Raw genomic sequence first — 126,335 nt, 5'->3', positions numbered from 1 at the left:
CCTAAACTTAACTCAGCAAGTCGATTGAGTTTCTAAACTTATAAAGTGTATTGTTAGCCTCATGAACTTGCTCAAAATGATCTATTGGCCACCTTAATTTTGTTAAAGTGATTCTAAGCCCTTAAACTTATTTACTATTATCAATCGACCCTATTGAACTTGTTTAAAGTGATATACATTTTAATTTGTCCAAAACTAATCTTATTCTGCCACATATATTTAGCGAGTTTATCATGTTTTAACAAGTTCACGAGACTAACAAAGTATTTTATAAGTTTGAGATCCAATCAATTTTTTTTTGTCAAATATTAAGTATATTTTATTAATTAGGCAAGTATTAGATTTTGGTTCAAAAACATGGAATGGAATGCAATACAATTTGAAAATCAAAATGAAACTGATGTTTTCTTAAAAAGTTGAGTCTAGAAAATTTATATCTTTTTTTTTCCTCATTTTAGGGGATAAAGAAAAACTCAGCCTGTGAGGGTCACTTGGCGGCCTTTACAGCCGGTCCCAATCCCGGACAAAGGAGGAGGGTTGCGGTAGGTTTGTGGCGGTCAGCGTAAAATTTAGCCACATCTTATGACATGAACCATAATATAAATTGTGGGGGCGTTCCCTACTCAGCGACGCGCTGCACTTCCTAGACCCGGGTGTAGTGATAAATGTGCAAGGGTTGCTAGGTCGTCGCCCTGAAGCGGCGCGCCACCCCAGGACTCGGGGGTGGTGTCAAATATGCAAGGGTTGCGGGTAAATAAGCTAGTCCACAGTAATGGTAGGGGTAGGGGTAAGGGTAATAGGTTACGCTTTGGGACATGGAACATAGGTTCTTTGACAGGAAGATTAGTCAAAATTGTAGATGTTATGAAGAGGATGAGAATAAATATAACGTGTCTACAGGAAACCAAGTGGGTTGGAGCCAAGGCTAGAGAGATAGCTCCTTGAGGTTATAAGCTTTGGTACTCAGGAAAGGATAAGGGTAGAAATGGAGTAGGTATTCTTATTGATCGGGAGTATATTGATGATGTAGTAGCGCTGTCTAGGAAGAGCGATAGAATTATGAGTGTTAAGCTAGTGATAGGGGATGAGGTTGTGAATGTCATCAGTGCATATGCGCCACAAATAGGGTTAGATGTCTCTATAAGACAAGATTTTTAGGAAGACTTAGAGGAATTGGTGCAACAGGTTCCTAGGGATGAAAAGATGGTACTAGGGGGTGATCTCAATGGACACGTGGGTTCTAGGCGAGATGGGTTTGAGAGTGTTCATGGAGGGTATGGTTTTGGAGATAAGAATGAAGCAGGAAATGATATTTTGGAATTCGTATCAGCCTATGACTTGAGTATCATGAACATATGGTTTATGAAGAGAACATCCCACTTAGTGACTTATAGGAGTGGCGGTAATGCGAGCCAAATTGACTTCTTCTTAGTAAGGAGTGCTTGGAGAACGAGTTATATTGACTGTAAGGTGATCCCTAGTGAGAGTACGACAACCCAACATAGAGTAGTGGTGCTTGATTTTCGAAGTAGGAAATGTATAAGAAAACGAACACCACAAGTGGAGACTAAGGCCTTGTTTGATAAACCACTTAATTGCTTAAATTAAAATGTTAAGCACTTATTTAATTTAAGTGTGTTTGATAATGGTTGTTTCTCCACCACTTAAATTAGTTAATTAAGTTAAAAACCACTTATTTTGATAGGTTAAAATTTTTAACTTAACATTTTAAGTTAAACATTATCAACTAATATTATCATAAAAATTAAATCATTTAATATTTTCAGCACTTATAATATTCAGCACTTAAAATTCAGTACTTATTTTTTCAACACTTAATTTTCAGTTTTATCAAACAGCACCTGCGATTAAGTGGTGGAAATTGCAAGGAGAGAATCAACAAAAATTTGTGGAGGAGATGACCAAAAAAGATATTTGGACTTGTAATATGGATTTAGATATAGATTCGATTTGGACTAAGATGGAGCATAGTATAAGGGAAGTAGCGAAGGAAGTTCTAGGGGAATCTAAAGGTAGCATGCCACCGGGTAAGGACACGTCTTGGTGGATAGAAGAAGTATGACAAGCAGTAAAGAGTAAGCGAGAATCCTATAAAATATTGGAGAAATGTAGGAGTGATGAGAACTACGAAAAATACAAAGAGGCTAAAAAGGAAGTAAAGAAGGTCATACGAGATACTAGAGCAAAGGTGAATCGGGATCTGTATAAAAGATTGGATACGAAAGAAGGGGAAAGAGACATATATAGAATTGCTCAGATGAGAGATAGGAAGACGCGAGATCTCGGAAAAGTTAAATATGTGAAGGATGTGGACCAAAAAGTCCTAGTTGGAGATAAGGATATCAAGGAACGATGGAGGTCCTATTTTGATGACTTATTTAATGGAGATCGCAGACAAGATGTTGGAGATATAAGTATCCCTCACGATATGATAAATCATGAATGCTTGCGGAGAATTCAAAAGGGTGAAGTCAAAATGGCATTAAATAAGATGAGGTTGAAGAAAGCAGTAGGACCTGATGGCATCCCTATTGAGATTTGGAGATGTTTGGGAGAAAGAGGAATCGAATGGTTGACGACGTTCTTGAACAAAATTTGGAGAAACAATAAGATGCCATCAGAATGGAGGAAAAGTATCTTAATCCCTTTGTATAATAACAAAGGCGATGTCCAAGATTGTGCCAACTATCGAGGAATCAAATTAATGAGTCACACTATGAAACTTTGGGAGAGAGTGATCGAACAAAGGCTGGACGGTGAAGATCTCGGAAAACCAGTTTGGCTTTATGCCGGGAAGATCAACTATGGAAGCCATCCATCTAATGAGACAATTAATGGAGCACTATCGAAATAAGAAGAAAGACTCGCATATGGTTTTCATTGACTTGGAGAAAGCGTATGATAAGGTACCAAGGGAAGTACTTTGGTGGGCCTTGATAAGGAAAGGAATTTCGCGGAAATATATTGACATCATAAAGGACATGTATGAGGGAGCATGCACAAGTGTATGTACTAGTGTTGGGAAGACTGAAGAGTTTCCTATTACGATTGGAGTGCATCAAGGTTCCGCACTAAGCCCATTTCTTTTTGCCATCGTTATGGATGAACTAACAAGTTCACTTTAAGATGGTATACCATGGTGCATGTTGTTTGCAGATGATATTATGTTGGTTGATGAGACGAAAGAAGGAGTGGAGAGGAAGTTGGAACTATGGAGACAAACTCTAGAATCTAGAGGCTTTAAGTTGGGCCGAAGTAAGAATGAATATTTGGAGTGTAAGTTTAGCAGCCATAGGAGTAGGGAGGCAGGGACAATCACCCTAGATGGGAGAGTTGTTCAGGCCTCGGATTGCTTCCGGTATTTAGGATCTATTATCTAAACGGATGGAGAAGTAGATGGAGATGTTGCTCATAGGATTAAATCTGGTTGGTCGAAGTGGAAGAGTGCTTCGGGTTTCCTTTGTGATCCTGACATGCCCAATAGATTGAAAGGAAAATTCTACCACACGGCAATCAGACCAGCATTGTTATATGGTACGGAGTGTTGGGCAGTGAAACACTGTCACATCCATAAGATGTCAGTGGCGGAGATGCGTATGTTGAGATGGATGTGTGGTCATACGAGAAAGGATCGAGTGAGTAATGAAATAATTAGGACAAAAGTAGGGGTTACATCTATTGAGAATAAAATGAGAGAAAACCGACTAAGGTGGTTGGGCCATGTGAGACGTAGAGCGCTTGATGCGCCGGTTAGGAGGACCGAAGAGTGGTAAAGGGATGTAGTGGTGAGGGGTAGGGGAAGACCTAAGCAAACTTGGAGGAGGGTGATCGAGAGTGATATGAGTTTACTGGGAATTGAGGAAAATATGGTAGTGGATAGGACGGAGTGGAAGGAGCGAATTTGTGTCACTGATACGACTTGATTGCACGGTTTTATATGATGGTTCATGTTAGCCGACCCCGAATCATTTCGGGACTAAGGCTTTGATGTTGTTGTTGTAGGGGATAAAGAAAAAGAAAAAAGTCCACAATTCTCAATTTAACTCTGAAGAAACCATATATTTATTTTTGAGCAATTAAATTATAACCTTAAAACTAATTAAGGCAAACTATATAAACTAGATTAAGGTAACATTCATAATTAGGTTAGTGATACAGTGGGTTTTGTGAATAAAAGTTGGAAAGTAAAATTGATGAGGGCATCCTCTCATCTAGTGCGAATCCGGAACGAAGAGACGAAGACCGGGGAGAACCATCAGAAGGAGTCGAGGGCAACAACAACCAACAGAGAACGCGGAGCGTGCCCAACAAAGCGCGGAGCATGAAGAGCCCAGATTCCGAAGGAAAGTCCAGAAGGTCAGACATGCGAGGCGTGCCTCCCTATGCGCGGAGCGTGGATCCCAGGGACGCCACGTGTGAAACCCACCAGAGAGAACCACCAAGTCTAGGAGCTCAACCACGCGAGGCGTGATGCGGACTACGCGGAGCATGCTCGACGGGGGAATGCTTCTTCACCAAGTTCTTATTGTTGGGGACCATTTCTGTTTCACATTAAATTACTGTTTTTCCACCACCCCTTTATTTACTGAACTACCATTATTACTTTTCTTTCTATTTTGCCCCTATCCTTAATGTTGTGTTGGAAATCCTATTTGAGGGCTTTCAGTCTTTTCCCTCAAATTTAGATGGAGTATATAAGCTCCTTATTTTGTAATGATCTCTAACTTTTGATGAATTAAAACATAGCATCCATTGGAGCCAAGGTTCTTCCTTTTTGGGTTCATTCAACCTTCAAGTTTTAATTTGAGAAATTAGAAATCTTTGTGAGTTTAAGATTAAAACTCTCAACCCGACTTCAATCTACATCAGTTGGTATCAGAGCCGAGTCGTTTTCCTTCCCGGAGACTTCTTCTCGGAAATGGTTCAACCACGTTTGTGATACGAAGCCACCGGATCCCATGAACAAGAGTTTGAGTTGATAGAGGGTAACTTGAAGCAACTAACGGAATCCCTACGAGGTTTGGAAGAAAGGCATCAAACGAGCCCCCGAGAACTCCTTCTCGCCATCGAAGGGCTCAAGTTAGAAAACCGAAATGCTCAAGGTCTTATAGTCGGAGAACCTCACCGGCGGCAAGAGGAGCAAACTCATCCTCGACCCGTACGACACCCGACACCACCACCAAGAAGAAACTATGCCCCACAACCGATGGACCCTCGGGTTCACGAGGTAAGACGCACTAATCCCATTATCATGAGAAATGCCGATAGTGGATAAAATATGTTATACCTTAATTTATAAATTTTAGATCTAAATTCATAAATCATAAACTCTAAAAAAATACATCTTAGATCCCTAATTCATAAAATCTAATTCTTAAAATATATGAAAAACAACGATTTACTTAACTTGATATTATTTAAATTAGTACTTGATATAGTTGTAAATAATTTTTTAAATCTAAATTTTTTGTATAAATTTCCCTATTAATTTTAAGTATATTTGACTCTCTTTTTTTTTTTGGTTTCACTAACGGATGTTAGTTTTAAAAAAATAGATGGAATGATGTCATAGTTTACAATGATAAATGTTACGGATTTTATAATATATTTTTTTAAATGTGAGGACTAAATAATGTGTTATATAAAAATATAAAAACTAATAAATTATTTATCCAAACTATTTTGATTAAATTTGAAAATTAATATGTAAGTTTTTTTATACAACTAGGACAGTTTTATACTTTCATATAAAAAACCAAATAGACAGATTAAATATCTTATTAAAATAAAATTTAAAGACCTTTTAATAACATGATAAGTCTGTAAATTCATTAAATAAATAAAAATATAACAATTTTATTAAAGTAACATAACTCAATTAATACATCTGAGAATTTAGAGGTGAGAGAATGTGGTTTAGCGAACTCATCCTCTTAAAAAATCAATAAAAAAAAATATAACAACCTTTATTTATTTATTTTTTGAAAGGATATAGCAACCTTTATTATTTATCCAAATTTAAATAAATGATAATAAACTTAAATTAAATTTATATATTATAGTAGAATTTAGGGATAAAGTATAAACATATTTTTGATGTTGACGGCTAAGAATAATTTTACCCTAATAAAAATCATGAAATGTAAATGACAAGAATCAGGACTGTAAATATACTTTGATGAATTGTTTTTCGAAGTAATCTAACTTTCTAATATTAAGGTAAAATTGTTGATAGGTTCAAACGGTAAAAATTATATCATTTTAAATATTATGAATAAAGATAATTTTGGTTATCAACATTAAGGTATACTTTATGGCTGGAATTTAAAATAAAAAAAAAAAGTAAAAAATGGAGAAAAAATGATATAATGATGACATAATATCCATTTGGATCCTTAAACTAAAGTTTGAAAGTCAATTACGACCTTAAACTATCAAAATCATCAATCAGATCTCTAAACTAAATAAAAATTATCAATTGAGTCCATGTTCTAAGGAAAAATCATCAATTGAGTTCTCATTGAAAATCATTCGATTGAACATTTTCACTTTTTTCCCCAAATCCATTTTGAGCCAATACAGAGATTATTACAGTCCATGTCAAATAGTTACCGTTTCTAAATTTAGGATAGTTTAAAATCTTAATTGACTTTAAAATTTTAGTTTAGGAGTTAAAACGAGTGTTATGCCTATAATGATATATCTATCTATTTATTATTTATAGAGAAGAAGGCAATGAAGTTGGGTTAGGTGTTCTTAATGGACTTTGAAAGGCTGCTTGGGTATATGCTTATAATTATGCTTAATTAATTCCTTTTTGTCCCTCGTGCTTCTCGAGGGGTTGTTCAACTTTTCAAAATCCAAATGTTGCATTTTATGTTTCATTCACCTCAAAATCAGATTATATTTTTAAGTATTTTTTTGGTAAATAATTTATTAGTTTTCTTTCTGACTGCCGGAACCACATGATTAGAGCTAGTTTCAACGTTTTTGTCTTCACAAAATTTAAGGTTGTAGTGATCACGACTCCTTTATCTCTAATAAATTTTGTTGGGTGCTAAATTAGTACTCTCAAATTGGCCCATGAAATCCGTGTTTTTTCGATGAAAAACGATTTTTTTTGCTAATTGAAACATTCTGGAACTACAAAGATAGTTTTTAACGAGGACATTCTCAATAAGAAGAGATAGGAATGATCTTCTTCCTGCTAGGCTCCATCTAAATCTAAAATTCTAATTTTTTTTAGCCCGTTATACCATCTCTAAATCCAAAATTCTAATTTTTTTCCTGTTAGAAAATTCCTATATTTTTTGACATGTTAGGTCATTTTTAATCCAAATTTCTAAATTTTCTTGGTCTATTAGGTTCTTCCTAAATCTGATTTTTTCCATTAAACACATTTTTTTTTTACATGTTAAGAATCTTAAACATAATGTAGGTTAAGTTTGAGAAGTTTTACATTGGTACTTAAAAAATTGATTCTTGACCACTCAGATTATAACACGTATATATACGAAAAAAGTTTGAACAAGTTTGATTTAGCAAAAAAAAAAAAAAAACATGCACGTGTAAAATCTCCCCCAACCATCATGTATTTTCCACTGCCCATCCTTTTTACCTAACGTACTGTTTAGTCCTTTATTTTTTTTAAATACATTATAAGGTCTTTATCTTTTATCAATATTAACCATTTGGTCATTTTGTCTATTTTTTTAGATTTTTAACCGTTACATTTGACATAAACAGACAGACAAAAAATAATAGAATATCATGACCATTTTATATCGTATGGTTGTTCTAAAAGCTAAGATATGTTTTAAAAATCTAAAATAAAATAGATAAAATGACTAAAAGGTTAATATTGACAAACGATATGGACCTCATAATATGTTTTTTCAAAATAGAGAAATTAAAACAGTGCCTTACACTAAAAAAAGAAAAGATAAAGATTAATAAATTATTTACCCTATTTTTTTATTTGCTAATCTATAATTTTTTATAAATACCTCAATTTGAACTATACAGAGGTTTTACTGTAGTGTGTAATGTAGTATATAATTAAAATTGATGAATGTCTCACGTATGATATTAAAATATCGGAATTAGGATTTGTTTGTTTCAGTTGTTTACGTTTTGTTTTGTTGTTGCTGTTAGATGTTTGTTGTTTACTGTTTGATGTTTGTTATTCCTGTTTCTGTTAGCATTAGTTGTTTTTCTGTAAAAAACATTTGTTTCGAAATTTTACCAAATATTTTTTTTTATCTTCTGTTTAATATTGAAATGCGAAAAGCAATTCTAAAAAAATGGAAACAAACATACGCTTAATCAACAAAGAATATTAAAAAGATAAGGGCCTAAAAACGTTTTTATCCATTATTAAATATTACATCTCCACATATGGTAGTGGAAGGTCATGCTTCAGTAATCAATCTTTTAAACATTACTTATTGATCGCCAAATTATCATGCAAAAATGATTGAATTAAAAAGAAAAGAAAAGAAAAAAACAATAATGCATTTCATAAAAATAATAATAAAAAAAGAAAATTGAGTCTAAAAAAGATGGCTACGATTGATTCACCATGTGAGTTTGACTTTCTGAATCGGGGGCTTTGAGAAGAAAGCTAGATTTTGAAACATTATTTCAGATTTTTTTCTCATCACAATGATGTAGTGCTTGGATGGAGATATTTTCTTATTATTGCTTTTTGGAATAAGGTGTAATTTTAACGGTGAATAATTTTACTTTTAAAGTCTAAAATGTTGTAATTTTACTCTAAAATTGGTAGTGAAGAGTAATTTTATCCTTAGTATTGATAAGTTGGGTCAATTTTAGAAATTATTATAAAACACAAATATTTTGTTCTTTATTCTGCACCAATTGCACGAAAGTTGATTCTAAAAAAAGATTTCATATTTTTTGTGATTTAATAATAGAATTGAAAATTAATATTTTTAACGGTGAAATATTTGATTTTTTGTCCATTTCGTACAAAATACATTATATTTTTTTAAAAAAAATTAAAAAACAATTTTACGTTTAATAATATGTTTGTGATCTGTTATTAATGAATGATAAAATAATGCATATGTGAAGTGTATATAACATGATTCATGATCGAGAAGACAATTTGGTGAGTAATTTCTCCAATTGACTCAACTTGTTAATGTTAGGAGTAAAATTGTTCTTGACTACCAACTTTAAGGGTAAAATTACACTATTTTAGACGTTAGAGGTAAAATTACTCTTACATATAAACTTGAGTATTTTTGTATCTTATCACTTGTTCTTTTAAGAGGACGAGTTCAAATCTACACTCTTTCACCTCTATATTACTAATTAAACTCCGCTACTTTGATATTGTAATTTTTTAGGTTTTTTTCTTTATTATTTTTTCTGTTTCTTTGATTACTAATTCTAAATCTCACTTCTCTTGTTTCTATTATATTACTATGTAATTAATATAGAGAATTAAGGGGTTGCTAGAAACTCTCCATTCAGCCATGTTCAAAACTCGGTTAGCTGTAGGATGCAATATTGATGGAGGAAAGGCATTGTTTGCCTATGTTGAAACTGATGCTCCTGCTCACTATAAACGTTTCGTTTAGTCTCTTCTTTGTGAGGGTGTCTCTTCCTCGTGAGAGTGTTTTCTGTTTTCTATTGTATGACTTCCGGTTACGTCTTCTGATTCGGTTCGGCTTATAGGTGTTGGTGAAACATAATTCCTTTTTTGGTAACGTAATTGTTTTACGTTTTTAGGTAACATTCTATTTTCAGTTGTTTGGCTGTCAGTTACGTCTTTAGCTTTCAGTTGTTTGACGATCAGTTACGTCTTCTGCTTTCAGTTGTTTGACTGTCAATTACATCTTCTGCTTTCAGTTATTATGTCTTTTGCTTTAAGTTGTTTGGTTGTCGGTTACGTCTTCTGCTTTCAATTATTATATCTTTTGCTTTAAGTTGTTTGACTGTTAGTTATGTCTTCTGCTTTCAGTTGTTTGACTGTTAGTTATGTCTTCTGCTTTCAGTTATTAGATTGTCGATTATGTCTCCTGCTTTATGTTGTCTGACTGTCGGTTATGTCTTCTACTTTCAGTTGTTTGACTGTCGGTTGCGTCTTTTGCTTCCATTTTATGGGTAAACATAACATGCTTTTCGTTGTTTGACAGATATATTTCAACAATAAATAGCAATAACTTACTTGGTTTTTCTATTGTATAGGTAATCAAGGAAAAGATGATTGACAAATTTTTCTATTCAATATTTTATCAAACCTTTCTCATCTCGATCTGGCTAAGTTTCGCTATTCAAATAGTAGTAGGTGTGGTATATCAAATATTTCTCATCTTGAACATTATGAATTGCTTAAGTTGGAACTGGCGAGGCCTCGACAACCCCTGGGCAGTTGGATCGCTAGGTGAGTTATTGAAAGCTCACAAGCCGAACTTGGCATTCTTAATAGAAACTTTAATAGATAAAAATCATAATAAAGGCTTTTGAAGAAAATTTAGTTTTGATGGTTGTTTTTCTGTTGATGCGCGGGGTCATAATGAGGATTTGCGGTTTTATGGAGGGATGATTGTAAGGTATCTGTGAGCAGATTTTCGGCTCGTCATATTAAGGTTTCTGTTAGTGATAAGGTTTGGGGTGACTAGATACTTATAAGATTCTATGGTTTTGCAGGCTGGACTAGGCAACGTGAGTTTTGCGATCTTTTACGCAAAATTATGGAAAATTATGCTCTTTCTAGCTATTTCATTGGGGATTTTAAATGCATTCTCAAAATGGAGGAGAAGTGGGGTGGGCCTGAGTCTCCTCAATATCTAATCAACCAAATTTTGGAGGGAGTTATGCCAAATGATCTTTTTGAGTTAATTATGAAGTGTATACCTTTTACCTTGGAGCGTGGGAAAGGGTTCGCTCACTGGGTTTGTGAGAAATTAGATAGGGCTCTGGGATCAGTTAATTGGATACAGAAGTTCACTCAGAATAGTCTCTCTAATTTAATTTCTCCTTACTCGGATCATTCTCCAATATTATAGGAGACTAAGGTTAGCATTCTGATTCTGTGGAATCATCATTTTCACTTTGAGATGACTTGGATTAAAGAAAAAGGGTTCACTGATTTGGTGAATAAGTGTTGGGAGGAACATGCGTCGGTGTCAATAACATCTCGATTGCAGGTTTGTATATCACTTATGGATCAGTGGGGTTCACATTGTCGAATCCGATTTTCTAAAAAGACCAGTCATTATAAACAACAACTTGCTCAGTTGTGAAGGTAGACCTCCATTCTATTAATCTCTTTTTTTAGGCCAAATGGAAAATAAATTTGGTACTTGAACAAGAAGAGATCTATTGGAAACAGCGAGTAATAACGTACTGGCTGAAAGAGGGTGATCGAAACTCAAATTTTTTTCATACCACTGTCAATGCATGATAAAAAGTTACCCAGATTGCGGGACTTGCTGATGAAGAAGGAGCAATCCACATGGATAGCAATGGTATGTATGTCATGGTGCGCAATTATTTTTATAAGTTGTTTATGGCTTCTGAGGTTTCAGATTACTCTTTTGTCAATGTGGTTCCTTGTATGGTGTCTGCTTTGATGAATGATGATTTGACATCTTTTGCTTTTGATGAGTTTATGGCTGTTATATTTCAAATGCATCCGGATAATTCCTCAGGTCATGATAGGCTTAATCTTGGGGGTTTTCAGCATTTTTAGCCTCAAATTGGTAAGATGTATTTACTGTCGGTTCATGTTGGTTGGATTGTAATGAATTTCCTATCTTTTTGAATGATACTATTATAACTCTAATCCCAAAATGTGAAAACCCAAATCGTATGACTAATCTTCGACATATTTCACTATGCAATATACATTATTGGTAAAGTGCTAGCAAATAAATTGAAAGTAATACTTCCTAATGTGATATCACAGAGTCAATCAACTTTTATTCTGGATAGGTCATTGATTGATAATTTGAACCATTTAAATTAATCATTCTACTTATGTTAGCCTATACCATTCAAAGAACTCCCAATCAACAATAATAATAGTCAAAACTCTAATACCAATCTAATGCGGGGAAACGACTAACAACAGAAACAACAACAATATGTAATTAACCTTCGTTATCAATCATTTTCCGACTTGTATGAGTCTTTGAGGAAACTAACAAAGAAAGCAATAACAAAATCACAAATATGGCAGTAATCAACACAAACTCTTGGAAATCTCCTTCAAGAAATAGGGAATCAAAGGGAAACACACAAAAGATGGTAAATACCCCCCCCCCCCCCCCCCCCAAAAGACAAAATTTGCCTCCGTGGATGAAAATACCCTTCGGACCTCGGCATCCAATCTCCACCACTCAAAATAAGGAACCAAATGTTAGGAATCCCAACAATAATCACATAAAAAAGCGATGAACTATGTAAGTTTCATGATATAAATATCCCTTGTAAACTTTCAAATAGAACTTTAATTCAGAGAGAAAAATGAAATATAAATCAGAGAATTGAAGTTTGAATTGGAAGATTGCATGTATTTCTTTCATATAAAGAAAAAGATACATTGAAGATTATTTGTTGATTTTCATTCAATTACTTCTTATTTTATAATCAATCAAGAGTGTAACTTGGAGCTTCTTAGAGAGTTTGACTGTGATGAAATTAAATCCGCTCCTTTCTCCATGCATCTGGATAAATCGTCGAGACCTGACAGTTTTAATCTGGGTTTCTATCAATTCTATTAGGAGGTTGTAAAGAGGGATGTTATTGAAGCTTGCAACACTTATCCGTGGGATAAATGTATTCCGAGGTGGCTAAATCAGACCCACATTATCCTCAATTGGAAAGTTAAAAATTCCACTACTCCATCAGATTTCAGGCCTATTTTATTATGCAATATGGTGTAGAAGATCTTGTCCAAAGCTATTGCGTTAAGGTTGAAAGTGTTGCTCTATGACATCATCTCCCCGTCCTAAAGTGCTTTTATGCCAGGTCGACTTATTATCAACAATATCACGATTGCATATGAGGTTAACCATTTCCTCTCGTGTAAACGATAAGGGAAGATCAGTTTTGCTGCTCTCAAGATCGATGGCTTATGACCGTTTAGACTGGCATTTCCTCCAAAATTCTTTACTACAATTGGGTTTTGTTGCAGATTGAGTAACTCTCATCCTAAGGTGTATGTCTTCAGTTGAGTATTTGGTGTGTCAAAACGGGTCAGCGATTGGTCTGATTGTCCCTAAATGCGGTATCTGGTAGGGTGACCCCTCTATCGCCTTATCTCTTCATTTTGTGCGTCGAAATTCTTTCATTTTACCTTCAACACTTTGAGAGGAGGGGTCTGATCCACAGAATTTTCATCGTTAGAAATGCCCTTCTAGTTTCCCACCTATTTTTTTTTTGCTGATGGCAACCTCTTATTTTTTCGGGCTTCACTAGAGGAATAATTTTGGATAAAAAATAGCTTGATCAGATATGAGCATCAGGTCACTATTAATTTTAGTAAGTCTGTTTTGTCCTTCAATAAGAAAATTAAACCCTTTCTGCAAACTTCCATATGGTCGGGGTTTGGTATGCCTTCTTCATATGTTCAGGGTAATTATCTTGACTTGCCATCCTTAGTGGGTCGGAACCAACAAACATTCGAGTTTATCAAGGAAAAATCATGGAAGAAGATTTCGGGCTGGAATAATAAGTTCCTGTCTCGTGCGGGTAAACACGTGCTTTTGAAAACTATAGCCCATGCCCTCCCAACATATGTTATGTAGGTATTCCTCCTATTGAGCACTATTTGGGAGGAAATTCAAGTCTTGCTTAACTCTTTCTGGTGAGGAGGTTCTAAAGAGGGCTCTCGGGGTATTCATTGGAAATCATGGGAAGTGCTTTGGAGATATTGGTTTTCTAAAAATTAGAGACTTCAATCTTAGTTTGCTTGCCAAATAAAGATGATTCTAATTAGGTCGTCATCTCTGGTTGAACAAATATTCAAAGCAATGTACTTTCCAAATAAAGGCCTCCTTAAGGCGACAAAAGGCTCCAACCCTAGTTTTATATGGAGATCCTCTCGAGAATTCCTACTTTTAGAGCTGTTAGATAGTAGGAACCCATTCATTGAAACTCCTACTATTGAGGGTATGAAGGATGCAACTATTAGTGATCTCTTGCTCAAATCTAGTTCTGGGTTAATCTGTAAGTTCTTAATCGCTTTTGTCTAAGGACCATTCCTTCATCCTCCAAATCCCCCTTTTAGTCGCCTTTATGATGATGGGTGGTGATGCGCCCCGGAGCTGTCGCTCCAAAAGACTCACTAAGGGATAAGTGTACCTCGTCATTATCAAGTAATAATCTGGACAAGTCCAGGTATCGAATCCACAGGATTTATACCACAAGTACTAAACTACTAGGCCTCTAATGTTATCTAGGCCATGGGGGGTTTGAGATTGAAGGTTTCTAAGTGGAACTACTCCTAATTAAGTTAAATCTACTCCCAAGTGATCCTTAGCAATGTAAATTAACCTGGAATGATATGGGGTGATACGATAATACCAATTCCAATCCTATTTTAGCATTCAATTGTTAACCTAATCCGAGTCACTTGTGTCTGAGGCGATTAACCCTACTTATCCTTCTATGGTTCCTAGCGTGTGATTCCCTTATAAAGCCAAAACTAGCTCTAAGGCTCAAAAATTTGGGCTTAATCTTCCATAAGGTTGTCAATCTTATAGGCTCTGACTTAGTGCCAAGTTAATGTTTGGATTTATGAATGAGTTAATCCAGAAAAGCAAAGCGTAAGACTCAGAATAACAATAACAATCAATTGAACAAAACAAAACTTGAATTAATATCAAAGATGGAAAATATTGTCGCGATGATACAATTAGCCTAGGATTCATAGAATGTATCAGAGGCAAACAGAGTGTAAAAAAGAAAGAAATCCCTTTTAGGGAACCTGTCGACCAATGCAGACGTCTTCCTAGAACTTGAAGAATGGAAGCCTTGAATAATCCTCTGGAGCACGGAGTTTGGTGTTCTTCAATGGAAGACGGAGGAAGGAGGAGGATTCTTCAAGGATGGAGGCTAGGATTTTTTTACAAAGTTAAGAGATATCTAAAAATAAAGATACAGTGTTCTATTTATAGTTGTAATTTCGTGTCTAAACCTAATCTAACTTGTTTCCCAATGCAGGTGAAGTCGTGGAGTCGTAGGGCCGGGAATCAGTATTTTTACTGATTCCCGCAGGCCAGCTCGGTGAGCTAGCCTGCAGAGACCAGTTCGACGGACTGGTAATGCCCAGTTCGTCGAGCGACTGTCGGGGGTCCCCGAAACGCGATTTCTGCCCGAAATTGATCCCGTTTTAACCTGCACACGCACATAAACTCCAAACAACGTTAGTCCAAAGGCTAAATTGACCCACCAATTGTTAGATTTGAGTAAAAACTCCATTTGGTGTGACCTTTGGTGGATCAATTAGCCGAAATAAAAGAAGTGAAGTTCACGTGTGTGCTATTTTAGTAATATTTGCCTGAAAACAAACAGAAAACGGCTAGAAATTACAAAAGTAAATAAAACATATGCTAAAACTAATTAACATGCACACATGCATAAAAGTGCGGGAAATGCTCGCTTATTGGATGAAAACTATCCTAAAAACTGTACCTAAAGATAGGGGTTTTCGACCCCTATTAGGTGGTTCTGGTCCCTAAAAAATCGGTATGTATTCGGTTAAGAGTGGCTTCCTTATCATTTCAAGTATATGTCGCTCTCTATGCCCTGTGCAGCCCTGGTGGAATAAACTGTGGTCGGCCAAAGTCCCTACCAAAATGAAAGACCTATGTTGGAGGGTAATTTGAGCATGTCTACCTTCGAGGATGGCACTTGTACTCTGCGGCATTAATATCGATCCTATTTGTCCCTTCTATGCCATTAGTCTGAAGATAATCTTCATACGTTGGTGATGTGCCCCGTAGCAGTTTAGGTATGGTCACTCTCCTCTGTTGGCAGGTCTCGATCTGGTGCCTTAGACTTTAAAAACTGGGTTGCCAATTTTTTGCTGAAGTCATCGATTGAGTCCATCGAGCTGATGTTGGCACTACTTTGGGAGGTTTGGACTAATCAGAATATGCAAGTATGGCAAAACTCTCATAGGCCACATGATGTTACTTTGCAATTGGAAGTGGCTGTGGTGTCTGATTGGCAATCTCGATGTTATCACCCCCGGATACGGCTGCATCTTGGTCCCTTTCGCTTGCTGATTGGGTCAAGTGTAACTTCGGTGCTTCGTGTTTCGATTCTGCCTGTGCCAAGGGAGTTGGGAGTGTGATTCAAGATTCAAATGGTCGGTTCTTGCGAGCTTTTTCTTCGTCCCACTTTGGTGGATTAGATGTCCTTATAGCTGAAGTTTTCAGTTTCAGGGAAGCGCTTAAATGGTGTAAGGAGCTCCTCCTTGATAAGATTGTGTTCGACCAACTTCTTATGAAGGTCTTTCTAAAAAGTTGTCTTTTTTTTTATCTTATGTTAGTAGCCCTATTGATGAGTGTAAAGAATTATTGAAAACTTTTAAGTTTGTATCTATTTCTTTTGCGTACGTAGATCAACAAACCACGCTGCCCATCTATTAGCTCGGGCAGCTGACTCTCAGACTGATTATTGGAGTGGAGATATATTCCAACTCAATTCCTTCATGATATAATTGTTTCTGAATCTATTTAAGTGCGTTTTCATTTCAAAAAACGAGTGTCCCACACAAATATTATGTTCGAAAAAGTTTTTAACCGGGTCTTACTTAATTTTCTTAAGAAAAAGCATTATTCTAGCAAAAGATACAATAATTTCTCCTAACACTAAAAGAAGAAAAAACTAATCTTTCACATTGGAAGTTAAAAACAAACAAAAAAGATCCAAACTTGTCAAATTAAACCAAATCAAAATCATAAATGCACCAAACCAATTCGAGTTAGAGAGAAAAGAAACTCAATAAATCCACCAACCAAACTCCAAGTAGCCCACCAAACCAAATTTTTTCCGTCTGGAGAAACAGAAGAAACTCTGTCATCTCATTTCGCAAACAACACAACAAAACGACCCTCGATTTGTCAGTTCTTCTTCTTCTCTTTTCTTGTCGTTTCGATTGAAATGGACGTTTAGAAAAAAAGCTTCTTGCTTTCTTCTTCTCCGCCACCTTTATTGCACTTTCATTGTTTTCTCCGCCAAGGCCCCTATTTAACCAAGGTTTGATCATTTCCCCCATTTTCATCTTCTTGCTGTTCTTTAATTTCTGGGGTTTCGATTAAGGTTCGTTTGGGATGTTTGACAGATTTAAGTTTTGGTTTTGGGATTTTCAGCTTTGACGGCTTTCTGTTTAGTAATGGCTGCTGAATTCCAAATATTAGATCTGTTCTTTGAAATTGATTTAGTGTTTCTTTAATTTATGATGATCAATGCTTTTAGCTTCAGCTATGAACATGATTATCAGCTTTACTTTAAGTTGGTTTGTGATTTCATAATCATGATTATGAGCTTGTTTGGGATTAATTTGTGGTTTCTTTCCAAGTTTTGTATCTTTGAAGTAATTTAACTTTAAACATGATTCTGAGCTGGTTTGAATGATCTTAATTTAAGTTGGTTTGTGATTTCTTAATCATGATTATGAGCTTGTTTGGGATTAATTAGTGTTTCTTTGATTTGTGGTTTCTTTCCAAAGTCTGTATCTATGAAGTAATTTAACTTTAAACATGATTCTGAGCTTGTTTGAATGATCTTAATTTAAGTTGGTTTGTGATTTCTTAATCATGATTATGAGCTTGTTTGAGATTAATTAGTGTTTCTTTGATTTGTGGTTTCTTTCCAAAGTTTGTATCTATGGAGTAATTTTACTTTGAACATGATCCTGAGCTTGTTTGAATGGCCTTAATTTAAGTTTGTTTCTGATTTCATAATCATGATTATGAGCTTGGTTGAGATTAATTAGTGTTCCTTTAATTTATAAGTTCTTTCAAAAGTTTGTATCTTTGAACATGATTTTGAGCTTGTTTGAATGGACCTTACTTTAATTTGGTTTCTGATTTCATAATCATGATTATGAGCTTGTTTGAGATTAATTACTGTTTCTTCAATTTGTGTTTTTTTCCCCAAAATTTGTAACTTTGAAGTAATTGGAGTAGATTTTCTTCTTAGATGAATGTATTTGTATTCAAGGTGTCAAAAATGAGTTTTCGTGTCATAATCGTGTTATGTTATGTGATCTATATGCAATAAAAATGGTAGTGTGTCAAATGGGTGGTGTGAGGCGGGTTGTTTCTGTAAATCGTGTTGTCGTGTCAGCCAATTGAATGCTCTAGTATTATTGCATAATAATCATTGCTTGTGGTTATGGTTCTTGAATTTTTCAGAATGGCCAGTGCTGTGTTTCACCAAGCATTAGGCACTCTCCAATCCAATCAACAACTCCACAACTCCGGACTTCGTCAGGAGTTTGGGATTGCTTCGGTGAAATCAGTTTCGAAATGTTTGAACAATGATTTTAGATTGTCAACATCAAGAACGGAGAAGAAGAGGAATATTCGCCTTGTCCGAGCCTCAAGCTCTCAAACTTCAGTGGTTGATCCGGTTTCTTCATCCCCCTCAAACGGCAGCACCAATGAATTGAAAAAGAAAAGTAAGGCATTTTCATTCCACGGGTGTCAAAATGGGTTTTCGTGTCATATTCGTGTGGTTAAGTGATTTATATGTTCCACATGATTATATATGATATAAATGTAACAAAAATGATAATCGTGTCAAATGGATTGGCTCTGTAAATTGTGTTATCGTGTCAAAAATTGATAGCTTTATTTCATTCTAATGAAGTGATTGCTTTACTACATTAGCGCCTTTGGTTTATTATATGTAATGTTTATATTGGAAATCGATTCAGGCGAGGCAGCTTTGATATTAGTTAGGCACGGGGAGTCGTTATGGAACGAAAAGAACCTGTTCACAGGTTGTGTGGATGTGCCATTGACGAAGAAGGGAGTAGAAGAGGCTATTGAAGCCGGTAAGAGAATCAGCAATATACCTGTCGACATGATATATACTTCGTCCTTGATTCGTGCACAGATGACTGCTATGCTTGCAATGACCCAGCACCGCCGTAAAAAGGTAACATGGAGTTCAAATCCTCGAGCCCGTTACTTTCTACCTATCATAATTCAATGGAACTGCCATTATATAGTACCCTCCGTTCCATAATATTTGTCTTTCTAGAGAATTTTTTTTGTTCCATAATGTTTGACGTTTTGATTCAATCCATGTACATTAATTGATGTTTACCAAATATACTCCTATTTAAGTTACCTTTTTATTTTAGGAATAGATAAAAATTAATTAATGGATGCAATTAATACAAGGGTAACAAAGTCTTTTAGTTAACATTAATTACATTTCTTAATTCTTGTGCCTTAACCTTAAAAGACAAATATTATGGAACAGAAGGAGTATAATATTTTGCTAGTCCACCACATTCGAGTCTCGGTTAGACTCAAGTTCAGCAATGCACGTTACCTTTGTACTCGATGCCCGTGAAATATTTGTTCAATAGCTCATTATTTGTTAATTTGCCTATGATCTGGAAACAGGTGCCAATTGTTTTACACAGTGAGAATGAACAAGCGACGAAATGGAGTCAAATTTATAGTGAAGAAACGCAAAAGCAGTCGATTCCCGTGGTAACAGCTTGGCAATTAAATGAAAGAATGTAATAATACTATTTCCTATGTTCCTTACTTTTGATATTGTACTATTTCTGTGCACCTTATGAATTATCTTGTCCGTAGGTACGGAGAATTACAAGGTCTTAATAAACAGGAAACGGCAGATAGATTCGGGAAAGAAAAAGTTCACGAGTGGCGGAGAAGTTACGACATTCCTCCACCGAACGGTGAGAGTTTGGAAATGTGTGCTGAAAGAGCTGTTGCTTATTTTAAAGATCAGGTATGAATGTATTTCCAGTGCCTAGTTTGCTCGTGATTATTTTTGTTTGCCCGAAATTCAAGTGATCGTTCAATTATCGAAACTATATTGCAATGCAGATTGAACCTCAGCTTCTCTCCGGGAAGAATGTAATGATTGCTGCCCACGGGAATTCTTTAAGGTCCATTATCATGTATCTTGACAAATTAACTTCCCAGGAGGTGATTGCCTATTATGATTTAACAACTTTGTAATCTTTCGGTTTTTCGATTCTCTTGCTTTGTGGCATATCAAGTTCATTTTCATTTTTTTTCTTCTAACAGGTTATAAGTTTAGAGCTTTCAACCGGAATTCCTATGCTTTACATATTTAAAGAGGGGAAGTTCCTCAGGAGGGGAAGCCCTATAGGACCGTCCGAGGCAGGGGTCTACGCATATACTAGGGTACGTAATTTCAAGTTAGCGCCTTTATCAATTCCGCATAAGTTTTCATACTTAACGACATCATATCGATGAGCCACTTTATCAGAATCCATTTAGGAGTGTCAAATGGGTTATTGTATTATAACCGTGCTATGTGATCTATATATTACACATGGTTATATATGATATAAATGTGATAAAAACGATAATTGTGTCAAACGGGTCGTGTCAGTCAGGTAGGCGGATTGACTCTATAAACCGTGTTGTCGTGTCAAAAACTAACATTCCTGTCAGTGCCCTCATGGTTTATTTAGTAGTTGTAAGCAAAATAATTAGCATTGTCTCGAGAAATACTTTTTCGCGTATGCATTCATAATTAGACCTAAATGGAGAGGTGAAAAGGAAAGATAGAGAAAGGGACAATCAATAGGGGTAATTTAGTAATTGTAGAAGAAGTGGGTCCCATGATTTAATGGGAGAGATGAAAAATGGATGAGGTGGCGCGTTGACTGGCGTTGACCAGTCATTTTAACTGGCTATACACCAAAGTGGGAGGTCACCTATAAGGTTGTACATATTAGTGAGACAAAATGAAGGTTGTACGCCAAAGTATGAAATAGGTAAAGGTTGTACACTATTGATGAAATTTACCCGTCATTGCGAATAAATCCTAATGTAGATGGATTTGGTTAGGGAGATGTGGAGATAGTACTTCAGGCCCCATTACGTGGCCATTTGTTTTTCTTGGCATCCGTTATTCTGGCACAAATCTTTTTGATCCGAAATGAACTTTTAGATCGTGATCACAGGAACACAAATCAGTGGAAGAATCAACTCATTGTTTCTCTGAACTTGTTTTTTTTGAATCTTTTACTCCTTTTAATCGATCTGTTTCTCCGTAGTATTTACGAATAATGTTCATGCTCGTACTTGTTGTTGTGTTGCTGCAGAGGTTAGCTCAATACAGGCAGAAATTAGATGAGATGTTGCATTAAGTGGCCATAAATCTCAAGAAACCTGCTTCTTCTGTTGCATCATAATCTTCAGTGCTGCTGCTTGGGTCATAAATTTGAACAAGAAAATGGAAGAAAGCTGCTCTCGTCTAAGCGTCCTACTGCGTTCCTGTAACTTTTGTATGGATATATTACGTGTTTCGAGTCTTTGCACTTGCTAAGATTCGTTTATGGTATATATACATGTTCCTGAAATTAGAGATGTTTTAATACCTGTAATAAATGGACTGGAATAAGATTATGTAGACCATTTTAGCTGCTACAAAATTGAGATGTTCTACATTTATTCGGGATGAGATGTTCTACAGTGATTCGGGATCAACTAGTCTTGGACCGTTCAGATGTTGACAAGTTAGCAGTTGGGTTGACGTGTCAACATCTATATGGTCTAAGACCAGTTTGGTCCCGAACCATTCCAGACAATATGGAATCTGTATGATATTACATATATTCACTGTTTGAAACAAAGGCCGCCTGGACCGCTTAGGCCCCGTCTAGGCGTTCGAAATCGAGAATCCGTCCCGATTTTCTACAATTAGTCCCTCTAGGTGTTTTATTGACTCCTAGGCGATTTTTAGCCGTTTGGGCTCCGCCTCGGCACCACCTAGGCCGCCTAGGTACCGTCTAAACGATAATGAACCAAAGCATTTTTAATTGTGAATTTATTTTTTTACTTTATTATAATTCACTTTTAAGTTGTTTTAATGATATTGTTGTTGAAATATTGATGTTTGCACAATTTTAAAGATATATGTTACAAATATACGTATTTTGCTATATTAAATAATTTTATATTATTATTTTTAGATAGTATAATACATATTTTAATTGAATTATAGAATAATTTTTTGATTAATAAATAAAAAAAATACAAAAATATAAATCCGATTAATCGCTGATTAATCTCCGACTAATCCCCGATTAATCCTCGAGAGCCCTGTCCGTCCGACTAGCGACTAGCGTTTTTTAAAACTTTGCATATATTTGATATGTTACTGATAAGTAATAACATGATGCATAAATAGAATGGAATAATGACATGATTTTTGTTATGTCTAATTAAAATTTGGTTAGAGTACTTTCAAAACCCTAGCTATGAAGAAAGCTTTCAACTTCTTCATTCTTTTCGTTGGAAGATAAACTGTTTCTTTAGTCTGTTTTGTTTTTTCTTTATTGAATAATATTTTAATTGATTTATTACTAGTTTGAGTGGTTGTGATCTGTCTCCTTATGGATGTTATCATGTTTTCGTTTATGGGAAGATATAAGAGTTTTGTCTACTATCATCATGAAGTTATTTCTGGAGAAAAAGATTATGAAGTCAATTTTGTGTAGAGTGCATATTCTTGTTGTTTTGCCAATAACAGTTTCAAATACTATATATTATTGCTCGATCACGATCTATGATATTGAAAATGCAGATTCAAACTACTTTAATATATTTCTGAATTATAATTTTTTAATTATTTATGTTGAAATATACTTTTTTTTTTTATGAAATAAAACAATTACCTTTCTTCTTAAAAAAAAAAGATAGAATAACAAAATTTATGGATGAGCATAGAACTCTAAATAGTCTTCTCTTTTGCATTGCAAGTTATTCCAACTGATTTTGATTTTCGACTGAACTTCTATTTTGGCAATTCAGACAAAATGATTTAAGGTCCATTTGTTTCAGTTGTTCTTGTTTGTTGTTACAAATAGACAATAGATATTAATTGTTTTTTTTTGTAAAAAAAAAAACAACTGTTTCGGAATTTTACCAAACATTTTCTATCTCATGTTTAGTATTGAAAGGCAAAAAGCAGTTTCGAAAAATGGAAACAAACGGTCACTTACTCTTTTAATTGTGGTATCTTGTGAAAACAACTAATTAACAAAAAGAATGAATTAATGATCTCATACGAATAATTTTGCTTTGTTTTTTTGTTTTGTTTTTGTGAATGAAATCTGTACCCAAAAAAAATATAAAATTTGTAATCCTGATCTGATTGCTTTATTTTATATATAATTGTTCAGCTGTTTTGATGTGGGTTTGAAAATTTGTAGCTCAGATTTGAAGTTTTTTCGGAATCTTTTGTCTTTCGATATTCACTTTTACATAATCTACGAGAGACGCAAGATTTAAGTGCTATTATCTTTTACTTTATTTTTTGTAGATAAAACGATGACAAAATAAAAGAGAATAATAAAATAAATGATACATAGATTTACGTGGTTCTACAATATACCTATTCCACGAACGAATGATAATTGAAATTAATCCTTTAGTAAACTGAAAGTGGTATAAAAGGAATATAGAAAATAATGATAACTTGGACCTCAGTCATCCTAAAAATCATCTTAGTACGATGAGTGAAGGATTTTGACCCCTCAAAATCCTGAGATGGCATTATTTTTTTTTCTTGGATTGTGTATAGAGTGATAACTTTTATTCTCACTCGTGATATTTCATGAGCACATATTCTTGCTTTCACGGCTCAAAGTAACAACCTCATGACTCTTCATTTTGAAAATTTTCCTAACTGCTGTATTAACTGATGTAATGTATTTGCTTAATTAATGAAATCTAAGCTTTTTTATATAAAAATAAATACTATATTATTTTTGTGATTCGAAAGAGTGTCGGTCTCTATTTTGATACATTACGAACAATATAATATATTTTGGTATTAATGGAATAAAACATCTTTTATGATCTTTTATTTTCACATATTTAGCCTTAATCATTTATAAATTTATACATTGAATTTTATGAAAACTTAATTATCAAGGGTGGTTTTGATATGTAGGGTTATAAATGAATAAGGGCTTAATGTAAAAGTTTATAATGCTTGAATTGTAATATAATCTAATGATATCTTTCATCCACCTAATAATTTTCCAATTTTATCACTTTGGTTGGGCTAAATATATTATGGGCTATATAAATATCTTTTTTTTTTTTATTCAAATATAAATATCTTATTTGATATTCTAAATTTAGACGCTTCAATTTGACTAAATTTATTCTTATATTAACATGTAAGAATAAGAAATTAATCATATTAAATCAAAGAAATTCAAAATGACTAATAAGGGTTTTTTTTTTTTTTTTTTTGGAGTAATAAGGTATTCTTAAAATTTAGAGAATCAAAAGATTTTATTGTCCAAGATGTAATTAGTTGAGATCCGAAGTTGAAATTGCATGATTACCAAGGAAAATTAAATTATATTTGGCTTAATACATCATTTGCCCCCTGAACTTGTCCAAAATGGTTGATTGGTCCCCCTGAACTTTCAAAGTGTCTCGATAGCCCCTGAACTTGCATAAAATGTTTACTTAGCCTCCTGAACTTGCGTAAAACGTAATCAATTGATCACTCAGTTGCAAAAAAAGTAAGTTAAATGAGGAAGATGTATTCCACGTGTCTTAAAATGTTATTACATAATTTAAGAATAGAGTAAAAATGAAGTTATTACTTGCTCAACTATGAACCTTGTATTCTCTAATATTACAACCGCAATACCCCGATCTTGATTGTTTTACTTTTTTTTAGACGCGTGCAATACATTTTCCGTATTTAACTTACTTTTTTGCAACCGAGTGATCAATTGATTACGTTTTACACAAGTTCAGGGAGCTATCGAGACACTTTGAAAGTTCAGGTGGCCAATCAACCATTTTGAACAAGTTCAGGGAGCAAATGATGTATTAAGCCATTATATTTAGACACATGATCACCGACAAAGGATTGAATCCCAATTTGACTAGACTTTATTAAATTAATTTGATTAAACACACTCCATCTCATTTTTTTTTTTAAATTCAAATAGAAAAAAGATTTGGAATGGGACAAAAATAATAATTATAAAAATTTGGACCCCTCGTTGCTGCCTAATGAAGCATCTAATGACAGAAACCTTTTACATATCCATAAAAAAAATGCTTAGTAACGTATTGATCGGTTGTTTTATTTTTCAGAACTGTATTTTATTTTTCAATTCTAATAAAAAATAAATGTATTTGATAAAAATTTGAAACATTGTTTTTAATAGAAAAAATCAAATAATATCTACTCGAACAAATGAAACAAACAAATCTTCAGTTTTTCTTTGTTGTTGTATATGGATCTTAATTGTGTTAGTGGATCATGAAATTAATGTTCAAAATTAAAAAGAAAAAATCGGTAATTGTATTGAATAATGAACGATATCAAATGATATTAGAATTATTTGAATTTCTATCAATAAAATTCTAATAAATTTATATTTAATGTTGAATGATCAAATTCATTTAGTCAGCGAATGAATCGTAGATATAATTTTAGCATTAAAAACAGCTATATCAAACATTTAACCTACATTTTTTATGTTCTGTTTAAAATTAAACTAAAAAAAAGTTGTTCCAATACTTTATATAATATCTATTTGGATTCCCCAAACTAAAGCTTGAAAGTCAATTAGTATTTTAAACTATTAAAATCATCAATCAAGTTCCTAAATTAAATAAAAATTATCAATTGAGTTTTCATCCTAAATAAAAATTATCAATAAACCATCGATTGAAGTATTTCATACTCTTTTTTTCAAATCCATTTTGAATTAATATAAAAATCATTATAGTTTATATTTAATAGTCGCAGTTTCTGATTTTAAAATAACATAAGTATTTGATTTTTGTTTAGTTCAGAAACTTAATTGATAATTTTGATAATTTAAGATTTTAATTGAATTTCAAATTTTAGTTAAAAGATTAAAACCAATTATTCTAAAAACGAAAATATCTCGAAACAATCTTTGACATACATGACGAGATAATGTTGTCCTTTGCTACAGCATACACGTCATTTTAAATTTTAGCTATCATTTTACTCATTACTCAGAATTGGTGTCCACGTTGATGGTAAAGTACAAAAGCTGCCTTCAATTTTCAGCATCTTACACTCCAAATCCTTCTAATTTTTCAGATTAAAATAATATTGAAATGGTAAATTAACAATTGTATTACCTATTTTATTAAATTTTTATTAAATGCTTTAAGCGTGTATTTTTAGCATTTATTTTGTATATAACAAAATACATACAGCAGGATAAGGTGCTGGCTGTTCCTAACAATTTAGGGATTCAAGATAAAATAAGCAATAGGACCTTAAAAGTGTAAAAGTTGAATATGTTTTTTAAATTTTTTTATTAACGGGCTATCAGAAAGAAATAAGCCATTTTATATGATTTTATCACTATTTATATTATAAAAAAAAATTAACTTTTATACATATAAGGCAAAAAAAAAAAAAACATTTGGACCCCCTCCAGCCCTGGGCCCTAAGCCATTGCACCCCAGATCTAGACCCAGGGCCGGCCATTGAAGTCCTTTCATCTCTGTTGTTGTTCAACGGATATGTGTCTTGTTATCTGACAAGTTTGGTTTTGTCTTGTCTTTTGACAAGTTTCTTCTTTTCTTTTCAATTTTCGCATCAAAAGTTTTTTTTCCATTTATAACATCATCAAGTAATTAATCTGGAGAATGCATTCTAGTTAAGATGAGAGATTTTCAAGGAAATCTCAGTCCTCAGCTAGCCGAGACTATGGTTATCAAAAAAGTTTTAAATTGGACTAAGATGCATCGTCCCAGTGAGAAAATTCAAATTTAGTCTGATTGTCTCGTAATAATCAAGGCAATTCAAATAGGTTTAAAAGATCCTTCGTATTTAGTTGACATTATTTCTGATTGTATTCATTTATTACAAGATTTAGAACCGTACTCTATCTTCTTTAATAAGCATTTAACAAATTCAGCTATTCATACTCTAATAAAAAGGTCAATTCTATTTCTGTTCGAAGTGAATAACATGTCCACGACCAATATTTTTTCATCATTTAAATTAATAAAACTTGTCATTATTAAAAAAAAATATACATACTGTTATTACACGATAATCACCGGAGAAATGGACCAATCACCCAACTTGTATAAGAGCAGTTTTTTTAACTACTAGATTAATATTCTTTCACTTTCTTCAATCACAAAAAGATAAAATGAACCTCCATAGCCTCTTCCTCCTCCTCTTCTTCTTCTTCCTCCTCTTTTTCATCTGTGCAGAATCAACTCAACCTCAGCCTCCATTTTCCTGCGATTCTTCAAATCCATCGACAAAATCATACCAATTTTGCCAAACTTCACTTCCTTTAACCCAAAGAGTGAAAGATCTGGTCTCAAGGCTCACATTGGATGAGAAAATCTCCCAACTGGTCGATACAGTACCGGCGATTCCCCGGCTCGGAATTCCGACTTACCGGTGGTGGTCTGAAGCGTTACACGGCGTCGCTTTCCTCCGTGGTGTCAGCGAAAGGATGGGCATCCATTTCAATGGCTCCATTAAATCTGCGACTAGCTTCCCTCAAGTTATTCTCTCTGCGGCTTCGTTCGATTCACATCTCTGGTATCGCATTGGTCAAGTAAGCTTCTATAAGCTAATGTTTATTAATGGAAAACTTTATCTTATTTTCAAAATTAATATTTTTATATCTGTTGCTTTTGTTTTAATCCTACTTTATCATTATTACATCGGTTTTATTTTATTTTATTGAGATAAATAATTTATTACTCTATGTTTTTTGGTTAAAAAAACTTATTATACCAGGAGTCCGTTTTAAATTTTATTTTAAACTATTTAATCTTTTCATACATTTTTAAATATGAAAATACAAAATCACCCTTAATTAATTATATAAATAAAAATTTATACTTTTAGCTTTTGAACTTATTTAATATATATTTATAGAAAATTCTACGTTGAATATATACATTATTATTTTTATATTTGTATCTATTAGTATAAAAACATTTTATTATTTATTCTGTTAAATTTTTATTCTTATTTTTATTATTATTTAATATAATATTTTCAAACTCATACTACATATTAATATAAATCTGGATAATTTTATAAATCATGTTTTTTTTTCCATTTTAGCCTTAAAAAATTCTTTTTATAAGTCATTTTTAGGTTATTTCGCACAAATTAAGAAATGCAATTAATATAGTTTCAAATTCATTTGAAAAAAAATATAGTTTTAAATTAATGAAATTTAGGTAGAGGCTATGCTACTTTGTTTTTTCTACTATTGGATGAACTTACTTTGTCAAAGTCCACCATCATCCAATGATGGAAAAAACAAAGTAAGTCTTACTTTGTTAAAAACAAAGTAAACATAGAAGACATCACCAATTTATATTGGTTGGACCAAAAAACTAAATTAAAAAGTTTTTGGAAAACTAAAATGACTTATATTTAGAAAAAAAAAATTAACGTGCTAGAATGACCTATAAAAAAGATTGACCTTATAAAAAGAAATGGAGGAAGTATTGATTATTATTATTACTGTTTATATAGCTCTATTACTAATTTTATAAATTTTAAAATATTTTTCATTTAGTTTTTTTGTGAAACAAGTGTGACGTAGCTAAATTAAATTTTTTATAGTTATATAAAAATTAATAAATCAATTATTATATATTGGTAAGATTATGTGAAAAACTAAATAAAATAAAAACTTAAAATTGAAAAAATAAATGATTTATCATTGTAAAATTGAGTGAAGGGTAATTTTGTCATTTTAAAAGCTTATTTGTCCAATTGGTATTTCACATTGTATGATTAAATAAACATTGCTTTTAATGGAGGAAAAAATATGTAAAAACTGATGGAAAGATATTATGATAAGATCGGAATTAAAATACGAATATGTTAAAATTATTTTAAGGAAAAATATAACCATTAGAAGTTAGGCGGAAGAGATTTTTACCCAATTAATGTTCTCTCTAAATAAACAAATAGATTTTAAAATAATAACTAAGATAGAACTCATTATCTGCTCTCAATTTGTATAATTTTTCAATGCAAATGACGACTTGAAATAACTTGAATTATCAAAAGAAATAGCAAATTGACTGGACTAAAAGAGTGTTTGGTTAGGAGTTAATCCAAAAAGTAAATAACAAACCGTGACAGCAAACAAATAGTAAATAATAATAATAATAATAATAATAAGGGAAAATTACATAGAAATTCATGTTTCAAAAACTATTTACAACTATATCAAATCATAATTTTAGATTATGTCAAATTAGTAAAATTAGTACTTTTAAAATATTTTAAGGATTGAAATTTATAAATTAGAAGTTTAGAATATATTTTCTATGGTTTATGATTTATAAATTGGAGTCTAGATTTTTTAAATTATGATATAAAATCATAATATATAGAGAATAATGACATATTAAGAATTAAGTTTGATGATATGACTTAATTGTAATTTTGTACTTAATTATGATATTCATGTATAAAAAGCCCACGAACCAAACGGGCCCAAAAATATCCTCTGACTTTACAAATATATTTTTTGATGCAGGCAACTGGGATTGAAGCGAGAGCAATATACAATGCTGGACAAGCAATAGGGATGACATTTTGGGCACCTAACATTAATGTATTTAGAGATCCAAGATGGGGAAGAGGGCAAGAAACACCTGGTGAAGATCCTTTTCTTACTGGTAAATATGCAATCTCCTTTGTTAGAGGAGTTCAAGGTGATTCTTTTCAAGGAGGTAAACTTGGGAACCAGCTTCAAGCTTCTGCTTGCTGCAAGCATTTCACTGCTTATGATTTGGATAAATGGAACGGCACCAATCGTTTCATCTTCAATGCTAAAGTAAGTCTAATTATACGAGTGATTCTAACCTAGTTTAGTGCCGTGATACTTCAGCTAGAGTTTCCGTGCAACATAGCTCAATCCTAACTACACAACAGTTGTGTTCACATGACTCTGATGACCACGTAAATTTGGTCATTCACCGTTAGATCTAGACGGATTAAAATCCTAAGGTGGAGATTCAAAACATCCGAAGGCTTATATTTACCGCCTAGATCTAACAGTGAATGACCAAATTTACGTGGTCATCAGATCCATGTGAACACAACTGAACTACACAATAGGAGAAACTACAAAAAAGAAAAACCGAACGGGCAATTAACAAATTTCGGCTTCGTCTATAGGTCACAATGCAGGACTTGGCTGATACTTACCAACCTCCATTTCAAAGCTGCATACAAGAAGGAAAAGCTAGTGGAATAATGTGTGCTTACAATCAAGTTAATGGAGTTCCAAATTGTGCAGATTACAATCTTCTATCTAACACAGCCAGGGGAAAATGGAGCTTCAATGGGTAATCTTCAAAACAAAGCATTCATTAGTTACTCACAATTTAGGGATTTCTTCCACTGGATTATTAGCAAAAGATGTTGAATTCTGTTTAAAATTGAAATTCAATCAGGTACATTACATCCGACTGTGATGCAGTCTCCATTATCTACGACAATCAAGGATACGCTAAGACACCAGAAGACGCAGTTGCGGATGTGCTTAAAGCAGGTATGAAGAAGTAATATTACTTGTTCTGGATTCGAGGGGAAGAATACTGAGCTTGATCATTTGCAGGGATGGATGTGAACTGCGGTGACTATTTGAAGAGGTACACGAAATCAGCAGTGCAGAAGAAGAAAGTTTCAGTTGATGAAATAGACAGAGCCCTTCACAACCTCTTCTCCATTAGGATGAGGTTGGGATTATTCGACGGCAACCCAGCTAGATTACCGTACGGTAACATCGGTGCAGATCAAGTTTGTTCGAAAGAGCATCAGGATCTAGCTCTTGAAGTAGCCCGAGATGGCATTGTTCTGCTAAAGAACTCCAAGCAGCTACTCCCTCTTTCGAAATTGAAAACGACATCCCTTGCAGTGATCGGTCCTAATGCCGATAATTCATCGACACTCGTCGGAAATTATGCAGGTCCCCCGTGCAAAACTGTTACACCATTGCAGGGACTGCAGAGTTATATTAAGAACACTAGATACTATCCTGGTTGCAGTACAGTTGCATGTCCATCAGCCACTGTTGACCAAGCGGTTCAAATAGCGAAAAATGCAGATCAAGTGGTGTTAATCATGGGACTTGATCAGACTCAAGAACGGGAAGAACTAGATCGTGTCAACTTGTTGCTCCCAGGGAAGCAGCAGGAGCTGATAATCAGCGTAGCACGAGCAGCAAAGAAACCTGTAATTCTGGTGCTTCTTTGCGGAGGGCCAGTAGACGTATCGTTTGCCAAATACGATCAGAAAATTGGAAGCATAATATGGGCTGGTTATCCAGGCGAAGCTGGAGGGATTGCACTTGCAGAGATCATTTTCGGAGATCACAACCCGGGTAAACTTCTACTCTACTATTAGCCTAATACAGTATATATTCAATCCATCCATTTGATTGAATCATAAGACATAAAACAATATTCTGATATAAACTTCAGGAGGAAGATTACCAATCACTTGGTATCCACAAGAATTCACCAAGGTACCGATGACAGACATGAGAATGCGGCCTCAAATCTCTTCAGGCTATCCCGGCCGTACTTACAGATTCTACAACGGCAAAAAGGTTTTCGAATTCGGTTACGGTCTAAGTTACACCAGCTACTCCTATCAGTTTGTATCTGTAAAACAAAACAATGTCTACTTGAGATCATCAATTGATCCAAGCAATAGACACTCAAACCAAATCGGATACCGACTAGTATCCGACATAGGATCGGAACTGTGTGAAAACAGCAAATTAGCAGTCACCGTAAGAGTTGAAAACCAAGGAGATATGACAGGGAAGCATCCAGTTTTGCTTTTTGTGAAGCAACCAGAGGTCGGAAACAGGAACCCTGTGAAAAAGCTGGTTGGATTTCAGAGTGTTAAACTTAATGCAGGAGAGAATGCTGAAATTGAATACAAGCTGAGTCCTTGTGAGCATCTCAGCAGGGCTAATGAAGATGGTTTGATGGTGATGGATGCAGGGTCCCAATACTTGCTTGTTGGAGACAAAGAGTATCTAATTAATGTTATGGTTTGATACGATGATTCTTCAAATATAGCAGATGTATCAACTTATGAAATAGAATCTGTTCCAGGATTAATTTGGATTCCATAAATGGATTGCCAATTTTTTAGAAGCTGGAACGTATGAGCCAATCTCATTTTCGTCGAGAGAAATAAAAGTTAAATTAATAACTGTTTGATGCGTTTTAGCTGGATCGACCGTCATTGAAGGTTGGTGTACTTTTTGCAAAGGCTGTTGAACTTCATTGCTCCAATAAAATCATTGAACTTCACAATTGATTTCAACGAAATTAATCCGTGTATAAAAAACTCTTCAATGAAGTTATTCCGACTCATAGAAATGTGTCACATCGAATAAGGGTGTGCTTTTTTAAAACTTTTTTGTCTTAGGATGTACCACGTGATACACAAGTGGCTGCCACATTTCTATGAGTCGGCCATAAAAGTCAAGACATATGTAGCATAGTACTTAGTTGGCATATAGTCAAATTTCTTTTATACCACATCAATATTCTAGTGGGTTTTTGTACATAAATTAGCCAGAACGACTTTATTGAAATCAAATGTGAAGTTTAGCAATTTTATTAAAAGAAAATAAAGTGCAATGACAACTGTAAAACAAATCCTAAATTTCAATGATCATTGGTGAAATTTGCCCAAATTTTAGCCAGAACAGCCTCATTTATGCAGGAACTTCTAAAAGGATCCATATAATATATATATGAAAACTCGGTCCGATGGAATTAAAGCTTTGAAGTTCAACTTGAGAATAAAAATTATGCGCCATGAAAATAACACGAATATTTAATATTATTATTATTATTATATTCTTTCATGTTTTTACATGTCACCTAAATAGAAGTAATAAAATTATAATTGTCATTCACTAACACAACTCAAACCTCTCATATATTTATACATACCATTATTAATAGAGATAGTATAATTACTCGTGACCTATGAACACATGCACAAAACCCAACATAATATAAGCGGATTAGAGGTTTGTTAAATAGACGTTGGGTCAAAATATCGGAGGGTCAGAGTTAACCTGCTAATCTAAAAATGACAAATAATTAAAGATATTACTATATCCTCCTATATTTTTAAATATCACTATTGAAGTTGACTTTAACTATCAGCTCGAGCTTTTAGTTCAATTGGTTCCATGACATGGTATCAAAGCCAATTTGACCAATTGGTCCAGGGTTCGAAATCGGGTTATCATGTTAGAAATTGCCAACTCTATCATACAAAGAGTTATTCCACTTATCATAGAGAAAAAATCTGTCATTGTGACAGCTAAATTTATATAAACTTTAATAATGTACAACAAATGAAGAAGGAAGGGTATTTTTTCCCCTAATCATCTTAACCATCTAAGAGGTATATTTTCCACATGCGAAATTGTCAAAAACAAAATCACAAAACAAATATATACTATTAATACATGAGATTCTCTAGCGAGCGAACAGTAGCTGACACTTACAGATTTTCCGTTGCTGTGAAAAGTGGCAAGAACAAAACTAGGATCATCCCTCACCCTCCATGACATTGCCGGAACAGTGATCTCACGCGTCCCGTCTGGGTGATTATAGTCATGAAATGAATGGGTATGTGCACTGAAAATGATTCTGCACAATAATGGTAGAGGGTAAGAGCTTAATTCACTTACAGTCATCGCAGGTAGAGGTGACAATTGTATACACGACACGAACCCAACACTAATTCAATAGCTTAATTCACTTACAGTCATCAAAAAGCATATTGAGACTCCCAGTCATTCTGATTTTGGTGGATTAAGCCCCTAATATTTCATCTTAACACATCCCTAATCATTTATTTTTTTGTCATATTAAGCCTCTCTCGCTTACACTTTTGCTAACTATGTAACTCAATCCTGTCAAAATGACGTCAGAGCATCTAAATCATGTAATAATTTTCCATTTGGACCAAGCCATATGATGAAAATTGAATCCTCGAAAGCCAAAAGCCTAAACACAAAACCTATAATCGACCAAAAATGACAGAGAGACCACTACGAAAATCAAAACCATTTTTCCATTTTGTGGTAGCAATAGATGCATCAAAGAAGAGAAAAAGAACTCTGAACCCGTCATTACAAAGGGAGATTTATCGCATGATTTAGATGACTTGACCCGATTTTGAGAGGAGTGAGTTATGCAGTTAATTGTGAATGATGGGTTTAATGTGACTAAAAGTAAACAATCAGGAGTCGGATATGTTGAAATGAAAGATCAAGGGTTCGATCCACATTTTTTGCTGAGAAAATACAAGGAAACACTAAATTCACTCAACAATATAAGTATTTTAAATTCAATAGTCTTCTATACTTCGTTAAGGAAACATAGATAGCACCAACAACATATTCAGTCTCCCCAAATAAATCATGGCATTTCGCAGTTCTCCACAAGAAAATTCAGATCACATATGCATAAATAATTTTCTTTATCTAAAAAATTACAACTATGTACATATACATAAGAAAAGAAAGCATTAAGCAAACACAAAAAAATGTGGATGTAATTGGAATTACCTTGGTTTGAGAGCTTGAAAAATATATTCAGTAGCATTAGCTGGTAATGTATCCAGTAAATCATAGGGTCCACTACCGACCGATCCCCTGAAGGAGAGGATGAGAAACCTTCAGAAATGGAACTTCCAGCACTCCAAATATATTCAACAAATATTAAAACAAAAAGGCTCATTGAACACTATAAATTAATGGCAAGACAAATCAACATAGTTATAGGCGCGCAAGACACATTAAGGCACCAGGGTCATGGAGCTTAGGTGCAAAGCGCCAGGCACAGGCACGCATCTGAGAGACACAAGCCACACTAAATAAAAATAATACATAAAACCATAAATAACAACAATGAACATTTCTAAAATGCAACAAATAGTCAAACACTAAATCAAATCTAATTATCCATAATCTTAATCATAAATTCATGAAATAAATTCCAAATTAACCATAATTATTAGTATAATCATAATTCATATTAACAGATTCAAAGCCTAAAGACCAAAGTGCAACCAAATCCTAAGTTAATTAACTAATAGTCTACTCACTGCTTTTCATCATGACTATAGTCTTCATAGTCCATATTTATTACTCATCAAAATCATCACCACCACTATCATCATCTCCAACATCAAATTCATCTTCAAGGTTCTCAATCTCATCCTCTCCATCTTCAAGGTACTTATCTACAACACAAGATTCTTCTTCCTCCCCATCTCTAAGAACTGTAGGAGTTCTTTCTCGAACACCAGAAGATACTGTTTTAGCCTTCTCCTTTGGCCTAGGCCTAGCACTTGTAGCCCTTGAAGTAGAGGTATTCATGATTTTTTTTTTCCTACTCTAGTATGATAAGCACTTTCTTCAACCCTAGATGATATAGATAGGAAGGGTTAAGATTGAAGCAGCCTCTTTTTAACTTGGAATCCTAGGGGGGGAAGAACTGTTTTGCTTATAAAATTGTGCCTAGACGCACCTCCAACAAGGTGGTAGGCTCACAAAATAGTGTGCCTCTTGAAAAGAGTCTGCCTTTTGGCTTTTCAAGCCACATACCTAGAGCCTAAAGCCTTTTGCGACTGAGGCACGACTATGAATAACTACGATGTATTCTCCCCATCTAACTGAAAAGCGTACAAATCAACTTAAAAGCACATAGAAGTTCCATAAAAATACAATCCCCAAAGACATTGCTGTAAAACATCAATGGTAAAGTTACGAAACGTACATACCTGTTTTTTAGTGCATTTGAGCCATGTAGAAAAGAGCTGGGAGCCTTCTCAAATTCTGTACAGCTATCTTTTGCTGTCTTATGCAAAGGAAAATGAAGTAAAAGAACAGGTCCAGAACCATATGACACTTCATTGGCTCTCCACCTAAGAGGCACTTCTCCCAAATTTCCATAATCATCCATTGATGTAGCTTCTGTTTCCAATTGAACATCTATACTCTCTGTCTCTATTGCCCTTTCAACACTAAACCGCAGCTTATTATTACCACAAAGCAATGCAACAGCATTAAGAGAGACAAAGCTAACATTACTAATTCCAAAGGCACCACAACCAGCAGAATCCAATCCAGGAAAGCCCCTAGCTATCCATTGAACCGATCTTGCATCAAGCTTACTGCATTCCCCAACATCCCTATCGCCAAGAACAACATGAAGAGGAAGATCTATAAAAGGTCCTAAAATGTTATGAAACTGATGAAGCATAGCACCCCATTTACTCTTTGTCATCTCAAATCCTTTAGCAGAAACATCTCCGAGTATTAACAGCATATCAGGCTTCAGACTGTGAAATGATTTCTGCTTCATGTAGTAGATTAGGTTAAACTCGGAGCAAAACCAGTCTAATTTCAATACGAAATTAAAAAGAATTGGAACTCTTGATGTTCCATTTCTAGTTATCACTCTAATAAGCAATTAGTCAAACATTAACCAGGGAAAAGAGAGGATTACCCTGAAGAATTTTGACATGTAATAGTCTCTAAAATATTGATTAAAAAAGCCAGATTCGGACCCTAAGAGCAACAAATTGGCGACCATCATGACCCTCAAATCTTCCTCCGAGTTCTCGCCGACGACGACGTCGTAGCCTTGATTGGAGACAGCGCTTCTGGGTACGAAGGTGCAGGAAGGAATAGAAACCCATTCTTCGAAGAGGAAGAGGAAGGGGAAGAGGAGAAGAGGCAGAAACTTTTTCCAATTCCAAGTGAATAAGTCCATGGCTGTTGAATGGGACAATGTAGATGAAATCTAGGGTTTCCGTTAACAGACATCGTTGTCGATTCTTGACCCGATCATATCGCCGGCAAGGAGATCGCGGTTGAACAGAATCGAATCTTAGACTTTCGTCTTCGTATTTCGTGTCATTTGTTTTCACAAAGTTCGTCAGGTTCAGTTTTTTTTTCTCCACGTGCATTTTTTTCAAATTCATGAAACAAGTTTTTTAAATTCTTTTTTTCTTAACATTTTTTTTAGAAAAAAAAAACGATAATGTAAAAATATTTATCAAAATAATAAGGGTAATTAATTTATTAGTCCCTATATTTTGACAAAACATACTGTTTACACACGGTAAAGTTTCTAACGTTTTTTTCGGTAAACTGTTTAGTCCCTGCTGTTAGACTCTCATGAAAATTATGTTAGTCAATTTGGATTTGTATTCTTCGTTTCCTTTATTTTCCTTTCCTTTAAACTCTAATGCATCTGAAATCAACTTTGAGTGTTCTTCTTGATTTTCTTCTTAAATTCATTTCTTTTTCTTGTTCTCCATATAAATAGCTTATTCTTTTAAATTGGATTTTCTCTTATGAAGTTTGAAGGTAAATAGTAAAGGACAATTTAGTCATTTCCAAAGTTATAAACGGTAAAAAGTCTAACAAACAGACAGAATGACTAAACAGTTCACCGAGAAAAAGGTTAGGGACCTTACCATGTGGTTTTGAAAAATACAGGGACTAAACAGTGTGTTTTGTCAAATATAAGGACTAATAAATTAATTACCCAAATAACAATATGTTTTAGTCAATTTACAATATTATATCTGTGATTTAAAAATTTGTAAATGTTAAGATTTATTTGTATACATCTGATCTGTCCATGGGTCGGGCTGGGCCAGACTCGGGTCGGGTCTGTCGGGCTTTTAGATAAAAATGCTCGGTCCAAGCCTAGCCCAGTCCACTATTAATTTAGGCGGGCTCGGATCGGGCTGGGCTCGGGCTTAAAAATCAAATCCCAAGCCCAACCCGTATAAACTCACCTAAATATAAATATAAAATTATTAATTATAAAAAATAAATATTTAATATATAAATATATACATTTATTAATTAATATTAATAGACGGACCAGGCTGGACCGGGCCGTGTTATTTTTATTAATATCAAGCCCGTCCAAAAAATAGGTGGGTTTTAGCGGACTTGGACCTATGAACAATTTTTATTGTCCAAGCTCGGTCCAAGGGACACGGGTCTGTGCGGGCCGGGCGGGTATCCGGGCCCATGGACAAGTCTACATCTGAATAAATAAAGGGTGTTGTTAAACCCAGCCCCAAATTCCCACCCCTAGCCCCGTGAAAGGACGAATATGCCATTTCATGGGTTTTGGGGAGGAAAACGCTATTTTTTTTTGCCAATCCGTCATGCAGGCGTGTGGCTATCATGCCTAACCGCGTGGTCGGGCGTGTGGCTATCACGTCTCACCGCGTGGTCGGGCGTGATAGCCAAACGCCTCACCGCAAGATCGGGCGTTTGGCTATCACGCCCGACCACACGGTGAGGCGTGATAGCCACATGCTCGACCTTGCGGTGAGGTGTGATAGCCACACGCCCGCGTGACGGATTGGCAAAAAAATAGCTTATTAATCTCGTAAATAGGCCGTTAAACCCGTAAATAGGTCGTTAAACCCGAACTACGCAATTGTACTTAAAACCTAAAAATACCATACAATTTTAACTAAAATCAGTAACAATAATATAAGTTCATGAATAAATATTATTAATTACAACACATAAAACTAATATAATCTAGTCCAAGCCGCTCTCCTTTTAGCGTATAGATTATCCAAGTGACGAACACTCGGATCATGAAATATACGCCATTGGGTGGCAATGGGAGGCACTGAAAATGCAGGACTTAAATAAAGACGTATGTAGTGATGATAACTCCCCAAATGACAAATCACAATCTCTCGCTCTGGTGGTCTTCCATCGTCCGAACGCATCGACAGTATAGTGCAACATCCTAACTGTGATGTAGTAAAAAGGAATATTACTGCATTCAAAACAGATGCAGCAGCATATAAGTCATCCGGACTCGCCATCCAGTGGGACTCACTACACCCCGCTCCTGCCCATTTAATACGCGTGAGGACAGCATCGAATCCGTTCCCATACACTGGCGCATATAGATCACGGTTTGCCCGCATCTCATTCTCTATGAGCACTCTCATCAGCTTCCACTCCTCCTGGTTATAGGTGATAGCATCGGCTAAAACACGAAATCCACAGTTACCATCTGCTACAACATCATGGTATCCAGTAATAAATGGTACGATGAGACCTTGAACCCGATGTAAATGGTGGTAACCGGCGATATCCGCATCAAATCCGGCTAAAAATATTAATATATGAAATTCATCAAAAAAAAATATATTTACTTTAACTTCAACATATATATTACTAAAATAAAATATACCCGGCATCTCGTTGTTATGCACAGATGAGGATGAGGATCGGCCTCGACTATGACTACTCCTCGAACCTGAGGACCGTGCTCGACCTCGTGGTGCCTGACTGTACTCCCATGCACTCGGATTTCGTTTCGTTGATGAATTCCCCTTTGGTCTACCCCTAACAGTGTTTTTGACCTCAGGTTCTTTAAAGCCACTTTGTTCCGGGTTTATCTGATCATGAATCATCATCGATATGCTACGCACCATTGAAGGATCTAATTTTTCAACCTTTTCCATAAAAGAGTGAAAAAACTGGTGATCCTCAGACCCATCAGCATATACTGGAGCAGTAACTGGTATGTCACTCAACCCTTCAAACGCAAGAGATCTCCAAAAAGGATGGATGCGGTCAGTACGGACCGATTCATTTGTGTCAATATACGTTTTAAGCTCATATGCACATGGAATGCCATGAGTCATGGGCAACATGCATCCGCATTCACTTACCACATCCATACTCAATCCGCGCATACGCTTGAGCTCATCATTCAGTACACGCAAGCAGTAATGTGAAACGTGTAAGTTGAGATACTTGAAAGGTTGTTGACAGTGAGCCGACGCAGTTCTTCTTCTCGAGTCCTCGAGTGAGTATCTGATTATATACAGTAAATGATAACAAAACTAATGTATTACAATTTAAAAGATTAAATTAAATAACAGAATAAATGTCTTACTTGATCGCCTCGAACTGAGCCTCAATGTCCTTGTGCACCTTCGCCCACACTGTATCAAGTGCACCAGTAGATGAATTCAACCACTATTTCAACTGTGCATGTGAACTCTCCACTCGACAGGTTATGGTGTTTCCTAAGTGCAACACCTTGTTCGTCCATGCTCGACAAAACCTCTCTTTATGCACTAGCCATGTGGTCTCCATGTACTCTATCACATGAGGCCAGTTGGTAGTAGTATTCTTCATGGCTACCACTGCCGCCTTATATTCGGCTACTGTCGGGGCTTCAATTATACGTTTCCATTTGGAATTCTTAAAAATTTCACCAAAACTCTTCATTCCACACAACTTGCCTACTCTATCCTCCACATCTTTATTAATATGTCATGTGCACAATAATTGATGACTATGAGGAAATACCTCACGAACCGGTCTCATCAGTCCTAACTCCCGGTCCGTAGCAATGGCTGTCGGATGCACATCAGGTTGGAGCAAAAGCTTCAATTTTTGTAACACCCACATATAACTTCCCTCAGTTTCATCTTTCATGATTGCATAGGCGATCAAGAAGTTTTTGTTTGAAGGCGTCATTCCAATTATCTCAAAGAATGGCATCTTATACTTGTTTGTTTTATATGTTGAATGAGTAAATTACACCAATAATACCTGAACCATACCTCTATTCACACTTTGGTACTTGAATTACATTTTGTCTCAAAAATATACTCTAATTATGAATGACTGGACAATTTAATTGTTTTAACAGGCAATAACCAGTTAATTCGAATTTACCTATATGTTTGACTGTGTTTGACTATTTGTTTCATAATTATTAATAAAATATTGAGAAGAATTACTCTCTCTCCTTTTAATCTATCTCTCTCCACGTCTCTCTCGTTGTCTTTCTCAAATACAGCTATGGCTTTTTCTTCCAAAATCATAAACGTTTCAAATCCACCTCCTTCATCTGCGCAAAACCACAAGACAGCCACATTATAACCTCCTTCATCTTCTTTCTGCGCCCACCTCCTTCATCACCCCATAAGCCTTTTTTTTTAATTTGGAAAAATACCTAAATCTGGATTTCCTGGATCAAGATTTGGGTATCTGAATTTTCATCTCTCTCTATGAACTTGTTTCTCTCTCTTTCTGTCTCTCTCTCCTATTTCTCCCTCTAAGAACTCCATAGGGCAATGAAAAAGGAAGCTTGGTTGATTGATAAGAAATGGAAGAAGAACACTCACAATATATTATGTTGACATTCTTTTTTTAAATGGACTTTAATTGAAGAATGAGTGATGATTAGATCAGATGAGGGAGTTAATTATATTATACCATATTAAATTTTGATGGATTTTGAGAAATTTTTTTGAAGAGCTAAAGAAAATCAAAGGAATGGAAGAGAGGGAATGAAGGTGCAGAAAAATTTGGAGAGAGAAAGTTAATGGCTATCTGTAACTAAATAAAAATAGTTATTTTTGGGTTTTTTGGATTCCCTTATGATTTTGTTTTGTGTTTTTATCTGAGTTAATTTTTTTTTATTTTCTTCTTTTGGGTTTTGCTTGATCAATGAGAAAGAGGGTTAAGAGAGAATGAAAAACAAAAGAGTGCTGCGTTTTTTTTTCTGTGCTATATGGTTAAAGAAAAAGAGAGAGAAAGGGAGAGGGAAAAATAGAAGAGAGAGTGAATGTAAGAAACTGGTTTAAAGTAATAAAAAGAGAGTTAGGTGGATCCAAATATTAATTAAAAGTGGTCAAATTCGCGTTGACTGGTCAGTGACCGGTTAAAAGTATTAAATTATCTGGTTACCGTTACTTAAGGTATATTATTGGGACAAAATGTAATTCAGGTACCAAAATGTAAATAGATGTATGATTCAGGTACCATTTATGTAATTTACTCTATGTTGAATCCATACCAACAAACAAGTAATAAGATCGGAACAGTGTGATCGATGTAGGATGTGCCATAAATAAGTGAGTCACAACATTGCTGCCCGGCACCGCTTGCGTCCAATGTATGAATTCCTTATCTATAGCAAGCCGATAAAACTGACCGATTACATCCCGACCCTCAAAGCCCTCAGTCCTGATTTTCTCCCTGTAGTTATAGATATGTGATAAGTCTCCAATTCAACATTCAAATGTCCACTTTAGTGCTAGGTTATTTAATTAATTTGGTGTTATTTTGGGTATTATTACTTGTTTTGGTTTGATTTGCCTCCACAGGACTCAAATGATTAAAAGGAGCAGAATTGGACTTAATTGAAGAAACTTTGGACCAGAAAGGAATTTGGTGCTGAATTAAAGGAGCTGAAGCGAAAATGGAGTTAGTCTTGCCCAAGACTAAGGACCTCCGAATCTGCTGATGTTCAAATTGACCAGGACCTTTTCCAACTCGAAAAAGAAGGTAGAAAATCATGGATTTGAAATTTGTAAAAGAGGTGTTGATTTAGATAGATATTATTTGGTTACCTAACTTTTAGGATGAGGTTTTCTCTATAAATAGATGCAGAACAAAACTTCTTCTCTTAGGTTTTTTTCTCTTTTGGGGTTCTTAGTTAGCTTTATTTATTTTTATCTTTAATGGTTACTATAGTCGAATTCATGACTATGTGTAGCCAAACACTTTATCGATTAAGGGATTAATCAAAGGCTAGCATTATTTCTAATTGTGAGATTGTTGTTCTTAATTTCAGTAATCTAATTTTATGTGATCTGTTTACATATTTATCGATCTATGAAATCAGACCTTCAATGAAAGTTTAGGTTACAGTTCGGTCGGGCTTCGGCTTTTTCATTCATTGAAACAACGTTAGGCTATAGGATTTGTAATCATCTGAAATCCTAACTATGTTCAAGCGCATAAGCATGTAACTTGGTTTAAATCGGAATCGTTAAGAATTTGGTTAACTTAGATTGGGTCCTTCGAATCCCTAATGCTTTCGACAGATTAAATTCTAAGCGCTAAGCTAGAACTGTCTGGCCGAATAGGGGCTTATCTTTAGGTGCTCTAGGATTGCTTTATAATTAAGGAAGGATTAGGTCGGGAATGAATAAGGAACGACTATAACCAATCCAGATCATGTCAATTATGATATCATCTCACTTTCAATGATCAATATGGAAATAATTGTTCAGCATGTGAATTTCCCTTGATCGAAATTCCATCATATAAGAATCACCAATTTAATTTCATTTCGATTTTGCAAATTTATTTATTCATTAATCAACAATTTCAATCCCCCCCTATTTACTTTTTGTTAATTGCTTGGTTATATTTGTGATTAGATCAGTATTAATCCTTTGGGTACGACCTTTACTTGCTCTTTTACAATCTGTTTTCGGCTAAGTGAAGTTATAATTATCTTTGGTGGATTCGACAACCATCAAATTTTGGCGCCGTTGCCGGGGATTAATTTAACTTGATTTAATTCCATATATGACCAGGTCTGAAACTTCAGAGCAACTTCTTTTTAATTCAGAAATAGAAAAAACAGCAAGAAAACTTCGTAAAGAAGTGAGGTTGCAGAAATTACAAGGTGCTGAAACTTCAAGTTCTAGTGAAGAAGAGGAAATTTCCAGCGAGGAAAGCGAGTCGTCTGAAGCAGAAACGATGGCAAACAGAACCTTAAGACAGCTTCATGTGCCTCAGGCTGATCAGCAGCCCTTATGTGTCACATACCCAGTCCTAGATGCGGCTTTTGAACTTAAATCGGGACTGATTCATTATTTGCCTAAGTTTCATAGAATGGAAAGCGAAAATCCACATAATCATCTCAAAGAATTTCATGCAGTCTGCTCAGGTATGAGTCCATAAGGAATAACTGAGGAACAAGTGAAATTAAGAGCTTTTCCCTTTTCTTTGTAGGATGCGGCTAAAGACTGGGTTCTCAACCTACCATCTGGATCCATCACAACATGGATGGGTATGGCACACGCATTCCTAGAAAAGTATTTTCCAGCTTCTCGAGCAGCAATGATTCGTAGGGAGATTAGTGGAATAAGGCAAAAAGATATTGAGACACTCCATGACTATTGGGAGAGGTTCAAAAGGCTATGTGCAAGCTGTCCCCAACATGGGATAACTGAACATTCTCTTATTCAATATTTTTATGAGGGAATGTTAGGAATGGAAAGAAAAATGGTAGATGCTGCAAGTGGGGGAAGCCTCATTGATAAAACGCCATCTGCTGCTAAAGAATTGATCCAAAGCATGGCAGCAACTTCCCAACAATTTGGGAAACAACAAGATGCTCCACGAAAAGCGTATGAGGTAGGTACTTCTTCCATTGAAGAAAAATTAAATACTTTGACATCTCTTGTACAAAATTTGGTTGTAGGGAAGGTAGCTCAAGTGAAAACATGCGGGATATGCTCAGTTATCGGACATGCCTCAGATGAATGTCCCGCATTGCACGAAGGTACACCGGAGCAGATCAATGCCGTCTTTGGATATCAAGGGCAACCTCCATATAAGTATGATCCATACCTCAGCTACAAGCAGCAAAATAATGTGCTTCAACCGAATATCCCCAACAATATCAACAAAGACCTCAACAATATAGATATGTTCAAATGGATCCAAATTCAGGTATGATGTCAAATTCCAATGATCAATTTGTTATGTCTAACCTGCTAAAATTCCAAGAAGAACAAGGCAAGGTCAATGCCAATTTTCAAGCCAACTTCCAAAATCTAGAGAAGCAAATGAGTCAGATAGCGACCACTCTGAGTGCAATACAGTCCCAGGGGAAGTTACCTTCACAAACTGAGGCGAATCGGAGACAGAATGTGAGTGCAATCTCACTTTGCAACAGAAAAGAATTAGTCTTGCCCCAAGACTAAGCCTACTTCCGAATCAGAACAGACTGTGTCAGAGAAATCTGCAAGCAAAGAGGAGGTATTCGAAAAATAAACGGCAGGTTTAGCTACAAAAGGTTCAGCTGGTAAGTCATCCGAAGAGCAAGACATGCCTTTTATAATTAATGTCCCTTTCCCTCAACGTTTAGCCAAATTAAAGAAGGAAAAAAAAGAGAAAGACATCTTTGAGGTATTTCGTAAGGTTGAGGTGAATATTCCATTGCTTAATGTTATTAGACAAATCCCTCGATATGCTAAATTCCTTAAAGAATTGTGTGCTAACAAGATCAAAAAAATTGGGTATGAAAAGATTACCATGGGTGAGAATGTGTCTGCTGTACTCCAAAAGAAAATGCCCCAAAAATGTAAGGATAGAGGTATGTTTGCTATTTCTTGTCAAATTGGGAGTACTAGTATTAAGAGATCAATGTGTGATCTAGGAGCATCAATTAATGTCATGCCTAAATCAATTTATTCATCTTTAAATGCTGGTCCTTTAGAGCAAACACGAGTAGTAATCCAACTCGCTAACCGATCTATAGTTTATCCTGAAGGTTTGTTGGAAGATGTTCTTGTGCAGGTTAATGGTTTAATTTTCCCAGCTAATTTCTATGTCGTAGACATGGAAGATGAAGATCACTCTTCAAATTCATCGGAAATCTTGTTAGGTAGACCATTCCTAACAACTGCTCGGACAAAAATCGATGTTCACAAAGGAACAATGACTATGGAGTTTGATGGTAAAATTGTTCAATTTGATGTTTATAAGGCCATGAAAATTCCTAATTAAGTGTCTTCTGTTTGTGGCATAGATGTTATTGAACCAATAACTCATCAAGTTTTTGAAGCATATAGGGAAGACAGGATGCAAGTAGTAATTGAAGAAAGCTTAGATGTGAGCAGCAAAATAGAGGAGAAAGAAGTGGAGATTGGAGAAGATGTGCAGGAAACACCGACAGTTGAGCAGTGTAACATGAATATTGATGAAGCAGGAAAACTCAAGAAGTTGAAAGGACAAGAACTTGAGGAACTAAGGAATGAAGCTTGTGAGAGTTCGAGGATTCACAAATTGAAGACTAAGAAAGTGGAAATTCAGCGTTTGGAGAACGGGAAAGTGCAGAAAGTAAATGGCCATCGTCTCACGCCATTTTATGAGAATATCCCGATTGAAAGTGGTGAAGTTATGGAGATACAAGTTCCTGGAGATTAGCCTTGAAGCTCGATTCCGTCTAGCCAAAGACGCTAACTAGCGGCGCTAATGGGAGGCAACCCAATGTTGGTCTTGCCCAGGACCAGCATCTGTCATTTATATTGAGTCTTTGTTTTTATTTATTTATTTATTCAATTCATATGGAATAACCAATTTTACCATCATCTTCCCCAAATGACTTAAATCTCTTGGTTTTGATTTTACAGGTATAAAAAAAAAGAAGTCCCTAATTTTATCCCTCAAGCCGCCACTCCCTCTCTCATTCCTACCCGACGGTAGGTCAAACCCCTTCACCACAACCCGCAGCTTCTGGCCACCATCCTCCACGGGGCAGTAACTCTTACTCTTTTCTTTTATGCTACTGCTGACCTTAGATTCTTAATGGTTTCTCTTTTTACATCGAGATGATGCATGTTATAAGTGGGGGAGGGGACTTGAGTAGTATAGGATGTTAATATATATGTTTGGTGCTGATTGGTGTGATGGGAGCTTTGCTTTGGTTTACATGTGCTGCGGTAAATTTTTATTTTTTGATGTAAATTTGGGGTCGGAACTGATTTTTGACTAAGTGTGAGGTGCACACCAATTTCTGATTGTGAATAAGTTTGAAATAGTGTGGGGTGTACACCCTTTGTTTTATCCCTAGAAATAATAATGCTAGCTCTCAGTTTTACAATTGGTTGAAACTAGGTTGCCAACTTAGTACTGAAACCCTTAAGTTTTGTTTTGAATAAAGCTTTCGATTTCAAAAGGTCGGGATTGCACAATTGTTGGGGTTTAGTGTCCTATAGACAATTGTTCTAGGATACAAACTTAATGTAAACGAAGTGTTCTTTATATCATTTGTTTTAATGAGATATGGTTTCATAACTATATAAAGGCAATCCCTTTTAAGAACTAAATAAAGTCTAATAAAAGGAAATCCATAAGATTGTTTAAAGTGATTATAAAGTGTTCATACAAGCATGAATTGAGACAAAACTTTATAATAAACTAATAAACTTAAAACCACCCCAATTCAAGTAATATGTTTAGGATTGACATATCACTGCTGAGACTTACATGTAACAATGTCTTCTGTCGAGACAGAAAGCTGATCTCACAAGCTTCATATATACAAATATCTGGACAGTTACGTGGATCCAATGAAAAGGAGTTCATTAGGATTGGGGACCCGACTTGAGATAACAAGATGGGTAGATTCATCCTTGTCACCTGTTCATCTCATTGGTATTAATAGGTATAAGTAATCCTCAGACTCAAATGAATGTTAATTAGTGATTCTGGATTACGGAATGTGATGCTTTGATCCTGTTGTAACACGATCCATAACAGAGATGACTCTGGGGTGTGAACGGCAGACGTTGGGTATCACATGAAGTAATTGCAGGATAATTATATATTGGATTGAGCATTTGTCACTCCCGATAAATGGGAGATACGTCCAAGGATCGCTTGTGGAAGACTCGACTCTAAATCCTTACAAAGTGATAGCTTAAGACTTGAAATACAAATTTCACTTAACCTATCTAATTGGAGTTGACTCGGCCTGTACAAGTAAAATGAACATCTCGCTATATGTGACTTGACATTATCCATAGTCACAAGATTCAGTTCAAGGATGTAGTTGATAAAGGATCGAATTATACTGTAACTAATACGGAAAGGTCAACGACAGAATCAACCTGTCTTCTTATAGATCTGGGGGAATGTTTCGGATTTTCTAATCATATTTCGCATACTCATTCCGTTATGCAAAGATTAAATATAATTCTGTAAAAATTAATTTAATAGTTGCATACGGCTAGAAGCAATAAGAACCTAATTGGTCACACATAAGACTTGGAGCCCAAAAAAGAAACAGATGTTAATTAATTGATAGAAGCCCAACTGAGTCCACTAAGGCCCCAGTAGAGAGAGGGGGCGATTTTATGTATGAAAATACATAAATAATTTAATTTGATTTTAACAATTCTAATTAGATTATGATTGTGAATTAAATTAATAAAAGGATAAATAAGTTAGGAGGTTTAATGAGATTAAAATTACTCCTATTATTATCCTATAAGGTTATTATTATTATCTTTATATTTAGATATATTAATAGATAATAAATAAGAATTATATTCCGAATTAAATTCTTATTCAGTAACCTAATTCTATCTAACTAGGGTTTAGATACAAGAAAGTATTTATACCCCCCTCCTATGTAAATTTCGGCCAACCCTAGCCAGAGAGAGAGAGAGAACTTCGACCCACAAGTTTGAGGACGAGATTGTCTACCGCTTCCTTCCGTTCAATTGATTTTCATCTCTTTCTTTTATTCCTTGATCTTGTGTTGATTGATTAGAGGCAATCTATTCTTGATTGCTTTTATACGATTGATATCTAACTTGATTTTGGGTTGTGTTTGTTTTGTGCTCGTGAACTCGGAGTAAGAGTTGAGGGCACTTCGCTTGCAACGGTAGATAGTTCATCAAAAGGTATTTCCTTCTATCCCTCTTTATATGAAATAACGATTAACGGATCTTGGGTTAATGGAAAAAAGTTAAAATTTTATATTTCCACTGCCATACATTAACCTTAAATTCAATCAGTGGTATCAGAGCCTGCGTTAAATCCGTTATTTCATATATGAAAATTAAAAGGTTTTTCAATCAGATTGAATAAATATATATAGTTAGGTTAATTAACAAAACTGTTTTGATTAATTAGTTCTAAAGATAAATAAGTTTTAATTAATTATTAATTAAAATAGTTTATGCATATGTTCCTAATAATTTTGATTGATAATCATTATAACAAAATCTATTAGTTTTATAGTTAGATTGATAAAAGTTAGTTTTATTGATTCTAAAGATAAAACGGAAAATCTATAATAGGTTTACTTATTTTCTAAAAATCGTTTTAAAACCGTTTTAGAACTCATATATATAATTATAATAAAAAAAATGGACAGCAGTCCGGGTTGCGCCGCGAGGCAGCAACCCGAACTGCTGATCGCGGTCGCTGCCTCGCGGCAGCAACCGTGGGCGGCTGGGCGCTGCTGCCAAACGGCGGCGACGCCGTGAGTCTCGGGCCCCTTTTTGCGGGCCCGACACGAGAGGACCTCTATTTTATTTTTAAAATTGTTTTTTTAAATAAAATTGAGATTTAAATATATTTGTATATATATATATATATATATGTTTCAGAAATTAATAGTTTTATGTTTTGATTATCGAATGAAAAATTTATTTAAAAGTTTGTTTTACCTATTTGTAAATCAAAAGTATTAAATGAATTAAATCAAAATAATTGGGACATGCATAATTAAAGTTTTGTATAGTTGTATTAATCTAAAAGGTTAATATAGAAGATACGAAACTGTTAGAATTAAAATTGGATGAAAGTTAATTTGATGTGTTAATGTGATTAACCTAAATATTACATAAAGTACTTATGTAATCAACCAATTAAATTTATTTAATTGAGTCTATGCATGTTTGGAGTTATGGACATATTTGGACCCTCTTTTAGTCTTTTGGTATTTTTGAAATAGGGCCTGCGAGTCCTGCCTTTCTACTATCTATTGTAATTTCTCCTCTCATCTAATTCCCTTCAAGTTAATTGAAGTTTTCTTTAGTAGTATAGAAATTAATATGTAATTTCGAGGCGCCATGGAGAAGACGGAGGACCTAAAGAGAAATATGTAATAGTTAGTATTTCCCTAGGTTTGGCCTTTTATTCCGTCTCTGGCTCGACGGAATAATTTAGATAATATGTCCATAACACCAATGTATGTGTCTGATGTATGCTAAAGCAAATCAAGACTAAGTTAGATTATGAGACTTGAAATAAAAATCCCTCACTAATTAAAAGTTAAGTAAATAAGCAAGTTATTAAAATCGGTTGCCCCTCCCTAATATAATAATTCAGCCGGCAGTACTGGGGGCCTTTGGGTTGTTGAGCAAACTCAAGCTCGGGTTCTTATGGTAACACCTGAATTATCGAAAATCATCTTTTCATGAATATGGGGTAATACTTAAATTAGATTATGATAATTGGATGAGCAAACTCATGTTGTCATAAACTAATGGGCAATGTGGTTGGGATTAATGTGAATAGCATATTAGTTACTAATGTGGTTAGTAACCCAATAACCTAGGAATCACATCAAAGATGTGATTGATTACATGAATCTACCTAACAAATGAGACTAGCTTGTTGAGCAAACTCAAGGTGAAATCTCAGGAGTTAGGATCCTAGCTCACTAAAGGATTTGCGAAATTCTTCGAATTAATATGGAGGGCTATTAATTTGGCAAAATAGTGGGAGCAATCTAAAATAAACAAAAGGCCTATAATTTTAGATTGATGTATTTTAAAGCAAATGAATAACATACGTTTACTCTTTCTCACTCTCAGGTTAAATTAAAAAACTCTTAAAATCATGACTAAAACCAATCTGCAAAACATTCTTACCGATAACAAGTTGAACGGTTCAAACTTCACCGACTGGTTTCGTAACCTCAAAATCATTTTGAAGTTCGATAAGATAGGGTATGTACTTGATACAATGATACCCCCTATCCCAGCTGATGATGCTCCCATCGAAGAAATTGATGCTTACCAGAAGCACAAAGCTGATGACGATCATGCGGGATGCATCATACTTGCATCGATGACACCGGAATTGCAAAGGCAACATGAGGAAATGGATGCCTATTCCATCATCATGCACCTAAAGGAGCTGTTTGGGAAACAGACTAGGTGCAAACGCTACGAGATATCCAAGTTGCTATATCGTTGCAGGATGCAAGTGGGCACATCTGTGATGACACATTGTGTCAAGATGATTGGCTATATTACCAAGCTTTCTAGTATTGGATTCGCGATGGATAACGAACTAAGCATAAACTTAATTCTTCAATCCCTCCCAGAGAGTTATTCACAGTTCATCATGAACTACCAGATGAATGACTTGCAAACCTCTCTTGAAGAGCTTGCAAATATGCTCAAGTCAGTTGAGCCCAATATGAAGAAAGACAAGGCAATACCGGCTCTTGTCATAGAGGGATCAAACAAGAGGAAGGAGAATTTTCCCAATCCTAAACATCCTAAGAAAGGCAAGGGAGCCATGCCCACTAGAGCTAAGGGAAAGGAAGTGAAGAAGCCCAAAGGAGAGTGCCACTTCTGTGGTAAAGACGGGCATTGGAGAAGGAACTGCAAGGAGTACCTAGCCTCCCTCAAGAAGGGAAAGGGCGGTGCTTCAACATCTGGTATGTTTTATATTGAAATAAATACAGTTTCACAGTCTGAATCTTGGGTACTTGATACCGGATGTGGATCTCATATTTGTACAAATATGTAGGAACTAAATCAGACTAAGGAATTGAAGAAAGGAAGCATAAACTTGCGAGTAGGAAATGGAGCAAGAGTTGCCGCCCTCGCCATTGGAGATTATGCTTTGAGTTTGCCCTCTAGGCTTGTAATGGAATTAGGGAACCGTTTGTATGTTCCAGAAATGTCTCGTAACATTATTTCTATTAGCCGTCTTGTTGACGACGGTTTTCATATTTCAATAAAAGACAAACATTGCGATTTTTATAGAGATGGGATTTTCTATTTTTCAGGAATATCACAAAATGGGATATATGTGCTAGATGACAAAATTTCTGTTTTCGTAATTGATACCAAAAGACATAAACTAGATAATTCAACTTACTTGTGGCATTGTCGTTTAGGCCATATAAACAAAAGACGCATGCTTAAGCTACATCAAGATGGACTTATAAATTCAATTGATCCTGAATCATTGGAAACATGCGAAGCATGTTTAAAAGGTAAAATGACAAAGACACCCTTTAGCAATAAAGGTAAGCGTGTATCAGACACTCTAGGATTAATACATTCCGATGTATGCGGTCCTATGTCAGTCCAAACAAGAGGAGGATTCAGATACTTCATAAGCTTCATAGACGACCATACCCGATATGGTTATATCTACTTGATGAAGCACAAGTCCGAAGTTTTGGAGAAATTCAAATGCTTCAAAAATGAAGTAGAAAATCAATTAGGAAAGAAAATAAAGATACTTCAATCCGATCGAGGTGGCGAATATCTTTCAGATGATTTTCTGAATTATCTAACTGAATGTGGGATATGCTCACAATGGACACCTCCCTATACACCACAACACAATGGTGTATCCGAGAGGAGGAACCGTACCTTACTAGATATGTTATGATCCATGATGAGCATAGCATTACTTCCAAAGACATTCTGGGGCTATGCCTTAGAAACTGCCCTCTTCACCCTAAATCGAGTACCAACTAAATCCGATAGTTCCACACCATATGAATTGTTCGTTGGTAGGAAACCCACATTCTCATTCATGAGAGTGTAGGGTTGTTCAGCATTTGTCAAACGCATAGCGTCAGACAAACTAGATTCTAAATCTGATAAGTGTTTTTTCATTGGATACCCTAAGGAAACTGTGGGATATTACTTCTATCATCCGGATGATCAGAAAGTAATAGTATCCAAGCACGCAACCTTCTTAGAGAAAGAGTTTCTTGAAGAAAAAGAAAAGGGAAGCATGATTAGAAACACCGACTGAAACAACAGAAGCGGTTGAGGAACCCGAAGCAGTCACATTAGATGAGACTCAAGTGCCACCCATTCGTAGATCACAAAGAGTTCGTGAACTCCCAATTAGATATGGTTTTCTAGTAGGAAATGATGATGAGGTTCCCGTGTTAGACGACGAACCCGAAAACTACGAAGAGGCTCTTAACAGTCCAGATTCTAAAGCATGGCTCGAAGCCATGGATTCTGAGATGGATTCCATGTACACCAACCAAGTGTGGACTTTGGTTGATCCACTCGAAGGGATAAAACCCATTGGGTGCAGGTGGATCTTCAAAAAGAAGACTGACATGGGTGGAAAGGTTAGCACCTACAAAGCTAGGTTAGTAGCGAAAGGATATCGTCAGAAACAAGGAATTGATTATGACGAAACTTTCTCTCCTGTGGCTATGTCTAAATCAATCAGAATAATGCTCGCTATTGCCGCTCACTACGATTACGAGATTTGGCAAATGGATGTGAAAACAGCTTTCCTAAACGGAAACCTGCTTGAGGATGTATATATGATGCAACCTGAAGGTTTCATATCAAAGGATGCAAACAAGGTTTGCAAACTTCAGAGACCCATTTATGGACTCAAGCAAGCATCAAGAAGCTGGAACAAGCGTTTTGAAGAAACCATAAAACAATTTGGTTTCGAACAAAATTGCGAAGAAGCTTGCATTTACAAGAAAGCAAGTGGGAGCTCAGTTGCATTTCTGATATTATTTGTGGACGATATATTATTGATGGGAAATGACATAGCTCTACTACAGTCGGTAAAATTATGGTTATCAGGTAACTTCTCCATGAAAGACCTTGGTGAAGCAGCTTGTATACTTGGTATAAAGATCTACAGAGATAGATCAAGAAGACTGTTTGGTCTTTCACAGGCTACATACATCGAAAAGGTGCTAAAGCGGTTTAGCATGCTTGAATCGAAACGAGGTAACTTACCCATGGTACATGGAGTAAAGTTAAACAATCATCAATGTCCTAAAACCGAAGATGATAAGAAGCGCATGGCTGTAATCCCGTACGCCAGCGCAATCGGTTTGATTATGTATGCTATGCTTTGCACTAGACCTGACGTAGCATTCGCGTTAAGTATAACGAGTCGTTACCAAGGTAATCCGGGAGACGAGCACTGGAATGCCATCAAGAACATTCTTAAGTACTTGAGAAGGACTAAAGACATGTTCCTAGTGTATGGAGAAGGGGATCTGAAAATAGAAGGATTTTCAGATGCCAGTCATCTCACAGATGAGAACGATTTTAAATCCCAATCAGGATACATGTTTATCTTGAATGGGGGTGCAGTCAGCTGGAAGAGTTCCAAGCAAGGAACCGTAGCTTTCTCTACGATCGAGTCAGAGTATATCGCTGCTACAGAAGCAGCAAATGAAGCGGTTTGGATTAAGAAGTTCATTACTGAACTTGGTGTGGTGCCTGACATTGTAAATCCCATTACACTGTACTGTGATAACAATGGAGCCATTGCGCAAGCAAAAGAACCACGGTCTCATAATACATCCAAGCATTACCTGAAGCGATACCACATTATAAGAGAAATTATAGGAAGAGGAGATGTGAGAATAGAAAGAGTACCTATTGAGGACAACGTTACAGATCCGTTGACAAAGCCCTTAACCCAGAAAGTACATGATCGTCATCTTAGTTCTACTGGGATAAGTTGTAGAAACAATTGGCTTTAGTCCAAGTGGGTGTATGTTGGGGTTTAGTGTCTTATAAACAATTGTTCTAGGATACAAACTTAATGTAAATGAAGTGTTCTTTATATCATTTGTTTTAATGAGATATGGTTTCATAACTATATAAAGGCAATCCCTTTTAAGAACTAAATAAAGTCTAATAAAAGGAAATCCATAAGATTGTTTAAAGTGATTATAAAGTGTTCATACAAGCATGAAGTGAGACAAAACTTTATAATAAACTAATAAACTTAAAACCACCCCAAGTCAAGTAATATGTTTAGGATTGACATATCACTGCTGAGACTTGCATGTAACAATGTCTTCCGTCGAGACAGAAAGCTGATCTCACAAGCTTCATATATACAGATATCTGGACAGTTACGTGGATCCAATGAAAAGGAGTTCATTAGGATTGGGGACCCGACTTGAGATAACAGGATGGGTAGATTCATCCTTGTCACCTGTTCATCTCATTGGTATTAATAGGTATAAGTAATCCTCAGACTCAAAGGAATGTTAATTAGTGATTCTGGATTACGGAATGTGATGCTTTGATCCTGTTGTAACACGATCCATAACAGAGATGACTCTGGGGTGTGAACGGCAGACGTTGGGTATCACAGGAAGTAATTGCAGGATAATTATACATTGGATTGAGCATTTGTCACTCCCGATAAATGGGAGATACGTCCAAGGATCGCTTGTGGAAGACTCGACTCTAAATCCTTACAAAGTGATAGCTTAAGACTTGAAATACAGATTTCACTTAACCTATCTAATTGGAGTTGACTCGGCCTGTACAAGTAAAACGAACATCTCGCTATATGTGACTTGACATTATCCATAGTCACAAGATTCAGTTCAAGGATGTAGTTGATAAAGGATCGAATTATACTGTAACTAATACGGAAAGGTCAACGACAGAATCAACCTGTCTTCTTATAGATCTGGGGGAATGTTTCGGATTTTCTAATCACAGTTCGCGTACTCATTCCGTTATGCAAAGATTAAATATAATTCTGTAAAAATTAATTTAATAGTTGCATACGGCTAGAAGCAATAAGAACCTAATGGGTCACATATAAGACTTGGAGCCCAAAAAAGAAACAGATGTTAATTAATTGATAGAAGCCCAACTGAGTCCACTAAGGCCCAGTAGAGAGAGGGGGGCGATTTTATGTATGAAAATACATAAATAATTTAATTTGATTTTAACAATTTTTTGAGTCAGACTCTATGTACGTAGTTAATCTGCTTCGACATCGTTCCATGGATGTTCCTTGGAGTATTCGTCAAGAGTGGTTGCATTGTCTCAGCATTTGCTCTAGGATGAACATTCTTTTTACACACATCTTCAGGGAAGGAAATAGAGTTGCTGATGCATTAGCAAAGTTTGGAGTCTCTTCCTCAGTGATCAATTGGTGGCCTTCAGCTCCTGCTTTTTGCCACAGGTTTATCAATGATGACATTTGTAATATTTCTCACTTGCGTTTTTCTTGACCTTCCCTAAACTTTTCTCCTTCCCCTTTCTTCATGTTTGTTCTTCTTCCTCTCATCTTGTTCAAACACTCACATTTTCTTTTTTATTATATTATGGGTTTGTCAGTTCTTGGGCCTCAGGTAATCACCTCGCTCAAGTTCTGTCTCGTCCCAATTTCTATCAAAAAAAATGATTGTGAATTAAATTAATAAAAGGATAAATAAGTTAGGAGGTTTAATGAGATTAAAATTACTCCTATTATTATCCTATAAGGTTATTATTATTATCTTTATATTTAGATATATTAATAGATAATAAATAAGAATTATATTCCAAATTAAATTCTTATTCAGTAACCTAATTCTATCTAACTAGGGTTTAGATACAAGAGAGTATTTATACCCCCCTCCTATGTAAATTTCGGCCAACCCTAGCCAGAGAGAGAGAGAGCGACCCACAAGTTTGAGGACGAGATTGTCTACCACTTCCTTCCGTTCAATTGATTTTCATCTCTTTCTTTTATTCCTTGATCTTGTGTTGATTGATTAGAGGCAATCTATTATTGATTGCTTTTATACGGTTGATATCTAACTTGATTTTGGGTTGTGTTTATTTTGTGCTCGCGAACTCGGAGTAAGAGTTGAGGGCACTTCGCTTGCAACGGTAGATAGTTCATCAAAAGGTATTTCCTTCTATCCCTCTTTATATGAAATAACGATTAACGGATCTTGGGTTAATGGAAAAAGGTTTAAATTTTATATTTCTGCTGCCATACGTTAACCTTAAATTCAATCAACAATTGTCTTGAGCATGCATATGAATCACTTGACTAATCTCCCATTACATGACAGACGTTTTCGATAAAGCAACACCAATTTGACCCCAACTTTTGGAATGTTTTTGAGCCTAAATGCAAGAACAAAAACATTACACTTTGTTCTATTCTTTCCGAGTGTTATCCAATTCTAGTTTGGAATTCTAGAACTTGCCATGTTATGCATTTCAAGACCACACTAATGTATTCGAGTATTAAAAACGATAAAGGCAGTAGGTTTCTTTTCTTAGCCAGTTCAAATAAAAATCGAACCCTTAGTCTTGCTCAAGACTAACAAAAATAACAGTACCAGCCCTTAGTTAGCCACATTTGAGCCTTTTCCCATTCTTGACACACCTTTGTTCGAGTCCCTTGGCCAGGGACATGCTAGCCATCAAAGTTTGTACATTCTTTCATTTATTTCTATGTTTAGTTGCTTTGAGCATTTCCATATTCAAATTGACCACAAGTTCATCAAAGTATGAGGATTTAGCATAAGTCCTTTAGTTATATGTGGTTGTGCTTCCAAAGGTGTCTCAATGGATATTAGATTACAAAACAGTAACTATTCTTTGTTAATAACAATTTTAGTGCAAAGAAAAAAAAGTAATGAAAAAGAAAGAAAACAAAAAAAAGGGAAAAAGAAGTAGAAAGAAAAGAAGTTTTTCTGCTCAATGTTTCATGAGCATTGTTTATAAGTCTGTTTGATTTTTATTTTGGCCATTTCCATTCTCATCAATCACGCTTCTCTCTCATTTCCTTTCCAAACCTTACCCCTAGCCTGCATTACACCCTGTTTTAAGTCCCTTTGATTTATTGACTTGAATTCATACTAAGTGGTGGAGATTTGATATATTGGCAAGCCTATGGTAATTGCATTCTAGGTTGTGAATTGAGCGATTTCTTGAAAATTAATCATAGCCTAAACACTTGAGTGTAATGAATGATTTCCGTGAGGGTGTTGTTGATTCTAATTCACACCTTATGTACATGGTGAAAAGCTTGCTTGCTGAGATTTTTCAAGTGGTTACGTTGTGTGTTTAAACATGAATAATATTTTGGCTTTGAGAATTGATGGCTGATAATCTTTACATTATGAGGGGGTCGAGAAAGGTTGGTAAACACAAAATCATAAGAGTAAAGAGCTGATGACATGATCTGATATGCTTGGGGACAAGCATTGGGTAAGTGTGGGGTATTTGATAAGTCTCCAATTCAACGTTCAAATGTCCACTTTAGTGCTAGGTTATTTAATTAATTTGGTGTTATTTTGGGTATTATTGCTTGTTTTGGTTTGATTTGCCTCCATAGGACTCAAATGATTAAAAGGAGCAGAATTGGACTTAATTGAAGAAACTTTGGACCAGAAAGGAATTTGGTGCTGAATTAAAGGAGCTGAAGCGAAAATGGAGTTAGTCTTGCCCAAGACTAAGGACCTCCGAATCTGTTGATGTTCAAATTGACCAGGACCTTTTCCGACTCGAAAAAGAAGGCAGAAAATCAGGGATTTGAACTTTGTAAAAGAGGTTGCTGATTTAGATAGATATTATTTGGTTACCTAACTTTTAGGATGAGGTTTTCTCTATAAATAGATGCAGAACAAAACTTCTTCTCTTAGGTTTTTTTCTCTTTTTGGGTTCTTAGTTAGCTTTATTTATTTTTATCTTTAATGGTTATCATAGTCGAATTCATGACTATGTGTAGCTAAACACTTTATCGATTAAGGGATTAATCAAAGGCTAGCATTATTTCTAATTGTGAGATTGTTGTTCTTAATTTCAGTAATCTAATTTTATGTGATATGTTTACATATTTATCGATCTATGAAATCAGTCCTTCAATGAAAGTTTAGGTTACAGTTCAGCCAGGCTTCGGCTTTTTCATTCATTGAAACAACGTTAGGCTATAGGATTTGTAATCATCTAAAATCCTAACTATGTTCAAGCGCATAAGCATGTCACTTGGTTTAAATCGGAATCGCTAAGAATTCGGTTAACTTAGATTGGGTCCTTCTAATCCCTAATGCTTTCGACAGATTAAATTCTAAGCGCTAAGCTAGAACTGTCTGGCCGAATAGGGGCTTATCTTTAGGTGCTCTAGGATTTGCTTTACAATTAAGGAAGGATTAGGTCGGGAATGAATAAGGAACGACTATAACCAATCCAGGTCATGTCAATTATGATATCATCTCACTTTCAATGATCAATAAGGAAATAATTGTTCAGCCTGTAAATTTCCCTTGATCGAAATTCCATCATATAAGAATCACCAATTTAATTTCATTTCAATTTTGCAAATTTATTTATTCATTAATCAACAATTTCAATCCCCCCTATTTACTTTTTGTTAATTGCTTGGTTATATTTGTGATTAGATCAGTATTAATCCTTTGGGTATGACCTTTACTTGCTCTTTTACAATCTGTTTTCGGCTAAGTGAAGTTATAATTATCTTTGGTGGATTCGACACCCATCAATATGTCTTTGTGTCAGGCAATCCTCCGGATGTTTTTCTTTGATTGCAGCAAAAATCGCACAAGACTTAGCTTGAGTTGAACTCATTTCACGAACAAGTTTTTTGGAACCCGGGCTTAGTCCGCTCATCTGTCTGTAGCCCTGATGATATACAGCCAACTGATGACAGTGTTGTCCTCTATCTCCAGCAATCCCATTCACCACCCAACCGCCTAATTCAGCGATTTCCAGAACCTTTATCAGGAATTTGTAACCACAGTACTTTGTTTTTGTATCCCTCCGTAGTATCTCATCCGTATCCATATCCCTTTTCGTTCTATAATTCTTAATACCACGAGCACATTTAACCAATATCCACTTTGACTTGCCCCCTGTCTTATGCGATGCTGTTGTTAACTCGAATCCGATCCCAATTGCCGTCTGTTTTGCCTAGTTAACAGCTTCCTGATATGTTTGAAACGTTTGTTTGGGAAAAAACTGCGAACTGTAATCAATGCTGTTTCCGCCAAAATCTTCAAACGAAACCTCCTACAAATGATAAATAACGAACATTACGCGACATTTCTACAGCATTTTGGTGTCTAAACCTGAAAAGCAGCCACAAATATGCCCGGGCGTGGGAGCATCACGCCCCACCATCTGGTGAGGCATGTGAGCATCACGCCTCACCATGTGGTGGGGCGTATGAATATTACAACCCACCACATGGTGGGGCGTATGAACATCACGCCTCACCATGTGGTGGGGCGTAATATTCAAATGCCCCACCACATGGTGAGGCGTGATGCTCACACGCCCGAGTCCGAACCAACGAATTTTTTTTCCAAAAAATTGATAGAAATCAATGGAAGTTCAATCGGAAAAATACCTCGACTTCAGGGACAACGTCATTCTCGTCTCTTCGCTGTGATAACAGGTCGCTCTCCATCAAACGTGTTATCTTTGATTTCGGGAAAAATGTATTTGGGAGAGTTTGGGAGGGTTTGGAATTTTTAATTTTTGGCTAAAGGGCGGTTACGTCTTTTTCCGGGGCTGGAAGTGTGAAATTGGGGTTGGGTATAGTAATCCACTAAATAAATAAACGAGAAATTGGGTTACCTCTTGTAGTGCGGATTACACAAATTTTGCAGCGAAAAAAAATCATAATTTTATATAGGGAAAATTACAAAATTGGGTCAAATGTGAGACCCATTTACATTTTTTTTTTGCACATGAAGACTCATTTACATATTTAACTTATTTACTCAACCTACTACATATCTAGACTATTTTTTGTGTGACTTTCTCAAAATACCCTTATTATATATATAACACTTAGAAATTTTTTAGTCTTCCGTCTTTCTCCCTCCCGTCTGACTTCGCAGATTTCGCAATATTCGAAGTCTGCGAAGATAATGTTTGGTTCAGTAGATGATTTTAATACGCAGATTTCGCAATATGCGAACTCTGTGAAGACAAAAGACGTGTTTTTAAGCATTTTTATCTTCGCAGACTTCACATATTGCGAAATCTGCGAAGTGATATATAACAAAAAAGGCATAACAACAGGGAATTCTAACATTAAAATCATAACATTGTCAAAATTTACAATAAGATTGTCACAATAACAACATTAAAATCATAACATTATCAAAATTTACAATAAAATCCTAACAAATCATTTCAAAGTAAATGTGACCAATCTTAATGGGAATTTCTCCCTGTATCAGAAGGAAAGTCATCTCCTCTGCATTCCAGTACACCGCCTTCTTGAAAGGGATGTCATGTATTCAACCACCTTCAGAAAAAAATTAATCGTGTTAAGAAGAAAAATGACGATTTGGCTTCGCGAAGTCTGCGAAGAGAAATGTGCAAGATAGAGGACGCTTTTACTTTGCGAAAAGAGGATTTCGCAAAGTCTACGATGAGAAATGTGACGATTTTACTTCGCGAAAACAGATTACGCGAAGTCTGCAAAGGGAAAAATAATAAACTTTTCTCTCCATAGACTTTGCGTAATCCGTTTTTGCGAAGTAAAATCGTCCGTTTCATTCTATTTCTCCTCGCAGACCTTCACGAAACCAGATTACGCGAAGTGATTTTCTGGGAAAAAACAAAGAGAAAACAGTAGATACTTATATTTTTCTCGCCTTTCACCATTAAAATCATCAATAACCATATGATAAACGCAGAAAAATAATGAAAATAACAATCTCTTCGATCCGCACAAGAAGAAAGAAACCAAAGGACGAGTAGAAACAAGAAGATGAATAACCATGACTTAGTTTTCTAGCAATAGAAAGATGAAGAATCAAGAGATGAAGAGAGGAAGAAGAAAAAGACATGGTGATGAAGAGAAATTGTACAGATTTCACAATATAAAGGAAGAGAGAAAGATCAAAGCTCTAGGAATCTCTTGGGGAAGAGAAACCGTGCGCCAAGGAAGATAAAGGTGAAGGGGGAAGATGAAAGGTTAAGGGTATTTTGGAAAAGTCACACAAAAAATAGTTTAGATATGTAGTTGGTTGAGTAAATGGGTTAAATATGTAAATGGGTCTCCCATTTGATCCAATTTTGTAATTTTTCCTTTTATATACCGTTCACATAAGTTTTACATCAAAGTGTTTCGAGAGAATATGCAACAGAACCACAAATGAAATTCAAACTTATATATTGTTATAATTGCTAAGAAAAAAAGGTTAAACCTTAATTTTCATAGGAGGAAAAGATAACCTTACTATTTTGCTAGATTTCATTAGGATAATGTACTAATTTGCACCACAAATCTTAATTACCAAAAAAAAGTTAAGTAGTGTAGGGGAATTTTGGTCATTATCAAAATACCTTAAAATCTTACCTGATTTGTAATTTAGTTTTAACCTAATTATCTTAAAATTTTACCTGATTTTTTTTCAATTTGGACGATACTAATTCAAACATTTCTTACTCGTATGTAACGAAACGTATTCATTACCTCGTCTTATTCATATTTACAAATAGTTTGTGCAGCCAACATACGTCGAGAGCTCTAGTGGTATACACTCATTAATGACATATAACATCTTCATTAACATGTATCAAAACATGTATCCATATCATAGATTCCATATCACATCCACTGCAATCATTTTGATTTTTTTTATCATTACAACTACAAACTTATGCACAATTATCATAATAGTGACAATAGAAACTTGAAGATGTGACATAGAAATTTTTTCCTTTTACTATATTTCTTCCATTATAATCTAACTGTTTATTTGGCTGGGCCTTTCCAGACTGAATCAGTCATGGTCCTTATAAACCATCTTTCGGAGCTAGCCACATTATACTATACATTCAGAATAAGTTAATAGTTGATATCAGGGATTATATGTAGTAATACTTTGGAGATTGGCGGTATCTTTTGAATGCCTAAGATAAAACAAAAATATGGTCAGAGAGGTCGTTGATGGGCGACCCCATTCTCATACCTAAGTTAGTGACGTATAGGGTGGAGTATTAAGCAATTTGAGAGCAATTAAATAGAATGTGAGTATGTATCTTAAATGTGTGATATTTAGGCGTATTTATAAAGATTACCATCCTATGAGTCCTTAGAAGACAGTTTGGACAAGTTGATCCTACCCATTCTAGACTTCCTTAATTTTAGGCAAATTTGGCGGCATATAATCCGAGTAGGATATGGAGATCGTCTTATTGGTCCACATCTCAAAGAAAATAAGGTATCCCTATTGGTTGAATCTGACGGCTTCTAGTGCTCTGGACTATCCTGGTCGTCTAGGATAGCGACACGTGTACTGATAGTATTCTTCATGTTGTTAGATCCCCCCCCCAACCTTCAAAAGCTCTTTTAGGGTTTCATCTATCCTAAAAATTTTTGTAAGGTTTTTCAATCTCGATGGGAGAAATGAAAATGAGTTTGCCTGTTGGTGTGTGATCCATAATTCCCCAATGATGGATCGTTACCCAAAATGACATCATACCTGAGAGTATGCGTACAACTATTGTTGAAACAACCGTCTCTTTAGTAGGCATTATTATGACTACCTTATTGACTCCACTTGAATCCTGACTATAAAAAGGGATTTTAAGGGGAGTTCATCTAAGTGCAATATTTCAAGATAAGTAAGTGTAGGTGGAAGATATGGCGTTTCTCAAGGTGAGTCAGTGTTTTAATAATTTTTCTTATTAAATGGTGACCTTTCACCTGTCCAAATGCCTATAAAAGGGATTTTGAGGGGTGTTCATCTTTTACTTTCAAGATTTCTGCCATTTTCGCTTGAGTGAAGAGCTTTCCTTAACAACAACAAGCTTTATTCTCCTCTAATTTGATGGAGTCCTTGAAACGAAAGAATTCTTGTAAGCATTCATCTTTGAGTGAGACTGCTTCTTTTTCTTCTTCAAATGAGAGCGATAAAATAATTCCATAAAACCACTTCAAGGGAGGATCCCGTAAAGGGAAGAACGTTCGTGGAGCAAAGAAATAGAACCCTAAAGTGTGAGATCAGAGTTCAACTCTGATAGCCACCCAACTATAAGATCTCACGGTGGAGTATCCTTTCCTTAGGGCTTTAGTGAGGCATCTTATTGGCTCTGGTCAACATATTAGGGATGGTTGCATAAGGATGATGAAGATTTTGTTGGCTTCTACACTCGGCACCTTTCTTATATGATGGTCTTTCCACCCATCAGACCTATCGTGCATCTCAACCCTTATTAGTTGTCCCCGAACACATGGATAGAGTTATTGACCCCTCATTAAACTTTGCTTGGATGTGGGTCTTATTTTTAATAGAGTTGTTTTCCATCAATTCTAGAGGACTGTTATCTAGAAGCATTAGGATTTTTGCTACTGGGGCCTAAAAAGCAAAAACTCAGGTTACCAGAGGTCCTTCATGCTAATTGGGAAGTCAAATAGCATCAAGGGTTTGAAGGATGGGTGGTTCTGGCTGGGGCCAAATTCTAAATCTCATAATAGCCCTTACCTTCAAGGCTTTGATTTCAAAACTAAATGGAATATGTATTTTGACAAAGGAGAAACTTGAGAGGACCTTTATTTTTTGAACAAAGAGGAATAGAGATCTATGGATACCATATTATCCTTTCCCAGCTATTGTTTGGTCACATATATGCTGGATCTGATTCACTTCAATATTCCTTGCGATGTGCTTGATGAAGAGCGAGCCTTTCATTTAGAAGGTGAAAATTATTATTATGATACAATTGAAGGCGACTTCTCTATTTTAACTTTATTTTCCCACATTCTTTGGATGCAGGAACGAATTGTAACCTTGGTGCTCCTTCTCTCATAATATTGAGACAAAGACAATGACAAATTGTTGTAGTTGTTAGACTTGTTCCTCGGCCTCCTAGACCTTCTGCTTTTGTAATTGTCCTAGAGGCTGGCGTGCCTACTGAAGTTCCCGCCTCCTCAAGCAAATCGAGTCCTGAGAAGGAAACTTTTGATACATTAGTCAGGGTAGATTCTCTTACCCTTGGACCTTCCGAACAAGCTTTCTGAGTTGGTTGCTCCTTCTCTTGTTGAAATCTCAAGTTCAACTAATGAGGACAATGTTCCCATATCTCACTTGGTGTCATTAATGGATGCTCCTCTAGTAGTTCAATTGTTGTCCTCTGTGCCTTTGAATAAGCTCGTTAAATATAATGGTGTCAAGCTATGTTTTATCCCGAACTTCTTGTTCCCCTCTCTCTTTTTTATCTTTAAAACCTTTAACTTACTTTGAAAATATAAACTAATGCTATCTTGGTATGATACTTTGAAAGGCGCATAATTGATTCGGTATGGAAGGGAACGACCAAGAGTTAGATTACGATGGAAGGAATATAGTAAGAAGGAAAGATTTTCATGTGTTCATATCTTAGAGTTTTTATGTTTCATTGTTCAGACACTTATGCACATGTGCGTAATTATGGAAATAGAAAACTATGAAGATCACATAAATTACAGTGGATGTGATATGAAATATATAAAAAAGCATACAACCTGTTATGATATGTGTTCAATCAAAAGACTATATATCTCCAACGAGAATGAGAAGAGATAAGAAATGTGTTTTGTTACATGTGAGTAGGTGATGTAGGAAATATTTAGCATGAGTTAAATATTAATTATTCCATAGCTAAAATGGGCGTCGATCTATATTATGTGGGTTATTAGATTTAATTTAATTACGAACTATATAAGCATGGCTAACCACCTAAATAACCAAACCCTGACCACAATAGGGTTAGAAAGTCAAAAATTGCCTCCCTCTCTCTATACTCCCTTCGCCGCCCCCTTCTCTCCATTAGTCTCAAACAATTGTTTTTAGTTCATGAGTCATCACCTTTCCTCTCGAACCACTTCGACATAGAAGTTATGTGACTTGTAATACATGATCATCGTTCCATGGATATATGCACTACGAGAAACAATCTGATAACCCATTTTATATTCAGATCTGTATCCGCTATAATTCTTTCTTTGAGTAATAATTAAGTTTTTGATAAATTAAAACATGGTTTTGTGATGCAATCATATGTGTGAAAGCTAAAAGAAAAAATTAAAATTTAAAAATCAGAATATTATAATACTCCATGTACTTGTGTACACATTTTTAACATTGTTGTTGGAGTTTTAACAATAATGTTGGATACGAAGTAATAAAGTATAATTATGTGGAAAAAAGAACATTTAATTTGGTACATGACAAGAAAAAGGCCTATTAGCCATTAATTAATTTGCATCAATAATTATGGATAGTATTTCCTAACTTAATTAATGTGGTGAAAAAGTAGATGAAGTGTGATCATTAAATGCGAAACTTTATTATATAAATTATATTTTTTATTATTATATATTTTCATCCAACTCATATAATTGTGTAATTTCTTTTTTAGCAGAGGAAGGATTTTTATTATTATAAATGGTAATTAATTTATTAGTTCCTATGTTTTGATAAAACACATTGTTTAGTCCCTGTATTTTTAAAAACACATGGTAAGGTCCCTAACTTCTTTTTCAGTGAACTGTTTAGTCATTCCGTCTGTTTGTTATATTTTTTTACCATTTATGACTTCAGAAATGACTAAATTACCCTTTACTATTTACCTTCAAATTTGAGAAGAGGAAATCCAATTTAAAAGAAGAAGCTATTTGTATGGAGAACAAGAAAAAGAACAGACCCAATGCTTACGAATTTGAACGATTAAGAAGAAAATCAAGAAGAAGAACACTCAAAGTTGATTTCAGATGCATTAGAGTTTAAAGGAAAGGAAAATAAAGGAAAAGACTAACAGAATCTTCATGAGAGTCTAACGGCAGGGACTAAACAGTTCACTGAGAAAAACGTTAGGAACTTTATCGTGTGTTTTTAAAAATGCAGGGACTAAATATTATGTTTTATCAAAATATAGGGACTAATAAATTAATTACCCTATTATAAATTAAAATTCATGAATGTCGTTTATCAAACGCATGATTAGGTCATAAGCCATGCTTCATAATGTGATTTACTAAAACAACATGGATTTGGATGCTAATACCCTATACAACACAAACTCCACTACATGTTCCAAATTATTAAATTTTCAATTTTATTTACAAGTGTAAAATTTTAAAAATCAACGACTCTTGTGATGACATTACAGGTGGTAAAAGTACACACGAAACTGACACGCAAATTACTCGATACAAAATTAACGCGTAATTTTAGTGTTTGAGTTTAGCTTAGTACGTAATGTGTCCTTTTTAGTTGACACGAAACTGACACGCAAATTTTTGGATTGGATGCTAATCCAAAAACGACACGAAATAATACAAATATTTAAATTATTGTTATTCTCTCATGTATTTATATGTCACTTTATTAATAAAGATAATAAAGTTATAATTATTACTTGCAAATATGATTTGAAGCTTGTAAATTATTATAAACACATTACATGACTCCCTAACATGATATTAGCGAACTTCTCGATAATCAGTGATAACATATGAATCTAAAAATAACATAAAATATTTAAAAATAGTATCATATTTTCTTATATTTTAAAAGTTATCATTAATATATATGCATAACAAAATTACATGTAACCCGAAAACACAATACGAAATCGATACTATCCCGAACATGTTAACACGATTGCGGTACGAAAGTTTTTGGATTTGATTTGGGTTTATTCTTTTTAACACGAACCCGAAAATGACATGACTCGAACACGAAATTGCCAGATCTGGTTGATACTATTTAGTTTACTGTTGTAGTGGAAAACAAACTTATCCGATATTTTATATATTGTCTTATACAAAATTTGATACTCCATCCGTTTTATTAGTTTTTCAAAATTTTATATTTTGGTCTTTTGGTCAAATCATTAAATTTTTGTTTTGGTTTTTAATGTATCCATGTATTTTTTCTTTAACATTTCAATGCCTTTTCCCAATCATTAGATGAAGGATAATTTTTTTAGTTAACCGATGTAAATTCATTAATTTAATTTTATATTAATTATTTTTCTTAATTTATGTGAAATACTCTAGAATGGCTCACAATTTCCACATGTTTCCTGATCCGGCAGTTCATCAATTTTAATACGTATATCCTTGTTTTCTCTCTAATACTCCCAATTTCTCCAGAATTGATTACCTCAGAATCACTCAAATTTCCAGTAGTTTCTTCATCCATTGGATTGGATAAAAATTGACAGCATCCATTATTGAATCTCCAACAAACATATCATCCTAAAAATCACTGTACTTCTAAAAACTTATCGGAGTAATAGGAATAATATGTCCAATCCGTTCTCAAGGTCTAAATTGATATCATTTTTAAACGTTAAGCCTATATTGGTGCTATTTTGTATATGGAGCCTAAATTGATACTTCTCCAAAAACCATAGGCCTATTTTGGTACCTTATCCCAAGATAAAACTAAATTGAATATCAAATAATAGCTCGGCTCGATAAAAACCTACGAAATTAAATAAAAATGAGTCCAATTTTAACTAAAAATACAAATTTATATACAATTTAAAACCTTTGAAATTAAATACAAATACGAATTTCTATTCAAATATAAATAGAAAATTTCATTCAATCATGTCTAGCGGAGAATGAAGTGGGAGCGGGGAATAACGTGGAAGTGGAGAATGAAGATGACGATGATGATGAAGTTAACGAAGATGATTAAAAACAATTAAAATATAGTTGAGACATTTAATAAATTATATAATAATAATAATAATAATAATAATAATAATAATAATAAATTATATATATTATAAACAATAATTATAATTATATATAAATAATTATAATTATAATAAATAATGATAAATTACTAAATGTTGAACTGAACTGATTGCTACTGAACTGAACTGATTGTTACATAATTTTTTTTTATAGTAATGCTAATATTTCGTTAAGTAGTAAAATTGCAAGTACAACATGAAATCAGTAAGGAATAAAACCCCACATACATATAGGCTAAGCCTAATACATGGTCCACTAGGGCTAAGCCTAATCACGATATGATAGTGAAATAATTGATGAATCAGTTAGTTCAACTTTTCTGTTGTGTAGGGTCAAAGTGAACTTTCTTAACAACAGTAGGGGTAAAATTGCACATTTTAAATATTAGGGGTAAATCTGCACTTTCCAAAGACGTTAAGGGAAATTTTGTACTTTATCCCTTTTTAAATAAAAAATTATTTTGTTGGTTATTTTAAATAAAAATATTTTTATAACAAACCTTCCATAAAAAAAAACTTACCAAACAAAAAAAAAAACCTTCCATAAAAAACTTGCCAAAAATAAAAAGAAAAATCTGAACCTACCGCCTCATGACTGTGCCTAAATTTTTTGTAATTCTAAAAAGAAAAAAGAAAATATATATTTTGGTTTATGGGGAAAAAAATAAATATTGTACTTCAGTCTTTAACTACGGAAATACGGATAGATAGAGCTAACCTATTGTTCCTTCCCATATGTAAAAAGTGAAAACCATAAATCTTCAAACACACGCTTTCGGACCTCGTGCACTTCACGCTCTGTTGTTCACATTCCAGACCTAATAAAGGGTCGTGTGTTCATACTGTTTCAGAAGCACGTGACATAGCGACCACTTTTTCTTCAGTCTTGTAAATTTACTCCTATACCCTTTCCTTATTTACTAAAAGTGGCAATTGGCCTTTGAAGTCTAAACAGACAGCATCTGAATTAAGGGTCAAAACTGTCAAGTTTTCAGATGTTATGAGTTTAGTACCATTGGAAGTTTAAATATCAGTCTAACCCTAAAATTGATAGGCCTAATACACAAATAACCACCTGAACTTGGCCCAACATTGCAACTGCCACTCAAACTTTCAATTGTAACAACTTACTCCTCAAATTTGTCCAATTATAAAATATAACCACTCAAATTTGTCCAATTATAAAACATAATCCCAAATTGCTGACATGGATTGCAATTGAAAAAACACGTGAAATACAAAAGCTGCAACGCTCGTGGAGTATGATAATCAGATCTTTAGAGTGATACATATATAGGGAAACGTTTTTACGGTTGTTTCAAGTATGGGATAAAAAAAATTTCAATTTGGGATTATATTTTACAATTGGACAAGTTTAAGGGGTAAGTTGTTACAATTAAAAGTTGGAGAGGGCAGTTGTAATATTTGGACAAGTTGATGGGTTATTTGTGCATTAGGCCAAATTGATAATACTTCACAAATTAATCAAAATTTATAATTTTTTAGATATTAAAACTGACTGTATTTAGATAAATTTATCAAAAAAAAATTTACTTAAAATGTCATTTTGACATTTAATCCCTCTCCAATCCATCGAACCCATACATATATAGATGACATACGAGATCTGAATTTAATTTTTTTTTTCTTTAAGATAGTATTCTTTCCTAATTAAAGATTTATATGTACGTTAAAATTCGAACTTGAAATTTACTTTAAACGACTTGATACCCTTAACCATTTAAACCAATCTTAATTGATTTTGTTTAATTCTCTCTTTATTGCTATTTTTTTCTATAAATAATATAAGTTTGATTAGAATTGAAAAATAAATATTAATTAGGTATGCGAACACAGTGATCCTGGTCTTCGGCGGTATCTTCTGGCTTACCGATGGCTCGTCCCTGCGCCGGGAAGGGTCCCTGCGGATACTCCGACGAGCAAGACAGTTAGTCGCTCAAGAAAATCTATTAAATGAACTGTGCAAGTGATTGAAAAGAATTACCCGCCCCTAGCTTATAATGTGAGCTGTGTATTTATAAAGGGTGCTTGGGCCCTGAGCCCTTCTGCCTTTTGGGCCTTCTTTGGGCCTTTTACTCGTATCCCGAATCAAGTAGTCCCCCCCACCGAAGAGCTAAATCGAGTATTTAATGCGAGAAGATAGGGTTGGGCATCCGTTTCCGTAGGGATACATGGTGTTCAGCCGTAAAGAGGGCTCCTCGGATAAACGTGGGAAAAACCTTTGGGATTACTGCATGCGTGTCTTATTTATAGCGCCGCATTGATTGCGCCTGTACTTTTAATTACTCGTGCGCCGTAAGAATTTATTGCAGAATTCAAACTGTGTCGGCGCCTTGTTTCTTCCCCCAACTATAACTATTTAGGAGGGTTGAGACGAAATTTCTTTATTTTAGTTTTCAAACTTGTTTGAGAGAAAAAACTCTGCTTGCTTTCGTTCTGCGCTCTCTCCCTCCTGCAATTGTGTCAGCCTGCCCCTACTTGTTCGCGTGGTAAGCATCCGGCGGTCCATCCGATACCTGTTGTTCGACGGGAGTTTTTCTTGCGTCAGAGTTTGTCGTATCTTTTGCTGAGGTTAGTCGCACAATCCCTTAGCCTTGGTTTTTGCGTTTTTCTTTGCTTTATTTCGACTTCTAGGGAGGGGTATTATGTCAGAGGGTTCTTCACGGGGAGCCCTAAACAGACTGCCGCCGGTTGCCCCTAGTGACTTCACGCTTCGAGAGTCTTCTCGGACGCGAACGGTATCGCGAAAAAGGCGAGCTGAAAAGGATAGTGGAGATAGCGCAGCGGGTGGTGCGGCGAAGAAAAGGAAGAAACCCGTTGGTCGCCCGCTGCCTACCGTCGATCGCCCAGCCGGAGGCGTTGCCGCCGGCGTTCTAGAGGTGGCGGTGGCCGTGCCGGAGGGTTTGATTACTGTAGAGCGACCCCTTGCCGCGATTTATGAGGAAATGCATGAGAGAGTGTGGACACGAGCTCCAGATGCTTCCGGTAGCGAGGGGAAACGGTTTGAGAGAGCCGAGCGTCCTAAGAGGCCGGAGTCCCTTTCGATCGAAGATGCCTACAGTATAATCGTCGCAGCAGATCTGCCGGCGATATCTGCAGTGTATCGACTCGGAGAGCCTTATGAATTAGTAGCTTTGGGTGAAGAGACCAGAGCCCATCATGCGGGTAGCGCGAATGAGCTCATCATTTACGAAGAGCAATTAGAATCGGGATGCGGCTGCCGCTCGTGCCCTTTTTTATGGAGGTATTGAAGGAATATGATTTGTGTCCTGGGCAAATACATCCGAATGGCTGGAGAATGATGGTCACCTTCTATTCGCTGTGTCGTTCTGCCGGGTATCAGGCAACAGGTCTAGTCTTCCGTGAGTTTTTTAAACCGAGCAAAGGGCAGCGATCTCAACATGTCACTTTCTCTCACCAGAAATTCAGAGTGATGGGTGGGTTGAATGATAAACTGTCCGAATACCGCCACCGCTTCTTTTTGGTGAGGAAACTTGATGGGGATTTTCCCTTTCGGGTCGTGTGGAATGATGACCCCATAGATTCCAGTCGGTGGTTGAAGACCCGACCAAAGCTCCCATTCGAGGAGAACTTGGTGACGCATTTGAAAGGTCTTCCGACGGACAAAGATCACAAGCAGGATGTAGATGAGCTGGTTCGTCACTTTCTTGTCGCTGGTTACTACATTTGGAATAAATGGCGGATGGCCGACATTAGAGGATGGTCGGCTGCGGATTTTGAGAAATGGAAACGGGGCTATAAGTTCAAAGCTGGGGAGTTGGCAGAATTGGAGGCGATCTCCGTAAATGTTGCCGTTGTAGGTGAGGGACTGGGATCACATTCTTTGTGAATTATGTCGTATAAAATGTGTTGTCCGTTATTCAGAAATCTGATGCTTTTCCCTTTTTGTGCGTGCAGGTCCAGGAGATCCTCGTGTCAGTATGGATTTTGACCCTAACGAATTTAGTGTTGGTTTGGAAACCGCTGACGAGGCATTCGGAGGAGCTTCGGGTTCACTGGTTTCATATTCCTCGCTCGAGGATGCGAACCAGGTGGTGCAAAGCATGGGAGGGGTTCTCGATGCGCGGGAAGATGCTGACGGGGTAGTTGATGTCCCGCAAGGGAAGCTTGTGGTTGAACCAGTTGCCCAAGAACATGAGGGAAGTGTGGAGATGATCGGTCTTGACGAAGAGACAGTTGGCAGTCCGACCCGTGGGGTGCTTGCTCGGAAGAGAAAGAGGGATACGGGGAAGGCCATTGACGAATATGTGGCTGGGGAGAAGTCCTCTGAGGAAGGTGTTGCCGGGGCCAGCGAGGGTGTCAGGAAACCCTGTTCTGATGGCGGGACCGAGCTGTCCTCTGATGTGCCGGATCGAGTAGGGGATCATCCGGAAATGGTCAAGAGGATGGAAATGAAAATTTCCAAGTTCAGGGATTATGTGATGAACTTGTCAGTGCACTCCGACATGATGACTTCCGATCTGGCTCGCGCGATGGCTCGTGTGGCCAGGGTTCCCGGTGAGCATCAGCGGATGGAGGGGGCTTCAAAAATGAACTTGGGCCTGGAGACCTTATCGGCCCGCGGTGTGGTGAGTTCTCCTATTCGCACTTTCAGCCTTGTTTTATTCCTTGCAAGCTTTTTGTCTTCTAACTTTTGTTCTCGTATGCAGTCTATCCAGAATGCCACCCGAGTTTTCGACATGTGCGTTAATGACGAGAAAGATTTTCGTGATATGGAAGAGGGTTTGCGGAGATCTATCGGTGATCTCGAGGAAGCGAAGAAGAACTTGGCGGCTGCGCGGGAGCTTCTAGATCGTCGCGAGGCTGAGATTACCGTTTTGTCGGAGAAGCTGAAAGTAGAGATGGCTGGTCGAGTGGAGCTTTCTCAGCGGTTGAAGCAAGATGTCGAGGAGATTTGTGCGTACCGGGTGTTGCTCAGGATGGCAGTTGGGTGGACTCGTCGAGTAGCGGAGATTTTGAAGGAGAGAACGGGACGCGCGGTAGAGCTGGTCGAGGAGAACGACTCTCTTAAGCGACAACTGGAAGTTGCGCGTAAAGAAGCTGCTGATCTTCGCGCTCTTACTGGTCAGCGCGAGGAGAAACTCGTAAAATTAGACCGCATGATGCTGATTACCGCAGCTCATTCTACGGGTTACAACGTTCCCCCGGAGGTGATTTTTGCTCCGAACATCTATGATAAGGCTGCCCAGGCGAAGGCTGTTGAGTTTTGTAGTCGTTTTAAGAAGCAATAGGCAGTCTGTACTTTGTTGATCTTGCCTTTTCCAAGATGTAATGATGATTCGTACAATCTGAATCTTTTTTGTGATATTCTATTGCTTCTAATTATGTTCCGCCTGTTGATGTGATTGTGGTGCATTGTGATGTCTTTCATGTCTTTTCCTCGATGTTCTATAAATAGGAGTCGGATTTTTTGGTATGGAGTTGCAACTTGCTTTTTCACCCCTTTGCTTCCTTCTTTAGATAATTTCTTCGGGAGAATGTCGCTTCGGGACATCGTCGATCCGGCCCGAGTGTTGGAGGTTCAGAAGGCAATATCGGCGATGCCGCATCCCTATGTTTACTGCCCCCCGTCTGAGGAGAATGATGCGGAGAGGAAGGTGAGGTACTCATCCCCTATCTGGATGAACCGGGACTGTATATCGCAAAGGAGAAAAGTGGAGAGTGAGAATTCCGTTCCTTATACCGGATCTGTCACCGATTCTTGTGAGGTTGTTGTCAGCGCAGTTTCTACCACAGAAAAGAAAATTTGGTCTCATGAGGGCATCGCTTATCTCCCCCCTGACGAGACCGTCGCTCCGGTGCTCAACCCGCACCCTTCCTGGATCAAGAGGCTTCTAGCCGATGAGATGGAAAGGGTGTTGAACTTGCCCCATGAGGTGGAGTACCATCGGGTAGGGCGTCATGCTTCACCAACGCGTCCATATGGACCGACGTTCGTTGATCCCATCAAACCGCGAAGCGTGGTTTTCCTGGAGTTTGGGAGGCAGGGTAGCCTGGATCCCGTTCCTGCTAATCCTAACCATCGCGTGACCCACATGGGCAAAGCCTGTTCGTATCATAGGCAAAACGGCCATAACACCGATGAATGCGTGGACTGGAGAGCGATGCATCAAGATTTGAAGGACGAGGAGGAAATCCCAGACCCTGATCGTCCTAAACCTATCTGAATATTTGTGTTTATCCGGCTTGGTGTAGCCCTAGTAGCTCCTGTAATGGCTCTATGTAGTAGTGCCCAAGATTTGTGGTGTAAGATCGTCGTTGTCGTTGTAATTTGCCCTTTTATTTCAATGTGTTGTGAGATGACCTGAAATTTGAGAGTTTTATTTTATGCTTATGCTTGGACTAGGCGCATTCCAACTTGTTTGTATCAGGTCGTTTGATATCATCGAAAAGCCGTAAAGGCCAGCACTTAAATGCTTGGTTGGCGGAGAACACGATAAGGTTCTGTTCGCCCGAAATCATTAACTAAATGATAGTTAGAAGATGTAGGAGGCGTTCGATATGATCGAAGAGCCTGATCGTTGAGCATTTGAATGCTTAATTGGCGAAGAACGCGATAGGGTTCTGTTCTCCCGAAATCGTTAACTAAATGATAGTTAGACGATGTAGGAGGCGTTCGTTATGATCGAAGAGCCTGAACTTTGAGCACTTGAATGCTTAATTGGCGGAGAACGCGATAGGGTTCTGTGCGCCCGAAATCGTTAACTAAATGATAGTTAGACGATGTAAGAGGCGTTCGATATGATCGAAGAGCCTGATCATTGAGCATTTGAATGCTTAATTGGCGGAGAACGCGATAGGGTTCTGTTCGCCCGAAATTGTTAACTAAATGATAGTTAGACGATGTAGGAGGCGTTCGATATGATCGAAGAGCCTGATCGTTGAGCATTTGAATGTTTAATTGGCGGAGAACGCGATAGGGTTCTGTTCGCCCGAAATCGTTAACTTAATGATAGTTAGACGATGTAGGAGGCGTTCGATATGATCGAAGAGCCTGATCGTTGAGCATTTGAATGCTTAATTGGCGGAGAACGCGACAGGGTTCTGTTCGCCCGAAATCGTTAACTAAATGATAGTTAGACGATGTAGGAGGCGTTCGATATGATCGAAGAGTCTAATCGTTGAGCATTTGAATGCTTAATTGGCGGAGAACGCGATAGGGTTCTGTTCGCCCGAAATCGTTAACTAAATGATAGTTAGACGATGTAGGAGGCGTTCGATATGATCGAAGAGCCTGATCGTTGAGCATTTGAATGCTTAATTGGCGGAGAACGCGATAGGGTTCTGTTCGCCCGAAATCGTTAACTAAATGATAGTTATGTAACCAACATATTGTGAAACATGATTCGCGTATATTATTGATAATATCTTTTTAAGGTTTGGACATTCCAGCTATTATCGTAAACAACCCCGTCTAGAGAGGCAATTTTGTAAGCTCCGTTGTGGAGAACAGTGTCGATTTTGTACGGACCCTCCCATGATTGGCCGAGCTTTCCTTGAGCTAAAGGGGATTGCGCAGCTGCGGCGTCTCGGAGCACCAGGTCCCCGACCTGAAAAGTGTGGGGGCGAACTCTTCTATCGTGATAGCGCGTAATATTCTGCTTATGAGTTATGATGTGTAACAGAGCATTAATGCGCTCTTCTTCGAGTCGGTCGCCAGCTTCCTTGAGCTCTGCACCGTTGTCAATTTCTTCAAAATTGGTATGTCGGGGGGAGCGAAGAATGACTTCAGATGGTGCCATTGCTTCTGACCCGTAGGCGAGGAAAAAGGGGGTACGACCCGTTCCCGTATGAGGGGTGGTGCGGTATGACCATAAGATTTCTGCAATGTGATCGGGCCATGCCCTGCCTTGGTCGGTTAATCATGCCTTGATCCCTCGAAGGAGCGTTCGGTTGCTTACTTCCGTGAGGCCGTTGCTCTGAGGGTGAGCTACCGATGTGTATCGGCCCTTGATACCCCAGACCGCACAGAAATCACGAAATTGATTACAGTCAAACTGCTTCCCATTGTCAGTGATGAAGGAATGTGGGACCCCAAAACGGTAAATAATAGCTCGCTTGAGAAAACTGATGACGTTGTCAGCGGTTATCTTGGTAAGGGCTTCAACTTCGATCCACTTGGTAAAATGATCGACTGCCACAACCACGAAACGCTTTTGTGCTAAAGCCATTGGGAAAGGGCCGAGCAGGTCAATACCCCATACTGCGAATGGCCATGGTGTGATGATACCTTTGAATGGGGCCGCCGGGGCATGATGTGTATTGGCGTGTAGTTGACATGCCTGACAACTGCGGACCAGACGTGTCGCATCGGAATCCATGGTCTGCCAGTAGAATCCCTGAAGCCGGGCCTTCTTCGCAATTGTTCGGGCTCCCTGATGTGAGCTACATACGCCTTGGTGAATTTCCTTAAGACAGTGATCTCCCTCTTCCTCAGATATACAACGCAACCAGGGATGCGTGGCTGATTTGCGGTAAAGTAAGCCACCCTGTAACGTATAACGCCAAGAACGCCGGACAACTAGGGATGCCGCTGTCCGATCTGCTGGAAGCGTCCCATCTCTAAGGTACCTGATAATCGGGCTTCTCCATCCTCCCGCTACGGCGTCTGCCGAGTCGATTTGTAGTGAATTCTCGGTGCGAAAAGCTGGGGCGCTCGCAACCTCGATCAAGGTGAGCGGGTCACTAGACTGTTCGCCTGCTGCAAGAGCAGCGATAGCGTCTGCCTCCTCGTTCTCTTCTCGCGGGACTAACACCAGATCAAGAGTTATTCCTCTGCTTTTGAGATCATTAAGTAGGGACGTGGCGAGTGTCAGGTATTGACACATTGTCGGGTCCTTTGCTTGATAAGCTCCACTGACATGGCTAACGACCAGCTTCGAGTCCGAGCAGATTGTCAACCGGCCAGTGACTATTGTTTTCGATAGCCGGAGGGCGGCGATCAAGGCTTCATACTCGGCCTGATTATTAGTGGTCGGGAAATTCAATCGGACGGCGTACCGTAAGCGGAGATTGTTGGGTCCTTGAATAGCTACGCCGGCGCCTGCCCGTCTGGGAGATCAAGACCTGTCGATGCTCATTGTCCAGACATCGTCCGTGCGAGTTGGCGTTGCCGTAAGCTCGGTGGTATTCCGGCTGGTAAATTCGACAATGAAATCGGATAAAGCCTGAGCCTTGATTGTCGTGCGGGGCTCAAAACGGACGTCAAATTGGGAGAGACGAACAGACCAGTTGGTGATATGCCCGGAGACTTCTGGCCTTTGGACGACCTTCTTTAGCGGGTAGTTGGTCCTGACGACGATCGTGTGTGCTTGGAAGTATGGTCTCAGACGTTCCGAAGCTTGTGTGATGGCGAAAAGGGCTTTTTCCACCTCGGAGTAGCGGACTTCGGCTCCTTTCAGCACTCTGCTCAGGAAATAAATCGGAAAAAGCTCTGTCACCTCCTCCTGGGTTAAAACGACCCCTACTGTTTCATCCGTGATGGTGAAATACAAGTGAATGTCCCGCTCTGGCTTCGGCACCGAGAGCAGAGGGGGGGTTGCGAGGAAAGTTTTTATGGCAGTGAACGCGGCCTGGCAATCAGTTGACCATCTGAAGGGGTGCTCCTTCTTGATTGCTTTATAGAATGGGAGACATCACTGAGCTGAGCAGGAGATGAAACGTCCTAGAGCGATGATTCTTCCATTGAGCCTTTGCACCCCTTGCAGGTCGCGTGGTGGCTCCATTGCTAAAATGGCTTCGACTTTTGCAGGGTTAGGCTCGATGCCTTTTTCCGACACTATGCAACCCAGAAATTTTCCACTACAAATTCCGAAGAAACATTTTTCCGGGTTCAACTTGAGGTTATAGGCTCTGAAGATTTTGAATACTTCTGCAAAATCTCACGAATGATCGCCCTCTTCGGTGCTTAGGACGACCATATCGTCGATATACACCTGTACCGTCTTACCAATGAGATGGGCGAACATCCTATCTATCAAACGCTGGTACGTGGCCCCTGCATTCTTTAACCCGAAAGGCATGACGTTATAGCAATATGTCCCCTCATGCGTGATGAAAGAGGTTTTTTCGGCGTCGACAGGGTCCAAAGGGATCTGCTGGAAACCGGCGATGGCGTCAAACTGAGACAAGATCTTTCGACCCGCCGTCTGATCGAGGAGTTGATCTATGTTAGGCAGCGGATAAGAATCCTTGGGGCAAGCTTTATTAACATTCGTGAAATCTACACACATACGGTACTTTCCGCTGGCTTTCTTTACAAGTACAACGTTAGAAAGCCAGTCCGGATAGTTGACCTCGCGGATAAATTTTACAGCTAGAAGTTTGTCAATTTCTGTTTTTACTGACGTCTGCTTGTCTTTCGCCTGCACTCTCATCTTTTGTTTCACTGGTTCGACAGAGGGGTCGATATTCAGCTTGTGCATTGCTTTCTCAGGTGCGACCCCCGTGATGTCCTCGGTGCACCAGGCGAAAACATCAGAATGCTCCGTTAGGACAGCCTTGATTTCATCGGCCAGCGGGGAGGTGAGCTTCGTTCCCATTTTCACTATCGTGTTATCCCCGAGGATACAGTCATCGACTGGTTCAATGGGCACGGGATTGTAACCCCTCATGTCCATCAGTCCGTCCTCTAAGTAGAGCGCTGTTCGAGTTTGAGTTGCCTCCCACTGCAGCTTTTTGGCGAGCATACGGTCACCCTGGATGGTGATCTTCCCACACGGGGAGGGCAACGTCAAGCACAACTCGGAGATATCCACCATGGCCCTCAGGGCGGCCAGGAGAGGCCTTCCGATAATGGCATTGTAAGCCAGGGGGATATCGACCACCACCCATTCCGCGGTATTCTCGACTTCTTCTACCCCTTCGACCAAGATAGTTGGTAGTGTTATAACTCCCTTTACCGGCACTTCGATTTCTGAGAGGCCGACCAGGGGGAAAGTCCCGGCCCGAAGGGCGGTCCGAGTATTCTTCATGGCGCGGAGAGCCGCCCAGGTGAGCAGGTTCATTGAACTTCCGGTGTCGACAAGCACTCGGTGAGTTTTCAAACTTGCGATGCTAATGGTGACAACAAGGGCCTCCGAGTGGCTAGTTCGGAGTGGAGGCTGCACTGTTAACGTCTGTCCGATCGCCTTTCTCTTTCGGGAGCACTCGGGCTGTGCGGAAAGTGCCGGTGCTCCCTCCCTTATGACGTGTATTTCTCCATGGTACCTTGGCCTCTTCGGCTCCTCTGCTCGCCCCGCCTCCCTTTGCTTCGGGCTTTGCTCTCTTTGCCTGCTCGCCCTTGGCGGCGCCCCCTGCTCCGTGATTCGCTCGACCTCTTTCTGTAGTTGATAGCAGTTATCCATGGAGTTTCCAGAGGATCTGTGATACTTGCAGTACTCCTTTTCTGCCCGGGTTTTGCCCTTGTCACCGACCGGAACCTGCTGTGTGAACCGATGAGGCTGATGCTGAGTGGCGTAATGCACCTCCTTGCCCCGGGATCGGTCCCCCCTTCGCTCCGGGTTTGCGCGCTCAGCACGAGCCGGATAGGGCATCGGAGCCTCCTTGCGGACTCAGACCTCCTCACGCGATTCCAGGGCCGCTCTGCTTCTCTCTTGCTTGTGTGTGTCGCCTTTGGCCTTATCCCTCTCTGTCTCCTCGTATTCGACGGGTCGGTCACAGTCATCGTATCGGACAAACGTTTGTGCCATGGTCATCAGTTCTTCGAAAGATCTGGGCATCTTTCGGAAACACTTCTGCTTTAGAGGCTCGCACGTGGTCCCCTTTGCTAAGGCGTCATGGGCCACCTCCAGGTTGAGGCATTTGACTTGCGAGGCCATGTGATGAAACCTTGACAGGAAATTGCGCAGAGGCTCGGTTGCTCGCTGCTTGAGACCGTTGAGGTCCGAACTGATTTTTCTGACCTTTGCCGCTGCGGCAAATCGGGAGAGAAAAAGGTCCTTCAGGAGATCAAAAGAATTGATGGACTCCGGGGCAAGTCCCCGATACCATTCCTGCGAGCTGGATGAGAGAGTGGTGGGGAAGACCTTGCACATGATGTCTTCATCTTTTGAGTATAAATTTATGGTGCTCATGAATGACGCCACATGATCGTTAGGATCCTCGGTCCCTGAATATTGGGCCAGTCGAGGAGCTTTCCAGTCACGCGGGAACCTTTTTTCGATAATCCTTTGCACCAGTGGCGTTTTACTAGAGGTAATGCTCCCTCCCATTACACCCCCGAGTGCCCTTTTGTCAAGAAAACGTTGAATTTTTAGTTCCAGCAACTCCTCGCTTTCCGTGGCTGTAGCTCCCGCTCGCCGCTCCTCGCCTTCTCTGGTGACTCCGGCTCCGGCTTCTCTTCCCGCTATGATTGCTGCTTCCGGGGCCTGCTCAGGGAGGGCCCCTTCCCTCTGTAACTCTGCCGCCTCCTTGAGGTATTGCCAAATTTTGGCATTCTCCTCCTGCAGGCTTCTCTGTTGGTCAATGATCTTCATCTAAGCTGCCGTGTGCACGGCCTGCGTAGTTTGAAAACCTTGGATTGCGCTGAGGAGTTGAGTGGCGTTGAAGGCTTCTTCTTCTTCCGGGCCTACCTCCTCCATCAAAGGGCCAAGGTTTCTAGGGGAGATCGGAAGGCTCTGGATCACGCCTCCGGCGTGAGTCATGGAGCTGGTCGCTCCAGCTTCGGGTACCACCGTTGGAGCTGAGTCATTAGGGGTTTGCATCTTGTTTGAAGATCCAGAGTCACTTGTAGTCCACGTTCACCGCACCAAATAATTAGGTATGCGAACACAATGATCCTGGTCTCCGGCGGTATCTTCTGGCTTACCGATGGCTCGTCCCTGCGCCGGGAAGGGTCCCTGCGGATACTCCGACGAGCAAGACAGTTAGTCGCTCAAGAAAATCTATTAAATGAACTGTGCAAGTGATTGAAAAGAATTACCCGCCCCTAGCTTATAATGTGAGCTATGTATTTATAGAGGGTGCTTGGGCCCTGCGCCCTTCTGCCTTTTGGGCCTTCTACTCGTATCCCGAATCAAATATTAATAGTAACATTTTGAGAAAAATATCAAAATAAATATATAGTTGAACCGATTTGTAAAAATAGTCATACGGATTAAAAGTTTGTAAATAAAAATATGTGCTTTATACATTTTACAAATTCAGACTCCGAAAATAATAGTTATAATGACTATTTACCAAAAAGAGACCGATTTAGAATTACTTTACAAATTATTCATATAGAAGGTTTGATAAAATTATAAATATTAAAAAATTGACTATTATCTAATTGAAAATTTCACAAATTTCAGGGCTCTATTTATAAATTTTTAAATCATAATCCTATAAGGGTTAAACAGTAACAACATAGAATCTTACTCTAATAGGAGATTCTTCCGTATAAGTGGTATACACGTAAGTCAAAGTAGCAAAATTATTTTAATTCTATACGTCAAAGACAAAATTGCCCTCGAGTCTTATCTAAATAGAGCTTCACTAATCACTACTTTCGTCGGGAGTGGAACACGGGAGGGACAAGAGTGGTAATAATATTAAAAAGGAGGGCGAGAATAGTAAATTGCTTGGCGTTGGGAGGATAAATAAAAATAATAGAAAAATAAATACTGCCGGGAATAATTTAACGGTGAACGGAGGGGAAATCCGCCGGTGAGAGTGCCTCGTTATTTCCTATATAAACCCGTAAGCATACCTTCTCTCTTTTCATATTTGCATTTTCTCTCTAAAGAGCCACCTCTCTCTCTCTACTAAACGTTTCTCTAGAGATTTAAGTAGCAACCAGACAGGTAATAATTCCCTCTTTCCGTTACAATTATTGAAGTATTTATTATTTATTTATTTATTTTTTACTTTTAATTAATGAAGTTATGGATTCATGTAGTTTTTGAAATTGAGGAAGAACCAAATTAGGGGAATGGAATTTGAATTTGAAAAAGATAATATAAGAAACAGGATTTGAAATAGTGAATCGAGTGTTTGGCTCCGAGATTAATGCGAGAGATTGGAATGATTGATCTACGAAGGCTTTTAGTGTATTAGGCAATAATGATTGCGGTTCCTGATTTGTTGTCTTGTGTGAAGAGATTAGTTGGATGTTCTTGGAGTTTAGTCGTTTGGTTATTCAAAACCCTAGAAATCGCTTTTGGATTTGCTTTGGGATTAGTTTTGTTTGGGACCGGCTCTTGATCTATTTCCGTTTTTTCAGATTGCTTGTCAAAGCAGTGAATGCTATTTTCCTGCATCTTTAGGTTACAGTGGAGCTTTTTATTGGTTACATCCCTGACTTGATGATTATTTTTTTCTCCCTTGTGGTAATCTGTTTCGCTTGTACATGACATTGGTTAGGTTTTCTTTTTCTTCGTTTAATTCTGCCACTGGTGCTAATTGTGGAGTGACATTGTTGAGACTTGTTCTGCAATGTGGATATTGTGCGAATGTTGGATTATACCTATGTCAAGGGGCAGTTGTTGCTTTATCTGAGTGTTCTACTTTTGAGTCTGGAAATATTTTTGCTTGTTATGATTAACGTTAAATCTGCGATTTAGACTTGGTTATCACTTATTGTTCTGCCGTTTTAGCTTGGGTTACATTGCTTCTTTGAGTTTCTAATTTTGGGGTCATACCATATCTTTTAGGATGTTCTGAATGCCCTAACATTTTGGTAATTAAGCATTTGAAATTTGTTTATTCTATTCTTTTAACAAAGATTTATACTAGTTCTTATCAGAACATCTTGGATGCATGGCATCTTGTAAATTTTCTGGTTTACCCGCTTGTGCGTCCTGTAGTGTTTAAATTGAGATTTTATTTTTTGTGATCTTTTATTTGCAGATCCGAAAATGCTTCTAGAATTTATTTGATTGTTTTGGAGGGCCCTTTTATGTATTTAAGGTTGACTTTCTTTGTTAAGAAGAAATCACAAATACTGACAATTAGATACTTTTGGGTGGACAACTTATTTTGTATGCATTCACATATGAAATGGGTTCTCGAGGAAGGCTATTATTTGATCTTAATGAACCCCCTGCTGAGGATGGTGAGGAGACCGATGTCATTTGCTTGCAACCACAGAAGGCACTACCCTCAGTAAATCCAAACACTTCTAATTTGTTTCCAGCATCAGTAGCTCCTGAAGGTATAAAAAATAACAAAGCTTTCTCACATGCATCTTCTATGTCGGGTTTTCAGCCTTTTGTCCGGCCCAAAGTCGCTTCTGGCCCTGAAGCAGGTTCTGAGCAGAAGATAGCAGGGGATCATCAGAAACCCAAGCTTGCATCACCAGCAAAATCAATTAATGGTGATAATGCAAAAACAGCAGCATCATTGGTTTCAGGTTTAGCAGATCCGGGAGCTGAAGAAAGAGAAGAGGGGGAGTGGTCTGACATAGAGGGTTCTGCTGATGCACCTGCAGGCAGCAGTTTTCTTGAGCTGAGGAAAGCTTCACAAGTGTGTCAAAGGTCTGAGTCAATGGAATGTACTGCCTCTGGTATGGCTACGGAGAATATTTCTGGCATCACCAAGATTACTGATAATATCAAGGTTGAAAGCGGAGGCCGTATTTCACAGGATTTAGATCCGAGATTGAATGATCAGAAAAGTAATAGTAGCAGAAATTCAAATTCCAATGCTAACGGTGATGCATCCATGGACAGTCAGGAAGAAAATGCATCAGTGCCAAAAACAAGGGAAGTTAAAGGTGTTGAAGCAAATCATGCACTTAAGAGTGCCAATAATCTGGGGAAGAGAAGGATAGACCACCACAAAGAAGCAATGCTAGGGAAGAAGCGTAATAGACAGACTATGTTAATTAATATTGATGAAGTCAAGCAAGCTGGTCCAATCAAATCTTCAACACCTAGAAGACCACCAACTATGCTTCGTACTGTGAAGGAGGTTCGCACGGTCACTCCATCATCAGAACATGGTGAAAAGCACACTAATCCAGTGATTAAGGATCAGAAGCAAGTTGACTGGTCGTTGAATGAGGGAGGCATGTCATCAGAGTCCTATCAACCAAAAAATGAATGTAATGGTGATATCAGTTCTGGACAACTATCAAGGCCTAGGAGGCTGAACAGTGATGCTGATTTAACAACAGAAGGACACCTACCACCCATTCCAAGACAGAGTTCTTGGAAGCAGCCTACTGATTTAAGGGCGCCAAAAAACTCACAATTTTCTGGAAGGAAACCAGCTTTGATTGGTCAAAATTCCATAGACTCGAAGCTGGGAAACAAGAAACATCCTCCTGCCAAGAAGCCAGCTGCTACAAGTACCCAATATCAAGACACATCAGTTGAACGTCTCATAAGGGAGGTGACTAATGAGAAATTCTGGCATCATCCAGGTATTCAATATAAATTATGCTTGTGTCTGTTATTGGTGACATGTATTTAACCATTTAAATAAAACTTAAGATCAGTAACCCTTCTCTGCATCCTTCCAAGTATTTATAAGAGACAGTAAGCCATCTCTGCATCCTTCCAAGTATTTATAAGAGACGGTATTGAATAAGGAGTTGTAAAGAGTGAGTCAGAGAGAGTTGTTTCTAGCAGATGTCCGTTAGTTGCCTGAAACATGGAAGCACTAAGTTTCACAATGGAGTAATGCTAATTTTAACAACTGTATTGTTGGTCTTCTTCATTGATGCCTGTTAACCATTTTAGGATAAGGAATTGTGGATCAGTTAGGGTCTTTTTTGTTTGTCCTCCAATAAGTAAAAAGCTGAGGCTAGTTTTGCTCAGGCTCATGTACAGCAGAGGAAATTCCCACAACTACATGTGGTGGGCAGCATTGAACTGTCCGGAAAGCCTCATGGATGGAAGATTAATTGAACCACAATTCAAGATTGTGATTTTATGAATTGCTATTCAAACTTTCATCACTATGTCGTGTTCCTCTAATATTTTTCAATCAATTACCTCTATTTAATGTTTGCTATTGAAAAGAAAGAGTTTTGCTAGCCAGTTCAAATGTACTTGGGGATGATAGTGATGTACATTTCTGCTTTCGCCTATACTGTGTGCCTTATGCTTTATTTGGTTGAAAATGCTGTTGTGCTTTCGTATGATCATTTGGCAATGTTCTCTGTATAAGATTCTTTGCTCTTCTTCTTTTGTTCTTTTTCTTGCTCTGATGACATTATATTTGATTTGATCTATTTTTATATTGTCCTTCAGAAGACTCTGATCTCCAGTGTGTTCCTGGAAGGTTTGAATCTGTTGAAGAGTATGTCAGGGTTTTTGAGCCTTTACTTTTTGAAGAATGTCGAGCACAGTTATACAGCACCTGGGAAGAGTTGGCTGAAACAAATGCTCATGTAATGGTTCGTATAAAGAGCGTTGAAAGACGAGAAAGAGGTATATAGATAACGTAATTACAGTATATATTGGTTTATTAATTTTTGTTTCTTTTTTTTTCCATTTTTTGACTGGTCCAAGCTTTTCCCTTCTGAGCTTTAGGATGGTATGATGTGATAGTTCTTCCAATAAATGAGTACAAATGGACATTCAAGGAGGGTGATGTTGCAGTTCTTTCAACACCTAGGCCAGGAACAGGTTTGTTTTAGGAGATGCATGTATGACATTTGATTTATCTTTTGATGTTAAATTTGCCTCTATAACTTGCAACTATTTTTTCCTCATGTCAAGCAGTCAGACCCAAGAGGACCAACACCTCCACAAATGAAGATGATGATGATGCCGACACCGGTGAACGCGTGGCTGGTACTGTTAGAAGACATACCCCCTTGGATACTCGTGATCCTCCTGGTGCAATCCTTCATTTTTTTGTTGGGGACTCCTATGATCCTTACAGGTTACTTCATTATTAGTTCTGTTTGCTATTGTCTGACCGTTTGGGATGATTTTGCCTTGTGCTTCACAAGACTATTAATTCACCCTATTAATTGTTTTACTTGTTCTTTTTTCTTCTACAGCAAGGCTGATGAAGATCATATTCTAAGAAAACTCCAGCCCAGAAGCACCTGGTTTCTAACTGTGCTCGGTTCTCTAGCAACTACTCAGCGGGAATATGTTGCCTTGCATGCATTTTGTCGTCTCAATTCACAGGTGATACTTTTTTCCCCCTAAATGCTTTATCATTGTGTTATAGTTCATAAGACTTGAACTATGAGAAACTTAAGAGCTCTATTCTCTTATTCTAGATGCAAACCGCAATATTAAAGCCCAGTCCTGATCATTTCCCCAAATATGAGCAACAGACTCCTTCAATGCCTGAGTGCTTCACCCAGAATTTTGTTGACCATTTGCATAGGACCTTCAATGGACCTCAGTTGGCAGCAATTCATTGGGCTGCAATGCATACTGCTGCTGGTACTAGTAGTGGAACGACAAAGCGGCAAGATCCATGGCCCTTTACCCTTGTTCAAGGGCCACCTGGAACAGGTAAGACCCATACTGTTTGGGGGATGCTTAATGTAATCCATTTGGTCCAATATCAGCAGTACTATACTTCTTTGCTTAAGAAACTTGCCCCCCAGAGCTATAAGCAAGCCAACGAAAGCAATTCTGACAACATTGCGTTGGGTTCAATTGATGAAGTTCTTCATAACATGGACCAAAATCTGTTTCGATCTCTATCAAAACTCTGTCCAAAGCCCAGAATGTTGGTTTGTGCTCCTTCCAATGCTGCAACTGATGAGCTTCTTGCACGTTGTCTTGATCGGGGGTTCATTGATGGTGAGATGAAAGTTTATCGGCCAGATGTGGCTAGGGTGGGGGTTGATTCACAATCACGTGCTGCCCAGGCAGTTTCTGTTGAGAGGAGAACTGAACAGCTGTTAATCAAGAGTCGAGAGGAAGTGTCAAAATGGATGCAAGATTTAAGAGGTCAAGAAGCTTATTTTTCTGCTCACATAGCTGATCTGCAAAGCAGACTTAGCATGGCAGCTGTGGATGGTCGTTCTCAAGGATCTGTTGGTGTTGATCCTGATGTTCTTATTGCCCGGGAGCAAAATCGAGATTTGTTATTGCAAAATCTTGCTGCAGCTGTTGAAAGCAGGGATAAAGTTCTAGTTGAGATTTCTCGCCTCCTGATTTTAGAAGCCAGGTTTCGTGCTGGTAGTAATTTCAACATGGAGGAAGCTCGTGCTAGTCTGGAGGCAAGTTTTGCCAATGAGGCAGAGATTGTTTTCACCACTGTGTCAAGCAGCGGTCGTAAGTTGTTCTCTCGGCTTACACATGGTTTTGATATGGTGGTTATTGATGAAGCCGCTCAAGCCAGTGAAGTAGGTGTTCTTCCTCCTTTAGCTCTCGGTGCTCCACGCTGTGTTCTTGTGGGGGATCCTCAACAGCTTCCTGCAACTGTTATCAGCAAGGCAGCAGGAACCTTAATGTATAGTAGAAGCCTTTTTGAAAGGTTTCAACAAGCGGGATGCCCAACAATGTTGTTATCGGTGCAGTATAGGATGCATCCCCAAATCCGAGATTTCCCTTCGCGGTACTTCTACCAAGGCCGTCTTACTGACAGTGAAAGTGTTGTTGGCTTACCTGATGAATTGTACTACAAGGATCCGTTACTCAGACCATATTTATTTTATGATGTTACTTATGGGCGGGAATCCCACAGGGGTGGATCAGTATCGTATCAGAACATACACGAAGCACACTTATGTCTTCAGCTGTACGAGCATCTTCAGAAAACCCTGAAATCCTTGGGTCAGGGGAGAGTCACTGTTGGCATAATCACACCATACAAACTACAACTGAAATGCCTTCAACATGAATTTGCACCAATTTTAAAGTCAGAAGAAGGGAAAGACATCTATATCAATACTGTTGATGCTTTTCAGGGGCAAGAGCGAGATGTCATTATTATGTCTTGTGTGCGTGCCTCAAATCACGGTGTCGGCTTTGTTGCTGATATCCGCAGGATGAATGTTGCTCTCACACGTGCAAGAAGGGCGCTATGGGTACGCCTTCCTGCTTTTCCTTTTAATTATATTTATCTTCAAATTGTTGATTTCTGCTTCCTATGCAGACTCGATAACGAGCTTTTTTAATTGGATGTTTCAACAGGTTATAGGGAACGCAAATTCTCTGGTGCAATCTGATGACTGGGCCGCATTGGTTACTGATGCTAAAGCTAGGAACTGCTATATGGACATGGACTCTCTCCCAAAAGAGTTTTTGGCCCCGAAAGGAATGCACGGCAAAGGTTCCTTCAATACAAGGGTTTCAAGGTTAGGCGGACCGAGACACAGACCAATGGATATGCACTTGGAGTCCAGATCAGGAACCCCATCAGAAGAAGATGACAACACAGGTGGACCTGTTATCTCTAGGAATGGGGGTTATAGACCCTATAAAGCACCAATGGATAATTTAGATGAGTTTGATCAACCGGGTGATAAATTTAGAGATGCCTGGCAATACGGCATACAGAAGAAGCAGAGTTCTTCCAGCATTGTGGGAAAGAGAGACTTGTAGTTATCTGTGGATTCCTCTGGCATGTCGGGGTCAACATTTGGTTCCTTGGCAGTTGTGATGCCGTCTGTCTTTTAGCGCCAGGAGACCAAGAAGTCCTTGTGAAACTGGTTGCCACAGTGCAAGTTCTTGCGCATCACATCTTGCGAACGGAAATTGGAACGGAAGCAAATCGGCATTCTGAGTTGACGTTGGTGCTTGGATTGAAGAGCAAAGATGATTGCTTCTGCAATAGATCTCGTCGTGATAGGCGATCTTCGGGTGCTTTGAGTAAGTAGTGGGGAACTTGAAAGGTAAGAATTATTTTTGGTGCATACAATAAGTTGGGTCTAATTTCAACTTTTTGTATTGTGTTCACCCAGACCGGTGGTGGATACGTATGAACATACCAGGAATGGGGTTTTGGTGGGCATCAAGTCCGGTGGAACTCTATCTTCCGTCGGGACGGGATGGCTTATCGGGTTGGAAGATTGATTCTTGGGATTTTTGAAGTCCAGTGGGATTGCATCTGGAAGATATAGTGGATATATTGAATTGGTACACAGAAGGGAAAATTGAATTTCTGTATAGGAAAAAGAAAAGGAAAGAGAAATATGTATACAAGTTAATCCAAAAGTAGAGGCATTTGTTACTTTTTAACTGACTTGTACATACATCTTTTTGCTGTTGACTCAAATATCAATTTATTTAATTTTTGTAATGAATAAATTCTTTTTTCTTTTCCTGTCGGCAAGAGCTTCTAATCTTACATATATTGAAATATCTAATTGTCTATTTACATATTAGCCAAAATATCTTGTACTCTAGTGTTTTTTCCAATCGTTTTGGAATTTCAAACAAAAATGCCAACGGTGCAGGGATAAATTCTTAACAGCTACAAGTACCATTTTCAGAAAACTTCATATAACTTCTTGTAAAAGTGTTTGGTTAATAACCTTTTGTTTGCGTTTTACATAAGCAAATAATACGTAAAACAAACGGGCCTTAAAACTATTAGTGGAAGATTCGTGAGTGAAAATTAAAGATTATTAGGTTTACTCATGCTTAATTAGAACAATTAAAATTCTGAAAAAAAATATCAGAAATTTAATCATTAATATATGCCAAGATGTAGTTAAGTTTTACGCTGGCCGCCACAAACCTACTGTAAATGCCACCAAGTGACCCTCGCGGAGTTTTTTATGACTGATTTTTATCCATATATTCAAATGACTGATTTTTTTTTATTAAAATATTAATTTAGATATGATAATCATATAGAAATAATTATTTATTCCATTAATTTCTAAACATTAAAAAATTAAAAAATTCTATTGAAAATGGTGAACATTAACTTAGATGATTAATATCTAACTTTTGGTTTGTTAATGATATTGGCATTTGGGAATCCTGAAGAGCATCTCCATTGTTATGCTATTTTGAAGTTTTGGATTGCTTCATTGTTAAAAGTCAAAACTACCCTTATGCCACACAGCATATTCTCGTACGAATCTTACCAAAAGAGGGTCATTCCTGACTTCTTCTCACTTCGTCAACATAAATTAGTAATAATTAAAAAACTGTTAGAAATATTTATTTTGTTACCCTGTAGAAATTTACTCCAATTTATCCAAAAATATTTATTTGAAAAGTCCGGGTCAAACTAACCGTTCAAATTGTTCTTGTTTGGAAAAAAAATTTGAAGCTTTATCTTCTTTTTTAACTATATTATTATTGTTGTTATTAATTAAATTATTATTATTATGAGAGAATTATTATTGTTATTATTAGTAAATGAATTCAAAAAAGATATATATATGGTATATTCAACTTTTTGTCCCCAAAAAGTCCAAGCTTTACCAACTCATTTTCCCGGTTTCTTAAATCGATTTCTCCCATGTGTGTGGATCCAAAGTTGATGACTTGCCATTTCTCAATCTCTACTTCTCAGCCTACCCTTTTTCATGGTTGACCTGGTTTTCATAGTTTTCACCCATTGAAGGAGCTTCCTTTAGATTCGCTCTTTTCGCTGTTTTTTCCGTCTATAGCTGTTGGATCAGTCAGGTTAGTTCATCATTTCGCCACTCGTTTCGGTCTTCCTGTTTTTCATGAATCTTGTTTTGTGTTTCTATCGTTGGAATCTCCGATTTTATCTTGGCGGTAATTACTAATTTGAATCATTCTTAATTAGATTAGATTTGATTCGATTAGATTACATTTCAATTTTGAACGCTTTTTGTGGTCAATTATGTTCTTGCTCAAACCCTTTTCTTATGTGCTAATTTTAGTTTTATTAATTCGATTAGAATTTTATTGCTGCTATGTTCCATGTTAAAATATGTTCTATATTCACGTGCAATCGAATTTTCATATAACTAGGATTACAACTGGAGAATCAAGTTTTGCTAAAATGTACCCCACTCATTAATTTAATGAAGTTTTGCTTTGATTAAACAATGGATAAAATTTTAGTTTAACGAGCACGAAATTTCGAAGTAGGGATGTAAAATTTCTTAGACAACAACAGATCTATAAAATAACAGATTTTCATTTTTGTGTCATTTATATCATGTGGCATATATAGATCACCTAACATGATTATAATAGGACAACCCATTTTAACAGTCCTACCATCAAGAAGATTCAAAGATAAAATAATACAGGGCATGGACAAGAGTTATCCTTTGTTTGCGTGTTATATTGCCTATATATTGGACCTACCGGATATTAGTTGATTTTACTTTCAAAATAGCTATAAACAGTTGTTTCTCAATTCTAACCAACTATAATATCTACTGTCTACTGTTTGGAGTAAAACAACAAAAGAAAGTTACAAAAAGGAGAACCAAACATGTACTTAAAGTTGTCCTTATCTATCAAATAGAAACAGAACTAATAACTGATTAAGCATTCAATTGTCTTTTGGGAATTGGGATACAACAAGTTTTTGTATCTAAGCCAACTAAAACTCTCAAAAATAATATTAAAATTCCAATCATTTTTAATGATGAAGGTATTGGGATTGTCTTTTCACTCCAACTAGTAGAACAAAATTATTTGGTTATGATTGAGAAATAGCTGCTTATAGCTATTTCAGAAGCAAAATAAGCTAATTTCTATGCAACAAAAGTAGATATGAACACTTGAACCAAGCAGGCTTTAAGAATTCTTTCAGCTTGCCATCTAGAAAAGAATAGAAAAACCATTTTACTCGTTTTACTCATACTCTAAGAGAGTGTATCGAGTTGCGGACTGGATGACGAACTTAGCTGAATCTCTTTCTTTAAGTCTTCATGAATTTGAGATATTTTGCTCGATGATGTTTCTGGTGTTAATTTTTCTAGAATAGTTTCTGTTTAGTTTATTTTCTAGGCATGTGCCTTCTTCCTCACGCAAAAAAAAAAAGAAAAGAAAAGCTTTCGGTCTGGTTGGATATAGAAGAAACTTTGCATCTTTTTATGTTCATCTTATGGATTATCACTGAGGGCGAGCCTTGGCGCAACGGTAAACGTTGTCGTCGTGTGACCAAGAGGTCACGGGTTCGAGTCTTAGGAGCGGCCTCTTGCCAAATAAATTGGCAGGGGAAGGCTTGCCCCTAGTACACCCTTGTGGTGGGACCCCTCCCCGGACCCTCGCTCAGCGGGGACGTGTAGTGCGACCGGGCCGCCCCTTATGGATTATCACTTTTTTTGGCATAATTTTTCGTTTTTGTTTGCATTTGCTTTTAACTATCAGAAAAAGTATAAACACCCATGAGAATGGATAATATGTAAGAAACATTATGTTACACATTTACTGATGTCTTCAACTATTGAATCTCAGGAAAACTTGCAATGAGTGAGGACCTAAAAAAATCGCCGGCAAATGGCTTTGAGAAGGCTTTGACAACTGAAGAGCAGCAGGGAAAGGTAGACTTAACTATGCTTGTTGTCTGGTTCTTCATAATAACTCTATGATTTTCATTCGATTTATAGATAACTTGAGGCATTAGAATGGCTAAAGAACTTTGGGTGTTTGCCTATTTGCAGATTAATGAGGTGAAGAAATTGGTGGGAACATTGCCGGAGAAATTGTCCATTTATTGTTCTGATGCATCAATTGCAAGACATCTGAGGGCACGAAACTGGAATGTAAAGAAGGCAACAAAAATGCTGAAAGAAACTTTAAAATGGAGAGCACAACATAAACCTGAAGAGATTCGCTGGGTATGTTCTCGATTCTGCATTCTGATGCTCACTAGTCTTTAAGCTATTTTAGCTTCTATGGTTTGCTCAGAACAGAAATTGACCTTTTCCTTTTACATGTTATTTTAATTGCGTAAGCTTATATTTATAAAAGAGACCTTCAAGTCGGGTTCAGGTGCTCATATCTTCTGTTTGTTGTTGTTGTTAGTTGTTTACGTTGATGAAGTTAGCTGATTTTCCTTCTGAAATATCTATAGACTCGTTTTCATGTTGATGGTTCAAATAGTTTGAATTAAACCTTGCAAATTAATACTAAAATGAAGTGCCGCCAATTGTTTAGATCGAAACCTGTTAACCTGTACGGGTTGCGGGAAATTCTACTATGGGCCAGTATCACCTCATCAGCAAGTGGTCCTTACCAATAGCATTTTGACACCTTATGAATTAGTACATATCATATTTATCTATTTTCTGTTTTCGATTTGAAGGTTTTCTTCTTCGTTTTTTTTCCCTTTGACATGAAACCCTCAAACTCTTCAATATTTTTCTTGTTTGTGGTGTAGGAAGAAGTGTCTCATGAAGCAGAGACAGGGAAAATTTACAGAACTAACTATCTTGACAAACACGGGCGAACAGTTCTTGTCATGAGACCGAGCTGCCAGGTTTCATTCGACTATGTCTACCATCTCCATGTTTTTTTAATATGTAATCACATGAAGGAAGTTTGATAAATGTCAAAGAAAACACAAAGAAAAGATGCAAGCTTTACATTCGCCTGAACCTGTGTGGTTCCTATCTGAATCTCCATCCGCTGCAATACATGACTCGACCCTCTTTTCTATTATCTAACTGATCCTGCTGTTCTATATTATTGAATGTGATTCTGTTTGTAAATTTCTCAGTATGGAATGACCTTTTAGATATGAAAAGAGTTCTACTTAGTGTCGCTTGGCTTATATAACTCAAATTTTTGTTGCAGAACACGAAGTCGATAAAAGGACAGATAAAATACTTGGTGTACTGCATGGAGAATGCGGTGTTGAATTTAGCACCGGGACAGGAGCAGATGGTGTGGCTGATCGATTTCCGCGGTTACAATCTAACCCATGTTTCTCTCAAGGTGACAAAGGAAACAGCCCATGTTTTACAAGACCATTATCCAGAAAGACTCGGCCTCGCAATACTTTTCAACCCACCGAAGTTCTTCGAACCGTTTTGGATGGTAAAAGCATGAACTTTTCAATATTAGATGATGGAGAATGACTTATTTATTTGTTGCTCGTTCAGTTTAATTGTAATGCTCGGACAACCTTTTTTTGCAGATGGCGAAAGCCTTTCTCGAACCGAAGACTTATAACAAAGTCAAGTTTGTTTACTCTGATGATCTTAACTCCATGAAAATAATGGAGGATCTATTCGATATGGAACAACTCGAGTCTTCATTTGGTGGAAAAGATACTCAAGGTTTCGATATCAATATATACGCTGACAGAATGAGGGAGGACGATAAACGGATGCCTTCCGTTTGGACAAGAGGGAGTCCTCTTCCCTCAGTAGTGCCAGAAACATCAGTAACATCTGCTGCTTCGTTGGATCTCAGTGTAGACTTGAATTCCGATACTTCAGAAACTGATGAAACGGAAAGTTCTCTGCTTCAGCGTAAAGATTCTGAAACCATCTCCACGGAGGAAGATATTGTAGTGGCTGACAGTGGAGGAAAAGAGTCAGAAAATGTAAGTCCGGACGAAGTCGTAGCCATTGAGCAGATGAAGCTCAGGCCGGACTCTGTTAAGGTATGAATTTGATAACCTGATAGCTTTGATGTTAGCTCAGTTGACTTATCATTTTAGTGAGACTAAAATCTCAGAGGAGTTACTTTCTTGTTTGTCTTGATAACATATGGAAACTCAACATATGATTTTTCCTTATTGAGTTTATGAAAAGGCATCCAGAAATTACATTTTATGTTAGTTCTCCATGTTCAATCTGCGTTTTTTTCGTGTTTTTAGCTTAAATGATGGCTGCTCTTAACTACATTTGAAGTGCTATACGAAAGAAGCTGAGTTTATTGAATATTTGATTAGCTCATGTTAGAAAATTGAATCTGATCGGGTATTGACTAAACACAAACACGTTCAGATAGTTATGTTTACGTCTACCGGAGAAGAGAAGTGTTATTTATGAGAATGAAGATTACAAGATTGAAAAATACTCACTCCGAATGACTTCCAAATGTCCTGAAACTTATCAATGTGTATGCGTGTTTTTAGAAGTTCGTTGATATATTTTAATATCAAAATTTGAACTCTTTTGCATTTCTAACACATTCATTTGACCCGAAATAATGTTTTAGCTTCAAATAATTCGAACTTCATTATAATTTTGGATCTTTCTCAGCCGGGATTAAACATAGGTTATTTAGAAGAGAGGTGAGTAATTGTAGCACCTAGTAATGAAGCATCAAACTATGAAGTTAATTGAATACTTAGAATACTCATAAGAGCTCAATTTGCTTAATTAAGTACAATTAGTCTCTCTCTCTCTCTCTCTCTCTCTCTCTACATTACCATAAATACATTATATTCTTACTAAGTACCTTCTGAATTATAATGGTACAAATACTTTGAAGAACTAAATCTTCAAATCAGACAATGATAGATATTGGGTGCTGATCACCTTCTACAACCAAGAAATGTGTTCCTTCTTCCATAACCATCACACCATCTTCATTAGCTCTGCTAAAATGCTCACAAGGGCTCAATTCAAATTCAATTTCACCCTTTTCTCCTGCACTTAGTATCACACTTTTGAATCCAACCAGCTGTTTTTTCGGCCTTCCATCGCCGTGCTTACTTTGCCTTGCAAATAACAGCACTGGATGCTTTCCAGCCAACTCCCCTTGGTTCTCCACTTCAACTCTAACAGAGAACTTGCTCTGTTCACAGAAATTTACGCCCAACTCGGAAATCAATGCTGCACGAATTGAATCGGAGTTGTCGATGACGTGCGGTTTTGAAGATTGATTCAAGTAGATCTCCTTTTGGGAGACAGCATTTAGTTTGTAAGAGTATTTTGAGTAACTTAGTCCATAACCAAACTCAAAGACATTATGTCCTTTATAGAACCGATATGTCCGGCCAGGATAGCCGGATGATGAATCAGGCCGCATCCTCATATCTGTCATAGGTACTTTCACGAACTCTTGAGGATACCAAGTCATCGGTAATCTCCCTCCTGGATTATGATCTCCAAAGATGATTTCTGCAAGCGCAATCCCACCGGATTCACCTGGATAACCAGCCCACAAAATGCTTCCAATATTCTTATCGTACTTGGCAAAAGACACATCGACCGGACCTCCGCAAAAAAGCACCAAAACAATTGGATTCTTTGCAGATTTTGCAACATTTGTTATAAGTTCTTGTTGCATCCCGGGCAGCACCAAGTCTACGCGATCATACGCCTCCCTTTCCTGAGTTTGATCCAATCCCATCATCAATACCACATGATCTACCCCTTTTGCTATATCAACTGCCTTGTCAATTGAAGCTGAACGGCATTGAACCGTGTCACAACCCGGGTGATAAACAGTGTTCTTAATGTAGTCTTGTAGTGCCTGCAATGGTGTTACAGATTTGCAAGGAGGGCCTGCATAGTTGCCTAGAAGTGTTTGTGCAGAATTCGCATTAGGGCCAATCACAGCAAGCGAAATCGTCTTCGATTTTGCGAGAGGGAGGAGTCTTCCAGAGTTCTTCAGAAGGACAATGCCATTACGAGCAGCTTCAAGGGCGAGTAACTGGTGCTCTTGGGAGCAGACTTGATCAGGACCGATGTTACCGAAAGGCTGTTGTTTTGGATTTCCATTGAAAAATCCTAACCTCATTCTTACAGAGAAGAGATGGTGAAGGGCTTTGTCTATGGAAGATTCCAGCAGTTTTTTCTGTTCAACAGCTGATTTGGTGTGATTTTGCAAGTATGTTCCACAATCCACATCCATGCCTGCAGTTATTTGTTAAACAATGTTACCAAGGTGTTAACAGTATATTTGTGCCGGTAAATCTCAACGACAATTACTTAAATTTGGACAATGTCACAATAAGGTCATAAAAGTTCGTTTTGTATTAATAAAATAACTCATACTTTGAACATTTTCGGGCCTAATTCTTGCCAGAAATACTAACTAGAACGCTTAGTCAATTCAATCAGGCTATGTAAGCGCTGGCGTATTAGTTTACTGTCACATGGCACCCATTTTATTTTACCTCTCAACTTACATTTGACCTCACTTACCCTAGCTAACCTAGTAAATTCGTGATTCCTCGCATTATTTACCTCTTCATACGAAGGGTAGCTTACACCTAGCCTCCAATTTAGGCTGTTTTAACAGTCTAAATATGACAAATTCGTGCGTGCCAGCATGAGGAAGTGATACATGTTAAATAACTACTAATCATATATTGACAAGTGTTATTTTAAACTGATTTGAGACTAGATACGAGTTAAAAGCCAAATTGATACCCAAACTCGATTTTAGACTAAAGGGCGGCCCGGTCGCATTACGCGTCCCCGCTGAGCGAGGGTCCGGGGAGGGGTCCCACCACAAGGGTGTATTGGGGGCAAGCCTTCCCTTGCCAATTTAATTGACAAGAGGCTGCCCCTAAGACTCGAACCCGTGACCTCTGGTCACACGACAACAACGTTTTACCGTTGCGCCAAGGCTCGCCCTCTCCAAACTCGATTTTAGACTAAATTAGCAAATATCCTAGTGGAAAGAGAAGCCTAATAAGGACAAACAAGCACACAAGAGTCAAAAAGAACATCAAATGAAAGAAACATTAGTCCACTCAGATGCCCCCATAGGATTATTATAATGGTCCAAAATTTCAATTCATGAATTAGAGATAATAATACTCCAAAATATAGCAGTCAGTTCTATATGGTAAAAAGCACAGGCACATGTAGCTTTTAGGATAAGGTCCCATACCAGCTTTAAGCACATCAACCACAGCATCTTCTGGTGACTTATCATGGATCAGAGCAACTGCATCACAGTCTGAAGTGATATACCTGATTGTCAAACATCATAATTAATATACCAATAAACAAAATTCCTTAAATCAAGCCCGGTTTTAGAAGACTTTCCGGGCCTAATACTCACGTTTAGGCTATTAGAAACCGTATGAAGTAGGTGTTTAAAACATCGATTTCAAATGCAATGAATCCGGTGATATAATCATCAGGTTCAGTATGAGATGCTGCTACAACTGAGAAAGTTGCAACACATTTTACACCGGTATGAGATGTTAGATATCCCCGTTTTAGTGTCTCCTTCCATGTCCCTCTCACAATAAGTGGTCCCCACTTAATTAAAATAATATATTTTGTGAGCTAGAAGGACCTACACAATAAAAAGGGACCACTTATTGTGAGAGGGACATGGAAGGGGACACTGAAACGGGGACAGCAAATTTTCTTCCCCCGATGATTCACTCAAGGGGTTCTTTGCATTTGAAACCGGTGTTGCAAACACCGTTTTATACGCATTCTGACGAAGTTAAGATTCTCACAATTCACATTCACTACTATACCATTCACAAGAAATTTTAATGGCTATGCAAATGAAACACTTTGAGGTATACCCATGAAAACCCCATTGGCCTCTAGCAGTTGTGGTGAGGAGATTGAAATCTGCACAACTTGGGACTCCATTGACTTTGTTGTAAGCACACATAATTCCACTGGCTTTTCCTTGTTCAACACAAGACTTGAATGGTGGCTGATACGTGTCTGCTAAATCTTGCACACTCACCTGATAATAGAAGAAGAATCATAATGAATGATCAACTTATGAGCATTAGGGAAACAAATCCTAATCATAGCTTTGCTTTTAAGAAGAAACATGAACCACAATAGCACATTAGCACTATTCAGAACATGTTTTTTCATTTTAATTGTAAGAACCAGTACAAAAGTGAAGCAAATGAGCGCAAAGAAGGTAAATCTTGAAGAGACTTCACAAGAGAAAAGGGGAAAAAAATAGAAACTCAGATAAGTACTCTTTTCATTTTCTATCAGTCATCTTTTGTAATGATCCAGTTCTAAAAGGTAGCGAAATCCTGAGCAAGAAGTAGCCCTAAAGGGATGACGTTGGGGCAAAAATGAACTGAATCTCATATAGAGAGAGAGTTCTTGGGTTGTATTACCTTAGTAAGGTAAGGTGTGTTTTCAATATATGTAGATGTGTTCTAAAACCGTGAGGCAGTAGTTAGGGTTGGGTCAAAGTGGATAATTTCTATATGGTATTATATATGGTATTAAAACAGGTTGTTACATTTGGTACCAGAACTGACTCTCTATGTAGGATGTGCTGGTTTGGGGACGAACAGGGTGGAAATTGGTGGACTTGTAACAGCCTGGTCCTAAAAGGATGGCACCATGATGAAGACTTGAGCAAAGAACGACCTTAAAGGATCGCGATGGGACGGGAATGAACTGAATCTCACATAAAAATGGAAAAGAGCTATTTCGCGATATCAATAAGTGTTTCTCGAATACATGTAGACATGTTTTAAAACTATTAGACGACTCAATAGTTGGGTTAGAGTCAAAGCAGACAACATAGGTCATCGAAAGGATCTCGGAGAATCACTAAAGCACGAAAGCCATGATCTTTCAGAAAATGGATTTCTATTCAAAAAGTGCATAACCGCATGGATAAGCTCATACTAACCCGTCAATTTGGGATCCAATTCGGGATTTTCCCTACACATTATTGGAACTGGCAGTTAAATCTTTACTTCAATAGCTAATCATAAGACTTAAAACATCCATGAAGCCAAATAAAGATGAATGAGAAATGCAGACCCAGAAAAGGACATCAACAATGCAATTCAAAACATACAAGCATATCTGAATTTGGTTGAGAAAAAGACCGGGAAATTATTAGAAGCACCCGGTCCTCTTCCATACATATTTTGACATGTGTAATATGGATCCACATATATTATAAGAGGTCTCGCTATTTGGGGTCACAATACACGTGTCCAAATGTGAATTGGGGGTCCTCCAAGTGACATGGAAGACCAGTCCTTAATATAAGAACTCGAAAAAGACAGGAAAGTCAAAGGGAAAGCGTACTTACACGAGCATCAAAGCCAAAGCGATTCACACCCTTCCAATTGTCTAAATCATAAGCAGTAAAATGCTTGCAACAAGCTGAAGCTTGAAGATGCCCTGTAAGCTTCCCTCCTTGAAATGAATCACCTTGAACACCTCTCACATAAGAAACTGCATATTTACCAGTAACTAATGGATCTTCACCAGGTGTCTCTTGCCCTCTTCCCCATCTTGGATCCCTAAATATGTTAATATTTGGTGCCCAAAATGTCATCCCTGTTGCTTGCCCTGCATTATACAATGCTCTTGCTTCTCTTCCAATCACCTCCACAATTTCAAAGAGTAAAAACAAATAAATAAGCTCCAAATTTATCCAATCTTTTCTGGGAAGTGTATATATACACTTAACATACCAAATGATGTAAACTTACCTCCTAATGTTTTCCAAGCAAGATCAAATTTACCCAAGCAATTTCATATGGTTGTGTTAGTAACACAATAAACATTTTAGACACTTAATTGTTGGCATTTTGATAGATTGTTTGTAATTATGTTAGACATAATTAATATTTGGAAGGTATAATACCCAAATCAACCCGTTCAAATTTTTCGTAAGGGTAAAATTGATTATAGTGATAAGGTATAAACTTAGTGGTATATGATTATTGGAGGATAGCACATTAGACTCTACGAACAAAACAGTGCAATGGTAAGCCTAACGTTTATCAAACGATCCAATTTTAAATCTTATTAACGGAAGATGGGTTTTTCTTTTCATTAATAGAATATGTGAAATTTAAAACCTTACTAGATAACAAGAACATGAAGTTGAACATAAAAAAACCTTTTTTTTTTTTTGACGAGGCTTGAAATTTCACCGTTTAGTATCTTATCTAATTGCATTCTTTTATAGGTGAAGACCAAATCCACTTACCTCCAATATAACTAAATTAGTATCTTATCCCTTACTTGTAAATGTTAAGTTTAAAATTTAGGGATAAGATACAATTAGAGGAGAGCGAATTTAACCTCCACATACAAAACACTACAATATCAAGCCGAAAGTTTATCATATAATGCAATTTCAAACCTCATTAAAGGAGTTTTTCTTTTTCACATGCAATTTTATGTTCGGATCATCTTATAATCTCTGGCGTTTTAGCCATCCAAAAGGCTTTGAGTTAGCACATTTTATTACTAATAAAAAAACTCACTTTCCATCAATGTAGCTTAAGATTACACTCATTTTTTTACGCGGAGGCTAAGCCCTTGTTTGGGAGGAGGTTAATAGGAGTAAATGACAGTAATGAAAGGTTAATACTATTTTTTGAAAGTAGATGGAGGTTAATGGGGTTAAATGTTTACTTCCTCTGACCTCCAAACTCTATCCTCCTCCAAATCGGAGGTTAACGGAAGTAAATATAAACTCCCAAATAACGTTAATTTTAAACTTTCCTTTCCATCACTTACATTCCCTTTCCATTACCTCCGTTAACCTCCAAACTCCCACACAACGGCTAAATCTATTCTCCCCTAATAATCCTATACTAAATTTACAGCATTTCTTACGCTGATCTGAACTTTCCAATGAGCAAATTTGTAACTTATCCCAAAAAACAGTAGATAAACAAAGAATCAATTAAACACATTTTAAGGTCAGCAAAAAACTCACTTGACCCATGCGATACCAATGGTAAGCATCAAAAGAAGCAGCAGTAAGAATGATCTGAGGGAAGCTAGTAGCACCTTTAATGTTGCCTTCAAAATGAATCCCTGGTCCGACATTAGCAACGCCATGTAACGCCTCCGACCACCACTCATAAGCCGGAATACCAAGGCGTGGAATCGCCGGAGCTGTGTTAACTAGCTGGGAGATTTTCTCGTCCAATGTGAGCCTGGAAACAAGGTCCCTTACTCTATGGGTAATGGGTAGTGTTGTTTTGCAGAAAAGGTAGGAACTTGTTGATGGGTTTGATGAGTCACATGAATATGGAGGAGGCTGAGTTGAGGTAACTCGGAGGAGTTGCAGAGTGAGAAAAAGAGTAAAGTTGAAGGTGCAGAGGTTTTTGGGTCCCATGGCTATGAGTGAAACTTTGTTAATGATGTGTAGACATGTCTTTGGTTTTTATATGACTTTTTGGGTCTGAACACTTACAATTTATTGGCTATTTATGAATCTACTCAATTAAATTATGTTAGCATCATCAATGTACAAACTTTAGCTAAGTTACAAAAATATCTAAGTTACTATATAAGCTTAGAGCATTTCTTTTATTTTTATTTTTTTAGCTTAATACGTTACGGCTCGAGTTGAGCCGAGCCGAGCCGAGAATCAAGCGTGGAGCTTGAAGACCCTACCGCGCTATGGCTCTCCGGCCCTCGGGCCTATTAATTAGTCATTTCTCTTTCCTCTTTCACCAATGCTCTTGAGGATCGAATATTATAAAAATTACTACGAAAATGAAAGAAAAGTTTTAATTGATCTTGTTACTTCTGGTAACAAACATGTCTAAGCCATTTTACGAAATATGTGTCCATATATTTAAAAGTTTTGATAGTTAGCTCTCGGTCTTATAGTCGAAAAAGAACATTGATAAAGATGTGTCGGTGCATTAGTTCGTTGTGGCAATGGTAACTTTCCATGAATTTTCCATTTCTCATTTAAGGACAGAATTTTGCTCAATTTTTTTTTTTTTGAAAATTGACGAATTAAATGATATTTTTGTTCTAATTTTTTTGTCTCTTACTTTCTTGTTGGATCAAACTTTTTCTTGCCATAATTTTTCACTTCCTAATAGTATCGCTAATACAAGTTGGATTCTAAATGTAGAAATAGAAAGAATCATCTTACTCTATTGAAAAAAAATGTTCTTAGATAGAGCACAAAAAGAATTAACCGAACTCAAAAGGTTGACTGAGCCGAATTTATAAAGTATCTCGTTAGTCCTCTAAATTTGCTTAAATTGACATAATTAACCTTCTAAATTCATGTGGTATAGCAAAAAAAAGTATTTGAACAAAATAAAATGTATTAGTTTATGCAAGTTTAAAGACGTAAATAAGTCATTCTAAACAAATTCAAATAGCTGATATATCACTATAATCAAGTCTATGGAACTAGCTAAGAAAATCCTTTGTAAGTTTAGGAGGACAATGGGACAATTGGCTTTTTAACCAGATATGGCTCCTTATGTATTAATTTTTAAAGTAAAAGTACTCAGGTTCATTGGTAACAAAAAAGTACAACACATCATTGATAAAAGAAGGGGTAATCACTTACTGAAAATGATGAGAAAGAGAGCTGGACCCTAAACAACATAAAAATTTGGCTGATTTGTTGACCGCTTAATGAAAGATACTTGAAAGTATCAAATAGTAGCTACGAGCATTTTCAACAGAGGTTGCTATAAAAATTATCTAAACTTAACACATCATATTAAAATATAATATTTTATTTCCTAACTCATCTACACCACTTTTGACAACTTTTGTTAAAATGTACTCGAGTAGTTATCAACTTAATTGACACTATGACCCCACAAATCATTACTTTATATATACTTTTATTTTAATGATAAGTGTTGTCGTAAAAATGGAGTAGACAATTAAAATCATTTTTTATATTAAAAGAGGTTAAGCAACGTTGCCAAAAAGTGGCAACGTTGCTTAAAAATTTTAAACACTCATAATCACTCCTCACTCTTTAAGAGTTGTTAAGGCCATTGCAAGCACTCTTTTATTCGAGATGCCCTAATAAGGACAAGTCTTTCACTATAAACACGTTAAAAAGACGAGGAAAAGAGATACATAATGCATGTAATAACCTATCAAAGCAAACCCAAATCCAAAACGGAAATATTTAAAAAACATGAAATATCAAAGCAACATTCTAGCCATGGATTGGATATAGACAACATCAGTAGCGTTCACCTTGACCCTGAGTGACCAAATGAATTTGGTCATTCACCGTTAGATATATCCTCATTATAATCCACATAATGAGCCTATATCTAACGGTGAATGACCAAATTTATTTGATCACTCAAAGTCCATGTGAACGCTACTGTAGACAACATATTGTAGAGCATATATAGGTACTGGAGCCGAAAAATAAATAGCCCATAAATTCTTGACGATGTTGGAGAATATACCTTGCTTTTTTCTTTTTCCATGTCTATAACTTTTCAAGATTCTAACAGACCTGGCAAGAGCTAAACCTGCATCTCAAATTCTTACAAAATTGTTATTTTCATTGAAAATACAACTTGAGAGTTGCAATACAGTAGATCCATAAAGGAGAGGATGAAACACAAAGAAAAATAAGAGGAAAGATGAAACCCACTTGAAAAAATCACAAAAAATGAGAAAACCCACAAAGAAGAAAAAATTATGAAAAGCTATAAAGGAAAGAGAATCACAAAGCGAGAAAACTTGAACTAGAGCAATAAGATATAAGATCTCATGTCATCTCGAAGGGTACTCTAAATTTAGAATACTCTTGATTTTTCTAACTTTAATAGAGCTAGAAGACTTTGCGGTATTTTTACTGTAAGTCTGTGATACTTTATTTATTAAAAAAAACTTAATATTAAAACATTTAGGTTTAATATTTTTTGTGAAATATATAAATTTAGGTTTAGGATTAATTATTTTATATATTTTTGGATTATTCGGTTTGAGACTTGTCAGACACTTTTTATATTCAATTAAAGTCTTATGCATACAATTGTATGTTATTTATATTTTTGGTATATATTTAAATTTTACTTCAATTTTTTAGGTCTAATCAGGGGTGGAGCCAGAGGGTCGGCCGACCCTCCGGCCCCACCGGAAACCCCCTGGTAGGGGGAATTCAACCCTGACTCCGCCAGGAGCCGCCATGGCTGGAGCCCCTCCAGCCATGGCGGCTGAAGAAGAAGACTCTGTGTCTTCTTCTTCGTTTGTCTAAATTAGATGGAAAAGGCAGGGGTAATTTTGCCCTTTCCTTTTTTTTGACGTAAACAGCACAAAACGACGTCGTTTTGTGCTGTGTAGGTTAAAAAAAATGGAAAGGGAAAAATTGTCCTTGCCCTTTCCATATTCTAATTTGTTATTTTTAATTCATTGCTTTATCCCTCTTTTCTTTCGTTTAGATCAAATTTTGTGGTAAATTTTTCAAATTGGTCCAAAGCTTTCTTAAAATTTCAATTCTCCAATCATTTTCAATTTCCACTCAATTTCTAATTTCTAATTTAAGGTATAATTTATATATTGATATTTACTTTAATTTCAATTATGATTTATTTACTATGTTGAGGATTATTAATATGTTGTTTGCTTAGAGATTTTTTTAGTAATTATAATTAATTTAGGGATTTCTAATTTAGGATTTCTTGAGATTTATAAAATAGCATGGGCCGATCTAACCCGACCCGTAGCATCTAGCCCGACCCATAGCATTTAAAAAAAATTGTCTACGGTTTAGCCCCTCCGACCTATAGGTCCTGGCTCCGCCACTGGGTCTAATACACAAATAACCCCCTGAAGTTGTCCAAATGTTGCAACTGCCCCCTCTCCAAACTTTCAATTGTAACAACGTACCCCTCAAACTTGTCCAATTGTAAAACATAACCCCTCAAACTTTTCCAATTGTAAAACATAACCCCAAATTACTGACATGGACTGCAATTGAAAAAACACATGAAATACAAAAGCTGCAACGCTCGTGGAGTGTGATAATCAGATCTTTGGCGTGATAAGAGTCCGGGAAAACGTTTTTACGGTTGCTTCAAGTACGAGGTAAAAAAATTCCCAATTTGGGGTTATGTTTTACAATTGGACGAGTTTAAGGGGTAAGTTGTTACAATTGAAAATTGGAGGGGCAGTTGCAACATTTGGACAAGTTCAGGGGGTTATTTGTGTATTAGGCCAATTTTTTATTTGTTATTAAAAATTATAACGATAGTTATATTATTATTATTATGTGTTGTATATTTAAATTATAAATTGCAAAAAATATTATTATGTGAAAAAATTCATATAATAATAAAATATTATTCATTAAAAAGAATATTCATTTTGGTGTTATAAATAGGGTAAATGGTTAGAGAAGTTTTACTGTAGCAACTCTATATTTAAAGATAGAATTGAGAAAAATGAAGTTAGAGTAAGTAAATGGAGTGGATGGTTAGAGCAGAGATGGCCTCAGACCTGAAATTTCCTCACTTTATTTATAAAGAGAAGGTAGAATGAATCTCTCTATTCACTGTTTTATTTAGGGATACAATACTAAAATAGGCTAAAAGTTTTTGGAGAGTATCATTTAGACTCCACATACAAAATAACAATATTTTGGTACTTTATCCCATTCATTTGTTTTATCTTAGAGCAATTTTATTCTAACATCATAAATAGTATCATTGAGAGCTTTACATCGACAAGTTGTATCAATCTCACACATTATTAACAAAGTTCTTTCCTTATTTATGAATCTAATTATTTCATTCCACGTGTGTAGGGTTACAAATGAGGGAAGCGAAGATTAAACTTGTCCTCATCTTCGTTTAGATATAAAATTCTCATCTCCATCCTCATTTATAAAATAGGAAAAATAGATAGTCCTCATCACTGTCTCTACACAGAACCTATTTCTCAAATTCGAAATAACAATTTCTTTAATGAAATTTAAATTTACATAATATAAAATATCAGTATACTTAATACAAAAAAAAAATACATCAATCATACCTAATTTATATTGTTAATGCATCACAAATTATCTGATATATTGTTAATGCAAAATAAGAAACAAAATATCTATATTTTATAATTATCTGCCCCAAACTTGATAATTAAAACTACCATACATATATATTAGATTCAAAAAAAAAAAGTACCATATATATTCATTAATCAAGCTTATTTAATATATTAAGATATTTAAATAAAATATAAAAATTAAATTTAGATAATACATTTATGTCATTAATTTTAATTATTAAAATACAATAAAAATTTAATATTATGTTCAAAAGGAATCCATACATTGTGATAACTAGTAAAAAATCCTTGATCGGATTCCCTTCCCTGTGAGGTGCTGTTGGGATTGGCGGAGACACTCCGATACCAAGTCAGTATATTATTTGAGAATAATTGACAAGAGTGTGCGGAATCAGTAATATAGGTTTTTGTAAACCTTTGGCATTAATGATGGTGTATTCAAACAATCATATCAATACTCCTCTTAATGGCTATTAATTGTCATTTAATTGCATTTATTCTCATTTATGATGGTTATAAATTCGTCCTTTGGTATTCTTAGAACCGTCGAGACGTATGTACGCTCTCCTTGAGAACAATGGCGTGTTTCCTTTACCCGCTCTTATTGAGGCGTATCTTATTATGACATGTCTCGTCATGGTAAACATGGCGTGGTAGACTCTTTCTTTTTCTTTATTATTGTATATTCACCCTTGCACTAATCATGCATTAATTATTATTAAGTCCACATTAATCATACATTAATCGTAATTAATTGTCATTAACCCTTCTTGTAGAAGGAATAACGGCTTGCCATTATTTCTATTAATTTGCCCTTCTTCTTCACTCTAAAAAAATACATTTGGGATGTTATCACATGACACAAGCGAAAATCTAGTACTGCAAATAAAAGACAAACAAGACTCTGTTCTTTTTTACTGAAATTAAGTAAACTGAACTGAATGTTACTGAACTGAACTGGCTGAAACTGAAATAATAATATAATCCTTTAAAAATATCAATAATTAAAATAAAAAGCTTATAAAAATAATAAATAATAAATAATACTCCCTCCGGTCCACAATAGTAGTCTTTTAAGGTTAATGCACACTAATTAAGAAATGTAATTAATTTTAAGTAAAAGACTTTGTTACCCTTATAATAATTGCATCCACTAGTAACTTTATCTATTCCCAAGATAAAAAGTCAACTTAAATAGGGGTATATTTGGTAAAAGTAAATTAATGTACATAGATTTAAACAAAATGTCATATATTGTGGAACAAAAAAGACTCTCTAGAAAGACTTCTATTATGGACCAGAGGGAGTAATAAGTTAATAAACTGAAATTACTAATACTGAAATTAAATGATAAACAACATAACCTAAATCTACCACTATATTAAATAGATAAAAAGAATCACTCAATAAAAAAACAAAATAAAACCACATGAGGCTCATCTTTCAAAAAAAAAAACCCAAACTCAAAATAAGGAGTTAATAGTTTTTTTAAGGGCTAAAATTTCGTTTTTTTGATTTAATGTTTCTCCAGCCCCCTTAACTTGTCCAAATTTATCATTTTATCTCTCCAACTCATCCAATATCCTATTTACCCCTTTAACTCCATAAAAATGGTATTTCTCATCCCCCTTAACTTGTCCAAATTTGTCATTTTACCCATTCTCAACTCATCGAATATCCTATTTACCCCCTTAACTCCATAAAAGTGGTATTTCTCACCACTTATGATCCTATTTACTCTCTTAACTCCATAAAAATGGTATTTCTTATCCCTTTATAGTAGTTAAAAAAGTTGAAAAGAGAAAGAACGAATAAAAAATACAAATAACAAGCACATTAATATAAACAAGTTAAATCATTATATGTAGGGATAATGTACCAAAATAGGCCTATGATTTTTGAGGAAGTATCAATTTAGGTTCCACTTGCAAAATGGCATAAATATAGGTTTAACGTTTAAAAAAAGTTATCAATTTAGGCTTCGATAACGGATTGTAAGGGGTGAAAAATATCACTTTTATAGAGTTAAGGGGGTAAATAGAACATTCTATAAGTTGGGGGGAGAAATGGACAAGTTGAGGGTGTGAGAAATACCACTTTTATGGAGTTAATGGAGTAAATAGGACATTCGATGAGTTGAGGGGGTAAAATGACCAATTTGGACAAGTTACGGGGGCTGGAGAAATATTAGGAAAAAAAAAAATTAGAAGTTTGAGAGTTAAATTTCCAATAGTGGTGTTTGGTGAATAGATATATCTTGTTAGGTTTAAAAAGCTAATTTTGAAAAAACTGGTTTTAGGAGGTTTTTCTATTAGCTGATTGTTCTATCTCTTTTAAAAGACATTTTTTTACCCATGATTACTATCTTTTTAACCCATAATAAAGGTTTTATATCTTTATTTGTCATTTTACACAAACAACTATTAACAATCAGCTAAGTTTATACAAACAGCTAGTCAAATCAGCTAATAAAAAAGATAATCATCTAGCAACTATCCACAATTAATGTTTTTTTAAGATTAATGCACACTAATTAAGAAATGCAATTAATTTTAAGTAAAAGATTTTATTATCATTGTATTAATTGCATCTACTAGTAACTTTATCTATTTCCCAAGGTAAAAAAATCAACTTAAATATGAGTATATTTGGTTAAAGTAAATTAATGTGCATAGATTGAAACAAAATATCATTTATTGTGAAATAAAAAATTCTCTAAAAAGACATATATTATAAATGTTCTAAAAATCGGCCAAGGCGGAGATTTTTAGAACACCGTCCCGATTTTCACTAATCGGGCGGTATAAATCGGTTGACCGATTTTTGGCCGCCTAGGCGGTCTCAGACGGTCCTAAGCGGGCCTAGGCGGTTCCAGGCGGTCCTAGGCAGCTCCCAGGCGGCCTTTTTAAAAAAATTGGTCCTTAAATTTTATGTCAACTTTTTTAATTTCGAAAAAAATATTAAATAACAAAAAAATAAAAAAAAAAACCTTAAACCATTAAATTTATTTTTAAGAATATTAATTTTATTTTATTTTGACACATTTTGTTATAAATATTATTTTATTGATCTATTTGTTATTTTTCAAAGACATTAATATAAATAATATTAAAATATATATGTTTTTCTATCCTAAATATTTTATATTATTATTTTTACATAATATAATTCATATATTAATGGTATTTATATAATACTTTATTTAATAAAAAATAAATAAATATAAAAAATATAAATCCGATTAATCCCGATTAATCGTTGATTAATCACCGATTAATCAGTAAGGGTCATCTTCATCCGACTAGCGCATATCATCTTTTACAACCTTGTCTATTATAGACCGAATGGCTATTTGTCAAACATGACATTTATCTAATTAAATGGTTCTACTCACTTTTTTATTTCCAACTTTTATCAGATCAAATTCAATTTTAAAATAATTTATTAATCTTTAAATTTTGATTGTAGTGTACATATTATTTAATCTTTATATTTAGTTTTTAATTTTTATTCTATTTAAATATTTAAATATTAAATAATGTAAAAATTGAATGGAATAAAAATTAAGAATTAAATAATATATTATTAAAATATAAAAATATAACAATATATTTGATAAAAAAAAGATATAAGGAGGCTAGAGATATAGTTACAGAATTAATCTAGGAAAAAGTACGAAAAAAATATTCGTGGTTTGTTTTATTTGTAAATAGAAATTCGTGGTTCAAAAGTTTACAAACAGAGATATATGGTGTGTTTTTTTTACAAAACAAATTATTTAAAATTAAACTGTTAAGTAATTGATGACAATCAAGAGCATTTTTTAATTTTTTTTCGGTTACGTTTATATATTGACAAAATAAGATCCCAAAATCAAATTGTAACTGTGTAAAATGAACTTAAATATCAATTTAGTTCATAAACTGTCAGACTAGTAAAAAATGTAAAATGATCATATTATTTATTGTTTTGATTTAAGAAGTTTTTTTCGGATGTTGTGTTTTACTGATATGTAAGAATAATTTTTTTTTATTGTTATCAAAATTTAACTGTGTAATTGTAATACTTTGTTTTGTAAATAAAACATAGCACAAACCTTTATTAAAGATATTTATCATTAATTTTTTTTTTGGTAGAAACAGGAAAGAAAACAAACCAACACCGAGACAAAAGCTAACCTGGGATCAACCTAGGAAAGTTAACCCCAACTCTGTCCTCTAAAAGGAGAGAAGAAAGATAGATAGGAGGATCAGAAAGGGTGAAAACACCTAACATCCCCTCGTGCCCAGCCGCCGCCAAGCGATCCGCAATTCGATTTTGTTCTCTGTAGATGTGGCTGAACTCTAAGGACTCAAAGGATGAGCCACGACTTCTTATTGCTTTGATAAGATTCTGGCTACTAAGACAAAAAGCATGATTATTAGAGATCATACTAATAGCCTCCATATTATCAGACTCCACAACAAGCCTTTTAATACCCAGATTTCTGGCAAGCTTGACTCCAGAAAGAATACCCCAAAGTTTTGCTGAAAAGGATGAGCCCAAACCCAGGTTATGGGTGAATCCAGACAACCAGGCACCTCCCGCGTCCCTGAGCATGCCTCCAGCCGCGATCTTTCCATTGTTGAGACAGGAGCCATCCGTGTTCAACTTAACCACCCCATCCTTCGGCCTACACCACCCAACGAGTTGAACCTCTTTATTCTGGGTAGAATTGGCAAGGGGGTCCCCTTTGAAGCTCCCCGTAATGGTAAGGAGCTTTTTAGAGAAGAACTCAGGTAAGTTCTGAATAAAAACAGTCTTCTCACCAAAGATCTCCTCGTTTCTCCACTTCCAAAGGTGGTGGCAGATAATAGCAAATAAAATGTCTCCCTGCGCCATGCTAGCCATTAACCTACCTTTAACCCCATTGGAGAACTAGTCATTCTCAGGGTAGGCAAAGAATGAGGGGAGAATGTGGTGCGGAAGAACTTTCTGCCAAACCTCCTTACTCTTAGGGTAGTCCCTAAGGGCATGTCACAAAGATTCAACTTGGCCTCTGCATCTACTGCAAGCACCTGAATCCGCCAAGTGACGTCTATGTCTATCCGAATTAGTCAGCAACCTGTCCTTGACTCCAAGCCACAGGAAGCTCCTCATTCGGTAAGGGATTTTCAGAGCCCAAATGGATTTCCAAGTGTCCGAAAGAGGGTCGGATCTGTCAAGAGTAAAAGCTTCAAAGGCAGACTTGCAAGAGTAAGCTCCATTTTTTGTCAGGGCCCAGCAATGCCTATCCTTGTCCTCCTCAAGGTTACTAATCTTCACTCCCCTGATTCTGAGGAGAGAATCAAGGCTCAAGAAGGAATCAAACATAGACCAAATCCAGTCCCCATCAAAGTCCACCACATCGGCAATCCTCCAGTTGCGGAAATTGCTAGGCGGGGGAGAGCAGCAAACCTCTATAAGAGGGTTATCTCCAATCCAGGTGTCATACCAGAAGCTTATGGACTTACCACTACCCACCTCCAGGCCAACCCCCGTGCAGAACTCAGCAAACACAGCACTGAGCCCTTTCCAAAGGAAAGAACAATTGCCAATCCTCTCTTTAGGGCCCCCAAAGATTTTGTCCTTTCGATACTTGCCACAAAGCAATCGAACCCAAAGAGAAGAAGGGTTCTGCCACATTCTCCAGAGGAGCTTCATCAACAAGACCTTATTGTTATCTTTAGCTTGTCTGATGCCAAGACCCCCCCTGCTTTTAGGCTGGCAGACCTCCTTCCAAGGGACTAGGTGAATCTTCCTACCCTCTCCAAACTCACCCCAAAGAAAACGTCGGTTGATTTTATCAAGCTCATTGAGAACCGGCTCAGGCAACTTACATGCTTGCATGATATGATTGGGAGCTGCGCAGTTGACAGACTGAATTAAGGTTAGACGGCCAGCCAAGGAAAGAGAATTGGCCTTCCAACTAGCACACAACCCATTAGTTTTGTCCAGAGTCTCCTTAAAGGAGGCTTTGGAAACTCTGTCACTATGAAGGGGGATCCCAAGATACTTTTCCAAGGATTGGGTAAGAGGGATACCCGAAAGATCGCTAAGCTTATTACAGAGGCTTCTATCCATGTTCTTAGAGCAAAGCATCCGGGACTTGTGGACATTGATCTTCTGGCCAGAAGCAACGCAAAAGCACTCCAGGATATTCATGACCACACCAATTTGCTCCTCATTCCTTTCCACAAAGATCATCACATCGTCAGCGAAGAACAAGTGGGAAATAGGAGGGCAAAATCTGTTAATGGACACAGGATGGAGACTCCCCTTATTCACAGCTTCTTGAATTAGATGAGCCAGCCTTTCCATTGCTATCACAAAAAGGAAAGGGCTCATAGGATCTCCTTGACGGATACCCCTAGAAGGAGAAAACTCATCAGACATATCTCCATTGATCAGAACCTGGAAAACAGGAGAAGACACGCAACCTTCAATCAAACTCCTCCAGTTCTCAGGAATACCAGCTTTACTTAAGCTATCCAAAAGAAAGCTCCAGTTTAAATGATCATAAGCTTTCTCCAGATCAAGCTTGAGAGCCACGATCCCTTTCTTACCCTTCCTCATTTTCATGGAATGGACCATCTCCTGGGCAATTATCACATTGTCCATCATTTGCCTACCAGGAACAAAGCTACCTTGATTTTGGCTAATAATCTCAGGAAGGATCCGCCGGATCCTATTCGCCACAATCTTAGTGATAGCTTTGTATAAAACATTACATAGGCTGATCGGCCTCATTTGTAAAAAGGAGGAGGGCTTTTCAACCTTAGGGATCAGAACCAGAAGGGTTTTATTCACAAGGCTAATCTCGTTGGAACCGCAGAAGATTCCAAAGATAAAATTATAGACACCTTCCTTCACCGAGTCCCAGTGTTTATGGTAGAAACTAGCAGGGATACCATCGATCCCTGGAGCTTTAGTAGCTCCAATACTGGTGAAGGCAAGATCAATTTCTTTCCGGTCGATAGGATGAAAGACATCAACAATTACCTCCTCCTCCAGCCTAGGAAAGGTGACCCCAGAGTGGGCTTTGTCCAGATCCACAACTTCCTCTTTAAAGAGGTTTTTATAGAACTCAAGAGCAAGGCGACAAATATCTTCTTCCTCATAAATCCAGTCACCATTAGAATCTTTAATAGCATCGATCTGGTTCCTTTGCCTTCTAATAATAGTAGAAAGGTGGAAGAATCCGGTGTTCTGGTTAAGATATTTATCATTAATAGTTATATCTCTCTTAGCATAAATAAGGATACATTAAAGAAAACACTAACAAAATTGATTTATCAATACAAAACGTGTCATGTCCGTGACTAAATTTCTAGAATTTATATTTTGATATTAGTATATATGATAATTATTGGGTATATGATATTAATTTGGTGCTATAGGAAAAGTTTTGAGTTAATTTGATAGTTTTAAGTGTAAATTAAAAGTTTAAGGTAATTTTAAAAAGATTATATAAAGATGGAGAATCAAACTGGATTTTTTCCAGATTTGGATATATATACCAAATTATTTCGTGATGATCATCATCATCACCATCTCAGATTTCTTTTTCTTTTTCTTATCTTTATCTTTCTCTGCCTCTTCGTCTTTTTCATCGATCCTGAACCGTTTTTCCACCGTTTCTTTGATTTACGGAGATTCGACCGTCCGAATCACGTGAAATTAGAACTATAGCATACTTATACATAGATCTAAGTCCTAACCAAAGAGTTTTTGAGTTTCGGCAGTGTTTGGAGGGAAATGTCTTAGACAGAATTTAGAGGCGAATCGATCTGGTGTATTTTGTTCAATTAGTAACCAAGGTAAGTAACTATCAACTATATTTTGAGTTATATATATATAGATATATATAATCAAAGAATTTGCAGAAATTGATATTTTAAGGTTATGCAGGAATTTTGTAAAATTGGAGTTTTTCACGATTTTGCTTTTTATTGTGAAATTATGGTTCAAATGAAGCTATTGACTATGCTTCTACGTGAATTTCAGATTTTACTTGATTATGTTGATTTAAGGCTTAATTTGGTTGATTTACATATATACATATATGTTTTTGGTTTCAATGTATATATATATTGAATAAAATGAATTTGATGATTTCTTACGAATTGGTTTTGGATTGAGAAATCTATTGCGGTTATTGTTGTTATTATTTTGGGCTGAAGTCCAAATATGATTTTATGATACAAATTATTTATGGTTATGAAATAGTTGGAATTTGATTGTGAAAGGAATTTGAGCACGTTATGATTTTATGATTTTATATCCATCGAGAGTTATCCGGATCGGTGGTTTTATATTTGAAGACCATGTTCAGTGAGGGACATGGCCTGTGTACACAGTGTGAAGACCTATTGGGTATGGCAGCGAAGTGTTGGGTAAGACCATATGGGATAGGCAATGTTAAGAGACGTCTCGACTATATATGTGGTTATGGATTGATACTTAAGGGGAGAAACTCGAGGATGGATACAACGTTTTAAGTTCATTTGGATTATGTTTTCGGTTATGATTAATTTTGATATAAGGTTTTACGTTTGCTTGAATACGATTTGGTTTGATAAAACACTTATTTGATTACAAGTTGGTTTGATAAAACATTTATTTGATTATGAATTGGTTTAATAAAACTATATGAACTTTGGTTTTGAGTATATTTTATAAGGTTTTGATTAAATCCTTTATAAACGTATATATATGTAGTTATGTTAAGTAAAGTTAATTTTTATGGCTGATAGTTTCTTACTGAGATTTTTGTCTCACGTTTTTAAATGTTTTAATGTTTTTAGGTGAGAAAGTACATGATAGAGAGAATGTTACCGACCGATTAGGCAAGAATCGGAAGTTGTTGCTTATTGTTAGAATTATGGTTAGAACTTTAGTATTTCAATTGTAATATAATGATATTTGGATAAATTGGAGACTTCTAAGTGTTGATTATGATCTTTCTATTTCACGTCCGATGCCGATTGTGGTCGTCTAGGGTCGGGTGTGACAGTTTGGTATCAGAGCTCTAGGTTAAATTTTTCGGACCTAAGGTTGATAGTAATTGAGGAATATGAATATTTGGTGAAAGCTATGAAATAATTTGGAATTTTTCGAGGATTGAGTAACTAGCTAATGAGGGGTAGAAATGAGATTTGATGGTTAGTAAAATATTGGGTGTATGAAAATTAGTAAATTATTTGATATTTGGCGACATGGGTTACATATATGATCTTAAGTATGACTTGGAATTGATATTTGAGAGTTTAATAGTTAGCTTACAACCATATATACATGAGATATGAGTAAATTAGAACTTTGAGCTAGAGATAATAGAGAATTGTCTATATAGGTGCGGCGGGAGAATCAGATTCTATATGAATCTTATGATGCATTTTACGACCAGATAGAGGCCGAATCTGTCATGGAGTCCTAAATGAAAGTTCTTTATTATTATCTTACGTTTCCAAGGGTTTTTGAATCGCCTTAATCGAACTTCGTATGAAAAAGTTATGCTGAAAACGGCATATGTTGGTCATTTTAGCGTTAAACCAGAATTCGGTTTTTGGTTTGATTTTTCTCCTTATTTAAGAGACATTGCTACTGGTTTACATGATAAGTTGGTCTTCTTAGGACTATAGGAGATTGAGGAAATGATAAAGTGATAAATTGAAGATAATAGATACGAGATTGGGGAAGATAAAATATGGAGGTTTTATTTAATGGGTTTGAAAGTTGATTAATACTTGGGAGATTATAACATGAATTTAGTGTATTATAGAATCTTAAGTTGAATAAATGAGATCTGAAATGTTAATTACTGTTTTATTGGATAACTTCATTTGGTTGAGGTTTAGAATTATTGAGAGTTATATAAATGATGTTTAGAGAGATACCGATATTAGTGATCAATGAGAAGTAAAGTGGTGGATAAATTGGAGACTTCTAAGTGTTGATTATGATCTTTCTATTTCACGCCCGATGCCGATTGTGGTCGTCTAGGGTCGGGTGTGACAAAACGACATATAGAAATAAAGAAAATAAAAAGCCTAAAACATTATGTAATAAAAAACGGAAGAAATATTTATTATATTTGTTTCCTGATCTATTTTACATCGGTGACATGTGAATTTCACTGATTTTAAATAGGGGTTTGCTATTCACCGCCTCCAAATTACTGATCACTGTCTCCTCTTGAACATTTTCGTCCTTGTCATTTTTCCATTCAAAAACTTAATATCCTCTTTCTCTCCCGAACCAAAAATTGGATTTATAGAAAATGGACCCAAACACGTCGAGAAAATCGAATAACTACAGTTCCTATTTACACTAATGGAAATTCATCTCCAAAAACTAACCGATTTAATCAATATCTATATAAAAAAATTCATCCAAAATGTGTTAAACAGGCGATTCACACCATTCCGCCTAGGTAGAAACGGATGAACTATCCACACCACTCACACCACACCTTTTCATTTGGATAGTTCATCCGTTTCTACCTAGACGGAATGGTGTGAATCACCTGTTTAACACCTTTTGGATGAATTTTTTCTGTGAATCTGGAGATAAAATTCGTGTTTTCGATTCGATTTTCAAATAAAAATACTTATCTGGAGAAATTAGTGTTTTTCTTTTACTGTGTTTAAGTCTCATTAATGTTGTTCGGATTTTTGAATTTCGAAGAAATTTGAAAGAATTTTAGTTTTTGAGTTTAAAAAATGAAAAAGATAAAAGTATCCAAAAGAAGATGGTGATAAATAATTTGGAAGCGATAAATAGTAATCCACTTTTTAAATATCGAGAGACAAATATAACAAATAATAGATAAGGTGATGAAAATGAACATTTTTAGATAGGTTAAAATAACAGATCAGGCCAAAAACCAAAATTTTGGCTACCAAATAGTGTTTTAAGCCTATCTAATTCCCTCCAATCCTACGAAAGGCGGTGAACAATCAGTTTCACTCTACCAACTAAACCATGGGTTAAACTAGTGTTACCTTTTCAAAGTTAAAATAGATAACGACCGTTAAGTCATTGCTTACGGAAAATACCTAGTCATGAAGGAATGAAGATCCGTCAGTTTCCGAATGCCACGTGGTTGAATTACAGGCTGCCATGATTTAGCTATCTTCACATCAGCCACCACGTGGACTATCCATGTAATAGATAGTGGATAGGGTAGCCCTACCCTCCATTTTTAAATTTTTTTCTTTTCCAACTTTTTCATTTGTTTAGTACAAGTCAAATTGAGCTCTTTAGTCAACCAAACAGTGTTTTTTTTTTAAGATCTTTTCTTGCTTTTAAATTAAGAAAAGAGAAAAAAACAATAATAATAAAAAAAGAATTGCAGATGCACAAATGAACACGGTATCTACATGTAATAATCTGAAATATTCTTTAACTGTTTTAAGAATCAAGCAATTAATCAATTATTTTTATATTGAGTTCTTTATTATTGATTTTAGAGTAAATAATTATAAGATTCTTGTGTTTTTACTTAATACACTAGTTAGTCTCTTTGTTTTTACAAATAATTATATAGTCCCTCAGTTTTTATTTTCAACTCTTTAGTCCTTATGCTTGAGTCAATGGTCAAACTATACTAAAAAAAATTTAAAATACCAAAATTACCATTTAATCTATGTTTTAATAATAAACATATTATATTTTTTCTATTTTATGTTTTTTTCTTTTTTTTTTGTACATAATCATAATCTCTCCTATATTAAGTAATTAATTTATTAAGTTTTGTATAATTATAGAACTTTAATTTAGTAATGTAAAATTTATTGACTAAAAAAATAAATGAAAAATATTTCAAAAATTATTAAAATAAAAGTAAAACTATACAAAATTATAAAAAGTAATCGTTATTTATCTCTAATAAATTTTATGAATCAACAAATAAAATTTGATTTTTTTAAATCATCGAAAATTCATTTAGTATTAAAATATTATATTAAAAAATAAATAAAATAAAATTTTAAGAGAATAAATAATATTTTTTTATGATTTGTGTACACACGTATATATTAAGTATATATTTCAAAAACATCATTGAAACTATTTAGATTAAATTTGAAACTAAAAGATAAGTTTTTTTTAGGGTAAATTCTAAAAAAAACCCCTGTGGTTTCGCCGATTTCCAAATAAACCACTGTGGTTTGTTTTTACAAAAAAAAAGGAGCATGGTTTACGCCGTTACCCGAAAAACGAAAAATGGGTTAATAATGTTAAAAATGCTGACGTGGCAAAGGGTAAAGTTGGAAAAACGATTTTTTTTTATTTTTTTTATTTTTCTTTTTTATTTTTTCTTTCTTCTTCTTCTTCTTCTTCTTCCTCTCTCTCTCACTCTTCTCTTCTTCTTCCTCTCTCTCTTCCCTTCTTCTTTTTTTTTGTTTCGATTTCAGATTTCCAAAATCGAAAATCTGAAAATTCCAGATTTCTTTCCAGAAATCTGGAAATTTCAGATTTCCGAAATCGGAAATCTGAGATTTCCGATTAAAAAAAAAGAAGAAAAAGAGGAAGGAGAAGAGAGAGAGGAAGAAGAAGGAGAAGAGAAGAAGAAGGAAGGAATGAAGGAAGAAGAAGAAAAGAAAGAAGAAGAAGAAGGAAAGAAAAAAAGAGAAAATTAAAAAAATTCGGAATTTTCAATTTTACCCCTAATTTTTAACACTGTTAACCCATTTTTCGGGTAACGGCGTAAACCACACTCCTTTTTTTTGGTAAAAACAAACCACAGGGGTTTATTTGGAAATCGGTGAAACCACAGGTTTTTTTTTTGGAATTAACCCTTTTTTTATGTATATAACTAGGGGCAATTTTGTATTTTCATCTAAAAAATAAATGGAAGGACCAAAGAGTTGATTAAAACAAAACTTAAGGACCTTATAATAATATGATTGACTTACTAGTTTGTTATGTAAAAACATGAGGACTTTATAATTATTTACCCTTGATTTTATTATAAATTTGATCATTTTTTAATTTTTTTCGTTGAGTTTGGGTAGCACATATCGTTAGAAAAATTCGACTTATTGACGTGGACAAATAAAAATAAGAATTTATTGATTAGGATAAATAGAAAGTAAAAAGTAACAAAAATTTACATAAATTAATTTCTAGTAGGATCTTCCAAACTCGATCTTCTTCTCTCCTATTTTGTGATTTTCAGCATTAGAATCGTCACATCGATCTTATCCCCTTCCAAACTCAATGGAAAAGTTAAAAAATGTCTAAATCCATAACAAAATCGATGATCAATGGCTCAATGTGAAAAAATAATTGATAATAGACTTGATTCTTAAAACAGGTAAAGTTCAAAGACTTAATTAAATTTTTTTCCTAGAAATTAACTCCATTTCGCTTCTAGCAATTACTTTACTTATTCTGTAAGCAAAGAAGATAAAGCAAGAATTTAAGTTTAGTGTATTTTTTTAAGCTTTTGGTTGACTGTCTTTCGCTACCTGAAGAAACTATAGCTTATGAGCTTGGTCTTACTTTCATCCGGATAATTTTTTTCTCAACAATGCTTTTGTCATTTAATCCAACATCGTTCCCGTTAGATAAGAACAGATTTGATAAATACATTACTGGTGACTATTAAGCTTGCTTTCCTGAAAGGTTCGATGAGAAAGAGAAGTAAAGAAGGAGAACCTAATGAAGGTAGATGTGGATTGCTTCGCGAGATAGTAATAGAGCTTTTCCAAATATTCGTAATTCGTGGTCTAATTAGTGGCTGAAACTGCGGGAGTGCGATTTGCTCATGGTAAAAGAGTGGTCTCGTTTCCCATCCCTATGCGGAGACCAAATATAAAAGAAAAGGTTTATTACTTCGATAGTGGTAAGCATTTCCTTTTACATAGATTTGTGCACGTTCGAATATGGTGGAATTAGTTAGTTCGTATTCAAGTATCTACTTCAAAAGAAACTTGTCTAAAATTACCTTTAGATGGTTGGGGTCGAGTGATTGATGTGAGATGGATCTAGAGAAAATGTTATAATCCAGAAGCTTCATCTCTCTATATTTCTTTTTCAAAAAAAAAACGGAGTACCATGAAATAAATAGGTGTTCCGATGGAACCTTATCTTTTTATGAAGAGTTGATCTAGCTCCTTGTTGTTTGAAGAAATCCTCCACTTTAATCGATATTTTTTCACGAAAAGCAAACATATTATAACAAATCTAGTATTCAACTAAGATCTCCAATAGTTGCCATGAATTCAAGTTGATTATGTTTCGTCCATTTTTCGGAGAAAGGCAATCAAACAATTCCCAATCCAATAGACTCGTTAACCGATAGAGTATATATATATATATATATAGTGAAAAATATTGGGTGAAACATTAGATAAGTACTTTAATATTTTCAAGGAAGTGCAGATTTGATCCTAATGTACGAAATGATACAAATTTACCCATAACATTTTCAAGCAAGATCAAATTTACTCCTATCTAATTGAAAATTTGATGAACTCGTTTCATAGTTATTTGAAAGTCATAGCGGACATTCCAAACAAGTTTGTCGATAAACTGAAGCAGTTTCATACAACTTTGGTTGGTTATTTGGAACTATATTAGTAATGCATTAAAGATTTTAGACAATTTGATGATTTTTTTTTTGTAATTAACTTATATGTGACAACTTGGTTATTAATTTTAGTGACATACTAAATACCTTAGACATAATTGCTGACTATATTAGTATCATAGTAAATATTTTAAACACTTTGACAAAAAAAAATTGTAATTAACTTATATGTGGCGAACTTTGTTATTAGCATTTTAACATGTTCTTTATAATTGTGTTAATAACACGCTAGATAATTTAGATATAATTGATATTTAAAATGTCCGATGTGACAGTTAAATAATACGAACCAACCTTTTTAAACTTTCACTATATAGAGGCAAAATTGATATTATTTAAAAATATTATGGTTAAATTTATAGATTTAATACATACAGGTCAAATTTGCACTTTCCGAAAACATTTCAAGTCCAAATTTATATTGAGAAAGTAGTTTTGGTTATTTTATCTTTATTTATTTTCTTTTACTTATTTGTTTCTTTTAATAGGGTCAATTTTATAAAAATAATAAATTTAATATTGTGTAGGAGTGAATTCTTACTATAAAATTTTATGCTTATAATATTTTTATATACACTTGGGGGAGTTGACTATTAGGGCCATTTTATATAGAGTTTTAGGCATGGTTTTAGGTCTATTTATGTGTAATTATCATCCATTTGCCATGGTTTATATGGTATTCTCTCCATTATACACTTGATGTGCAATTTGAGGTATTTCAGGTACAATTGAGGAAGAAACGGAGCAAAACAAAGGTTGAAAGAACTATCTACTCAGTGAGTAGGTATTGATACTCGACGAGTTACATCAGCTTCTCGACGAGCTAATTAACTCGTCCAGACCAGATAGTCATCAAGTCAAGTCAATGAATTGGAGATAAAAGTCAATCTTAATTGCCCGACATAGGACACCTACTCGACGAGTAAGCCCCTTTACTCGGCGAGTAGAGACCGAATCGTGCTTAAATTCTACTTCGGATATTCTATTCTGAATCAAACTCAAACAACAGAATCCAACTCCAAGATGGAAAGAAAGCCTAGATAGACTAGGAATAGGGTACTATAAATAGAGGCTTATGCTATGTAATTATGATGCAGTTTTCATTTAATAATTAATTAGACCAGCTCTTAGATTAACTTAGTAGTAGTTTAGTTTTATTTTCCGTCTTTATATTTCAGTTTATTTTACTATTTTTATTCCGTTATCAATTTAGTAAAGCAAGCTTGACATCGAATTATTTCTCATCTTTTATGAATCAAGTTTAGTTTATTTAGTTTCAAGTTCCATCTTCCTTCATATTATTCTTGAATCAATTAATCGAAATTAGATACACAAAAGTTCTTATTTCGCCCCATCCCATTATGCCTCTGTGTATTAGCTCAGACATGAGCTAAGACACCTTCGGCTAGGATAACGGTGAACCGTGTTTAACAAATAAGATCATTAAAGTGTCTAGGTTGTACTGTAGCTTAATAGAGATTCAGTTAGGAATTATTGTCTATACTAAATAACCTAACCAAGTGATTAGTATAGGAGTTGGATTGTGTAGCCTAACCAAGCGATCAATTCAACCAAGCAAACCCTAACTCTACCTATACCCTAATCGGATAGTGTGCCTTCGTGGTCTAGGTTACGGCTTAGTCTTGGTTTTCATATCGTCTAATGCCCTTAATCACTATTAGGGATTTTGCCTAGCCAAGCATTGGCCTAAAAGTATTGAGGTAGATTTAGTAAATTGTTGACCAGACTTAGTATTTTCTGATGGAGAATCACCGTCTCGAGTTAACCTTTAAATTCACACAACATTCACGTATCGATTCATAGGAATTATCACGGGGATCCTGAATTCTAGTCACCCATTTATTCATTAAATATATTCATTGTTTAATTGTTTTGCTAATCACGAGTAAGATATTAGATACTAATCTCTGTGGGATCGATACTGTTCTTCGGAACATTTACTACTTGATACAATAGAGTTCACTTGCTCTTAAAGAGTTAGATAGTTTTTTATCCCTATTATTGCTCATTTGGTAGTAATAATGCGATGATAATTGACATGACATGACATAAATATGACACATACGTGATATTTACCAACACTAGATAAAATATAAGAATTTATACCCAAAATAAAATTATAACAGAAACAGAGATGGAAAGAGCTGTAATCATATTATTTATTGATTGTATTATATGAATGATATATGCTTTATTTAGTAATAAAACTAACAAACCTCCAACCATTATATTTCTACTGGTTTGTATAATTACAATTTAAATCCATAAATATAACTAATGATTTTTTATATGTGCAAATTGACCCCTGAACTTCAATAACTTCTAACTCTACTACCCTCTCAAACTGGCAGATACAAATTGAATAATCCTATAGTTTGTTTACTAATAGAACAGAATAAAACAGTCCATTGCTATTAGTTGACGCGTAATATTGTTCTTTCTGATTCAGTAAGTTTCACTTACTTTGTGTTTTGATTAAAACATGGAAGTCGATGTTTGAGTTTGGAAAGGTTAAGGGTAACTAATTGGGCTTTCGGAAGAAGGAACGAAGAGTGAGGTGCAATGAAAAAGTTAGCTAGTATGAAATAGTTTTCATTAAAGAATTCTCAATATATGCTGAATTGACTCTTGCATGAAAGCAGATTAGAAGTTTACATGAAAGAATCCTCTTACGCCATCATGCGGCGCACTATTTCCCACCCTTTGACCAATGAGTTGGCTTATCCGGTTTTCGATCTATCCTACATAGTAGTTCCTAATATCAAAAGTTGATTCATACAACCAAAATAAAGCCTTTAAATAGTAAAACACTAAAGCAGAATCCTAAACGGAAAAGTAAAATTGAATCCAAACGGAAAAGAAAAGACAAAAAAAAAAGGAAAATAAAAAAATAACGCCAAAATAGTAAATTGTGCAATTGAAAGCCTAAACGATGAAATTTGACCAAAAAGGAACGTAGTTCATGAGCAAAGCTAATAACTAGTGATCTTTGGCTCGTTTCTAATGAAAATAGGATCCAAAAATGCCAAAATCTGAACCTCAAAATTGGCACAAATTACTAATTTATCAATGCATCAAATCTTTCAATAAACTTGCAAACTTGCTCTTCAACCGCATCTTGTACCACATTAGTAAACAATTTTACTACTGATGGCTTGGTGAAAAGATCAGAAAGCTGGAACTTTGTCTCTCCAGATTTATTCCTCCTAGAAGGAGGAATAATGACAATCTAACTACAATACTAATTTTTATAAACTTTAGTCTAATAATTTTTTATATACTAATTTCTAACATTTTTATATACTAATTTCATACATTTTTTATATATTAATTTCTAATGTTTTTTATACCATTTTAAAATATCAATTACTATGTATAAAGTCATTTCTAATTGTAGTTTATAAGTATAATTAGAATTTATAAATATAATTATAGTTTATAAGCATAATTAGAGTTTTTAAACATAATTATAAAATATTACAAAATGAAGTCTATTATGATTTCTCTAAGTAATTAAGTCAATCATTACAATATATTAAATAAAATTAATTTCTAAGTATAATTATAATTTTTATGCATAATTGTAGTTTACAAGTATAATTGTAAAATATTAAAAAATTAAGAGATTTTGTACCAAATTATAATTTCCAATCATAATTAAGAGATTTTCTAAACAAATTATAATTACAACTGCTTTGTGTCAGAAAAAAAAAGAGTCGGAAATTCATTCCCTAACCAAACTCCGTAATGATAGAAGATTGCGCAAAGCTAATTTATATAGTATTCTGTCACCATTACGACGCCAGATACAGTGTAATGGTGCTATCTATCAACCTGGGTTGAGCAAGAATTCTTTGTGAGAAATTATTTCTCAACCCTACCCCTTTGTGTAATAATTTACATAAAGGGCTCCAAGTTGAGGATTAACCCTACAAATCTTCAATATTTATCTAATATTAACACTTTTTTTTAGGTAAAACATCTAAGCGGCAATGGTGAAATCTCTCAAAAAGGGTTGAGAAAGCCCTTTGCGAGAAATTATTTCTCAACCCTAGTAATTTATATAAAGGACTCAAAGTTGAGGATTAACCCCACAAATCTTTTCAATATTTAATCTACTATTAAACTTTTTTTTAGGTAAAACATCTAATTCATTTATATTTTATGCAATCAATATAAATATCACGACTTTTACCTTTATTCAAGGTTGGTTAGTAGTTAGTAGTTGATTTTTAAACCATTTAAATTCAATAGCGTATGAATGATTTATTTTAGGAATAAGGTATAAAAATATCTTAACGTTTATAAGTAGGAATAATTTTATTTTTAATATCTAAAATAATATAATTTTACTCTAACGATGGCAATCGAGCAATTTTATCCATAACAGTGACAAGTTGGGTTAATTTCAGATATTATTATAAAATATAGATATTTTGTTTCTTATTCTGCACCAATTATACGTAAGTTGTTTCTAAAAAAATTCAT

The 126,335-nt window shown here is 36.1% G+C and overlaps 6 protein-coding genes across 11 annotated transcripts; 4 read left to right on the top strand and 2 right to left on the bottom strand.

The window, feature by feature from the left end:
• The first annotated feature begins 16,959 nt into the window (after positions 1-16,959).
• LOC136236024 (2,3-bisphosphoglycerate-dependent phosphoglycerate mutase 1-like) lies at positions 16,960-21,668 on the top strand. 2 transcript variants are annotated; one of them, XM_066026143.1, is made up of 8 exons: positions 16,960-17,265; positions 18,426-18,691; positions 18,950-19,173; positions 19,650-19,768; positions 19,848-20,004; positions 20,103-20,204; positions 20,307-20,426; positions 21,356-21,668. In XM_066026143.1, the coding sequence occupies exons 2-8, from the start codon at positions 18,427-18,429 to the stop codon at positions 21,398-21,400; spliced, it is 1,032 nt and encodes a 343-aa protein (XP_065882215.1). In that variant the 5' UTR covers positions 16,960-17,265; position 18,426; the 3' UTR covers positions 21,401-21,668. The 2 variants fall into 2 exon arrangements, with proteins under 2 accessions (XP_065882215.1, XP_065882216.1); XM_066026144.1 differs by having other exon boundaries at positions 17,262-17,328.
• A 5,758-nt stretch (positions 21,669-27,426) lies between these two features.
• LOC136201136 (probable beta-D-xylosidase 7) lies at positions 27,427-32,864 on the top strand. The gene is made up of 6 exons (XM_065991719.1): positions 27,427-27,856; positions 29,813-30,112; positions 30,457-30,626; positions 30,735-30,832; positions 30,899-31,663; positions 31,764-32,864. Exons 1-6 carry the CDS (start codon positions 27,437-27,439, stop codon positions 32,348-32,350), a joined length of 2,340 nt encoding a protein of 779 aa, XP_065847791.1. The 5' UTR covers positions 27,427-27,436; the 3' UTR covers positions 32,351-32,864.
• A 748-nt stretch (positions 32,865-33,612) lies between these two features.
• On the bottom strand, positions 33,613-37,284 carry LOC136234713 (uncharacterized). Its single transcript, XM_066024187.1, has 4 exons — positions 36,840-37,284; positions 36,112-36,686; positions 34,895-34,981; positions 33,613-33,971 (listed from the first exon to the last, which is right to left on the bottom strand). The coding sequence occupies exons 1-4, from the start codon at positions 37,104-37,106 to the stop codon at positions 33,704-33,706; spliced, it is 1,197 nt and encodes a 398-aa protein (XP_065880259.1). The 5' UTR covers positions 37,107-37,284; the 3' UTR covers positions 33,613-33,703.
• Positions 37,285-82,400: 45,116 nt separating this feature from the next.
• On the top strand, positions 82,401-89,895 carry LOC136235776 (helicase sen1-like). Of its 5 annotated transcripts, none has more exons than XR_010691931.1 (9): positions 82,401-82,511; positions 83,557-85,072; positions 85,905-86,084; positions 86,187-86,282; positions 86,379-86,541; positions 86,663-86,795; positions 86,891-88,657; positions 88,764-89,441; positions 89,534-89,895. XR_010691931.1 is itself a non-coding variant. In XM_066025798.1 (9 exons), exons 2-9 carry the CDS (start codon positions 83,707-83,709, stop codon positions 89,172-89,174), a joined length of 4,002 nt encoding a protein of 1,333 aa, XP_065881870.1. In that variant the 5' UTR covers positions 82,401-82,511; positions 83,557-83,706; the 3' UTR covers positions 89,175-89,895. The 5 variants fall into 5 exon arrangements, 4 of the variants coding, with proteins under 4 accessions (XP_065881870.1, XP_065881869.1, XP_065881868.1 ...); XM_066025798.1 differs by having other exon boundaries at positions 83,557-83,799; positions 83,914-85,072; positions 88,764-89,895; XM_066025797.1 differs by having other exon boundaries at positions 83,557-83,811; positions 83,914-85,072; positions 88,764-89,895.
• Positions 89,896-90,994: 1,099 nt separating this feature from the next.
• LOC136235100 (uncharacterized) lies at positions 90,995-95,299 on the top strand. The gene is made up of 6 exons (XM_066024614.1): positions 90,995-91,214; positions 92,973-93,058; positions 93,179-93,355; positions 93,898-93,996; positions 94,314-94,556; positions 94,657-95,299. The coding sequence occupies exons 2-6, from the start codon at positions 92,984-92,986 to the stop codon at positions 95,131-95,133; spliced, it is 1,071 nt and encodes a 356-aa protein (XP_065880686.1). The 5' UTR covers positions 90,995-91,214; positions 92,973-92,983; the 3' UTR covers positions 95,134-95,299.
• A 488-nt stretch (positions 95,300-95,787) lies between these two features.
• LOC136235099 (probable beta-D-xylosidase 7) lies at positions 95,788-102,556 on the bottom strand. The gene is made up of 5 exons (XM_066024613.1): positions 102,123-102,556; positions 100,476-100,775; positions 98,974-99,143; positions 98,319-98,401; positions 95,788-97,333 (listed from the first exon to the last, which is right to left on the bottom strand). Exons 1-5 carry the CDS (start codon positions 102,525-102,527, stop codon positions 95,979-95,981), a joined length of 2,313 nt encoding a protein of 770 aa, XP_065880685.1. The 5' UTR covers positions 102,528-102,556; the 3' UTR covers positions 95,788-95,978.
• Positions 102,557-126,335: the final 23,779 nt, after the last annotated feature.

This window comes from Euphorbia lathyris, chromosome 7, assembly GCF_963576675.1.
Source record: "Euphorbia lathyris chromosome 7, ddEupLath1.1, whole genome shotgun sequence".
In the NCBI taxonomy this organism is placed as follows: Eukaryota; Viridiplantae; Streptophyta; class Magnoliopsida; order Malpighiales; family Euphorbiaceae; genus Euphorbia; species Euphorbia lathyris.
Note: the sequence above shows the minus strand (reverse complement) of the source record. Positions and strands in the feature narration are given on the sequence as shown.

Coding starts and splice junctions, on each gene's coding strand:
- LOC136236024 (XM_066026143.1), top strand. CDS start 18,427: ATGGCCAGTGCTGTGTTTCACCAAGCATTAGGCACTCTCCAATCCAAT. Junction 18,692..18,949: donor CAATGAATTGAAAAAGAAAA/GTAAGGCATTTT, acceptor AAATCGATTCAG/GCGAGGCAGCTTTGATATTA. Junction 19,174..19,649: donor CCCAGCACCGCCGTAAAAAG/GTAACATGGAGT, acceptor ATCTGGAAACAG/GTGCCAATTGTTTTACACAG.
- LOC136201136 (XM_065991719.1), top strand. CDS start 27,437: ATGAACCTCCATAGCCTCTTCCTCCTCCTCTTCTTCTTCTTCCTCCTC. Junction 30,113..30,456: donor GTTTCATCTTCAATGCTAAA/GTAAGTCTAATT, acceptor CTTCGTCTATAG/GTCACAATGCAGGACTTGGC. Junction 30,833..30,898: donor TGCGGATGTGCTTAAAGCAG/GTATGAAGAAGT, acceptor GATCATTTGCAG/GGATGGATGTGAACTGCGGT.
- LOC136234713 (XM_066024187.1), bottom strand. CDS start 37,106: ATGGACTTATTCACTTGGAATTGGAAAAAGTTTCTGCCTCTTCTCCTC. Junction 36,687..36,839: donor ACATGTCAAAATTCTTCAGG/GTAATCCTCTCT, acceptor TACATGAAGCAG/AAATCATTTCACAGTCTGAA. Junction 33,972..34,894: donor TTTCAAGCTCTCAAACCAAG/GTAATTCCAATT, acceptor ATTATTGTGCAG/AATCATTTTCAGTGCACATA.
- LOC136235776 (XM_066025795.1), top strand. CDS start 83,707: ATGGGTTCTCGAGGAAGGCTATTATTTGATCTTAATGAACCCCCTGCT. Junction 85,073..85,904: donor GAAATTCTGGCATCATCCAG/GTATTCAATATA, acceptor ATTGTCCTTCAG/AAGACTCTGATCTCCAGTGT. Junction 86,085..86,186: donor CGTTGAAAGACGAGAAAGAG/GTATATAGATAA, acceptor TCTGAGCTTTAG/GATGGTATGATGTGATAGTT.
- LOC136235100 (XM_066024614.1), top strand. CDS start 92,984: ATGAGTGAGGACCTAAAAAAATCGCCGGCAAATGGCTTTGAGAAGGCT. Junction 93,059..93,178: donor CTGAAGAGCAGCAGGGAAAG/GTAGACTTAACT, acceptor GCCTATTTGCAG/ATTAATGAGGTGAAGAAATT. Junction 93,356..93,897: donor AACCTGAAGAGATTCGCTGG/GTATGTTCTCGA, acceptor TTTGTGGTGTAG/GAAGAAGTGTCTCATGAAGC.
- LOC136235099 (XM_066024613.1), bottom strand. CDS start 102,527: ATGGGACCCAAAAACCTCTGCACCTTCAACTTTACTCTTTTTCTCACT. Junction 100,776..102,122: donor ATTGGTATCGCATGGGTCAA/GTGAGTTTTTTG, acceptor GAAATTGTGGAG/GTGATTGGAAGAGAAGCAAG. Junction 97,334..98,318: donor GGTTGATGTGCTTAAAGCTG/GTATGGGACCTT, acceptor AAATAACTGCAG/GCATGGATGTGGATTGTGGA.